Source organism: Sander vitreus, chromosome 19 (assembly GCF_031162955.1).
Source record: "Sander vitreus isolate 19-12246 chromosome 19, sanVit1, whole genome shotgun sequence".
NCBI classification, from domain to species: Eukaryota; Metazoa; Chordata; class Actinopteri; order Perciformes; family Percidae; genus Sander; species Sander vitreus.
This window is the reverse complement of record NC_135873.1, coordinates 12,527,674-12,669,636: the sequence shown is the minus strand read 5'-3', so window position 1 is coordinate 12,669,636 and position 141,963 is coordinate 12,527,674. Positions and strand designations below refer to the sequence as shown.

General features: G+C 40.6%; 11 protein-coding genes, 2 long non-coding RNA genes and 8 other non-coding genes across 27 annotated transcripts in view; 16 read left to right on the top strand and 5 right to left on the bottom strand.

Moving 5' to 3' along the window:
• b3gat3 (beta-1,3-glucuronyltransferase 3 (glucuronosyltransferase I)) overlaps positions 1-1,036 on the top strand; it is a 5,364-nt gene extending 4,328 nt beyond the window's left edge. For all 3 annotated transcript variants that reach the window (XM_078276126.1, XM_078276128.1, XM_078276127.1), the window contains one exon: positions 1-1,036. This exon is cut by the window's left edge and continues 1,370 nt beyond it. The gene's annotated coding sequence lies outside the window, so the exon portion shown is untranslated.
• A 4,401-nt stretch (positions 1,037-5,437) lies between these two features.
• Positions 5,438-10,286, top strand: LOC144534415 (uncharacterized). Its single transcript, XM_078276328.1, has 3 exons — positions 5,438-5,549; positions 6,721-7,467; positions 8,739-10,286. The coding sequence occupies exons 2-3, from the start codon at positions 6,799-6,801 to the stop codon at positions 8,892-8,894; spliced, it is 825 nt and encodes a 274-aa protein (XP_078132454.1). The 5' UTR covers positions 5,438-5,549; positions 6,721-6,798; the 3' UTR covers positions 8,895-10,286.
• A 747-nt stretch (positions 10,287-11,033) lies between these two features.
• On the top strand, positions 11,034-17,791 carry LOC144534548 (uncharacterized). Of its 3 annotated transcripts, none has more exons than XR_013503570.1 (18): positions 11,034-11,072; positions 11,658-11,691; positions 11,877-11,904; positions 12,194-12,240; positions 12,423-12,462; positions 12,640-12,692; positions 12,883-12,930; positions 13,099-13,137; positions 13,315-13,401; positions 13,603-13,642; positions 13,993-14,034; positions 14,360-14,420; positions 14,593-14,641; positions 15,618-15,670; positions 15,863-15,915; positions 17,131-17,177; positions 17,367-17,399; positions 17,567-17,791. It is a non-coding gene; the product is annotated as an uncharacterized LOC144534548 (long non-coding RNA). The 3 variants fall into 3 exon arrangements; XR_013503571.1 differs by having other exon boundaries at positions 13,315-13,407; XR_013503572.1 differs by lacking the exon at positions 14,360-14,420 and having other exon boundaries at positions 13,993-14,025.
• LOC144534650 (small nucleolar RNA SNORD29) lies at positions 12,965-13,028 on the top strand. Its single transcript, XR_013503586.1, has one exon. It is a non-coding gene; the product is annotated as a small nucleolar RNA SNORD29 (small nucleolar RNA).
• LOC144534652 (small nucleolar RNA SNORD30) lies at positions 13,182-13,251 on the top strand. The gene has a single exon (XR_013503588.1). It is a non-coding gene; the product is annotated as a small nucleolar RNA SNORD30 (small nucleolar RNA).
• Positions 13,459-13,528, top strand: LOC144534651 (small nucleolar RNA SNORD30). The gene has a single exon (XR_013503587.1). It is a non-coding gene; the product is annotated as a small nucleolar RNA SNORD30 (small nucleolar RNA).
• Positions 13,737-13,863, top strand: LOC144534658 (small nucleolar RNA SNORD22). The gene has a single exon (XR_013503594.1). It is a non-coding gene; the product is annotated as a small nucleolar RNA SNORD22 (small nucleolar RNA).
• Positions 14,458-14,528, top strand: LOC144534656 (small nucleolar RNA SNORD31). Its single transcript, XR_013503592.1, has one exon. It is a non-coding gene; the product is annotated as a small nucleolar RNA SNORD31 (small nucleolar RNA).
• On the top strand, positions 15,725-15,800 carry LOC144534657 (small nucleolar RNA SNORD31). Its single transcript, XR_013503593.1, has one exon. It is a non-coding gene; the product is annotated as a small nucleolar RNA SNORD31 (small nucleolar RNA).
• LOC144534654 (small nucleolar RNA SNORD31) lies at positions 17,228-17,302 on the top strand. Its single transcript, XR_013503590.1, has one exon. It is a non-coding gene; the product is annotated as a small nucleolar RNA SNORD31 (small nucleolar RNA).
• Positions 17,431-17,505, top strand: LOC144534653 (small nucleolar RNA SNORD31). Its single transcript, XR_013503589.1, has one exon. It is a non-coding gene; the product is annotated as a small nucleolar RNA SNORD31 (small nucleolar RNA).
• Positions 17,792-18,258: 467 nt separating the features above from the next.
• Positions 18,259-21,195, bottom strand: arl2 (ADP-ribosylation factor-like 2). The gene is made up of 5 exons (XM_078276533.1): positions 20,989-21,195; positions 20,539-20,649; positions 19,292-19,454; positions 18,937-19,017; positions 18,259-18,773 (listed from the first exon to the last, which is right to left on the bottom strand). The coding sequence occupies exons 1-5, from the start codon at positions 21,051-21,053 to the stop codon at positions 18,639-18,641; spliced, it is 555 nt and encodes a 184-aa protein (XP_078132659.1). The 5' UTR covers positions 21,054-21,195; the 3' UTR covers positions 18,259-18,638.
• Positions 21,196-22,814: 1,619 nt separating this feature from the next.
• Positions 22,815-30,382, top strand: batf2 (basic leucine zipper ATF-like transcription factor 2). Its single transcript, XM_078276532.1, has 3 exons — positions 22,815-23,230; positions 24,542-24,661; positions 27,021-30,382. Exons 1-3 carry the CDS (start codon positions 23,063-23,065, stop codon positions 28,068-28,070), a joined length of 1,338 nt encoding a protein of 445 aa, XP_078132658.1. The 5' UTR covers positions 22,815-23,062; the 3' UTR covers positions 28,071-30,382.
• On the bottom strand, positions 22,923-23,982 carry LOC144534549 (uncharacterized). The gene is made up of 3 exons (XR_013503573.1): positions 23,801-23,982; positions 23,561-23,659; positions 22,923-23,245 (listed from the first exon to the last, which is right to left on the bottom strand). It is a non-coding gene; the product is annotated as an uncharacterized LOC144534549 (long non-coding RNA).
• Positions 30,383-33,870: 3,488 nt separating the features above from the next.
• On the top strand, positions 33,871-79,287 carry ppp2r5b (protein phosphatase 2, regulatory subunit B', beta). Its single transcript, XM_078275963.1, has 13 exons — positions 33,871-36,359; positions 57,147-57,343; positions 58,959-59,060; positions 60,175-60,267; positions 60,636-60,766; positions 61,905-61,964; positions 64,726-64,834; positions 67,886-67,939; positions 69,479-69,529; positions 69,675-69,794; positions 70,063-70,190; positions 72,311-72,412; positions 74,146-79,287. The coding sequence occupies exons 1-13, from the start codon at positions 36,167-36,169 to the stop codon at positions 74,381-74,383; spliced, it is 1,578 nt and encodes a 525-aa protein (XP_078132089.1). The 5' UTR covers positions 33,871-36,166; the 3' UTR covers positions 74,384-79,287.
• A 528-nt stretch (positions 79,288-79,815) lies between these two features.
• On the top strand, positions 79,816-82,720 carry LOC144534182 (glycoprotein hormone beta-5-like). Of its 2 annotated transcripts, XM_078275964.1 has the most exons (3): positions 79,816-80,429; positions 81,462-81,663; positions 82,482-82,720. In XM_078275964.1, the coding sequence occupies exons 2-3, from the start codon at positions 81,463-81,465 to the stop codon at positions 82,668-82,670; spliced, it is 390 nt and encodes a 129-aa protein (XP_078132090.1). In that variant the 5' UTR covers positions 79,816-80,429; position 81,462; the 3' UTR covers positions 82,671-82,720. The 2 variants fall into 2 exon arrangements, with proteins under 2 accessions (XP_078132090.1, XP_078132091.1); XM_078275965.1 differs by lacking the exon at positions 79,816-80,429 and having other exon boundaries at positions 81,108-81,663.
• Positions 82,721-83,648: 928 nt separating this feature from the next.
• gpha2 (glycoprotein hormone subunit alpha 2) lies at positions 83,649-92,082 on the bottom strand. The gene is made up of 5 exons (XM_078276635.1): positions 92,031-92,082; positions 87,305-87,390; positions 84,995-85,127; positions 84,543-84,727; positions 83,649-84,448 (listed from the first exon to the last, which is right to left on the bottom strand). Exons 1-5 carry the CDS (start codon positions 92,080-92,082, stop codon positions 84,344-84,346), a joined length of 561 nt encoding a protein of 186 aa, XP_078132761.1. The 3' UTR covers positions 83,649-84,343.
• majin (membrane anchored junction protein) lies at positions 91,818-101,726 on the bottom strand. Its single transcript, XM_078276633.1, has 10 exons — positions 101,662-101,726; positions 101,019-101,126; positions 99,162-99,207; positions 98,894-98,969; positions 98,076-98,186; positions 97,360-97,394; positions 96,916-97,055; positions 95,360-95,426; positions 93,205-93,383; positions 91,818-92,127 (listed from the first exon to the last, which is right to left on the bottom strand). The coding sequence occupies exons 1-10, from the start codon at positions 101,724-101,726 to the stop codon at positions 92,088-92,090; spliced, it is 867 nt and encodes a 288-aa protein (XP_078132759.1). The 3' UTR covers positions 91,818-92,087.
• On the top strand, positions 101,670-104,280 carry LOC144534021 (glyoxal reductase). The gene is made up of 6 exons (XM_078275640.1): positions 101,670-101,750; positions 102,183-102,498; positions 102,903-103,048; positions 103,289-103,428; positions 103,517-103,675; positions 103,802-104,280. The coding sequence occupies exons 2-6, from the start codon at positions 102,245-102,247 to the stop codon at positions 103,979-103,981; spliced, it is 879 nt and encodes a 292-aa protein (XP_078131766.1). The 5' UTR covers positions 101,670-101,750; positions 102,183-102,244; the 3' UTR covers positions 103,982-104,280.
• Positions 104,281-105,460: 1,180 nt separating this feature from the next.
• badb (BCL2 associated agonist of cell death b) lies at positions 105,461-110,120 on the bottom strand. 2 transcript variants are annotated; one of them, XM_078275642.1, is made up of 4 exons: positions 110,027-110,120; positions 109,040-109,192; positions 107,756-107,976; positions 105,461-107,653 (listed from the first exon to the last, which is right to left on the bottom strand). In XM_078275642.1, the coding sequence occupies exons 2-4, from the start codon at positions 109,182-109,184 to the stop codon at positions 107,516-107,518; spliced, it is 504 nt and encodes a 167-aa protein (XP_078131768.1). In that variant the 5' UTR covers positions 109,185-109,192; positions 110,027-110,120; the 3' UTR covers positions 105,461-107,515. The 2 variants fall into 2 exon arrangements, with proteins under 2 accessions (XP_078131768.1, XP_078131767.1); XM_078275641.1 differs by having other exon boundaries at positions 109,895-110,089.
• Positions 110,121-133,144: 23,024 nt separating this feature from the next.
• The window catches only part of slc8a4b (solute carrier family 8 member 4b), a 92,488-nt gene continuing 83,669 nt past the window's right edge, over positions 133,145-141,963 (top strand). Inside the window, exon 1 of the mRNA XM_078276285.1 lies at positions 133,145-133,248. The gene's annotated coding sequence lies outside the window, so the exon portion shown is untranslated. The remainder of the gene's footprint in view (positions 133,249-141,963) is intronic.

Below are 141,963 nucleotides of genomic sequence, written 5' to 3'. Positions count from 1 at the left end.
CATAACAGCTAGTTCTAGCCAGCATTTTAATATGTATATTTTTAGTGATGCTTTTTAAAAACATAAGGCTTAAGGAATCCATGTAAAAGCCCTGAATAAAGGGAACAACACTACTTAAACTCATAGACATTCCTTATGCAATAAGCAAATACAAAACACGCCGTCCCTGTTACATTTCCATACTCTGATGACAAGGAAAATACTTGAATTTGCCTTTAAAAGGCAGAGAATCCGTGGTACTTTACAGTAGCAGTGTTTCAAGAGTATATTTGGGAAAAAAAGCTTCAAATATAAATTGAAGTACTCGAGCTGTGCTTGATTATCTTCCATGACATCCTCAGAAGTTGGAAGAATAAGGAGCAAAATAAAAGTATAGCTCAAACAGGGCTCCAGACTAACTTTTTGCCTTGGTTGCACTGGTGCGCCTAACGTTTTTATTTAGGTGCACCAGCACAAAATTTAGGTGCACCCAAATTTTTCCTTGCGTCGCCTGCAACGCTGAATGGCGATACACAATATATAGCTCTGTATTTTTTTACAAAGTGGGCTAAATGTTCAGTTTTAAGTCAAAGCCACTTTTCACAAGCTCTTTTATTAAAACAGATTGTGATTAAAATAAAATGCAAAGACATGGTTTCCTTTACCAGTTTGAACATATACAGCTGCAACACATGTAAATGAAAGTTATCTGAAATAAATAGCCTAGGATATATATATATAAAAAAATATATATATATATGTGTGTGTGTGTGTGTGTGTGTGTGTGTGTGTGTGTGTGTAGTATGTATGTGTGTATATATATATATATATATATGTATGTGTGTATATATATATATATATATAATCTGAGAAAGCTCCTTCACTTGTTTTCAACAACAATAACAGACTGATTAAAAGAGAAAGAGGACGCCCGGATAGCTCAGTTGGTATATATAGAGGTTCGACTCCGACCTGCGGCCCTTTGCTGCATGTCATTCCCCTCTCTCTCTCCCCTTTCATGTCTTCAGCTTTCCTATCAAAATCAAAATCTTAAAAACAGACCGAAAGACATAGGAAGACAGAGGAAGAGAGGGGGAGTGCGATGGACTGAAGCGTATACTACTCACAAAGTGACGGCAGACTCATTATGTTGGGCCCAGCACGGGTCGAATGCACTTTGGCGGGTCAGCGGCGTTACACACGTCTTGTGTAGGCTGTAAAATGTCTGTATCGTCACTGTGCTGCATTTTTATGAACTATGATATTCTGGCGGGTCACATCTCTCGCCCAGGTCCAGCAGGCTCCGTCTCACACGCTATTACTCAACGAACTGAAGTTAGTTGCATTCAATAACTTCTAATGTGTTTTTCGCCGTGGCGGCCGCAATAACAGAGTTACAAGCGGAAACACTGGTACCAATACAGGTTTCCCTCTCATACTTAACAATATACAGCTGTGTTAATAACAATTAAAACTGTAGACAAATGTCAGCATGTGGACCGGCGGCGCCGTGTCTCTCCATGTTGCAGGGGAGTCGTGTGAATGGGGGGTGGGGGGGGCTGCGCTGAGGAGAGATCCAAACGCAGGCACGGCTTTACAGAAGAAATGGGTCATGTAACGCAACATTAAACCATATCGATATATAAACGACATCGCTTCGTTCGTGGAGAGGCAGCGGATGCGAGGACGTTAGGTGCACCGGTGCGACCTAGGAAAAATCTTAGTCGCACCCTTACAAATTTTGGTCGCACTCTAGAGCCCTGTCAAAGGAGCTACTGTTGTATGATACTGTAAAAACAGCTAGTGCCCGCTTAAGTGTAATTAGTGCCTGTAAGTCAATTCTCTACTGGTGTATTATGTATTTATTACTGTAAGAATATTGTTCTTTACATCGTACAATGTGATAATGTCTGTCCTGAAACCGAAACCTTGAAAATAAACCTAGATCATGTAAACTATTGTATTTTGGTCTTTTTTAAATTTCAGTGTTCAATCTTTAAATTGTTATGAACTTTGCTCTCTAACTGTAAAAAATAATTGTGGGTCTTATATTTACTACATGTGCTGATATGGGATCATTATTTAGGAGGAATTTGCTGAATGCCGAAAGAGCCCTAATGCTGTATAGTATGTTTTTTTTCTTAACTGCAGATGAAATATGACCATGTCAAACCTTTGCTTACAGTTGGCTGTTGTTGTCCCTTCCATGTCTTTAAGGCCCTTTCTCTCGCAAGACATTTTGTATTCTGACACCGACTAGTTTCAGAAAGGCTGACTTGACGGAGAAGTTGAATGACTGTCTCGACCGACTGCCTCAAGTGATTTGAAAGGCAGCCAAAAGCACATCTGTTCTGAGTGTATCAGGTAATACTTACCAGTGTCACACTTTACAGACTTGTCATGCAGTATGTCTGTGCCTTTTATCAGAGGTGTTTGTCTGCCTCTTTATGTTCCCACTAACCTCTCTAATTCTGTCTTTTATGTTTTCCTGATTTTCTCAAATTTCACCACATCAAAATCAATCGTCCGACTAGAGTTGCAAAACCCTAACCTATCCCTGTTTGATGGTGACCATGGGAACCTGCTTCCAGCGTCCAACAATAATTACCCACACGGGCGGGGATTTTTTGCCCTCAAACACAGCTGAGATTTTTACGAACCTCTGTGATTGATAGCTGTTACGCCCTCTCTGCAGGGAAAGTCGCCTATCGGTGACTATATATGGAGTGTTCTTACCTCACCACCCAGCACACACTCGCACAGGGCTTGGCAGATGTAGGTGCACTGGGAGGTGAGTAACAGGAGCTGAAGTCACCATCTTTTGATCCAAAATAATTCAGTCACTCACTCACATGAATGCCTGTTGGCTAGACCAATGGTTCCCAAACTTTACCTCATCTGATAGTTTAGCTTTTGGATGTTTTATTACAGAAAGTTTAGAAACCCATGACCAAAATAGTCATATATTCTATCATTGTGTTACTTATGAATGGAATTATATTGAAAAAATAATATTCCCTTCAAGGACCCCACTTTAGGAACCACTGGCCTAGACTTCTTGTACCATTTAGAAAGTAATTTCATTCCTGTACCCTTTATCATCATCTACACTGTCTTGTTTTTACCCTTAAATAACACTTATAACACTCCATTTTGTGTGTGTGCGTGTGTTTGTGTTCCTGATGTTGGCGTGTCCTCACAGTATGCATGTGTATGCATGTACAAGGTGTGTGAACACTATGCATCCCGAAGCTGACTAAAGGAAATGGGAGATAATTACACAACACACACACACACACACACACACACACACACACACACACACACAGCTGAGCAGCTCCCACTCTCTGTCCCACCCAGACACAGTGTTTACCATCCAAACAGTAAGATAACATTCAGTGACCTAAACTAATCCATTTAATCTTTACACACGCATACGTTCCGTCAGGGTATAGCAACAGCTTATCAGGAGAGAGTACTGTTTTGGACACATTCGTGCAAATGAAGAGAAGGCAAATGAGCTTATTTCAGAGGCAACCATTTTGAACTTGGGTCACACTATGCCTCCAACCAAAACATTTTTTTTTTTTATATCTCATGAATGCTATCTATTTTGTTGTTAAATTAGGATTCATAATTTATCATTTAAAAGTAATGATCTTTATTCATGGAGGGATACCACGGGATCACGGGATTTTGTCATGCCACTGATAGATGGTTTGCGGAGTCATTAATGGTTTGTAAATGAGAAAGCCCCTCAGGGAAAGTTTGTGTTATTGGGCTAAATAAATCAAATTAAAATTGACTTGAGAAAAGGCCCTTTAAAACGACCTCTGACCTATTAATATCACCATTAAAGGCACTCACTTTTGTTTGGTAAAGTAGGATTATAAAGTTGGTAATTAAACTACTCATGTCCATGTGCTTTAATTCCAAACCCCATGAGCATATTGAAATGCCTTTTAAAATGAGAAAATCTTTTAAAAGACTGCTCATTTAATTTTTTTCTCTTTTTTTTTTAAGATCAATTTTTTTATTGCTTTTTTAACTTTAAACATACAGAACAAAGAAACACAAACTGAACAGGAACAAAAACAAAAACCCTCTCCCACCCCCCACCCTCTGCGGTCTCCGAGGAAAACAGAACAAACGAAAAAACAGAAATCACACCTTGCCTAGTCACTCTCCTCTAATTCTTGTGACTCTGAGGTCATAAGGACTGATGCTTGTGCTGCTGTGTTTTTCCATAGGTCTATAGTCGATTTGGCTTTGTTAATCCTTGCTGTAGAGAGCTCAAGCATAACTATGTCTAGAAAATACGCCAACCACTGTTTTATACAAAGCGAGTGAGGGGCGAGACAGCGCTGAGCTATCATTTTCTTGGTTGCAGGTGAGCCGGATAGCCAAATTTTCCTCTGTCTCCCAAGCACGTGTAATTTAGAGTCGTCATTAAGTAACTAATAATAATATAATAATAATAATTTTACCCTGACCAATATATATAGGTGAGCTTAAATGATCAGCCGATGGGGTTATGACAGATATATTGATATGTTGGCTAGAGCCCAACCCATAGGCCTACTGGATTTTTGAAGCTTATATTGATATTTGGAGGTTAAAGACAACATGTGATGATATTTTGTGTTTTAATGTAGACAAACATTTTTACTAAGGATGATCCCTTCAATAAGTTTTTTTTTTTTTTTTTTTAAAGTGTGCCCATGTTATGTACTGAGTGGGACATTTTACAGTTGAAAAACAGGACTAAGTCTTCAGCCATGCTAGCAGCTCTAAGAGGCTATACACAATATTGCTTTGAGCTAAATGCTAAAAAGCTGATGTTAAGCTATATGCTAGCATTTTAGCACTAAACACAAACACACAAATGGCATTTGTTTTGCAGGTATTTGGGAGATACATCTGACCTAACAGTTATATTGTCACATTATTTTGAATACATTTATGAATTTTCAGCATCCCTGTGTGTTATGGACTGCAGAAGTTGGACGATACATATGTTGAAGGTGGTTGAACGCTCAGCCTTTTGAGGTTGAAGCTGAATTGAAAGTCCCATCTGTGCTCTGCAGGTTTCTCTGTGACAGCTGAGGACGGTCACGGTTAATGATTGATAGCTTCTGATATCAGAATAGGATGTTTGTTCTGGTGGAAGGATGTTTTGTGATCTGAAATATTAGGCAGTTTTTCAGTAGGCCTCGATGAGTGTGCGCACGTGTATAGGCACGTGTAAGTTACAATCTAGTCAATGTGTGTGTTAAAGATGTATAGAAAGAGTCCGAAGAAGGGAGAGAGACAAAGAGTCCTTGAGAGTGAGAGGACTTTGCTGCTTGTGTACGTGCTCTTTTTGCATGTGTGTGTTTGCCTTGGTGACGACAGAACTGCAGGTTGGGGCAGGGTGGGTGTGTGACGCTGTGTGTAAGGGGAGTATCCTGAGCTCAGTCATTCACTCGGACACACACAAACACACAGGAGATATTGCTCACCGGTGCTCACAAACACACTCACACACACACATACACAGAAAGACAGAGGAGACAAGAGCCAGAAATCAGGTAAGACTTGCATCTCTTTCTTATCTAATAGTTTCTGCATTTTGCTTATTTGCTACACTACAACATTCTTTTAAGAGTAATTATCATGTGTCTATAAGTTAGTTTATGTAAGAAAAGAAGTCACAGCTCTCTTTCTTCTAACAATAAATGGCAGGCTGTTCAATTCATCTTTTCAGTCCTGTTTGTCTGATTTTCTTGTACTTGTTGCTCTATTAATCACTTTGTTTGCTTTCTATACATTCTTGTGTCATGCCATTTTAGATGTCTTCTTTGTCTTTCTGCTTTGTTGTCACATTCACCCTGTTTCCTTTTTACTTTTCCTCCTTTTGGCGACAACCCAATGTGAAAGTGTTTTACCCTTGATGGAAAATAACCTGCTGTGACACTGAAAATACTCTCTCTCTCTCTCTCTCTCTCTCTCTCTCTCTCTCTCTCTCTCTCCCCCATATGTCAAAATTGGTGAATTTGATCCAACAACCTTTTAACATTACAGAGAACAAGCCAACAGTCAGGCTGAGGTCAGCATCGAGAGATAGTCAATATGAAGTCATTGATTTTGGCTTCTGTACAACATCCAACTGGTTAAATTAGTGCCAAAGTCTGAGTCTGTGTGCGCATGTGTGTGTTTGTCTCCAGTTTAAGCAACATTGTGTCTTTAGCTAATTATCATCACAACCCTGATAACACTGACCTACACAAACACACTGGAACTACTAGTACAAAACCCCAATGCTGGTAGTCTGTTTTTTTAAGTTTTTAGTTTCATAAACCTCATGTGACTCCAAGGCAGATACTGTTGTAGTTCAGTGCATACCATTTACAGCAGCATTTACACATGCTGACCGTCACACATTCCCATGACACTGGTTATCTTTCATCTATGGTCTCATTTCATTGCATTTTCGTTCCACATTTCTCTTATTTAATTTCATCTGTCACCATTCCAGAACTTTGGCTTATATGGGAGCTGCTATGAAAGAGAGAGAGAGCGAGTGTGTGTGTGTGTGTGTGTGTGTGTGTGTGTGTGTGTGTGTGTGTGTGTGTGTGTGTGTGTGTGTGTGTGTGTGTGTGTGTGTGTGTGTGTGTGTGTGTGACCCAAAGAGTGGCGGTGAGGGGCAGTGTTATGTAACGGCATTAATCTCTAATCTCTCTTTTGCCCCCTATTCTTCAGAGGTGACCAAAAAAAGGAGTTTGTGAAGCACGAAAACAAAAGGAGTGAAAGAAAAACAAGATAACGGAAAGAGAAAACATGACAATTGGCAAGAACTCCAGGAAAAGCTCTGCGCGGAGCTCCATCCGGGCCCCAAAGTTTCTGGACAAATCCAGTGGCTTCTACGGTCGCCTTGATGAGCCTGAGGCCGCTGCAGAAGGAGAGAAGGTGAGGGGAAAAGAAGTGGAGGAGACATTCAACTGGACAGAGGACGGCAACGGAGAGGGGGGAGTCGCAAGCAGCCCCAGCCCAATTGAGGTGCGCATTTCTGGGGCAGATGAGAAGGAAGAAGTCGAGGCGTTTGATCTCAATGAAGGGATGATGGAAGACGACGGGGAGACTCTCCTCCAGAGGAAACCCAGCCGTCGCAGCAGCCGCTGGAGAAGAAGCTCCAGGAGGAAGCAGAAGGAGGGGAGAGCCGAGGAGGACACAGCCGGGGATGAGAGGCCCAGCCTGGGCACAGAGAGTCCCGTTGACCCACACGTCCTGGAGGACACCAAGGTAATGATCGAAGTGAATAAGATGGAGGAAGAGGATGGGAAGGCAGGAAAGGGGAAGGAGCCAACGCTTGTTCACTTCCCGGTTCGGGAGGATGCGGACGACCAGGTCCTGATCAGAGACAGGAAGAGGGAGGAGAGGAAGATGAAGAGGGAGCAAGAGGAGGGGAAGAAGGTGATTAAGAGGAACACAGGGAAGAATTATCGCAAGGTGAGAAAGCCTTATGTTGTTTCTATCAGTTAGGTTTTTTTTAGCACGTTTTATTAACTTCTGCTTTCTGTGACTTACATTAACATAAATTCCATATTCAGCGTCACCCCACCTGGTAAAACTTTAAGCCCCACAAGGTTACATAACTGAGTATTCCGAGGTGGTGGCACAGAAGGGTAAAGTTCTTCCTCAATATCCTCCACATACTGGGCTATTAATCACCATGGAAACTATCACCTTAATAATAGGCTGCCAGCAGGGTCAAGGTACAGCAACCACTGGTGCATGTCACCAACTCATTAGGTAACTTCCTCTGATAGGATTTTTCCTTTATGTCACATTTAACAACATTGAAAAATGAAGCAGAAACAGGTTTCGCTAAAGGGCTTTTAGCTGTACAAGTAAACCGGGCAGCTGTGTAAACGGACTGCACGGCCCCTCACCTGATTCACATGTTCCCAAAGATTTTCTGCTTCATTTGAAACACATGCACAGAGGTGACATTCCTGAGCCTCCTTTATCGTGTCTCTTGATCAATGGAACAAAGTAGGACAAGTGTTGATCCGCCTACTAGACCCACACCATTAAAACATTCCACTGCTGTTGACCAATCAGCTCAACACATTTTCATGAACGGGTTAGTATGATATCTTACGAAAACGTATGCACAACTCTGACTTCTCAGTTTGCACAATATTTGTTTTATGTATTAGAGCGATTGTGCATAGAATACATGTGTATATGAGAATTCCTGTTGCTGCTAGTCTCTGTAAGTGCTGGTTCAATATTCTTGAATGGCATAAAATCACCAGTCCCTATAGCAACAAACTTGGAGCAGTGGTTATCAACCAGGGGGTCCCAAGATAACTGTAAGGGGTACACAGTTTGTTTGCTTATGATGCACAGGATTGTCAGGTCCCTTAACTGTTTTTAATGACCAACACATCATTTTACGGGGCTTTAATTTCCTGGGAGGTTCTCTGGAAACAACGGTGTAATTTTGCACTACCCACAGAGACAAGAGAGGCAATCAATTTGTATACTTTCACTTATTTCCAATGAGCTGTTGGTGTAAACTGAAGAGCCTTTTAGTCTGTACACAGCAGATCAGCCGAACATGCAAAAATGTGAGTCTCAGAACGGTTTCTCTATTTTTATAAACTACAGAGTTCTTTCCAGAAAACTTCCTAAGAAATTAGGGGAAATTACTCATGTAGCAGTCATTTCGAGGTCAACCTTATTGCTAACCTTTACCCTATTGTTCCCATCAGGCCTTTGACCAAGCCTTTCGTCGCGGCTGGGAGGCCTTCATCACCAACATCTACAGCGTCACGCTCACACCTGTGACGTCATCCTCACCGCCATCTTCTTCACCTTCGCCAAAGAAGAAACAGCAATCCAACTTTGTGTTAGCTGAGTTTCTGTAGAACTGGAGAGCGACATGGACGATGAAATCAAATTTTTGTTCAAATCAAGATTACGCACTGTGTTGTGATGTGGCATTTGGCATAACGTCAGTGGGGACGTTTATAATTACATGATGTGTTTGAGTCATGCAGTAGGCCTCCGAAACATTCATTATTTATCTACAATAATGAGTCTTAATCCCTCCTCATAAAGCTTACTGCCTTGTCTCATCATGATGCACATAGATTTGCACAGGGATTCATTTTTACTTCACAAGCTGAGGGAGCCACGTTGTTGATTCTGCTGTACAGTGAAGCCTATGGGACTGGCTTGTATTGGAAAAACCCAGTCTTTATGTGACTGAGTTCAGCTGCTTCTGGTTCCCTTCAACTGTGATGCTAATTTGGGATTACGTCTTAACATTTTAGCCCCTTACATCCGGTCCACTATTAGGAGCTTGAAGCAGAAATAATCTTTCTATCCTTTTGTTTAGCACTATGAAACTACTAAAGTGTTGATGTGCAATCAATAGGCATGTTTCATTGTCAAACATGTTGCGATGACTTATTAGTGGACTTTGGTTCTGGAGATATTCCTACTTGTATGTTAATCAGTGCCATGTATTGCTAATCAGTTGTGGTTAATGAGAGGACAAACACACACACAGCTAATTTATATTATGACACTGTGATTTGTATGTTAATATTTGTGGAGAAAATGCAGTTTTGACCAATTGTAACACATTTAGACAGAGGGTTTCCCATCTATGTGTGCACAGAAATACAGAGTTTGACTTCCTCAGTGTGTGTTTTGGTAAAGGTTATTTAACCTGAAGGGACAGGGCAGGAGAGTGTATGCATGTGTGTGAAACTGAGAGAGAATAAATATATATATATATATATATATATATATATATATATATATATATATATATATATATATATAGCAATATATTTATAGCCTGGTTATAAAACGGCATGTCTTTTAATTGTTCCCAATGTAGCTGCACATCACGTTTCTCTTAGTAGTCTAAAACACCACTCATTGGCACTTTAAATGTCAGAATAGGACTATAACGTTAGTATCAACGTTCATCCGGGGACAGGAAGACATGATAGAACGGATTCAGAAGGTTTAAACCATGTATTAATGATTGGTTGACTTGTTACAATGAAAAATGTAATGTTTACAACAGACCTGTAATTTCCTGTCATCCACTATGTATATGGTTTGGATATTATCTCCAGTGTATTCTTGCAGACTGAATAGGTGGGAAAACTTGTATATAATGATTGTCTAAAGAATGTGTTAATGTAAAAAAAAGATCTTTTTGTATTCTAATCAAAGCTTCTGAAGTCTTGAACCGTAACAAGAAGCACTTTTCTGAGTAAATAAAGACTTAATTTATTGTAGTGGTTGTATGTTCATGTTTCAGGATAAAGACAGAATAGATGTTTTGATTTGAATTACCTAATGTCAGCGTCATTGTTGCCATGACATTATGAGCAACGTGAAAAACTAACCAAAGAAATGATAGATGATGAGATAAAGCTTTAACCTGCTAAACTTATGTAAATATATAGTTAAAACAAAACTATATACGCGTGTGTGTGTGTGTGTGTGTGTGTGTGTGTGTGTGTGTGTGTGTGTTCATTTTATAAGCATAAAGGTATATTCATGTTCATTTAGAAGAAACTTTATGACAAGTGAAAACATTTTTAATATTTTTGCACAGAAGAAATGCATGTCAAATTGAAAGAAAACATAGTTCATATTGTTGAGACTATTATTTTAATTTAAAAAAACAAACTTATTTTAATACTATTTTCCACTGCATGGTGGTTAATAAATCTCAAATTGGTTTATAGGAAAGAAAATATTTAGCAATCTGTTGGTATCTCTGCTACCACCGCGTGGATGTGAAAAATACTTTTCTAACGGAAATGACGCAATAAAATAAATAATGTGCACTTTCTTTAAATTATCTTAAGCTAAAAGTCCTCACTCTACAAACGGTGAGGTTATTATAAATAAAACCGTTGTTTTTGCCAACTTCAATTTGGTAAATGTAGCTAGTGGAAAGACTAGAGTCGTCGTTTCCCGGTAAAAGTTTGCCGGGTGGGAGGAGTCTTTCAGGCGGGACATAAAACCCAGACGGACCGGTTTCCTCGTTCATTTCCTTCTCTGAGCTGTTCAAGGTAAGGTCACGCACATTGCTTGTTAGCAGCGCATTCATTTGCGAATCTTAACATTATAATATTGAACATTCGAAATGTGTTGCGTTTACAATGCAGTTTATCTGCGTTTGAGACTTCCCTTTCTATCATATTTACAGGTTTCAGTGTTTTAGCTACCATCTCATGTTAAGTTAGCGTTTCATTGCTGCACCGACCACAGCAATCCTTAACCATCCGCTAGTAAAACACTTTCATTTCATTTGATTAGTTGTTTTAACATGAACGACAACATGCTTTCTAAATGCTGCATGTAGTATTTGTCGGAGAACAGAAGTTGAACTCGTGTTATAGACCCTTCCAGAAATGGCCGCTGCTAGCTGGTGTGGCTGAAAGGCAAGCCGTGTCTCTCAATGATGATAATTACACAGACCTGTACTGAATGACTGTGACTGGATTGAATTATTCTGATGTGAGACACTTAACATTAAATTTACTGACTCGTGCGGTTCTGAACATGTTGCATGGAGCCGTCACGTGTTGGCTGACCACTTGAGCAGCTGCTAATGTTAGCTGCTTTCCTGCTAAAATCATCTTTTGTTTTTCTAGGTGATGTAAGAGCCAGAAACTATTTACTGCGATGGTAAGCTCTTCACGCAATGCATCTCGTTAGCACGGAGTCTCATGCAACAGTGATGTTTTATTTGAACTCTCTCACTGAAAATCTTTGAGGAAATTTTATCTCAAATTCTGAGTAGCATGAAATATAGCTTGTATATAGTGCATGTAAAGTTGACTAAAAACTCATGAAACGTTTTTTCACTTCAGGTGTGAGGACTGGCAAACACCACCTAAGGTAATTGTGGATTTTTAATTATTTTAATAGTTATGCTTAGCAACTCCACTGTATCAGATCAGCCATAAACTCTGGCTTGAGGAGCTCAGTGTTGCAGTGATGATTCTCTGAACTCTCTCTTACCGAATCAGCCTTTGAAGAAACCTCTTTACCAGATTCTGAGTAACATATGAGCTCCACCTAATGCCCTGTAAAACTGTTTCTTAGTACAGTACTCTTGGGTGATGATGGCATACAATGAGATGTGAAAATTAAATGAGCTTAACTGTAAACGTTTTTTGTCTTAAAGGTGTACCTATGCCAAAGATGAATGACGAGAATAAAGGACTTTGGCAGGTGAGCTGGACTGAAGCTAAAACCTAAGTTCCACAAGGGCTGTAATTGATGATTTTTCAAACAGACAAGCATATGCCTGATTATTGTGATGCTAGTATATTAATCTGATCAGCCCTTAAAAGTACAAAAGCTCAAATGACCCCCCCCTTGAGTTTATGGCTAACCACTGATACTCTTTGTAGGTTGGTCTGCCCTCTCACTAATCTCAAATCAGCTGCAGAGGTGAGTAAAAGATAGCTTTAGAGTATATTCAATAGTGGGGTATAAACATGATGATTAAAATTAATGACAAGCATATGCCTGATTAGAGTGATGCCAACCTTTAATCTGATTACCCGCAGCTGAACCGATATAATATTTGGTTTGTACACAGTGATTTACTTACTGCTTCTCTTTTAGGTGTGGGTTTGAGCAAGAAGTTGGGCAAGGATGCTGCATGGACAGCTCAACACGTAAGTCTTTAAATGTGTTTAAAAGGCAAGGGGTTTGACTGTTTGAAAGGATGAAATGGGGTAAAACCCATTAAACACCTGGACGACTAATGTCACATGGCAGTTTGTCACCAAAGCCCTGATCAAACGTCTGAATTTTTATGCCACAGATGGTTATTGTTGAATGCAAACTGACTGATTAATTTTGCAGAGCCATGAGTGGATTCTTGAAGAGGAAGGCATCCATTGAAGCCTCATGGTAATTTTTCCTCATTTAACATGTCCTTAAGCCGTTGCAATGATGATGAACTTAGCTCACTTTGAACCAATGTGAAACGACAAGAACATCTGAGCAACTGCCTTTTTAAACTTTTGTTTAAATATTAGGGTTTTGAATAAGTTAGTAATTGCACTGTTCTCTGCCTAGTGACTGCTTCAACAGCATGCTGTGACCTTGTCATCAAAGGTAAGAAATCACTGACGCAGTACCAGTATCTTTCCAGACCTGCTGAAAATGATGAGATGTATTTGGAATCTCGTTCGTCTGAACTGCTGTTGAGAAATAAAATATCTGACATCAGTGACTGTTAATGGTTTGAAACTTGGATTTGGTTCTTGGACCTGACTGTAGAATCTGTTGCAGGTCCCTACCTGATTATGGAAGTTGCTGCCTTTTCTCAGTTTGCCCAGATGAGAGCTTTAGGCTAGCATGCTTAAGGCCTTCACAAAAGTAAGAGTTAAGTCACTACTTGTTCAAACGGTGCCAATATTTATTTCCAGACCTGCTGAAAATGATGAGATGTATTTGGAATCTCGTTCGTCTGAACTGCTGTTGAGAAATTTAATATCTGACATCAGTGAAGGTCAACAGTTAATGGGATTAAACTTCTACAGTTTGTGCCCAGACCTGACTGTATATCATCTGTTGCAGGTACCTAGCTTTGGAAGATGCTGCCATCTTCTCCACAAAGGTGAGTGCTTTAGGCATTTACAGTCATGTCAGCATTGTGCTAATGCACAACACCACCTGGTCTGAATTGGTTTACAATTTAAAAACTTCACTTTCCTTCATGATGACACCTGCACATGTCTTACGCCTTGGTTCAATGCCAGAACCTGAAAAGGTGAACCCACTGGCCTTACCTTGGCAATAAGGGGAAGCCCTGTTGGGGTTACCAACAGTCTGAATGGAAACACGGATGCATGTTATAACTCGGACATACAAGATGTTGTCCGACTTGTATTTTGAGTTTGTTGAACGTCATGACTGGAAATAACTTATGCTGTGACTCTTATAAAATGTCTTGTCTTTACCCATTAGGGCTGCCTTTGGATGGAACTATCCAGAAACGAGGTGACCTAGGTATGTTAAACTTCCAAACATAGTAAAATTACTTAAGAGTGTGGAAGGATGACCATGAGGATGAAAGGCTTACAGTCCCACTGCCACTCCTGGTACAAACTTTCCAAATTTGCCAGCGACTCCCTGTTGGCCCGATACGACACTGAGAACCCTGGAACGAGCTTTCAGGTGTAAAGTGATCTTCGGCTCCCTGAAGGAGGGTTCTGATTGGTTGGACTGTTTGTTACCTTGAGATGACTGAAAACCGATGCTGATCACATTCCTCAACTGCAGTTCTGTACACCAGTAGGTAAACAGTTGACAACATTTGTTCTTTTTCTTATAGGTTCTACCTTCAATGTTGAACTAAGAACATAGTTATCACAAACAAAGCTCCAACAATTGAGGTTGGTATCTTGTTAGTTCAGTGTTTACTTGCAGTTCTTAAAGTGATGAGTTTCTTATTACCGCCCCAGTCTGAGAATTCATGACTGATTGGTATCCCCTCTGATTTCACAGTACTAAATGTTGTCATTTGTACTTATCAAACTGGATTGGTTAACTCTTCTCTCGTTGCAGGTTTGATGCTTTCAGACTGTGGAACGGTGCACACTCGGGACTGCTGCAGGTAAATGCACAATAGAAGGGTTTCTGGGATTGTGAACATGATGACCTTACCTACCAGTCGAGGGTTGTCGGCATACAGGCATCCCTTATTTCTCCAGTTGGCCCCCCTCCTGTTGACCCTGTACGGCACTGAGAACCCTGATTTCTAGTATGTGAGAACAGTCCAGTTGAAGGAAACTGGCAGGCCGCGCAAGTGTTAAAACTTCAGCCAGCTAGTTATGAAGGTTAGATTAAGAGACGGTTTGAGTTAGGTTACAAGATAAGTTTTCATGTATGGAAGTTATTTACTATAGCAGAGTTAAAATAACCATCTATGTGATGCCTGCGCTGTACGTTCTAGCGACTACCTTTCAGGTGTAAGGTGACCTGCTTGAGTTCTGATGGAGAGGGAGCGCTAACTGTGAGGGCATGACTGAAACGGGACTCTGATTACAACCAGAAGCTTAATCCCACATTATGAAGCTTGTAATTTGTATAACTTCACAGCATGTAACCATGGAATGAAGAACATTTGAATTAGAACTGTACATTAACTGAAAGAACATGGTGCTTCAAGTGAATGTTTTCTAAGAGGGAAATTGTGAACCTTGAAGTACTGCAAGTGAGTCTTAAACAGGGTACACTTTTCTTAAGATCTGACTCAAACGTAACCATTAGTGGCAATATAGTTTAAATGTAACTGAGACAATGCATAAAGTTACTATAATCTTATGTAACAAAGGACACTTTACAGGTCTAAGGGAGGCTGTAGGTTTATGTATGTCCAGGGATGTATCATTTTACATCTGTAGGAGGATGTTCCAGAGGGATGGGTAGGTATAATCGGTGTGGGAATGGATATTTATAGTGCCAAACATTGACAGCCAGGAAGCCCGTTAACATTGTAGCATGTGAATTCAGGACACCACATTGGTACACTTCCAAAGGTTAAATGTAGAAAAGGCATGTAAAACTTGGCTAATTATGACAATCTTTAGTTTTAGGTTTGGCAGCATGATGTCTCTGGCTTGATCTTGTCCTCATTGTGTTGGTGAGTATTAGAACATCGTGGCTAGATGTTGACTTTTCAATATACTATAATTAAATGTAGAAGTGATGAGTTTCTTATTACCGCCCCAGTCTGAAAATTCATGACTGATTGGTTACCCCTCTGATCACACAATGATAAAAAGGGTAAATTGCACAAATCAAACTGGATTGACTAACACTTAACTTGTTGCAGGTTTGATGCGGTTGGACTTGAGTGCCAGAACCAGACACCTGGGAGTGCTGCAGGTAAATGAGCAAGTAAGGTTTCTGGGATTGTGGACATGACGTATCTACTAGTCAAGGGATGAGTGCCATCATCCCTTACTCGTCCAGTTGGCCTCCCCTCCTGCCTCAGTATGGCACTGAGAACCCTGCACCCACCCTCTTCAGGTGTAAGGTGACCTGCTGAAGGGGAGGGAGCGCTGGCCGTGATCTCATGATTGAGACACCTCTGATTCATCCCAGAAACTTGCATGCATGTTGCTTCCTCTAAATTTCAGGTTGTGGTTGACTAGCGGGGCCTGCTTTGGTGGTTAAATTGATCATGATTGTTTTGCAGAGCCTGCATGTCACTCTTGCAACAAACTGTATCCAAGAGCACTTCAATTGGTGTAAATTACATATCAGAAACAGACTGCTGTTTAGTGTTACGTTTCCAGCGTCGCGGCTTCAAACCATAACATTAGTTGGGATGACCTTGTTTCTTTAGGCTAACTCTGTTAGCTTTAGCCTGGCTGGTAGCGGCTTTATGCAGTGAAAAATGGCCAGGAGACGTGATTTACATTGCATCAATCGGGTGATTTTATTCAAACCCTGACTACTGGAGTTTCACTACCCATGGAAAAGTGCATCACTGTCGGCGTCAGCTGCCACTGACGTTACTTTTCTACACACGGCGCCTCACTTCCCATAATGATAAACCCCGTCGGACTAACGCTGCGACACATACACACGCTGCCCAGATGGCCACCTGTCTTAAAGGGGAAGGGTCGCCGGTAACTATCATGGAAGAGGACGATGAAAGTTGACTTTTCTATCAAGCAGCAAAAGTTTTAGTGTTAACATCGCGACGTGACTATCGCATATGCACACATTTCGAATGAAACTAAATCATGCAGCCCTATTTGCTGCAGTATTGAAGTTAAGACTTCATGATGCTAGGGGCAGCCTCTAGTAAGAGCATGTGCCCCATGTAGGCTGAGTCCTGCAGCGGCCCAGGTTCAAATCCAGCCTGTGGCCCTTTGCTGCGTGTCATATCTCTTCCCCTTTCATGTCTATCCACTGTCCCTATAATAAAGGGAAAGCCCCAAAAAATCTTTAAAAAAGACTTCATGATGCTGGAAGTGAATATTGTGTAACATTTCAGCATGTTAATTTACGAGGAAATCACCTTTTGCAATTGTAACAGCTAATTGGCAAGTGACAAATGCATATAAACTTGATACTTTCATTTTCTGACAGGATGAAGTCATCACAAGGCCGTGATCTTATACTCACTGATTGTATTGGTGAGTACTGGAACAATGTTGCACTAGAATACAGTACAATTTAATATCTGCATTGAAGTGATGAGTTTCTTATTACCGCCCCAGTCTGAAAATTCATGACTGATTGGTATCCCCTCTGATTATAAGACAACACTTGGGTTTCTTAATTGTATTGGTTCCACATTTTTATAAAGTGTTTTGATCCCCCAGAATCCATCTGGACCTACTGCATTGGGCTGTACGGTAAGAATTTTTTAAATCTTTTGAAATGTATTGTTTAAGTGATGAGTTTCTTATTACCGCCCCAGTCTGAAGATTCATGACTGATTGGTATCCCCTCTGATTAAAACTTCACTTCAGTTAAATATTGCAGCCTTTGCCACCTGTTTCTAAGGTATCTTTCTTTGCAGAACTTGGGGCCTGATCATCAGCCATGTTCAAAGCCAACAGGATTGCTGCAGTTCCTCTACAGCTCAAGGGATGCTCCAGGAAACAATGTAACATGGATGTACCAACTGTTGCACTGTAAATGCATTGTAATGGCCTATCTTGATTCCATTTTTGCCTTTAAACATGATCTCATTTGTTCAGATAAGTGCAAGGATTGTTTCAAATAAAGCACTATTTTTAACACAGCTTTTGTGTGGTTTAATACTGTATACACTGTCCCAGGGTCTCCCCACAGTTCTTGACAAATGACTAGCATTAGAAAATAAGCAGTGAATAATCTACAGCTGCCATAACTCTAATCCAGTTAATTGCTCACGGTGCTGTCTGAGTCTAGTCAATGAAATTCAAAACATTACCTTGAACTGTCAGTTGCTAATTTACTGCAATTAACATTGCTCTAGTTCAGGGTGCTGGATATTCTTCATCCAACATTGCATTAAGTTTTCAGGAAGTGAAACATGTTTAGTCGTGATGTGAAGTCAATCTGGCCTTTAGATAAAAATTTGAATAGAAAGGTGTATACATTTAATGTACTTGGATGTGGGGCACCTGGTAGAGGTTTACTCTATGCTGCAGCCCTTGTGTCCTTCCCCTTCTCAAGATGGCCTATACAAATAGCCCTAAAATGTCCAAAAAACATGAATAGTGATAGTACTCTCTTCAGTAGACACATTTATTAAAACATTTGAGCAAGGCAATAATCAGCAGACAATCTGCACTAAAGTGGGAATCCACTGTAAGGTTCATGTGAACAATAATTAAGCATAAATTACTTTAATTTGCAGTGTGAATTTGCTCATTTTGACATCTTTCCCTACAACTGTCAATATTAAAAAATAAAGCCAGTGACTCCTGTAAACATGGATCCAGACAGCAAAGAAGTGTGCATGTCTGGTGAACTTAAAGCAGCTGATGGAACAGAGACATTTGAGTTATATTTGGATACTTCAGACCTACATGTAATGTCAGAACTCACCCACCATGAAAGGCTACTGTTCAAAAAAGTATAACATCATTCAGGGACACACACACTCAGTCCGTGGTGAAGATCCTTGCAGCGATATCATCCAATAGCCAGTCCACTCCAGCTAATAAGTTCTCTCCTGTTACTGCACTACATCCAATGATACACCAGTGATGACTTTTGATCTCATCCAGAGCCAGCGCCTGCAAGAAAACACGAGAACATACATTGTGATGTACAGTTTATGGACAAGTAAACTGCAATACGACACAAAGAATGTAAAGCTGCAATAGTGAAAATGGAAATGAATTGCATTAAGTAGTAGTATAAAAAGTAATATCACAACAATGTGGAAATAAATCTCACCTCTCGTATTGCCTCTTTTGACAGGGCTCCTGGTAAGTCCTGTTTGTTGGCAAACACCAGCAGTGTTGCACCAGCTAACCTCTGGATAAAGCAAAGGACACACTCAACTATAGAGATTGATATAATAATGATATAGTAATTGAACAACATTGTGGATTTCAGCTTCAAACAGTGATGAATAAAAAGATAGTTTGTTATCACTCACACAGTCTCTTTGTAGCTGACTACAAAATGAATGGAACACAGTCACAGATGGTATGGAGCACCAAAATAATATAAATAATGCAATTAACCACTAAACCTACATGTGCTATAACTCGTGTGTGTGTGTGTGTGTGTGTGTGTGTGTGTATACCTCCTCCAGCAACAGTGAGCTGAGCTCCTGCCTGCAGTCCTCCAGTCTGAGTCTGTCTGCGCTGTCCACCACCCACACCAGCCCATCTGTGCTCTCAAAGTAGTTCCTCCAGTAGGAGCGCAGTGACTTCTGACCCCCTACATCCCAAATATTCAATTTAAACCTAGGAAACACAGAGAGAGGAGAATGTGGCGTAAAACTGGGAAAATATAGCCCGATAACGGATCCTGGCTTAGAAAAATACATGAATGCCCCAATGGGGGACAAACCATGATTTCAATAATAGAGAGTACAGAAGAGTAAGACGAAATAAATAACTGACACTAAATTAGTACCACCGTTTTTTCTCAGTTGCTTATTGAAGGTGGATTCACTTGGTTGTAGTAGATAGTGGACTTTATAACTGGGTTACTTTTTGTATGTCAATTAATCAATGTCTAATCATAAGTTATATTGAGTGAATAAGGGCCTTTTGTAAGACAAATGCAAAGCACTGATTGCACTTAATGTGGTGGTGATGGCGCAGTGGATATGACACATGCCTTTGTGGGAGATCTGGGTTCAATTCTCACTGAGATACATCAACATTACATTGTATTTTCAAATGTTATCCGATTACTGTCTTGTGCGTATGGTGTGTAATGTGATGTCGTAAATTGTATTGTCACATGATAGATTTTAGGACCCCGGGAAGAATAGCTTTTAGCTCATGCTGAAGCTAATGGGGATCAAAATAAAACGAACAAACCAATGTATCCCTGAGCAAGACACTTAACCCCTAGTTGCTCCAGAGGCGTGTGACCTCTGACATATATAGCTTTGGATAAAAGCGTCAGCTAAATGACATGTAATGTAATGCAGACTTAATGTTTCGAGAATGCCACAGTGGGCCCTAGCTTTTCAGAGCAGACATCATTGACTTGCCAACGTCGGAAAAGCAGTGTTAGTAACAGTAACAATTCGATCAACGTATCCCAGTAAGCCATGACAGTGACAGGGAGGCAGCATGCACAATACCAGGACCCTGAAACTGAAGAACACAAAAAAAATCATTCAGCTAGCATTAATTTTTAGCAGCATTTTACGCGTTTCCTACTGTGACAAAAACTATGTCTAACTAAAAGTCTTCAATGGATATTGCCTTTTGAGAAAACCACAATGTGCTGTGTATAAAAATGCACGTGTGAAAGTGCGTCGTATGCTTTACTTTAGCAGGCTACATCATATATGTGGATGTGCGCGCCTACCCTCTGTGCTCCAATGTTTTGATGTTGAAGCCCAGCGTTGGGGAGATGGTGCTGACATCTTCTCCATTAAACTTCTTCAGGATGGTCGTCTTCCCCGCGTTGTCCAGACCTCTGCACGAGCCAGGTTAAAGACCAAACTCTCACACATGTCGTTATTAAATATCCTAGTTATTGAGAGATTAACTGTCTCTGATTTACACACAGTTTGCAGAGTTACCAGAATGTAACAGCTAGCCAGGTAGCATCATACAGCACACAATGCGCAAATAAAACTTCACGAGCACACAGCTGGTATCTTTTTTTTTTCAAATCTAACCATACACGGATATAAATTGCAGCTAGCAGATCTTATGTTATTGACACAGATACCGTTAAAATGCCGTTGGTAACGTTACATGCTTTGTTGTTTCCAGCTAAGCTAACTTTAGAAAATCGTTACATGCAGGATACAACATGAGCAGTCTCATCTCCCGCTCCTTTTGCTTCATCTTCTTTAAAATCGTCAGCAAACCCATCGCGACGGTGTTACTCTCAACTGCAGTTATTATACATAGGCTACTTTTACTGATTTATATTTTTGTATGAAAGATATTAAGCATCCATAAACAGCATTGCGAACCAGGAAGAGGGTGTAATGCTAATCCCACCCCACGCAGGCGACGCAGCCACCAATTGGACTGTTGGTAAACGAGCGAACGTTGATTGGTTGTTGCAGACGTTCGATGCTGGTTGATTGGTCAGCGAGTAATTTTAAGGTGTGACCGTGTTGTACAGGCGTTTGGCGCCCCTGTGTGTCTGTTGTGGGATTTACGTCTTTACTGAAGCAATCTGGGAATGTTCTGCCTGTCTTTGTCAAAGCTGGTTTCCAAAAATAAATACAGTATGTAGTGTTTCCAAAAATACAAAATATTTCTATTTGCACTATAGTTCAAAACACTGATATTAAACATGGCATTTTTTGTATCTACTGTATATATCTGTACTAACTGTAGGCCTATTCCTTATAAATATTTAGTTTTTCTTTATTTTATTACTTTAGCGTCCTATAGTATTGCCTATTTAATTATTTGTATTCTAATTTAATTTAATATAATATCAGTTTATACATTTCAGTGTGTGTAGCATGGTGATAATGGCGGGGGATACGCTACAACTACATTATATTGTGCAATCCTGTATTGTACACTAATGATAATAATAAAACCTTGAATCCTTGAATATGCAGAGAATACAATACAATGAATATTAATTCCAAGAGAAAATATATGTATATTTAGTCAAGCAAGGGTGAAAAGTTCACTCCTGACTTTGGAAAAGTCCCGGAGCTTTTAACTACATCTGTCTGGGGAAAACCCCATGAGGACAGTGTGAGCTCCAGAAAACCCTGAGTGACAGGGTGTGAAATATAATTGTTACACGAGAAGCTGCAACAACATTGTGTCATTTAAAAAAAACAAAAAAAAAAAAACAATGTTTAGACGACTGAGTGTTGATTTTATTAGAATTTCTGTTAGTCCCCTTCAGAAATTTCAAAACATCCTGTAATCCAAAAACCTTTCCAGGTTTTTCTCATTCATACAAAAACAATTGTTTTGTCACAGGGGTTTCCTCCTGAACATGTTTTTGTTTTACTTTGCTAAGAAGCGATTTAGCCATGCGCATATTAAAAAAAGAATACTGTTCACTGTTTGATCTAAGTTACATCATATCCTGAAGAGAACCGGTAAATGCTGTTTGGGGATTCGGCCATTCATTTCCTGGCAGAAGTACTTGAGAAATCCCCTACACGTGAAGGGGCTGCAACCCTTATATGGTCATTCAGGCCTGCGCTGTTCCTGTCTCCAAATATCTTTTCCCATTCATGTAGCATGATGCGTTCATGTGCTATGGAAGTATTATGTAATACAACGAAAACCAGGGTTTATCAATGGAAGAGTCACATTAGAATAAAAACACTCGTATAGATTAGCGGGAGATCTGACAAAATATGCATAAAAGTATATTATATTAAAACAAACACCGGCAGAGAAATGTACAAATAGCGTTCTGTTCTGTTCATTCTGCTTCCTTTTGGTTCTCCTCTTCTTTCAAGCAGCCACTTGAAAAAGCTACAGCTTTTATCACTGGGTCAACTTTCAAACATTGCTGCTTTTGAGCGCTTTTTGTGCCGTTACGACTACAAGTGAAGGCAACACAGACCTCACATCTCTTACCTCGCAATGGGTCAGTTTAAAAGAAAGAGAAACTGAAAGCAAACGCAGCATCATGTTGCATCATCGGCTGTCTGTTGCCAAACCTCGGTCGCTCTAAAGCCATCAGACACACTGGCTGAGCGCTTCACTCCGGGTGCACCTTTACAGAACCAACAAGTCATCAAGCATCAGACATTAGTTTGCACGGAAGCATTGCCTGTGTCACAGCCCATACTTTTATTTTTCATCAGGAGTCATTCAAAGTGCACGTCGAGTTGCAGAGGCGCGCTGGTTGCGCGTCAACGTCAGATTTTAAATGGCAGCGAATTGACATGCGGGCGCGCAGCTCAGATGACCCGGGCTGCCGGTGGACACAGACAGCCAATCGGCCAGCCAGTGTGCTGCATGGGGAAGATATGTCTCCGCTATTCATGGACACGGGGCAGGAGTCCAACAGCTCTGGATCGGGGTCAGCTAACGGGAGCAACACCGCTGGATCCGTAAGTACTCCTTATCTATTAATCAATCAATCAATCAATCAATCAATCAATCATGCAAAAATAGACAATAACCACATCCCTTCATCTCATCACGGCTGCAATATAAATATAGGTTAACTATTGTACTAGAATGTACTAGAACCATCACATATCCCATGTAAATATTATAGAAATGTTACTATAAAATGTAATGTGGGAATAAAATAGAACTATCACACGCAAACGTATCACATTAAATGTTAATTATTTACATGTATCTTCACAACAATCTATTATATTTGTCTTTTTCAAAGTGCTATACAGATATAGTTATTATACAATCACTCTTACCCATCAAGGATAAAGTCCATTGCCTTTGGGTGTCCTGTTGGGCTACTGTCGAGACACAGCTGGGGACATTTATTACACTAATCCCACCTCTGTCACCAACTGTCGAAAAGAGGCAAACATGCACCAGAAATACTTAGAATAGAAGCAGTCAATTATCTAAAAGCGGTTTTAAAAAAAACTGTAAAGAGAAAAAAAAAGTGCATCGTCATTCCAAGTATTTAAGACAGGAATCCTTTTTACCTAATAATATATGGCGCTGTTAGAATAGTTGGCACCAGTTGTACATTATGTCTGATAATGATTGTCACTTGGCTTCAACCTGGATTCCGTCAGCTTGTTCATGCTTTGCTGCTGTTCATCCATCCTCTTATATGGGTAAATCAAAACAGTGCACATATCTACATCTCATTTCTTCTGGTTTTCAGAGCAGATGACCTGCCATTTGGGATAAACATTTAATATAGACAAAATTAGTGCTTGTGGTCCCATTTTTGGTCCACTTGAGGCAAACCCAGTGATTGATGAAATCATTAGATGCAGCTTTGAAAGCTTTGTACGTTTTATGCCCATGCCTTGCTCCTGTATTTGAGCCTGGGAACCAGACTAATCTACGAGCTCATGTTTTATTTTCTCTGGCAGAGAATAAAAAGATAATTTGCATTTGCTATTTGGTCAATGTGACGTACCCGAGTTTAACATAATGTGCTACAACACCACAACTTCCTGCTTTAATTACAAGACCACATGTGATTTCATGTGATAGGTTTGTCTCATGACCTAATGAACATCTATGACATCCTTTAAAACATCATGCAATATCAAAAAGCTATTAATAGCTGCCTTAAAAAAAGATTCCTTAAATGGCAGTAGGGATGCCCAAAAGAGCGTTATGCACTTGAAAAACACACACAGACTCAGAACATACTTTAATTAAACCTTGACAAGTGTGGCTAACCGTCTCTTTTGCATTCATCTTTACAGGAGAGAGAAGGAGAGGGACAACAGACGGGAAACCGAGGAAGGAAAAGACAAGAGAAGAACAGAGACGCTGCGAGAAAGAGCCGGAGAAAACAAACCGAGAGAGCGGACGAACTTCATGAGGTTCGAAACATTCATTCCCTTATGTTAGTTCTCCCCTTCTTCCTTACACCATCACACAGTGACACTCCCTTTCAGTTAAAACACACACACACACACACACACACACACACACACACACACACACACACACACAGACAGACAGACAGACAGACAGACTGTGTGACTAGTGGTGTGTGTCTTGTGTAATCTGACAACATGCTCAAAGCCATTTCTTGTAAATACTCTGCTTCAGGAGAAGGGCTTTCACGCTCTCTGGTTTGCCCTGTTTTTTTTTTTCCCTCCGTACTGCTTGTTTATTTTTCCTGAGGTGCAAATTCCACAGGACACACACACACACACACACACACACACACACACACACACACACACACACACACACACACACACACACACACACACACACATACATCATGGGCACCGAGCCAACTTTCTGATTGGATTTAATGAAGCAAAAGGTGTCCTGACACTTCATAACGTGCACTGTTGAAAAGTATTTATGGATATATTTATTTTGAAATCAGATATAATTAGATCCAACAAGATCTACTGTCATGCCTCTGAAAAAAGCAAGAGGTTCTTTTAAGGACTTTTTTTATTTATTTTTTTTAGGATAGAGCTCTGCATTTTCTGGTGATACTGTAGTTTGGTTTTATATTGAAATGTGTGTCGTCATTATTATTAAGATTCACCACAAATTCTCAGTATATTTTGTTTCTCAGGAGTAAGAGTAAAAATGACGCTGAAAGAATATTTGGACATTTTGAGAAATGCACGTATTCTCTCTTGCCGAGTGTAAGATGAGATGACTGATACCACTACCGTACAGATATGGTAGTGGTATCGATTATCATCATCATTCACGTGATTTATTACTTGATACATCACGATACACGCACCCATAAAATCTGTTATGACTGTTTTTATGACAATTTGAAATCCAAACCTGTAGTACACTGCCCTGCACCTAACCACTTGGTTAAAGATATTTCTCTTTGACACAAATTACCTGTACAGTTGGCAGTTATACTGCTGAATTTATGAATGGGTGTGTGCGTGGAAGGAGTCCAGACTTTCGCTTTCTCTCTCTCTCTTTCAGTTCTGCTCTTACAGGTTCATTTTTAAGATCTCTACTCCAAACCAGTTTGACTCTAGAAAAATACAGAGTCGGTGTCAGCAGTTCATGGTTTAAAGGGTTAGCACACGTGACGCACAACCGCATAGCACTGATGCTTTGACTGGGACATCTGGGACCTCGGTAGAATATAGTAGAAGTGGAATCCTTCTGAAGGGAAACACGGTTCTTCTGAGCATTATTCAAGTCTGTACTCGCAGTCATTGGTGCTCAGTGGAGATGAATACCTGCTGCTGTGGAGCAGGGGTGTAACGACACATCGGTCTGGATCCATATATAGATTCAGTCATCAACGATCCGATATTATCGGTGCAAAGTGAAAATATCGATACACATCATCATCTTTGAGATGTGCCTTTATTTTGAAATTCCCACTTTATATTTGTTCGTTTTATTCAAAAGAGTAGTTTGTTTCTCATTTAAATGTTTGGAAGAGCTTAGCAATGAAATTGCCAAATCATATTTTAGATTGAACTATTTGTGGGTTGATATGAATGTAACTGATTAAATAGGCGTATGGTATCGTCTCATATTGGCTCCAGGGCCCTGAATGGAATCAAATCAAACTCGTGCCGTAGCAGACTTTCTGTTATCAGTAAATATTGTATCGTTGCCCAAAGAATCTATATAATATCATATCGTAATAAAACCCCTACTATGGAGGATAAGGGTTTTCAGGCTGCGCTGAAACTTAATGAGTTTAGTTGATTGATAAACCAGGAGAAAACAATTCTAGAAACTCGAAATAGGAACAGGTTTATTTTTAGCCATTTTTTGACTCTTTATTTTACAAATTAAACTTACCCACTCTGCATTGATCTGCATGGAATCACATGTTTTGCTCTCTCCACCCTCTGCTTTCATGCAGAACTTGCAGTACTGTCCCTTAAGAGCAATATTTCAGCTCTCCTATGAGGTTAGGACTTTGGCTGCACATTTTGTGCTTCCTATTACAGCTTAAAGAAGAGCGTCATTAGTGTTGCTTAGCTGTAGTGTTTCATTACAGCAGGCCGGCTGGGATATTGCAGTATGTGTGTGAGTGGGATGTCTTTTGATGCATGTCTGTAATCAGTTTTTATGGCTATGAAGTGTCACTCTTAGGGATAATAAAGATAGACCTGACCCAACTTCACATTAACTCTTGTCATTTCTGTCCCTCTCTCTTTTTCTACCTCCCTTATTTGTCGTACCCTATATTCCTGTTTCCCTTACCCCTCTTCTCTTAAGGAGCTCCAATGTCTGGAGTCTTCAAATTCAGCCCTTAAAAAGGAGATTGCCGCATTGAAAAAAGACTTCCACCTTTATACGACGACTCTGGAGCACCACAAGCCTTTTTGCTGCCTCAAAGACTCCACTTCCAGCTCCAGCTCTACAACCTGCCTCTTAGTTTCCCCCAAGGCCAAATGTCGGGCCGGCCCCAGCCCTCCTGCTGCCCCTTCACTCTCTACCTCCTCAACCCATAGCCTGGGTCTTCAAACCCGCGACTGTGTTGGAAGCACAAATCTCTCATCTTCAACTGCTACTCCTCCAACAACCACGACATTAGCCTCACCCAGCGGCTCATCTACTGAACTATCCACTACGTCCAGCTCTGTAACGGACCCTTACTCTGCCTCTTTCTCTGCTGTCCCGACTCCTCTCACGTCAAGGCAGACAAACGTTCCACCTGTCTGCACCAGCCTTGTTTCAAACCCTGCAGCCTCCATTTCTGTCACTGCAGCTGCTCAGCCTCAATCTGGGCAAAGCATCATCAATGAAAGCTCTGCAATGTCATCAAATGCTGGTTTCTCTCCACTTCATTCTGGTGCACTGGATGCCTTTCTAATGAAACCGGCCACTTTTTTAACTGATTCATCTAATGTAGTGCCCCCTTACTCACATTTAGGGGTAGAAAACACAGGTCTAGTAGCGCAAGGTTGTTCGATGGATGTGCCCCAACTTCATCCATGTCAGTTCAGCAGAAATCCAATCGATTCAAGTCCACCAACTTTTCAAGATCCTCCTCTTCAGTCCCTCTCAGCGCCGCCTCCTGACTCTGCTTTTGCCTTAGAGCCGAGTTATAGCCAACAGGTCACACTCAATCCTGTGTCTCTGCTTTCCCTGCTCACTGTCCCGAGTCCCCTTTATGTGCCTCAGACTACCTCCAGCATCTTTGATGGACCTCTCTCTCAACCTCTGCCCTCGCTGCCACCACTGGGGGATATCTCAAGAGATCTCTCCCTTTCTGAGCTCCTGGAGGTCAATGATTGGATACTAAATGGGAATAGTCACCAGTAGCACTACATTGCAAACAAAGACCACCAGACCACTAGTAGTTTAATCAAACTCTGCTGAGCAGCTACAGCAACAAGACGGACAGATTTGTACACCTGACATCTGTATGGAAAACCGGACATCAGAATATGAAAGACGGCCAAAACGAATGTCAAAATGGTCAAAGCCAATTAAGCAGAAGCAGAGATATCCCAGCTTTTAGTCCCTAGGTTGGGTCAAGCTCCAAAAACACTGGATCCTACACTTCCCACAATGCAACCAATAGCATATTTTTGGTTGGATGCTGGTAAATGCCTGGTAAATGTGCCTCCAGTTCCTGTAACGCAGGCTTTCTGTTACACATTTGTACCCTTCGAGAGTTCCCAAACGCCTAGCTGAGGTTTCAGAGACTTGAGTCAGATCAGTTTTTTTAAAGATAATTTTTTGACCATTTTTGGCCTTTATTTTTTAGCTTTATATACAGCTGAAGAAAAGGGAGATAGAGGGGGAATGACATACAGCAAAGAGCAGCAGTCTCGGAATGAACCTCTATATATGGGCGCTCCCTCTACAAACTGAGCTATCTGGGCGCCTATCCAGGCTTTATTCTTTCTTTTTCTTTTCTTTTTACACTTGTTTCTTCAGACACTCCTCGCACAGTCCTGTGTAGTTTACTGCTAATACTAATTTAAAAGATGTTAATTTTTTTTGATTTTTTTAAAGTTACAATTATTTATTTATCTACATTTCAGATGATGTAATAGATTGATGTCATTTCTTCTTCACTTCAAATAATAGGACTGCATAGGACTGCTACTATATGATTGGCTTTGCTCGCAATGGTGGATCTCCAACCAGATAAAGTGGGCAACTGCCCAGGGCCCCAAACCCTCAGGGGCTCCAAACTCCCCATACCATTGAATGTATGTCTGTTGGTTTGTGGTAATTTGATAAATTGCTAATAATGGTGCACATTTTTTTTGTAATTGGTGCTACATGACCAGAGAAAATGAAACTAGGAGCTTTGATCTGCAACTACCAGAATGCACTGTGCTGCACCGGACCGATAAATGCTCGCGGTGGGTGACGTAATGCGAGCTCATCCAGATTGTCAGTATTGACGCAGAATAGCAGCCGGCTGGTACAAACAATCTCGTATAACAGTTAAACAGTTAGCTGAAATATGTTTCTGAAAACATTTTAGGCAAGAAATAGGCAAGAAATATATAATTGATCTGTATATAATTATAATATATAATATAATTGATCTGTGCTGCCTAGTTTTACAGTTGACAGTTTATTTTGAGTTTGGTTTTTAGTTTGAGAGAGCGAGGGACAGCTGCCTCTCGAGATCCGCTTCTGTACTCTTTGTATAGCCACAGGCCCTACGGCCAGCGGCAATCCTCCAAGTCCAAATCCTCCTTTTGCGTTAAACGTGCCACTTGGAGGTTTTTCTGTTGGCCTGTGAGTAGGGAGATCTGGCCACTGGTAAGATGGAGGGAAGTTTACCATAGTTCATTTACACATACTACCAACATTACTATGATACAAAGGTAGTTGAATATCGGTAAACACAATCGGTACGTAGACGGTAAAATAAATGGACCAACAGATCCCGTTGCTCTGGACGGAGACCAGTGAAGGATATTAGAAGCACTTTTCCGGTGAGCGCTGAGCATTACTGCGCAGCCTTCAACTGAGAGAGACGACGTAAATGTGATGTGAGCAACCTGTCTGAAAGTTGTAAGTCTTCTGGTAGCTGTGCCAAGAGAAATCTCAATCATTCCCAATCTTGCAGAGACGGAGAGCGTAGGTATATGTAAGGAGATAACATGGACACAGGCTAATTATTGCTAACTAAAATGCTAGTTAACATTAGTAATTAAACTTAAACAGCTAATGTAAGTCCAAACTGCCTGCGAGCTTCTCCTGTACTATACGGTAATTCCTCTACTATGCGACAGTAAGTCGCGGGGTTTTGACACAATCGTTAGCCTATTTTACTGCTGCTGGTAAGAAATTAGGAGTGGATTTTATTATTTTTTAAGTTCGGTAAACATAGCTAAGCTTACGCACATTGATTGTATTGAAATGACGATTTTGGTTTTTCAAAGGATAATTTATGTAGATTATTCTGCTTTATATACTCTATATCTGCAGGTATAGGATATATAGGAGTGTGTGCTCCACACAGACGTTTATGATTCAGTGTGAGGCTTTGTGAGGTGTATGAGTTGTGATTATTTTGTATTTATCATGCATTAGATTAATATATTTATGCTGCAATTCTGGTTGCAATAGAAAAGTTAATTACAAATAAAAACATTTTACTAAAACGTGTTATTTCACTTTTTCTCAATTAACAATTCTGTCCTATATGTAAAACAACATCCTCTTATCTACAATTAAAGTGAAGCTGCGTAACTTTTGAAAGAACATATAACCCATTACTTTTCATACAAATTAAAAGTTAAAGTGTTATTAATTAGCAATAAAACACCCTTGATCGGTGCTACAGCCTAAAGCTATTTGGTTTGGTATGACTTGTTATCAAAACTTTTTAGATAGATGTTGCTGTATAACTGACAGGACTAACTTTGCGGACCTGAGGAATCTTTTCTTTTCTACATATGCAAGTGTTGCACTACAATTTAGCATATTAACATAGCCTAAACGTTATGTGGCCACAAGTGACATTCAACAAGAGTTAGTCAAAGTTTAGTAGATTGTACACTGTTGTTCATGGGACATCAATATTGCAGATTATGGCTTACGTATAGCCCATTTTGTCCATGCAAGTGGTGTGGCTCAGCGATGCAACCTCAGCCTGTCTTGGTCAGGCCACCTTTGTTCACGTTCATTTCATTTATTTGTTTATTTGACAGGGACAGTGCTCATTATTCAAATGCAAAGTAACTGTAAATGAGCCAGAGTTAGCTCAGCAGGCTAATTTTCATTTGTTGTCCCTGGCCAGTTTTAAAATGGCAACCTAAAAAATCAAATACAATAAAATGATTTAGTACAGTCAGCACGTAAAAGCAACATACACAGACCAACATTTAGACAGGCACAATGCACAACAAGAAGTAACGAACACAACACATCAGACAGCAAGCTACAAAACAAGACAAATCTGCAGGCAGGCAGCAAATGTCAACAGGCAGTCAGCAGTCTAATGTGCACATATCTGGTTATCAATATCCTAGTTCTTCAGCTGACCTGTAAAAGAATAAGTATTTACTTCTTTAGATGCTGTTACAGAGAACGCTGACTGACCAAAAGCACTTCTTTGAGTAGGAATGATAGTCTCCTCTTGTGGTGCCTCTGGTAACATGAGAGCCTGCTCTCTGAACAACAGATGTTTTCAGGTAAAGGTTACTATATTTAATCAGGTTTTCCCAACTTAAAAGTCTGAGTCTATTTAAAATTTGACAGCTGTGAAAACTGTTGGGTTTCTGATCTAGAACTTTTAGAGTACGTTTATATAGAGTTCCAAGTGGTTTCCTTGTGGATTTGTTAGCCTGAACCCAGCTAGTAAAACAATATGTAAAATGCGAGATAATCATGGAATTCATAAATATCCTAGCAGTTTTAAAGCTGAGTGATTGTCTGACAAATCTTACTCAACTTAAATCTAACTCTTTTGCATATATTAGATATATAGATTTGAAGGACAGATTGAAATATCTCAATAAACACCCATTGGATGGATTGTCACGAGATTTTGTGCAGATATTCATGGTCCCCAGAGGAGAATCCTGACGACTTGGGTGATCCCCTGACTTTTTTTTTAGTGCCACCATCAGGTGTGCTTTTGAGTGAAATGCCGTAACAACTGTAGGATGGATTGCCATGACATTTCCTCAGACATTCCTGCTTCCCTCAGAAAAAAATGTAATAACTTTGGTGATCCTCTGACTTTTCCTCTTCTCTTAATTGGTCTAATACTTTGGTTTATGAGCAACTACTTTCAAAGCTAATGACATTTTCAGCCTCAGCTGTACTTTGTGTTCTGTGCTAATTAGGAAATCGTAGCACACTAACATGCTAAACTAAGAGGGTCCAGCATGTTAGCATTGTCATTGTGAGCATGTTTGCATGCAGATGTTAGCATTTTGCTCAAAGCACTGCAGCCACACAGAGCCGCTAGCATTTAGTCTCGTTAATAGATTATACAGTCTATAAATTCGAATGTGAACAAATGTTACCAGATTGAATATAGACTTGAGAAGATGTTTGATAGATTATCTCCCAGTTGTTACAGAGTACACTGCAATAATAGAGTGCTGTTAACCAGAGTGTTTCTAAATGTCAGCCCGGTATTAACAGCCAACAAATGAGTTGCAGACCAGCAGCGCTCCCAGCCACTTACCGGACTACCGGTCCCCCCGGTATTTTGACCCAGAAGGCTGAGCTCATCTGCGACACAACATAAAGGAGGAGGAGGGGGGGGAGGAGGAATATAGGAGGAGAGAAAGGGGCGCAGGCGCGTGGTATTATATATATATATATATATATATATATATATATATATATATATATATATATATATATATATATATATATATTATTGGTATTTTTTTTTATGGTGAGAAGAGCAGTAAGGAGGGTTCAAGGCTGGCAGCGCAAACACACCAGCAAAACACATCCACTGCCAGCCAAGGTGTGACTTTGAGAGGGAGACGAGAGCGCGTGGATAATTGCGTTTGGAGTGCGCGAGCGTGCGCGTGAGAGCGATAGAACGAGTGGCTTAATGAAGGCAAGAACAATGGATGGGACTTGATCTTCAAAGCCAACTACAACCCCGCGTACACGCGCAATCAACACGCACGCACGCACGCGCTCACTCAGAAGCGAGAAAAATGGGGAAAGGGAGGGGAGGAATGGGGGAGGCGGGGAGTCAGACAGAAACACTGATGAGCGTCAAAGCGGTGCGCTGCTGGAGAATTGACGCGAATATTTCCTAACCGGATGAGACCGCTGCCAGAGGTTTGGCAGAGGTGATGCAGTGACAGCAGACGAGCGCGAGGCACTAATGACGCATCTGTTTAAAATGAACCGGGTTTAAGAGGCAAAGCCAGGCCACATAAATAAAGGCAAATAAATAAATAACTCCATCCTATAGCGTCATCCGCATTGAGGAGCCTCACTCCTCTCTCTCCCCTTGCACCACCTTTGGGCCGAGGAACCAGTGGCAAGACTGTCAGAGTGAGATAAGTGAGCATCCGGTTACAGCTTTCAAAATAAAACCTTTGTTAATGCACCTCCCATGTAATATGTGTGGCACTGACACCTTTACTGCGTGGCTTCTTGTTTTTGAATAGAATATGTTATGCATGTAATATCCAGGTGTGTTAGTTCACCACTTCAGGAAGTTGAATGATCAGGGTGTTCTGATGTAAATTTAGCAGGACTGTGGAGAAAATGAAAACCATATCAATCTCTGGTCGTGCCCAGGGTTGAAATAACTCTGGCTATATATGCATGAAACAATATTTTGTACATCTGGGGAGAATACCAGGAGAAATAGTGGGCAAAGTGAGTAATAGTTAGTATCTGTATTCAAACATAAAGATAACTGCTATGAAATTATTTTATAAGGGGAGGCTGCAGAAATATGCGCACAGACCTTAAAATAGAGAGACATTTGGGCAAATGAATGCAGATTCAATATATGGAAAATGTAACAAATGGCCTCCTTGATCTTTCTCCGCTGATGTCGACTGGCTCTTGTCAGATGACTTTGACCCCTTCTTGGTCAATACTGAGGGCATCATTTGTTCAGGGTTCAGTGTAATGTATTATCTCTCCAAACAATACACATACGGTACGTATGTGTATTGTTTGGAGAGATAATTAAGAGATCCTGCAACAAATAATTCGCTGTCATTACTTGACCCTTCAGATATAGGCCCACTGTTTTGTTGAGTGAATGCAATCTTTTGAGTTCTAAGAGATCAGCACTTTGATACATCTTGCTGTCTTTCGGTGCTGAAACGCTGACCTCTGGCATTTTAAGATGAAAAAAGATTGCACTGGAGTTCTGAGTGTGAGACTTTCCTCGTCCTTTTTTTGATGTCTACCTGCAAGCCAGCGGCTCACTTCAAAAGACATGTGTTTTCCTTCAGTTCTTAAGAAATCTTTTGATGTAAGTAAGCCTCACACTGCAGGCCTAGGTTTACCAACCTGTCTGGGGATAGGCTACTATAACCTTACAGTGCTTACTTACTGTTGTTTGCTTTTTTTAAATTCACTGTTGATGGGAAATAAGTTTACAACTTCAGTTGTTTTCCTACAAATAGCATGAACAGGTGTCAATGGGCAGATCATATCTATAATTCAGGCTTAAAGAAAACCTTTTGATGTAATATTTCCTTTTTATTAGGCCCATGTAATCCTGGATTGCCAACTGGGCAATATAGGCAACTGCCAGTGACCCCCAGGGGCCCTGAAAAGCCCCAGGTTCACTCTACAACTGGTAGGCTAGGTTTATTAATTCCATTTGAAATACGGGAGTTACTAAAGCAAAAATATCATCTGGCATAATAACAGCCTTCATGAGTCTTATTTACCTGATCTTGGGGCCCTGTCTTGAAAGGGTCCTGTATTAAAAATACCTTTTTTTTTACCTTTTGCAACACTGTAGGAACAGGATATGTCGTGCATAGCAAGTTATTTTTGATCTATTTGCTAATTTTTGCCCCAGTAATCCAGCCATGAGTCAATTTCTATAAACCATTTTACACTTTTCATTTTCTCTTTTTTATTTTGAAAGCCAGTGTGCCTAATTTCCGGTGCATTCCTGACTCACCGCGTGCTTCTTGACGCAGCTCGCTGAGGCGCTGTAGGACGACCGGATAACGGGAACCGAGAAGGGGGACAGGAGCAAAACGCGTCAGTCTGACAGACATAGACGGGGTGCTATTGTATAACACAGGCCTTCAGTCTTTTCACTCCAGATTTCCACTTTCCAGGAGGAGCAGCTGCTTTCTGTTATTTACGTGTTTTCTTTTTTTTTTCTCTAACCGCGGAGGTAGAGACGGAGCGCCGCAGCGGGGCTCAGGGTTGCATCGGCCGCTGGCGGAGGACCTGCACATGTCGGCGCGGTGAGGGAGCGTTTGTTTCCCCGCCCTGATACGGTTGGAGGACGGCAGGAGGAGCAGGAGGCTTTGTGGAGGAGTGCACACCGCGACGAGAACAACATTAACCACTTCTGAGAGAAAAAAAATCAAGCAGGTGCGGCCGTTTGAACTGTCGAAAGAGGATCCGATAAAAACGAGCGAGAAGGACAACAGTGATGCGGCAGCCGAGGTGGGCCCAGATTGATGATTTTATGATATCATCCACCGCCAGGACCGATCACTGATTTTATTGATAAGGATCATCATCGAGGAGAAAAAGCTATAAACTGACCTGGGGTCCGTTTGTTTGTTTGTTTTTGAGCTGGATATGAGCAGAACAGGAGGTGCCTGATTACAGTGATCTTTGTAAGGATCTTTATAATTAATTCAAGAAATACATATCCAAATTTAGGCCGATGACAGTCTGTGTGTGACGCCAATACAGCAGCAGAGAGGCGTGTTTGTGTGTGTGTGTGTGTGTGTGTGTGTGTATGTGTGTGTGTGTGTGTGTGTGTGTGTGTGTGAGAGAGAGAGAGAGAGAGAGAGAGAGAGAGAGGAGACTCAACTGTCTGAGCATCATCTGGTAGCTGCACAGGCTACTCCTCCACGGGGATGATACACAAGCGATTTAGCATCTGTGCGTGAAATACAGAAGAATCAGGGATGCTGCTGATGCTGTTGCTGCCATTTCCAGTCCGGCTCTGATAGAGACAGCGAGGCGCACAGCACGGGACTGGACATCCACAAGATATCTCTCCTCACCTCTCTTCCGCCTCTGCACCTTCTCTCCCCTGTATCTCCCCCCCCTCTCCTCCTCCCTCCCTCCCTCCTTCCTCCTCCTCCACCCCGGAGCGTCTATTCATTCTGATCAATTGGTAATCCACCTGTGATTCAAGAAAACACAAACTCTTCCATCCTTACCTCCATTCTCTCCTCCAGTCACATACATACACGTAAAGGCACGCGCGCACGCGCCCACCACCGCCATCTACAGCCATCATGGAGACGACCAAGCTGCCTCCGACCAGCCCGTCCTCGCCGACCACCAGCTTCTCGGTGCCGTCCGCGGAGAAGGTGGATGGCTTCCCGCGGAGGTCGATGCGCAGAGCCCGGCAGAGGAGGTCCCACAGCTCGTCCCAGTTCCGCTACCAGAGCTCCCAGGTGGAGCTCACCCCACTGCCCCTGCTCAAAGGTGAGACGATGCTTCAGCAGCCATGGGTCAATGTATTCTAGCGCTAGGCCTACCATAGGGGATGAAGGGCCCAACAAGGCCACCATAAACACACTGTGTTCACTTTATGTAAATCTTCTTCATTCTTCACACCTCCAACTGAATGCCATCTTCTCACTATAAGACACCCTAGATCGGTTCTGTGCAGAGGGGCTATTGATGCATTTACTATTGATACAGTACATGTCCACTGATACATGTTGTCCTCTCTGTGCTCGTCCTTTCTAACTGACAGAGGGGATAGCAATGGCTTTAAATGATGATGAAGTTTTAGGGATGCAACTAACAATTATCTTCATTAATAATTAATTATTTGTCAATTAAATTACAGAAAAGAGTGAAAAATGTCCATCCCAGTTTCCCAAAGTCCACAACAACGTCTTCAGATGTCTTGTTTTGTCCGACCAACAGCCAAATCCCAAATAAATAAAAACAAAGAAAAGCTGTAAATCCTTGGCGCTGGAGAAGCTCATATCAGTGATTTCTTGTTTGAAAAAGGTTTCCAAAGGTTAATTGATTTTCACAAAAGTTTCATATCAATTTTTTCGTCTTATCGATTCATTCAATAATTTCAGGTCTATTCTGCCCCTTCTTATATTTAGATTATACTGGGATTGAATTGCTGCTGAAGCAGATGAAAATCATAAAAAATGATATTGGAGGAGGGATACCAGATAAGTAAGAAATGGTTAATATTTCGTCCAATCGTCCTCATTTTTTAGTAACGAACATCAACTCGATTACAATTTTTGCATTTTCGTCTACTTGATTGTTGAAGAAAATACGCTTTAAACTGTGGCTCAGGATGCGTTTGACTAAGCGTTCATGTATGCAGAGTCACTGAGCTTGATGTGTACCACTTACACGCTCATTAAAATGCAATATCATCAAACATCAGCTTGTCTCCATGATTAGTTGATGTGGAAATGGGAGAAGCATTTCCTCATTAAGAGGCCTTTCCCCTTGACAGACCACTGGTGCATTAATCTAGATATATTAGATAAACCTCAAACAAAAAAACATAGAATACAAAACGTACTTGTACAAATTGTGGCTATGTGAAGATCTTGACATGCAGAATGGTATGACATCCCTGCACTATTTTGCAGGTCTGTTGTTGCCATAGGTCTAATCCCAGAGCTGCTGTTACTACACAGAGACCACTTTGATCTTTGTGAGCTTCCTGTTCTCAGAATTCATTTTCAAAAATACTGTCATGCTGCCTACATTTCCTATTGACCCACCTGCTCAACCCGCAGGCATGTCTGGGTGGGGTTTGGTGTGATACCGACCAAAAAAGTAGCATGTTGTAACCGGTAATTAGATTTAGGGCAATTCATTAAGAAAAAAATGCCAAACATTTTCTGGTTTCAGCTTCTCAAATGTGAGGATTTGCTGGTTGTCTCTGTTTAATAGTTGTAAATTGAATATCTTATCTCTTTCTGGATGGTTATTTGACAAAAGAAAGATGTTAAAATGTCACCATGGACTCTCTGGGTTAAGCATGACAGAAGATTCCATAATGAAAAAAATCATTAGCAGCACCCCTACGGTAAACATCAGCATGTGGAGTGGGCAAAAAAGAACGGAAAAGGTACTCATTGCTGATAAAAGTACCTAAAGATGGAGAAAGATGGTCCATTCAAGTTTATATTTTTAAGCCACACTATTTCATTTCTGAATGGATTAAATTACAGCTTCTTCCTTGGTTTTTGATCCATAAGAAATAAAACACCCTTATTCAATATACCTAGATGTTATGCTGCAGTTATTGGTCTGGTATGACCAGTGTTTTCTCGTGGCTAATGGTAGCTCATGTTAGCAAACTTAAGCTCGATGTTGTTGTGTAACTGAGTCAGTTCACTAACATTCAAGCTCTTCTATTCACGTGCTACTGTTACGCTATGTTTTAGCATTTACCACAGTCGCTTTAACCCATAAAAGATATTTTCTTGCTAGACTTTGTGTTTAGACAGTGAGTACATGTCAAAGATGTCCAAATCAATAGTTTTGTACATTTTCTTTTGGTCCACACAGAAAACAAGACATATCCCTTCACGTTTCATCCCCTTTTCTATATTTACTTTCTTAAGCGCTGGTCTATCTCTATCTATTTATCTACGCTTCTTCCTCACCTTTTGTATCTTCTGTCTCTTACTTTGTAACCTGTGTGTGCCGTATATATTGTAAGTCTTAATATATGCCTCTGACCCCTTTTTATAAGGGTACTTCCACTTTCATGTAGCCTGCAATCGCTTGCCATTAAACCACAATGAAGAAAAGACCTTCCTGCTCTTAGAGATGGTGCGAGGTGTGTGCATCTGTGTGTATGTGTTTTTGCACCTCATTTCACCAGCTTCGACTTCTCAGGCATGATGATGGAGGGTTTTCGTTGCATCTTTACAGCACCGGTTTGGTTCAGACCTCTCTATGCATACGTGCTGTTGCCTTCATAGACAGAGGTCCCAGTTATCACATGGCTGCTGCACCGCTGCGGCACTGTTCCTGGATCCCCAGGAGGAAGTGATAGTAAGATCTTGCAGCACCGGCACAGGAGCAAAGCCTGGTGGTAGTGGAAGTCTGTCACGGCCAGAATGTAGGCCAAGTGTAGACAGACTTGTGGGTGTTTGGCCCTCCAGGGAGTCACATTCCCATTGTTAATTTGCACTACACCTCCTGTTAGCAACGGCACATCTCTTTCACTTTAAGCCCTGAGCAAAGCTTCATTCTTGCTCACAGAAAGAAACATAAAAGGCATATAACTATGAAGAAGAAGTAACAGGAAAAGCTGGTAAGCAGCATTGAAGGTAAACACCCTGAAAGCTTCTAGTGATGAACGTCCGTTACCTTCTTATGAGTCATTTTTGTTGTTTGATGCTGTATTATAGACAACTAGCCAAAAGAACAGTACACAGCTACAATGGTTTGACAGCAAGGAATGTTTGAAATGACCAACAGTGAACATCAAGTTCAAGATCTCAGTTTCAGAAAGAGCAGAAGCCTCAATATTTTTGGACTGATTTCAACAGTCAAAACGGGAATACATCCATTTTATACTGATTCCTAGTCTCATTCGATCAGAATGCAATGCAGTCTGTCATCAGTAGTGTGTGAAACATATTGCCCCCTTTTTAAAACTTAAAAAGTTTTGAACCTGAAAAACTTACTACAGAAAATATAGGGAGTTATGTATGCGTTATGGTATTGTAAAGATTTCAGTATCTAGCTGTTGCCAGATGTACAAGACACTTGTTTCACCATCGATAGTAGCCTCAATTGATCAGAATGTAATGCAGACACAGCTTGCATCTTTTCAGATCAGTCATCAGTAGTGTGTGAAATACAGCCTTCCAAAATAACTGCTTTCTAATTGGAACAACAAGACAAAGCAAAGGAGATGTTTTTGTAGTGCGAGTACATGAGGCAGGTTTATAGAAGTTTGGAGGAACAAAAACAAAGTATGTTCATTGGTCAATTCCTCTGCTAAATGCAGCTGGATCACTGAACGGACCAATTAAAGAACAGTGGGGATGGTCAAGGCAGCTAAATAATCCACAGACGGAGGTTGAAGCATACAGGGTCACTGTAATCCCTTTTACTGAACATTGTTTTCATGTTTGGCCACAGGCCTGCAGCAAATGCACAGGCTTTTCAACTCCGTCTGTACACTGTGTTCTTGGACCATTGCTGGGCTTTAAAGTGGTTCCACTCTACTGCAGTGGACAGACAGTTTATGTCAATACCAATGAATATACTTGTTTCAAACACGGAATTTAGGGTGAGTTGTTCCTTCAAGGTCTATTTCATAAAAGCACAGCACCCTTCTGGTAAAAACCAACCCTGCCTAATCTTTCGGTAGGCATTTGTGTTCTCAAGAGATTGATTATTTCCTTACCGCTATTAGCAGTCGCTCCATTTCAAGTGGTTTCTCTTCTTTCTTTTTTTTTTAAACTGTCTAAATGTTCTAAATGTCTAAATGGAGCTTTAATGTAAGTACTGCTGAAGACTTTCAGACAGGGCCCCAAATGAGATGATGATTAAGTCACACGGAGACACCAGGTCTCCAAAAATTTCTCTGGGACCTAGGCAAATTAAAATATTTAATATCTGCTGTCACACAGTTACCGAACCACCACCAGATGAGTAGCAAACATGTTTTCAGACACAGTGAAAGCATTCCTTTCCTCTCTTATCTAAAGTACTTGAGGATTCTGTCTAGTAAAGAAGGGGGAACCCCTGGGGCCTTATTTCGTAAAAGATATGTATTGTAGTGAACGGGGAGAGACAAATACTTTTTTGATGCAGTTTGAATTGAGCCATATTATGTTTGCCAATTTAAAAGATACTTTTGCAAGTCAAGAAAGTCTCAGTTTGTTGTAGCTTCAGTGAACTTCGTATCTCACCTTGCTCGCTAGCTAGCTAGCTTAGCTATGTCCCACAACACATGTAACTTTATCTTACCTGATGTGTTTGATACAGCATCTTTTGATCTGCCGGGAAGCGAAAAAAAACGAGTAAGACCCGTTGCTCCTGTAAGTAACGTTACATCTGGGTCCGAAACACACAGCTGGCGTCATAGCTTCAGCTAGACATCACTTATGTGATTTTGGGGTGAGTATTCTTTCTAATTACATATTTTGTCAGTCTCAACTTATGACAAACTGAGTCTTCCTTGACCTGCAAAATTATCTTTTAAATTGACCAACATCATATGTGTATTTCATGGCTCAATTCAAATGGGATCAAACAATTATTTGTCTCTCGCCATTCACTAGGGTACATATTTTGTTCCGAAATAAGGTCCCATGGTGGTCCACTGGAAGTGGAGGGACTTTGCCTCTCTATGGCATGAATTTGCCAACCCGATGTAAAATCTATTATGCCTCATAGCTTATCATATAATATGTTGTTTGTTTCAGATTGATCTGAGTTGATTATTGAGTTGGCCCTTGGCTTTCTTCCGATTTCCTCCATGTCTTCAGTTACACTGACGCTCTCAGTGCTCCTCCCCAGCTGCGATGCTTTCCCCTGGGGCTACAGACACAGTCAGGCTTCCCGGTCACGGATGTTGTGCTGTCGCTGGCAAGCTAACCAGACCAAGGTCACATTCCTGCCCAACATCTACTCAGCAGATACACAAACTTATGATTAATATGTATGTCTTGTTAGCACACCAAAGACAATTAGCACAAATGCGGTTCCGGTTGATTTTTTTTTTTAACCAACTGTCTGCCTATCAATAATAGAGGATCCTGTAACCAACAAGGCAGCTCTACATTCCTTGCTTTGGACCTTGAGATATGCTCGGCTTCAAATCCCTCTGTATAATCCCTCTGTATAGTTAATTTGTAGACTTTTTTTCCACCTCTTACTCTGCTGCTCATATCTGTAGCCTATAATGAAAAATACATCTAAATACACGTTATATATGCGCTTCTGCAATCAGAATGTGATATGCTTTGCCAGTCCTTGCATTTTCATATGACTTACAGTAAGTATGAGTCATCCAGGTGAAAATACACTCTACACAGTGTATCTATGGAAAAGTATCCACCTGAGGGCTAAAACATGTCATCAGCAAGGGCAGAAACATCATCACCGCGGACAGAAATATCTAATATATGACAGGTAGAAACATTGTTACCGTAGACATTCAAGCATCATCACTGTGTATAGAAATAGTAAGTAGAAATGCAATCACGCTACTGTAAGTACAAACACATTCACTGCAGGTAGACATATAATCTTTTATGCGTAGAAATGTAATTACTAATAGAAATGTGATCTGGATGGCAAATCCCCATGACCAGGGATGTAGGTTAGGAATAGGGTTGTCATTTGTGGTCGCAGTAGGTCAGTGATTCTATTCTGAGCCCAGTGAGGATAAAATCTTACAGAGGCACCAGTATTCATTTAGGCCTGTGTTTGTGTAAAGCTTGTATGTATGCAGGGAGATCATGGGACACTTTCTGGTCTATCTTGAGATCTTTGGGAACAGTGTTGCTGCCAGCAACTAACTCAGCAGGAGCTTAGAGAGAAAACACACAAAAACAGACTTTCTGCTCATCTCGGCCTGGCGGCACATTCTGCTAGCCTTTGCTGCCGAACAGTTTAACTATGCTCACATTGCATTTTTGACTGCAGTAAATGGCATAGACTTAAGCTGACATGATAGGACACCCAATACATTAGAAAGGTCATGGTATGCCTGATATCAATGGGCCTCATTTTCTGAATTTAAAATGAGGGTATCTGTATTTGGAAGTCACAAGATGATCATACCAAAACTATTTGTGTGAACTGTATGTCACGAGAGGTTCTAGTTTTGTTGTCCTACTTAAAAGAAAAACTTCATTTCGTCAGGCACATCATCTGATCTGGAAAACAGCAGCAGATGAAGCAAAAAAAATAAACATAAAATCAAATACTCCAAATCTTTTACCACAGCTGTTTCTTACAGTCGACTGTGGTGTAGGATTTCTTCTCATCAAAAATTGATACCTAGTTGTTTATTATTATCTCCCACACCAGTGTGAAAGCAGGAGAGCAGCAGGCCTAATTGCTATTTTGAAAATGAATCAACATGCTCAGCTCCAGTCTGCTCATCTGGGTGCTGAATCCTGAAAACAGCTAAACAGAAAAAAAAAACTATTAATATGAAAGCACTTACATCAAGTAATTGATAGATAGATTTTTCTTGCAAACACCCTTCAGTGTACTAACAACAGCTGATTGCAGTTTTAACCATGCAAACAAAATATCCATGTGGCAAAATAGACACGCATGATGGTTTCTGTCCTTAACTGTTTCCATCAGTGGCTGCCAGCAGAAGTGGCTGCTGAGCAGCTTCAAATAACTATGTAAGGCCCTTAAGGATGTTGGGTGAGCTTAGAGATTGTTAAATCTCCCGTACCTGCACGAAATCCATCCTGCTGGTTGGCGTTAGCATTAAAGCATCACTAAAAGCCAGGAAACACCTTGCAGATATAAGACGCGCACTACAGACAATGTAATTGAATCAGGCTCTGTTGCACAGAGTAACAGATGGTGAGTTGAACCAGAGCGGGATAACAGAAATAATTCAATGTTGTTCGGCATTTTAGGTAAAGTAGTAATATGAAGCATCAGTTTATGTGCTCATACCCCCTTTTCAAATCAGAAAGAGAAAGATGCTTTTGATGCTATCATCCAGTGGGCTGGATGCTGTTTAGCAGGTCAAAGTGGGCTTTTGCAAGCCTTCTGTTTCTATGGAGTGATAGGAAATGCATTTAAAATGCTCCCACTGCTGTCTGCGAAAGAACAAAAATACACTGCCGCTTGTGTTTCATAATCTACTCAAAAATGGGCCATTTTCACTGCTAACAATGAAGGGATTAGAAGGAAAACATGCCATCAGACTTGCCCGTTATGAAATCTTAAAGATCTTCTCATGACATATAACAGAATGAGGGAAGAGTATACATTTAAGGATATGCTTAAATGTATACACTATACCAGCCATATTAAAAAAAAAGAAAGAAGTAAAGTAAGCTTTTAAATGTCAAACTTGTGTTTGAAGTGAAAAAAAAACAAGGTTGCACTGATGTCTGATAACTGCACACATTCTTTCCTGAATCGTTATTTAATTAAATAAGACAATTTCTTTGAATTTGAAAAATGATTCCCATTACATTTTCACTTTACATCACAATTTAAAATATATGAAGGCGTGTCGAGCTGACCAAACAAAGCTGTAGCAGCAGAAACTGCCTCACTTAAAACACTGTGTAATATTGTCAAGAGAGAAAACTATTGCAGTATACTGTATATTGCAACAAAGAAATACAGATTCCCTCGGCACTAATCGCCACAAGTAGCTGCAAGCTGACAAAAAGTCCCCCAACTTTCGGGTGTATTGTCCTGCTTAGATGTCATTTATGTTTTTTCTTCGGGCCACAATGTGATAGTGCACTTGTCAAAAATGACATATTGCCTATGCAACATGTAACATAGCCTCACATGAGTTAGGTCACATGTTACCCTGAATGAGAGGATATGTTCACGTGTGTTTTCCTTTGTGTGTGTGTGTGTGTGTGTGTGTGTGTGTGTGTGTGTGTGCTTGTAAGGGAGAGGCCAGCTGGATGGGCCTGGTATTGGGTTACAGAAGGCATGAAGTAGTTTTTGCTCCATGACGGTCTCAGATCAATTATCAGGGAGAGTAGGGGAGAAAGTGATGGGGGTGACGAAAGAAATGGAGTGGATAAGGAAAGAGGAAATGACTGAACATTAAGCTGACAGGTGGAGGAGGAACTGTGGGAGGAGGAGAGACGGTGAAATAAAAAAAAGAATAGAAAGCAGAGGATATTGCAGCGGAGAGGATGTAATGAAACGGCTAGCGATGCAATAACCACAACTACTGCTGTGTCGCTGAAGCAAGAGTTGATTCTTAAAGGAATATGCTGATGCTCGGGCAAATAAATGCTCTGATTGAGAAACCCCAAGTTTTACCTTGATGGGTGTTTACTATCAAATACGCTGTTGGGGTTCTGAGGCAGTGCAAAGTTAAGTCAACAAAGAAAATCAAATACTGGACATGCAGAGGTGACATGTTGTGAATCATTATTGAAGGAAATTATGAAGGAAGATTTGCAATAAATCACAAAAAAAAGAAAAAAGTATTTTCATTGCAGCAGTGTAGAAAGCATGATGTAGACGCTGCAAAGCAAACAAACACATTATTATTTAACGTGACAGTTACAAAGCTGCTGATCAAATGTTGAGGATGTCTCCCGCTGGGTTAACCGTCTCCCATATTTGTTTACTAACTGTCTCCAATTTGTGTGTACATCTCACACAGCAAATATTGCTTTAGGAGGAGAATTTCAATATCCCAAATCCCTGAAAGTCACTCTACGGTCCAGCAGAATTTGAGATAAAAGAGGTCCAGTAGCCAAAAGACACGTAAAAAAAGTCTGCTTTTAATTTATACCAATTGAAATGTATTTATTGATAGTGATTCAGGTTATTATAGGGAGAGTAAGCCACAACATATTACAGACAGCGGAGCATACAGACATAACCCACAGAATGTAACACCCTGCTGGTCTCGGTTCATTATGCTGTGTGTGGTGGAAATGCGTATTATTAGTATCATTGGATTATTTAAAGATGGGCTTAGCGCACCGCTTAATCTTTTGCCATGATTTAGCCCTCTCTCACTGCCTTTGTTAAAGAGTGAATGGGAAGTTTCTGCGTATGCGTCCCTTGAATACAGCATATAAAGACTTTGTCATGTTTTGAAATCCACTGCCAATTAAATGCAATGCTTTTAAGAAAATGTCTCTCAATACAGTGGCTGCCACTTTCATTGTTAATCAGTAATGAGTTTCACTTCAATCATTGATATTTTTCAGAAGGTAATTTTGAATAAAACTCAGTTTGTGAAGCTCCTTTAATAGGGAGGATAAAAAAATTCTCTGGACTGTCATTATAATTGTCTTGTTTTATAATCTTTCCTATTGTGTTTCAGTCTAAAAAATAGATGGAAAATCTAATCACAGAAGTCTGCCAGTAAGCACAAACTTCCATCAACACTGAATCCAAGGACATCATTCTTTTAATTTTAGGTGAAATTGATTTTGACCCTGCAAGCACCCCGTAGGATTCGCAAATCAGTCTCCATCTTCGACAAAATAATCTTTAACAAAAAATAGCTAATGCAGCTCAAGGTCGTTTTTCAGCTTTCAAACACATTCCCCATTTTTCATAAGCAATTTGAAATTAGTTTAGTTCTCCCCATATATGCTATACCAACTTCAATTTGCTGACTGAAGACTGTGAGGTACCGTTGAAAGTTGGTAAGTGAAAAAGCTAGTAAGTGGACATGAGTTTAAGTTACATTAACCGACTGATTTGGCCACTTTGGGGCAGTAGAACAGGCTGTAAATACTACATTAACATGTTATCGTGGTTGTTATAGCTATAACATATTAGCAACGAGTTGCTTTTTTACACATCCAACAGACACACAGCATTAGCATTCATTTGGAGTCGTGTTTCTGTCCACACAGCGAATGTAAGTCACTGTAATATTCACTGTCCTTTTAGCTCTGTTTGTCTCAACAAACTCCTGAGGAAAATATCTGGCTATTTAGCAGCTAAATGCTCCGCTATGTTCACCAGCCAGTCGCTAACTTTGTGTGATAGCCGTTTAGCGCTGGCTAGGAAGCACACACTGAGGTAAAAGTCAGGGCTAATTCCTATAAGTTTGTCCCTAAGAGACTGATTAATTATTCTTTGTGGATGTACATTTATTTTAAAAGATGATTTATCTGCACAGCCATACTTTATGAAGAACAGGAAAGAGAAGAATTAAAGGCTTTAAGCACTTTGGATTAGCACAAGACAGCTTACTGTATAATAACTTGGCTGCTAAAGGCTCTACTGTGTAAACCAGCAACTTGCTAACTTTGTCTGTCTGCTGTTTGGTGCTGGGCAGGTAGCGTATACAGTTTTTAGCTTTTTTACTGAAAAACAGAGTCCCGCAGCTGGAAACAAGTTTGCTGAGAACACTGAGATCAAAACAGTGTTAGCTGTAAAACCAAAATAATGAGATGAAAGACGCCAAAGTTGAGGTGATGATTGTGTGATTTTAGGTGAGATTGAGTTTTTGACTCTGAAAACACTCCATAGGATTTGGAGACCAGTCTCTATTTTTATTTTATTTTAGTAAGTGTAGTGGACATTCTAGATCTAGATAAAAGTAAAAATGTAATGAATTGTTCCCTGGCCTAAGACCAATCTGTCCACCAAATGTCATGACAATCTGTTCATATAGAGTGAGAGGAATAAAACATAACATCCTCAGCAGAGACACAACACATACATGTCAAAAAATGTGCTCATTCTTTTCCTATGAGTATCAGCAGGTCTGGCTTGATTACCATAAACAGACTGTGCATACAACTCTATTTACATGTTATATTCTAATACCCAGCCTGTCTCATTACCTATTCTCAGTACCATCACCAAGTGACGGCTTCCAAGTATTTCCTGCTCTAATTTAAAGAAGTGGGATGGTTTGTCCTGTTCGTTCTCGGAAGGTAAATTGCTGTTTACTCTTCAGTCTTCTTGAACATCTGAGGAGGGGCGACGGGAGGGGGATGTGGTCAATCACACGTGATAACATCACAACTCCTTATTTTCCCTTTCTAATCAGACTGTTTATAAACTGGATGATGCGTTGTACATGTTTCCTAGACACTTTGTGATATAGTGGATGTGTTATAAGGAGGATTAGATTACTTAAAGATGGACTTAAAGCGTCACTTAAACCCCTTAAGGTGATATATATACCAACCTGACTTCTGCATGGTGTCTCACCTCTGATAGCTGCTGTAGCTCCCTTCTACTATTTATACCTGTGTCTTTCTCTTGCTTTCTTTCTTTATCTACTTCTATCCCCTTCTATCTCTCCCCCTCCCTCCCCATCCTCTCTTCCTCTCTGCGTCACTGTATCTGTGCATTGTGTGTGTGTGTGTGTGTGTGTGTGTGTGTGTGTGTGTGTGTGTGTGTACTTAATGACTGAGGTGCAGAGGCGGCTTGGATGGTGGCTAAAACAACCAATTGAAAAAAACTGTCTGTCTCTCACACACACACACACACACACACACACACACACAATAACTGTTATTTAAAGACTAGAGTTCGTTTGAGAGAGAGAAAAAAACCTTGGAGAGATTGGAGGTTAAAGATGGAGGGAGTGAAGAGAGCGAGAGAAGGGAGGCACCCTAGTGATTGAAAGATGAAAGAGAAGCAGGAGGAGGACGAAGGGGATGATGTAATCTTTTAACCCTATACAGCTCCCCTCTCCTCCCTCCTGTTTTCCTCCCCAGATTCTGCCTCCTCTCCCCTCTGTCTCTCTCCAGCAGGACTATTTTTAGATTTGTGCAGCTGTGTATGTGTTTTTTTATGCTGTTGCAGGGTGCTTGGCACCGCTCATACTTATGTTACTGCTCCTTTCACCAAACCCACCCACCCCTCTCCCTCCTCTCGCGCTCACCATCTTTTCTACATCACATCCCGTCTTTTCCCCCTCTCTGTGTTTTGGGTCGTCTTTTTTTCATCAGCCTCTTCCTCCTCTGTGTATTTAAAGGATTAAAGGATACGTCTGGAGATATGCCTTCATTTCCTTACTGTCAACAGATTTTGTGAAAAGGACAAAAATATACGATCCTACGAAGAAATATCGCTGAGTCTTTTTACTCGATTTCATTTTTGGTCCAAAAATGATTAAAACACATCAGTGAGCCACACTGTTGTATTGGGTGACATGTTCAGTCATTACAATGAACATGGCGACTGTAGTTTATTTTGAATAAATCCCACACACTCTGTCCTGCTGCTGCCAATACCAAATGTGTATTAATCCGCCACCGAAAATAGTCCCCAACAAATGCATTATTTACTCCTGTTTAAGTATTGTTTCCTAAAAACTACAGTGCCCAGCTGTTTTGGGGAATTAATTACACTTTAAAAAAGCAACGTTATATTTGTGACCAGTTTTTAAGGATTCTTCAGGCGTCTTAACCAATGGGCATGGGGCGGAGTGGGTCTGAGTAAGGATAATTCATCTGAGATAGTTCATCTTGTTCAATAAAGCTTAATATGATGACCTGGGGAAATGGGAATGTGGCTGAAATAAGGGACAGAGAGGTAGAATGGGCACAACTGAGGCAGACGATGTGACCAGTGGAGACCATTTCTCATTAGACTCCACCATAATGTCTGGCAATTTAATGTTTCCTTATTTAATGGCCGATAATATCACACAACAGTCAGTATCTGCAAAATTTAAAGTGACCCAGTAGCTTTTTAGACTGCATATTTGAGTTCTCTCTGTCTGTCTCCCCTTGGACTTGGAGTCCTTTGTCGTATTTATTTTTGGCCTTGTCGTAGAACTGTATGTCTCAATTGGACATAAATTGAAGACTCTGTATTTCTGTTTATTCTGTTAAAACTCTCTTCATTTTTCTTGTAATTGCTTTTTTACCACCTACACCCCAAGCCATCCGTGGAGAGGGAATCTCTCATTGAGTTGCCTCTCCAGAGGTTTCGCACATTATTTTCCTCATGGCCCAAAGATTTTTTTTTTTACTCTTCTTAGACAGCTACAGGGCTGGTTTAGGAACCGTTGTTGAGACATTGTATGTGCATGATACTTGGCTTTACAAATAAGCATAACTAGACGAGCAGGATGGACTTTTGCTGTCAGCTAAGAGCTCTTTTATGTGTTTGGTCTTCAGTGAGCGAAACACACTTTGGTACACTTTTCAATGCGCCTCACTAGAATTAACACCTGAACAACAAATTGCAAAATTAATATTTTTCAATGTTATTTCAACTTCTATAAATGGTTTCCACTTTAAAACTAAATATGAAGTCTACTATACTAAGCTGTGAACACGACATTGACATATGATCACCTTCTGAAGTTGAAAGAACTGCAGAGTCTGGTGATAATTACAGTGGTGTGAAAAAGTGTTTGCCCCCTTCCTCATTTCCTGTTCCTTTGCATGTTTGTCACACTTAAGTGTTTCGAACATCAAACCAATTTAAACAATAGTCAAGGACAACACAAGTAAACACAAAATGCAATTTGTAAATGAAGGTGTTAATTATTAAAGGTGAAAAAAAATCCAAACCATCATGGCCCTGTGTGAAAAAGTGATTGCCCCCCTAAACCTAATAACTGGTTGGGCCACCCTTAGCAGCAACAACTGCAACCAAGCGTTTGCGATAACGTGCAATGAGGCTTTTACAGCGTCCTGGAGGAATTTTGGCCCACTCATATTTGCAGAATTGTCCTAATTCAGTTACAGTAGAGGGTTTTCGAGCATGAACGGCCTTTTTAAAGGTCATACCACAACATCTCAATAGGATTCAGGTCAGGACTTTGGCTAGGCCACTCCAAAGTCTTCATTTAGTTTTTTCTTCAGCCATTCGGTGGTGTACTTGCTGGTGTGTTTAGGATCATTGTCCTGCTGCAGAACCCAAGTTCGTTTCAGCTTGAGTACACGAACAGATGGTCGGACATTCTCCTTCAGGATCTCTTGGTAGACAGCAGAATTCATAGTTCCTTTTATCACGGCAAGTCTTCCAGGTCCTGAAGCAGCAAAACAGCCCCAGACCATCACACTACCACCACCATATTTTACAGTTGGTATAATGTTCTTTTTATGAAATGCAGTGTTCCTTCTACGCCAGATATACTTGGACACATACCTTCCAAAGAGTTCCACTTTTGTCTCATCGGTCCACAGAATGTTGTCCTAAAAGTCTTGGGGATCATCAAGATGTGTTCTGGAGAAATTGAGACAAGCTTTGATGTTCTTTTTGCTCAGCAGTGGTTTTCTCCTTGGAACTCTGCCATGCAGGCCATTTTTGCCCAGTCTTTTCCTGATGGTGGAGGCATGAACGCTGACCTTAACTGAGGCAAGTGAGGCCTGCAGTTCTTTGGGCGTTGTTGTGGGGTCTTTTGTGACCTCTTGGATGAGTCGTCGCTGCGCTCTTGGGGGTAATTTTGGGCGGCCGGCCACTCCTGGGAAGGTTCACCACTGTTCCATGTCTTCGCCATTTGTGGATAATGGCTCTCACTGTGGTTCGCTGGATTCCCAAAGCTTTGGAAATGGCTTTATAACCCTTTCCAGACTGATAGATCTCAATTACTTTCTTTCTCAATTATTCCTGAATTTCTTTGGGTCTCGGCCTGATGTGTAGCTTTTAAGGATCTTCTGGTGGACCTTACTGTGTCAAGCAGCTCCTATTTAAGTGATGCCTTGATTGTGAACAGGTGTGGCAATAATCAGGCCTGGGTGTGGCTAGAGAAATTGAACTCAGGTGTGGACAACCACAGTTATAGTATGTTTTAACAAGGGGGGCAATCACTTTTTCACACAGGGCCATGATGGTTTGGATTTTTTTTCTCCTTTAATAATAAACACCTTCATTTACAAATTGCATTTTGTGTTTACTTGTGTTGTCCTTGACTTTTGTTTAAATTGGTTTGATGTTCGAAACACTTAAGTGTGACAAACATGCAAAGGAACAGGAAATGAGGAAGGGGGCAAACACTTTTTCACACCACTGTACCTGTGTGTTTGTCACTACAGTATAGCCCCTTTCACACATGCAGTCTTTCCCTGAAATGTGCAGGGACATTTCCTGGATGGGGTCATGTGTGAATGGGAACAGGGATTGATATGAAGGGAAATCTGTCCCACCAATTGCCCACCACCTCACGACCTAGTAACATTCCAGGGAATTTGTTGGTATGGCTGTGATGTGATTGCAAGCAGGAACATTGCAGGGATAAGCACAGTTTTCTGTCCCTTCCCACATCATTGCCATGGCAAGTGTGAAAAGGTGCAAGGCAGAAATGTTCCTGAATGTGGCTGTATTTGCGAATAGTTAAAATCCCTTGCGGTGCCTGGAAGGTTATCCCAGTAATTTACCAGGAACTATGTGTAAAAGAGGCTTATGAGTGACCTATTTCACATTCATACATACACATACATTCCATATAACTAAGGGGACTCAAGGCCAAATGCCCTATCTCGTAACGTTAACAAAAGTAAAAAATGATATGTGTATCTGCCCCGTGATTCGGATCTGCTCCAAAATGTAATAGGTTCTTCCTTGGCCCATGTTACATCCTTTCATAAAATTTCATGAAAATTGGGCCAGTAAGTTTTTCCATAATTCTGCTGACAGACAAACAAACAAACAAACAAACAAACAAACAAACAAACAAACAAACAAACCAAACCAAACCAAACCCAAAACATGACCTTCTTGGCTTTAAAAAGAAAAAAAAGTAGAGCTGTACTATAAGTTCGTCAGATAATGACTAAAGGGATGTAAAAAAGCTGAAAACTGGTAAATGTATCATTCTTTTGTGAATGTGCATTTTGAAAAGATCCTTTATCTGCACAGTCACATGAATAGAAGCGCAGAGAATTAAGAGAAGAGTAGTACAAAGCTTGAAGCACTTTGTATTAGCACCATGGACTGTAGAAAATATGCACGTCACTCAAAGTGGAACGCCCTATGCAGAACTTTATACCTGAATATAATTTAAACTGGTGAGTTACAGTTGTTCTAAACTAAGCTATAGAGACCAAAACCCATTTTGTTGTACCAGGCTGTAAACATGTTTAATTCTGCTGTAAAGTTGGGTATTTTTAACACGGGGGTCTATGGGGATCAACTCCCTTTTGGAGCCAGCCTCAAGTGGCCAATCGATGATCTGCAGTTTTTGGCACTGCTGCATTGGCTTCATTTTTGGCATATATACAATAATAGCACAGCCATTAGGTGGTTTCTCCACTGCCTCAACACCACTCACCAACTCACTAAGTTTGTGTTTTCGGAAATGTTTCTTCCAAATGTAAGCATTTTCTACCTGTTCAGGCATGATAATAGACAGTGGGGTAATACGGGTGGACAATTTAGCAAACACCGACAACCAAGAAAATCCCATTTGCCTAAAATATGTACTGTGGCTCTGTCTGTGCCCGTCATCTCCTGACACTTTTCCTCGCTTTCATTTTCTTTTTCTTTGCTCTCTCCCACACTTGCTCTCATGTGACCCACCAAATCTCTTCATTCCCTTCATCTTCCCTCTCTTTTTCTCACCTCTTATTTCACTCTCTACATACATGCTTTTTTTCCCCTTCGTCTTTTCACCTCGCTCTGTTCTCTCTTTTTTTTTCTCAGTCCCAGCACGGCACATCTTTATACAATTACTCTCCATAAAAAATTGATTAGATTTCACCTTCACAGTCTGTCTACAGAGGGAGAACAGGAGGGAGGGAGGGAGGGAGGGAGGGATTGGACATCAAAAAAGGGTGTCCATGAGAAATCAGGAGAGAAGGATGAAGAGAAAGAGAGGTTAGTAAGTGGCAAATTAGGAAGGGAAAGGGAAATAGAGAGGTAGATAAAGGAAAGGATGGTAGAGTGAGCGAGGTAGAAGAGGGATAGGATCCGAGGATGGAGCTATCTCAAACCAGCCAAGAACCACATAATACCGAGGTGGTCGCCTTGCAGATTTAGACTTCATTCTGGAAGCAAAGTCAGAAGAAAGAGTTCACCCAACTTTTCACACTTGTTTTTCATGACAAATAGTCCGAAAACTGTGTGAACTCGTCTGTCATGTTTGTCCAGTCACTAAGAAATGGCTGCAATTCAAGAACAAATTGGCCGCTCAGTACAGCTCAATGGGCAGTCTCTTAGATGTCACCACTAGATGTAAATTGGGCAAAAAAAGGAATGTTAAAGAAAAGTAGCAGAAAAAGTGCATTCAGGTCACGTCTTAAATGTTGAATGGACAAAAAACAAGAAGCAGGACAGTCCCGGTATTCTGAGCCTTTATACACACAAACAACACACTATCGTCTGCATATAACAAGGAAAAGTTCAGAGAAAAGTGCTTGCATCAAGGACAATCTTGTTGTAGTCTGGTAAATTTAAACTAAATTTAACCCCTAATACATAAAGTAGCAAGTCAGATCAAATAGGATAATATTCTTGCATTTATGTTGTGTAGGTGTTTCCATATCACCAAATTGGGACTTTATCAAACAGTAAGTTAGTAATCGTGTTATGTATTAGATAGGGCTGCACAATATATCGTTTTTTTAATCGTCAGCGCAATATCAACTGCCGCAATATACACATCGCGAAAGGCTGCAACATATCGGGATAGACACTCTTATGTTTGGTGAAAGAAAATATCAGTAGAAAATTGCACTTCGTTCTTTTTTTGTGGTGCTTTTATATTCAATTCAATGTTCAGTTTGTTCAATACAAGAATGTTGGAAATGATTTCCTTTCATTTGTTTTAAATTCAATACGCAATTTTTGTATTTAAGCAGAATACTGAAAGCAGCAGAAATACAGAACTAAGTAGGCCCACACTTTAGTATCAGTTTATTTATCGCAAGTAATATTGTTATCGCAATATTCAACAACGTTATCGCATATTTTCGTCATACTGTGCAGCCCTAGTATTAGACTAAAAATAAATGCTGTACAAATCCGGATACTCTGTCTCATCGCCATCTAAACTATGGAAGGCAGAGTTGGGTGTAATTGATATAGACTAAAAGTCCGTTTTTTTAATGATCTCAAAAGAGCGTGTGTCTTGTGCCTCGACACATCGAGCAAAGGAAAGCCCTCGTCTATTGTTGTACGAGGGAGCAGATGGTCATGGTGTGTCCACAAGAGGTGAGGAGGTCTGGGGCTGGAAGAGCTCCAGGCAGCCCCTCTTTACCCCTCTTGTTTGTCCCACCTGGGGGTTAAGAAGGGTTAAATCTAATCTGCTCCTGCTGTGAGTGAGTGTGTGTGTGTGTGTGTGTGTGTGTGTGAGACTCTTGGATCATCCTCTTTCTAATTGCACAGTTAGTCTAGACTGCTTACCAGCCATTTTTAAAGCCGCATTGTTTTCCTCTGACAGAGGGAGATTTGTTCAAGACTGTAAGTACACCTTACCTAAGTAGTTTAGTAGTAGCAGTTTACTCAGCACACCTGTATGATTAAATGCAATCAAGTAAAGTTTTGTAATGTGTTTTGTTGACACTGTGTCATTTTTGGGTGTAGATAGTGATGCTCTTGTATTGGATTGCATACAATGTTGCAGGTGTATCTAATCAAGTCATCTTTACGGCAGAGCGCTTCTTTGTCCTTATACTTTTAAATCATTTGAAAAAAAGTAGAATTGCAGCCTGTGCAACATGTAGCAGTCAGACTATTTTCATTATGATTAGGATCCATATTTAGAATGGATGTGTATTTCTACATAATTTATCTCAATGTAAATCAACGTATTATTATTCAGACCAAATCTCACACACTTATATAGGAATCTAAACATTGGATATTTCACTGCTATATTTAGCTATTGAGTCATCAATCATCTGGTTACTCAGAAAAAAAGAACCAAGCATTCCCATTTGGCTGCTGTCAAAGCCTGTAATTCTCTACTTTGCTGTTGTCTTTATTTTATTGAAACTTTTTTTGCGTGATGCAGTCTGAGCTGTTTCACACCCCCTCAGGCCCGTGGAATCAATTTGAAACTCACTGCATGTGTTCAGTAATCCACGGGTATCAGCCACTTCCTCTACATCTGTGAAAAGTGGTGTTATTTTTTTTTGGAGACACAAGGTTTTAACCTGACGGCCGGCTGCAGGTTGCTTCATTGTGACAAACAGGTCTGGTGAATGAATCTGACAGGTAATGGGACTGAAATACAACACAGCCTTCAGGAGGAAGATGTACGCGTGTGTGTGTGTGTGTGTGTGTGTGTGTGTGTGTGTGTGTGTGTGTGTGGAGTAAGAGTGTCACGACCGAAATTAAGTCACAATCATGAATTTCGAATTAAAAAATGGAATCGTCGATACTGCCACGCCCCCATGTCACATCCGGTCGGCTTGTCAAGCGGAAAAAAACACACGTGTTGAAGTCAAGGGGGTAAGCTTCTCCTCAGAACCCGTAGCTTCTATGGCGCCATTTTGATGCTAACAAGCCATCACCTCCCGTTAGCATTCCATTGACTGCCATTCATTTTGACAGCGAATAACTTTACATCTGAAGCGTTTAAAGACTCTATTTGTCCATTGTTTATTTCTAAAGAAACACGACAGTGTATAAGCCAGTCAAAAGATAGCATGGCAACTGCAGATGCTGGAGACCCATCGACAGAACTTGAGCCCCCTCCTCTTTCACTGAAGTGTGTGAAAGTGTGGAAGTATTTTGGATTTCCAATGAGTTATGTTGACAACATTCGCGTTGTTGACAAAAAAAGCCAGTTTGCAAGCTCTGCTATGTGCGTGTACCATATTCTGTGTGTTTACTATTGCACATTAGCCTAGCAGCTAGCGGATATTCCTTCTGCTTATAGCTTTATCCCAACAAAACCACACGGTTGAATTTCAGCCTGCATGCACGTTTTGTAGCCTACACAGAGCAGCTTATATTGGTTATATTAGAGAGAGCAACAAGTTAGCGGACTGCCGAGTCGCCCTCTTTGCTATCGGTCTGCTCAGCTGCTGTGCTGGCTCGATGGTGTTTTAAGCCCCCAACTAAGCCTTCAAGGCAGCGCTGCGACCGTCGTCTTCAACCAGAACCATTGCCTAATCCTAGTGCCGACGTTGGGGGCTTCAAACACCAAACTCCATGTGCTGTGAAGCGTCTGCCCTCAGGATTGTCGGTAAACCTTTTTTTTCTTTTTACTTTATTAACAAATTGTCATGTTTCCAATTGACTGAAGATATGTTATTGTTACATTATGTTATTAATAAATGTTTTAAATTTGACAACGTAATGTGGTACATTGCGAACAAAGGTTAGATATTATATTGCATAAAAGTCTAGTCTAAAAATGGCATAGCAACCTGTGTTTAAAAAAAAAAGTAAGAATTGAATTGACCCGTAACCTTAAAATCCAAAATGTAATCGAATCGAGGATTTGGAGAATCGTCTGCTCTTCTTCCCTCATTACCTTTGAAAGAAGATCTAGCCTGTAGAATACATCTCTGTATACTCCAACATTCCCACTTTGTCAAACCATTCACTACCAAACCCAATACGCCTTTCAGGGACGCCGTCGGATTTGGCTGAGCTGCATCGGCCTTTTTGTGTCCTTTAACCTATTTGTCTAACGTGTCTTTTTCTCTTTCTTTCGTCCTTCCTTCCTGTCTCTCAATCCTCCAGACGCCCCAGTGGCAGAGTTACATGACCTGTTCTGTAAGAAGCTGCAGCAGTGCTGCGTGCTGTTTGATTTCCTGGACTGCGTGGCTGACCTGAAGGGGAAGGAGATCAAACGTGCGGCGCTCAACGAGCTGGTGGAGAGCGTGGCCACTAGCAGAGGTGTCCTCATAGAGCCTCTGTACCCAGAGGCTATAAAGATGGTAGGTAGGGGAGAATGGGGGTGGAAATAATGGAGTAGTGAATGGATAGATGAAAAGAGAGAAATGGAAGACAGATGAGTAAATGCTAAATATCTAAATGCCGAAAAAAAACTAATCAGGTCAATGTGGATGAGCAAATGAAATGTTGAAAGCCAGAAAAGCATTTCCGCAGGTCACCAGAGGCTATGATCAAAAGTGTTGAGGAGAGGAGAACGGAAGGGAAAGAGAGAACATTTGCACAGGGTGCTAAGTAGCAATAGGCCGCACAGATGGAGAGACATAGAGGGATGAAAAGGAAAGATAGAGTGTGGTGGAACATATGTGGACACCGAAACAAAGCACCAGAGGTCCCAGAGGATATAGAGAGGAGGAAAGGAAAAGGAAAGAAGGTAAAGTGAGCAGAGGATATAGCTTATGGTATGGAGTCACTATACCCAGAGGATGTGAAAATGCTGATAGGACAGAGATGGAGGGAAGATGAAAGGGAAGTGGGGAAAGGCTTTAATGTGTGGCCATAAGGTAAAAGAAAGCTTAAATTCTTTAATATAAGTTGCTAATAAGTGCAAAGGTTAGAGCCTGAGTGCAGTGCAACAGAATACATGTTATACAGGAGGAAGAGGGAGGCCAAGAAAGAAAAGTTAGAGAGCCAGATGATGTTTCCCAAACGTGGAAATATTGTATAATTTTAGTCTAATTGTAGTTATCTATCAACGATTTTTTTAATTTTTTTTATATCTAAGTGAGGTTTACATGGTAATGTAAAATTAGCCTATATCCTCCTTCAGTGAGAACTTTTACTAATGCAAGCAGATGTTTGGAGAGAAGGTAAGAACAGAAGAGAAAAGAATGCTGAATTGGGGCGTTGGGATTTACCACACTTGCTTTTTTTGTTTTAGTTTTTAGTTTTTTTTAGTTTTAGTAGTTTATGCACTAAATGGCCAGTGGATATGCATTTGTTGAATAAATCATGAGTTTGCGAGCAGTCAGGTTACATAACTTACCAGTTGTTCTTCTCAAACAAAGTCAGTGAACAGCATCAAACACGATTTAGTGGATGGAAACCCACCTAATTGTCCCTTTGACAAAGGACTCATGAAAAATTTAAATTTGAATGATAATTGGCATCGTTTTATAACACCAGCTATTCATCCCGGATCTATCCTGAGAGCTAATTTGGTGATGCACATCTGTGACGTGCATTATGTTAAAATATCAGCAGGATGAAGTCTAGGAATGAGTCAAAGGATGTTTTTTTTCAGAGTTGTTGGTTTATCAGAGAATCATAGACCATAGTTTTGGGAAAATACAGCTATTGTATCCCTCTGTTTTCTCTCAATCCTGAGTTTATGGCAAGGATATCCATATCATGAGCAGGAATGTTCTGTATGTCATGGGGCTCTTTTTAATCTGCCTTTCTACCTCTCCACCTCCTTCCCTTTTCACTTTCCCTTCCCTTTTCCCTCTGATCTGCTTTTCCCTCATCTCCCCTTCCTCTATCCAAATCCCTACTCTCATCCATTCCATCTTTTCCTCTTCCCATATTCTTCCTCACACTCCTCCTCCTGTTGCCATTGCTCTCCTTTCCTCCTCCTCCTCCTCGTTTGCGTTTGTCCAGATCTCGGTAAATATCTTCCGGACTCTCCCACCCAGCGAGAATCCAGAGTTTGATCCTGAGGAAGATGAGCCAACACTCGAAGCCTCCTGGCCACATCTGCAGGTTACTCATACACACAGCACACAAATTCACGTTGTGGTAAAATTATAACCATATCCTCACGATTTACATAATGTCATGCATTGTCCCCTGCAGGGGTAAAAGACAGTTTGTCTTGGAAAAGATATATTGAGCAAAACATGTTGACTTTGGCTTTTTCCGCCAAAAACAAGTTTGGGAATTGTTGTGGATGCTTGGTTTTAAAGTGAAACACAATGCAATGTCAGTTAATGCCGTTAAAAATGGGCCCTTCTATATATTATATAATAGATTTTGGAGGGCTGACGATGCCATAATGCACACAACTCCCACCAGGTGTTGCTTTTAATGCAGCGTTCAGCTGATCAGTTGAATCTGCAGTTTTAGATTTAAGGCCCAAATGTTCCTGTTTTATAAACCAGAATCCCAAAATGGAGCTCTACCAAAGAAGAACGTCCCATCTCCTGAATACACTTTTGATGTTTGCCCAGAGGACAGTTGGTTGTGGTGTTCAGTCACTTCTGCACCTTCAGGAAGAGATGAATCAAAACGTAACGTTGGTAATCCAAACTGTCTCATAAAGCAACATCTTTTTTCCCTTTCTGGCTCAGTTGGGATCTTTTGGTCTAAACTTAATAATATAGTCAGCAGGTGAAGCTATTTTATGTCACCTTTTAAGATTTCTGGGTGCTTAAACTCAGATTTTTTCGAAAGAGTCACCTCTTGCTGCCATTTTGAGCAATTATCATGCTATGTTACCTGGAGCAGCTTTAAAAAAAAACAATAACATGTGTGCCATTTTAAAAAAATACACTTATTCACTTTCTTGCTAAGAGTTAGATGAGAAGATTGACACCACTCTCGTATCTGTCCGGTCAACATGAAGCTTCACCCTGTTAGCTTAGCTTAGCATTAAAAAAGCAGTATTTTATTATTAAACTAAGCTAACAAGTTGCTGGCTTTAGCTACATAGTTAGGCAGTACAGTGTGTAGTGTACAGACATGAGAGTGGTATCAGTCTTCTCATCTAACTCTCGACAAGAACATTAATAATTCCCAAAACGTCAAATTATTCCATAAGGAGATAAACACAGACACTAAATGACGTCTAATTGCTAACTGTTTGTGCCTCTGTTAGCTGGTGTACGAGTTCTTTCTGCGCTTCCTGGAGAGCCCGGACTTCCAGCCCTCCATGGCCAAACGTTACGTCGACCAGAAGTTTGTCCTGCAGGTTGTCCTCTCGCTCGCTCGCTCTCTCTCTCTCTCTCTCTCTCTCTCTCTCTACAGAGATGATTTTTATGTCTAATATCCTGCTTTATTTTAGAAATTGATCAGTAAAAAATACAGTTAATGTAATATTCATTTTGCTCGGTGGGTGGTAAAAATACCACCATGATGAAATATTTTCACAAGAGAAAGAAAATGTAACAAATAAGATTATTTTGACGGTCGGATGTTTAGCAATTTATGTTTAAGAATAGTTAAACAGTTAAAAAGTAGAGAATGAATGCAGTCAGAAAAGGTCTCCACAAGAACCATAATACAAACTTACTGTATTTGTGTGTGTGTGTGTGTGTGTGTGTGTGTGTGTGTCTGTAGCTCCTGGAGCTGTTTGACAGCGAGGACCCCAGGGAGAGGGAGTACCTAAAGACCATCCTACATCGTGTCTATGGAAAACTACTGGGCCTCCGAGCCTACATCCGCAAACAGATCAACAACATCTTCCTCAGGTACAGGCTGCCTTTAACCAATCCAATGCACAGGATTTAAAACTGCTATTTATAGCATTCAATAAATCAATTATTAGCCAACAAAGACCATCAGCAGGGCAAAAAGCTGTGCTAATGACCTCTGTAATGCATTGTTTTAGCTTGGTGCGTCATGATTTTAAAACACAAAACAGGAAATAAAAAAAGAAATGGAAAAGCTCTTTGCTTATTTGGAGTGGTTATTTAACCAGACAAACAGTTTACAGCTCCTTTTTAATTAGCTGCATCAGTACTAGTGATAATAATATTAGATTTTTGTCTAGTGTGCCAGTGGTGATGGCACACTAGACAGTGCCAGTGGAGATGGCTTTGCACCCGTTTGGTCACCAATTTGTTAATGCTTCTGTAGTTCTTTTTGCTGACTCTGAACTACACCTAGGAGGCTGACGTTAACAGTTTTCCCACACAGCTGCTTGTACACTGTAATTATGGTCTGCACAATATGTCAATGGGGCAGCAACACAGAGGAAAATGGGATTAGGTTGGGACATGTCGTCTAAATCTTTGAGAATTATTAATAGTATTTTTCTGGCTCAGATAAAGTAGTATTCTACCACACATGCACACAAACAGGTACACAGCATGACTGTGCACATTTGTAGTCCTAACACTCACATCTATCCTGAGAGTTGCTACACCAATCTCCTCAAATAATTGGTTAAACAGCTTTGACAAACAAGAGTGCTGTGATGTACAATCATGTTTCATCTTAACCCTTTACCAAGTGTGACTGAATTGTTGTCTTTGCAATATAATGCAGGCACAGGAGAGCTGCAGTGCTGCAACATGCTCTATTTCTGTCTCAGTTACATTTTGACAGCAGTTATTGCACTTCATGTCTCTCTCACATGATAACATCACATAAGTGACAGAGTTGTATTCCAGGCACAGTACATCATGATATGAATCAATTGCTTAGAAAAGGCAAAAATGCCAGGGAATTATATGCATTTGTAATTTTACAGGAAGTTAACAATGTTTTACTCTTTCAAGAATGGCAGTCTTTCTTTAAGTTGCTTTTACTTTTTGCTTGACACCGTGTGTGTGTGTGTGTGTGTGTGTGCGTGCGTGTTTTGTGTTGGTTGTATCTGATCTTCAGGTTCATATATGAAACTGAGCACTTCAACGGCGTCGCGGAGCTTCTGGAAATCCTCGGCAGGTTCGTATTCACAATCATGCACTTTGGAGCATACTCTGCTGCTCTGCTGGAAAGCATACTTTGTAGTATATCGTGGCTTAATGAATGCATTTGGAGCTGAGTGTTAACACACACACACACACACACACACACACACACTTATATACACACATACTGTACTTGGCCAGCTGTGCTATGAGACAGGTGGTAACCCAGTGAATTAAGCAACTACGAAAAATGGCGACGAAGCATAACCAATACTGCAACTGCTCAACACAAAAAACAGTATGCATTTATTTTTGATGTATTATCATTCTTCCCTCTTTCTTATCAGGTAAGCCCAACTGTGGGTGCAAAGCCTGACAGAATAAGAAATGAGTTAAAAGGCAGGAGGCAAATGAGTAAAGCTGGGGGGTGGCAGGAAGAAGAGCCAAAACGAGGAGGGTTAAATACGTACATGAGAAATGACTCAGAGGTGTGTTGTTTTGTCTCTGAGGCCAGTAAGAGAAATATGAAGAAGATAGGAATGAGAGAGCAAGGAAGGAAGCCAAACTGATAATCAAGTCTTGCTCTTTGCCTGAGCCCGTAACACAAATCGATGGAAACAAGAATGGAGAGATGACAGCAATAAAGAGAAATGAAGGGAGAGAGAAAATGAAGGATAAATACAAACAAGATTGGTGATATTATCTAGTTTGTTTTCCGTACTCCCTCTGTATGCAGAATGATGTTAAAGGAATAGTTCAACAGTTTGGGAAACACACAAGATCAACCTCATGTCTGCTTTACTGTACTTTAACTGGAGTCAGGGCGTCACTAGTTTAGCTTAGCATAAAGACTGGAAGAAGGGGCAACAGCTAAAAAGAAAGCAATGAATATTTGCTTTTCTCTCAAGGAAATTCTAGTTTCTGGAAGCTTTTGTTACCTTTGTTTTTCATTATTCAACCAGCTAGCTGCTGCCGTTAACACTGGCCTTTCACTTTGATGATGTAAAAATCCAAGCTACATGACAACCTAGCTAATTAGCAGACTAGGTAGGAATTGGCCTTGTTATGCTAACGTACATAAAAGAAGAGGGGAGTTACAGTTTCTTTCTTGTAAAGAAAGCAGATCAATGTTCCTCCCATGTGAGATGTAGACATGCTGCAGAGCTTTATCTCTCCTTACTCAAGTTTGAGACGGAGAAACTAGCAATGACATTGTTATATTGACGCACTTGTGTTACATAAACAGACATGTTGATTGAAGGATTGAGACACGGGCACATGGAAGGAGACAGAGAATAAACAAATGACGATGGAAGATGTGAAATCAAGCAAGCAAACAAACAAATCAGTATTAGAGTCAATAAATAATTTCTCTCAAGGGCATTCTGGGCTGGAATCTAGCTCTGTCTTTGTCTTTCATTATTTGACACTGATAAGACGGAAGGGCTTTATTGATGTTAGAAAAACATAGTTATACTTTACTATACTTCACCATGTTATATATATTTACACACACAAGCTCAAATACACACATTATGTATAGGGAGATGTCAGAGCGAGGAGGCTGCCTCATAGGATAGCGCCCCGAGCAGTTGGGGGTTTGGCGCTTCAGCGCCTTGCTCAAGGACACCTCGGCAGTGCAAATGAGGCGAACAGGCACCTTTCCAGCTATTGGTCCACACTCCGTACTTCGTCCATGCAAGGACTTGAGCTACTGTCGCCCCATGTCCAAACAGAAAAAAATCCAGAGAGTTGAAAAGAGGGATGGATTCAGAAGATTTAGAGAGACTGGAGTGATTTGTCTGAATGCTGGTTAAGTGCTTAAATATTTTTAGCGTAACATTTTTTAATTTAGTTTTTTCCCAACATGAAGGATAAAGAGCTTCAGACAAAATCTGAAACCTTTCTTCTAACCGATGACCACCATTTTCACCTGAAAGTTAAATCAGAAATAGACGATGACTTTTGAGGTTTGAGAGCTATGGGTTAATGTAGAGAAAAGAGAGGAGAGTTAGAGGATATGATGAATTCAAGGTGAGAAGAGAGGGAGGGATGGAGGGATGAGGGATGGAGAGAGGATGAGTGAGTGAACGGTGAGTCAGAAGTGGAGAAAGGAGGGAGAGCAGGAGAGGAGAGAGAGGTTTGTATTCATGTTGGTGGTAACAGGGGTATTTATAGCTCCTCCCACACACAGAGAGAGGGAGAGAGAGATGGGCGAGCGAGGATGCATTGTACAGAAAGAAAGCGAGAGAGGAAGAAGACAGGAGGCAGGAAGAAAGATGAGAGGAACAGCAGGAGGGAGATATTAAAGAAAAGTTCTCTTAAACAAAGATGCTATTACAAAAATGAAGGCAGACAGACAGACAGACAGACAGACAGACTGACTGACTGACTGACTGATACAGAGACAAACAGATAAATAAAGTGCTGCTAAATAAGAGTCATACTTCACTCGTCCACTGCTCATACTATTCCTTCTGCATGCTGAACTACCACTATGTCAGTCAGTGCAGCAGTGAACAGCAGACCACGCATTTGTCCAGTCACTTGGAAACGGACGCAGTACAAGAATAAACTCCACCAAACAGACGAATGCACATGCCTACGCAGATGTTAGTAGTAGATTTTATGAGTAATATGTGACGTTTTTGTGTAAATGCAGAGATAAAATAACAAAAACATCACCTTGTTGTTTTTGCCAGGAAGAAAGCAAACGTGATGTAAAAAAAAAAAGAGTGCTACATGATGAAAGTATTATACAAACTGTGACTGTCCTGTCTTTTCCTCTATTTTAGCATCATAAATGGCTTCGCCCTGCCGCTGAAGGCTGAACACAAACAGTTCCTGGTTCGGGTTCTCATCCCGCTACACACGGCAAAGTCCCTTTCCATCTTTCACGCACAGGTCAGTGACCTTTTCCTGCATACTCCAGTATTTAAATGCCTTTGTTTGTATTTTGGACTATTTCATAATGGCTAGTATCACCACTAGGGCTGAACGAGTTGGCAACATATCTAATTGCGATTAGCCCTTGAAAACGAGATGGTGCATCTCAAGGGGTTTATCCTCTAATTAAAATGTTTAAATAAATAAATAAATTACTGATACTGCAATTGCAATATGATTCACGATATTGGAGGAAATTGTCTTTTTTTTTTTTGCATCATTATTCTCATTTTCATGGAAAAAATATATTAAAATGATTGTGGTGTGATTTTTTTTCTTAAGTCTGTATGGTACCATTTGTAGGCCGGGACATCTCTGCAGCACCACAATACTTAATTCAGAATGGTATTTTGACATATATTTTGCCTTTAGCAAATATTGCGCCTCCTGCTATTTTGATTTTGATAAAATTAATTATTAGATCAATTATTCATGCCTTATTACCCCACGTTTCTTTTGATACCTTTCTGCTTTAAAAATGTTCGACACTCATTTATTTTTCGTTTGACACTCATTTAGTTTGTTTCGTTTCAATACCACAAATGCAGTTACACTGTACCAAAATGTGTTGATATAGTTTGATGCAATGTCTAAATCTGCATGCAGGAAACAGATGTTTATGTGATAGTCTGTTGTACCTTTCAGCAGATATTTTGTGTTCTGGATACCATTTTCAAGCAAAGAAAAGCAACAAAACTCTGAGTCTGAATTATATTTTGTGGTTTCCAGGGTATCACTGAAACCATATCTAGTTTATCTCAGTAAACTCAAACTATCAAATGAAACCCAAAGTACTGACTAAGGCATGTTTTATTGTAGGTTTTAGAGACCTTATTCCTCCAACTATTGGCATCTCTACTAAGAAGAAATTCAGGTCTTTTTCTTACCCTGATAAATCAACAATACATGAATGGTAGTAATAATAAGGGGTTCCTGCAATGTGTCAAATGTACCACTAGGAGGCAGAGTTGGGTCACAGACAATACCGCAGAGAGATGCGCTCACCTTTGAATTAGTGTGTGTGTGTGTGTGTGTGTGTGCGTGCGTGCCTTTGGTTTCTTTGGTGTTTGAGTGTGTGTTTGGGTTATTATAATATTTGACAACACAGATGGCAGCCAGTCTATTGTGTGTGTGTGTGTGTGTGTGTGTGTGTGTGTGTGTGTGTGTGTGTGTGCGTGCGTGTGTGCATTTTGTTCCTGCCACACATTATTTTAATTATGCAGAAGGTACAGTTTGTACAGAGGTGTGTGTGTGTGTGTGTATGTGTGTATTCTGAGTCTCAGCATCACCGTGCCCTACATTTCTCCTCCCCGTCTCTCTCCCTGTGGTTCACACACATACATTATTCACGAACTCAAACACACACTGGGTTTGACAGGGGTCACGGGGGATACATGATGCCAGTGGACAGCAGTTTTGTGCTTAGTAGGTGTGGCTGCGCGGGAGTGACCCAGTTCTCATCTAAATATCAATACATACTATCACAGCAGCACCTTTTATCCATCTTAAAGGTTTCTCAACACTGTGAAACATGTTTGAATCATCCTTCCCGTAGCCTATGAAGGGTTTTATCATTTCTGTTCATGTCACTGAAATGTAGTAACAGCGGTTAGAGCTACATCGTGTAGCCACAAACATGGTTACACGTCATGGTTCCAATTATCAAGTTTCGAGTCGATAACAAACTTAACAGCATGTTCTTGACTTCAAAACTGACATTGTGAATAAGTCAGCCTGATTCACAGATTAGGCTGACTTATGTTGTTTATACCTGACAGAGTCATTGAAAGTAGTGTTAAAAGCATGGAAAGGCGTCTTTTTGACATGCAGGTCGTAACAACTTTACAGACAAGAATCCACCATTAGAGCTCAAATCAATATTGTTAAAATCTCAGCCTTAAAAACACTATAATGTCCATAATCCTTAGCCTAACAACGGCCTCCTGCACCCACAAAGCCCAGCCTGACAACAGAATCCAACTTCACATTTACCCCAAACAGCTTCTCTAATGCCCCACTAATACTTTAAATAGTTTGACCGATCAGCACCTTTATTTTAATCCCCTTTTTTCCTACTTTTCCTTTCATTTCAAACTTGACATCTCTTCTGTCACAGATCCCTTTTTTTTTTTTTTTTAGCCTCCGCTCCCTCTTTCCCTCTGCTCCTGTAACCATGTTGTGGTGCGAGTGAGGGACAGTAAAGTTAGGGATGAAGCGAGAGGGGAAGAACAAGAAAGGTGCACCGTCAGAAGGAAAAAGGGATTAGATGGGTAAAAAAGATGAAAGCCAGACAGGAATGAGACAAAGACAGAAACAAAAAAAGAAGAAAGTAAAAAATGATTGTCCTACAAAAAGATTGTCTGAGAACAACCATCAATAATCTGGCAGTACACAACCTCTACTGTCTGTAACTATATAATTGGACAATCCAGCATACTTTTATATATCGCTGACACTTGAACTTACTTATCTAAAAGTCGTAAATAGACCAGTTTCAGTAATCCTTTGAACACGGCAAAGGTATAAATAGGACAGAAGAGGAAAGACAGAGAGGCAGAGACAAGAGGTCTAAACTCTATCTCACATTGCCCTTAAGGGATTTTGTGTGTGTGACATCACTCCTTCCGAAGTAAACACACGCACACACAGTCTCCGTCGCCACGGTGTCCATTTGCCACGGCAACGGGCCTGGGTGGAGGGGGCAACCGCAAAACACACACACACACACACACACACAGAATTATAGGAAATGATTGCAGATCATATAAGAGGAGACATAAGCTGATGTAGAAGTACACACACACACACACACACACACACACACACACTCGTGACACACATTTCTCCTTGGAAAACTTGTCTTTCCGATCTTTAGCCATGTGTAATCCTGAGGGATAAGTGCTAAGATCCCCCTTGTCTTTTTGACAGCTTCAGGGAATGTGTGTGGGTTTTTGTGTATCTGTGTGTGTGTGTTCGTGTGTTCTAACCACTTCTCCTCTGTCCTTACAGCTGGCCTACTGTGTGGTGCAGTTTATGGAAAAAGATGCTACAGTGACTGAATATGTAAGACTGTGTTTCATTACATTATTGTATTTACTACAACACACTTGCTAATCGAATAATTTCTGTTAACCAAGATAATTGCTGTGATATTGGACCAGGGTAACATCATTCACTATAAAGAAGTCAGAGGTGGCGAGAAAGAATCGTATAGGTTTAAAGCTGCACAAATCAACATTTTTCTGTAAACAATTGCTCAAATGACTACATGTAATGTGAAAGGTGTCGCATCAAGTGACAAACCTACAGAGAATTATCTCAGTCTATAGATTTACAAAGCGTTTTAGCATCTTTCAGCGCATTCTTTTGGGTTTAATGGCCTGTAACTTTGTTTTATCAATCTTTCAAGCAGCAGCAGGCAGCTGTTTTAGCCTAAAAGTTCTGATAAGCCCACTGTACACTATTTGCCCATCACCAAATGGCAGACAGACAAATTAGCAACTAGCTGGTGAACGATGACTGCCCAGAAGCCCATTATTCCAAAACCGCCATAGTTCGAAAGATGTTGTATTGGACCAAAAGCCCATAGTCTTGACGGCCCATTATCCTGAAAACAAAAGACCACTACTCTGAAGGCCCATTGCTCCAAATAATACACACTCAGTTAGAGTTTAGGAACTGCCGGCCTTACTACTTTTCAGACTCTATTGCTCAATGACTGAATGAATGAAAGACTTTTGGGTGATATAACTTTAACAGCTCTACTGTGAACTAAGTTAAATAAACAAAAGTGGGACCAATGGCATGGCACCTGGTGAACATAATGGAGCATTTAGCAGCTCAAGAGCCACATATTTCCCTCAGCAGCTGGTGGAGACCAAAACAGAGCTAATAGGGAGAGTGAATATTGGACTTGCATTCTCCAGGCAGCCAGAAATATGACTCATAATGAGTGTTGCTCTGTGTCTGCATGATAGTAATCAACAGTTTGCTAGCATGTATGCTACAGTACGTAAACATTTTAAGGTGATAATATGTCGGTGTTGTGTTTACAGCTTGTTCTGATGCCCCCCAAGTGTCAAAAAACCCATTATCACAGCTTTTAATAACCCCCCAGGTTATCTAAAGTTATTTGAAGGTAAATAACTTGGAAAACAAAGGTCGAACAATAAACGTTTAACCCAAACTGTTTGTTGTAAACATCTCCCTGATTCAACTTTGACCTACCGTACATCATTTTCCTGTGCAATTAGGGGTTTACTTTAGTGTGTACAATGTTATCATAACTGATAGAAATGATGGACAAAGCTAGTAGTAATAGTAGTAATAAACGGAGGTTACCAGTCACATAACCTTCAAACATTGCAATTATTGTTAGTCCATGTGAATAGTTCACCAATCTAAACTCAACTGGTCTAAGGTTGAATTAGAACATTTGCTATAAACTGCTTCTTCATTCACCAGCATCAATACAGTGAAAAACGAGCCAGAGTATTAATATGAGTTAATGGGGATGGCACATATGGGCGGCAGCCAGCTACCCTGCTGAACTAATGGCTGCAGTGTTTATTCATATTAATGTGCTTCATATTTTCTCTGCAGATCATCAGAGGGCTGCTCAAGTACTGGCCAAAAACCTGCACCCAGAAAGAGGTTAGACAGCACCATTTCTTGTAGGACTTCTGCACTGTGAAGTATTTCTCCAAACTTAACATATTTCAAACCACTTCTGGGAGTCGTGAGATGTCTTTTCTGTATCGATTATAAAAATGTGGTGTCTGGGTGCCTGCGTATTCAGGTGATGTTTCTGGGGGAAATTGAGGAGATCCTCGATGTGATCGAGCCGTCTCAGTTCATCCGGGTCCAGGAGCCACTCTTCAAACAGATCGCAGCCTGTATCTCCAGCCCTCACTTCCAGGTGAACACCACACCTTCCTACATTGAAACCACACTGACATGTTCAAAACTATTATCTAAAAGCATCAAATATTTGAAAATAGACCCAAAATGAAACGGTGTCCTAATTGCCTACAGATTTATCATATCACTATAGAAAAAACAATCCACTGAAGATCCGTTATTTGGATAACTTCAAACTTTGGGCACAAACATCTGTCTGATGATAAGAATCCTGTCACAACTTTGATAAATTAAAGTCAACTCTTCTGTCTGTGTGTTTGTTTTAGGTAGCGGAGCGGGCTCTTTACTTCTGGAACAACGAATACATCCTCAGTCTGATAGAGGAGAACTGTCAAGTCATCCTGCCGCTGGTATTCGCCACCCTCTACAGAGTCTCCAAGGAGCACTGGAACCAGTCAGTGGCTCACACAAACACACACAAATTAATACAACTCATAACTCAAAGCTTTTGATAGTGTTCAGATGCTTTTTGTTTAAGTAAAATTAAAAATACTGTCATGTAAAAATACTGCATTGTAAGTAAAAGTCTTGCATTCACATTTTTACTTATATATACAGTATCTCACAAAAGTGAGTACACCCCTCACATTTAATAAATATTTCATTATATCTTTTAATGGGACAACACTAAAGAAATTACACTTTGCTACAATGTAAAGTATTAAGTGTACAGCTTGTATAACAGTGTAAATGTGCTGTCCCCTCAAAATAACTCAAGACACAGCCATTCATGTCTAAACCGCTGGCAACAAAAGTGAGTACACCCCTATGTTAAATTCCCATAGAGGCAGGCAGATGTTTATTTTTAAAGACCAGTTATTTCATGGATCCAGGATACTATGCATCCTGATAAAGTTCCCTTGGCCTTTGGAATTAAAATAGCCCCACATCATCACATACCCTTCACCATACCTAGAGATTGGCATGGGGTACTTTCCATAAAATCATCTCCCAATGCAAATCAAACCAGCTATTAGGCTAACCGACATAAAACCATGCCAATCTCTAGGTATGGTGAAGGTATGTGATGATGTCGGCCTATTTTAATTCCAAAGGCCAAGGGAACTTTATCAGGATGCCTAGTATCCTGGATCCATGAAATAACTGGTCTTTAAAAATAATAATCTGCCTGCCTCTATGGGGATTTAACATAGGGGTGTACTCACTTTTGTTGCCAGCGGTTTAGACATTAATGGCTGTGTCTTGAGTTATTTTGAGGGGACAGCACATTAACACTGTTATACAAGCTGTACACTTAATACTTTACATTGTAGCAAAGTGTAATTTCTTCAGTGTTGTCCCATTAAAAGATATAATGAAATATTTACTAAAATGTGAGGGGTGTACTCACTTTTGTGAGATACTGTATATATAAATAATCATTATGCACAGTGCTCTGTTTCAAAGTGTTATAACATTTTAATGTGTGATTATTATTACTGCATTCACATGTAAGCAGCATTTAGATGTTGCTCAGCTGGTCAATGGGGGACCTATTTGAACTACTTGACATGCTCTTGTGCTGTTTAACCAAGAACAGTGCATCATATTATATTAACTGATCTATAAAAACTTTATTTACAAATTAACTTACTATAGTTGTTGAATAAATGTGTAAAAAAAAGAATTAAGGACATTATTTCCTTCTGAAATGTAAAAGTAACAAAAAATGAACATACTCATGTAAAGTGCAAGTACCTCAAAATGATACTGAAAGGTCCCATATCATGCTCGTTTTCAGGTTCATAATTTCATTTTGTGTTTTTACTATTGAACATGCTTTAATGTTAAAAAAAACACATTGTTTTTCTTATACTGTCTGTCTGAATATACCTGTATTCACCATCTGTCTAATTTGTTTAGTGCCTGTCTCTATAAGACCCCCTCCCGAAAAAGTACAGTCTGCTCTGATTGGTCAGCGTTTCTGGGTCTTCCCGGGTCTTTCAGGGTGTGCACCACCATTGCAGCCGGGGAATGACTGTAACGGCACTGTAGCAGCACTTTCTATCTATATTTGGTATAGTTGTGACATCACAACCATACATAAGTCCTTACGACTCGTTTAAAGGCACTGTTTCTGAATACGGGCTGTGTGCATTTCTCTGTGTATTGAGCATTTTTGATACTTTCACAGTATTTATATAGCACTTCGACCGGCTTTATTATAAAAAAAGACTTTTTACAACATGGGACCTTTAAGTAAATGTACTTAGTTACTCTCCACTTCTGCTAATATGTAAGAATATTACATAGCATTTAGCTTCACAGCTGATACAAACTCTAATTTCCCAACACGGACAAAAATGTACAAGCCTCCTACAGTATCATCTAACAGTGTATGCTAAAATGCTTGCATTACAGATGGTAATCTACCAGAGACACAGGCAACACATATGGTTGCTAATGGGTTAATCTCCCCAAAACACAGGCTTTTCTAACTTCTATCTCCTAACCCATAATGTCATGAGACTGATGACCGCCCCGGTTCATTATCTTCTTCCTCTGTCTCTTCAGGACCATTGTGTCTCTGATCTACAATGTGCTCAAGACCTTCATGGAGATGAACAGCAAGTTGTTTGATGACCTCACTGCCTCCTACAAAGTGGAGAAACAGAAGTGAGTATGACTCACACTCTGTGTGTGTGTGTGTGTGTGTGTGTGTGTGTGGGTGGGTGTGTGTGTGTGCTTGTATTTGTGTCACTGGATACAACAGTGAAAACAAGAGAAAGAAATAGAAGACAGTTGTTCCATTATCCATCACATTATATTTCACATTGTAAGTATGTATCACTTAGGTCATCTTTTCAACATGGATCACATCATGATTCCACTTGTTCATTACCCAGTTTTGAACTCAAGATAGTGGATACTATTGGGAAACAAAACTTAAAGGAGTAGTTCGACATTTTTGCTTTCTTTCCGAGAGTGAGATATCAATATCAATCTCATGTGTGTGAGATAAGTACGGAGTTGGAGTCAGGGCGTGGTTAACTTTCGCATTAGGGCAGGCAGGGGAAAGAGCTAGCCTGGCTCGGACCAAAGCTTACCAACAACTCTAAAGCTGATTTATTTACATGGTGTGTCTTGTTTGATTAAGATGTGCAGGTACCATTAGTGTCCCCGTAAAACTGCTCTTATAGTTTCTTTTTGCCTGTTAAATGACGTCAAGAAAGAAATAAGCTGTTTCTAAGACCCTTATATATTAACCCATCAATTGCTAAACCTGATTTAATAGATGTTTTCAAGGTTGCATCTCTTGTCTTCATTAAATGCCATAGGATGTCATTCAGCCAAGGTAAAGTCTGTTTTCTATTGTGCTTCTGGGGAATAACTTTAACATTTAGATATGCCTAATTTAATTCATTTAGACCTGCTTAAAGGTCCCATAAGGTCATCAATTGCTCATAAATTATACCATAAATTGGATTAATCCCTTATTTTATTCTCAAATAACTAATAACATACTCAAGTCTTTCTTAGCAATATACAATATGAAATGTATATATCTCCATTTTTTTTTTCTGTACTGGGCCTTTGACAACTTTCTTGCAAATAATGTGAGATTATAATCCGACATGCCAACCATAACCCGTGTTGCACTTTCTTTTTGTTTCTTTAAATCATTTGTGCCAACTGAAACCTATTTGTGGCGTCTTTTCTTTTTGTGTTTTTTGTCTAACTAATTAAGATTTAAATTGTCTATTAAGAGCACTTCATTAACATCACACAACAACCGATAAATGATTTGAGAACACATCCTTTGCAGTTGGTGGTCTACACAATACAATTACTGTACTATAAAGCAGTGGTTCCCAACCTGGGGTCCGGGCACCCCTCAGGGGGGCGGCAAAGATCACAGGGGGTGCCTTTATCTGGTTTGAGGTTGAGGTGAAAACACATGTTAAAAAAAATATGATCTACACTAGAACATATAATGTATACAAAAATCTGTATAAAAACTATGTATTTTTAGTTTTTGTTTTTTGTGGGGGGGCTCAGCTTTTCTTATACATAAGTAGGGGGGGCGCCAAGGAAAAAAGGTTGGGAACCACTGCTATATAGGATATTTCAGGAGAAAGTATGATGGTAAATCCAACACACTCCAACATATCTCCAGGGATTTCAGTTTGTTTACACTGAATGCCTTCCTGTTAACAATTTCTCAAGTTGTCTTTGAGACAATCCTCCTTATATTTAAGTATTCACTAAAGATCCCCTTAAGATTTGTACTCTCAGGTCCCAGAGTACTTTGGCATGTCTGAAACATTTCAGTTCATTTCTTGTTTCATTCCTCTCCATCCCTCTTCATCCCTCTCTTTTTCCTTTTTCCCTTCAACCCGCCTCTCCAGGGAAATGAAGCGAGAGAGGGAGCGTGCAGATCTCTGGCGAGGCCTGGAGGAGCACCAGGACCGCCGGATGCAGATGCTCACCGAGGCCGCCAGGAACCAGCGCAACCTCCAGGAGCGAGGCGAGAGAGGGGACCCACCGACCCCTTCTTCCCCACAGACGGCTCACTCTGACCAGCCCGAGCCCAAGATCAGCGGGGCCTCTTCTTCCTCCTCTGGGGCCGGGGAGAGCGCCACCTAGGTGCTGCTCCACAGAGATTGGATAGCACGGAAGTTAGGGGACAGGGAAAAGACATGAGGTTGATGGTGAAAGTGTTGGGAGAGAAAAAGGTACGAAATCCACTGTTCTTTTTATCTTGTATCATCGAGGGCGTGGCTTTTTTGTGAAAAAGCGCACAAACTCAGTGATCCGAGGTAAAGACTGCACCTTTTTTTTCTGACAGACTTGTGTGAAACTGGTTCACTTTTTGCTGTACACACATTATGTTGCAGATCAGAAGATGAATACTGTCCAAAAGTCCAGACTGTCATTTTAATTAGTGGCTGGTTTATCAAACTGCAGGTCAGTATCCAAAACTGGTAGCTGGCCTGCTTCAAATCAGCCTTTAAATAAGAGATGAAATTTCTCTTTTGGTGCAACACTAATCAAGTTTATCATGTGTCTAACTTGCCTTGACATTTAACCAACCGAGTCAGAGTCTGTACTGTGGCGTCGTATTTATCTTTTGGTCAGAGATGCTTATTTCATGCGTGGATAGCACAATACATTAATAAACAAAAGAAGCAATTTCACACAAATGTCCCAAAACCATTGCCGCACAGACCAGACACACAAACACGCACACGTACGCGCGCACACACACACACACACACACACACACACACACACAGACGCAGGTACATATTTACTGTAAATATAAGAAGACAGAGCTACAGAGAGTACGTGTATCCAGGTCAAACAAATCTCGCATACCAACACTTGATTGATGCACCAAAATATTTCATACACAGTCACATACGTACAGGCTCACACACATATACAGAGACACACACAGATGGTTCTGATGCTAACTCCTCTCTCATTCTGTCGGGTTCCACCAAAGGACGGGCCTAAAGTCCCTCAACATTAAATAACCACTGATGAAGATGATGATAATGATATAAAGTACAATACTGTTCCTTCTTCTTACTTGTTACTCTACTACTACTACTCTACTCTACTCTAAGTACTACTGATGATAATGATGATGATGATAATGTTTTTATATATATACATATGTCTCTGGATATTTCTGTAGTGTATTATGGGAGAAACACTAGTGTAGCAGATACCATAAAGGGGAAGGCCGGCTCCAATTCTTAATTCACATCACATGTTAACTGTATGAGGCCATAATGTGAGTGCTGAAATTCAGCGGAATTCCCCTTTTAACAGACCTTAAAGAGGGGAGGAAAGAACTGGATTGGCAGTGGCTGTTTTTCTTTTATTTTGAAATTTTGGATGTTTGTGGTGCGGTGGGTGTAATTTAAAGGGGTATTTCATAAAAAAATCCCAAAACATTCCATCTTTAAAGATTATGTTTTTTTTGGTGTGTGTTTAAAGATGCCCTGTGGAGCTTTCTTGCAAACAAAGTTATGTTTACATCCAGTGGTACTCACCAAAACACATTGTGTGTACAGTATACTTCAGGCTTGACAAATGCGTCAAATGCATTTCCTTCCTCATAAAACATTTGTTAAGCCGATCTATTTATATTTTAACTTGTGCATCGTTTACATCCATGTTTACTTGCTAGCAATCTTCTTCTTCCCTGCATTTGTTGGCATATTGCTAAGTTTATTTGCACATTACCGCCACCAACTGTCGATCAACGGAATAGCATGCTACCGGCAGCATGGGCACTTCGCCTGTGTGCCCATGTGCATACATGTGAAACCTCGTGCGCAATACAAACATAATGTGGACCAACTCAGAAACTCCACAGGGTACATTTCATTTTGATGATGTGGCGCACGTTGTTGATTTTCTGGTTAAAAGTTCTACAAATTCACTCATTTGCCATGGTTACATTTGACAAAGTTGAAGTTTAGAACCCCCCCCAATTCCTAACCAAAAATGTATCCAAGCAGACTAGTAAACCCCACCCAACACAAAGGTTACTGGAAGACAAATAAAGCGCACCACATGTGTTTTAGACCAAAAGAAAAACACAGTAATCCAGTTGGATTTCTGAACCCTGAGCATCTGTTCCTAAAGGCTCAGCAGTTTTGACGCTGCTAGATGGCGACCATGACGATGATCATTGTTTTTCCCGGTGTGAACTAAGGAAAATCAGTTTATTCTTGTCTGATCATTATGCTAGAGGGATGGGATGAAGAGAAGAGGGTAAAAAAAAATATTTTAGCAATATTTTCATTCTTTCAGGATAATCTGTGTTTATAGGAGGTCAAACAGGAAGTGAGTGTCACACTCAAATGTTTACCCCTCCACTCTTGTTTTTACTCCTGTTGCGTCCTTGATATTCACTTTGTCTTAAAGGTACTTTCTGTGTAAATTGATTTGATGGAAAATGATTTTGCTTTGTAATTATGTTTTTTTTTTCTTCTTGGTTTTTGTATAATCTTCATTTTTGTGGAAAACTGATACTGATGCTATTTATTTTCTATTTGATCAGGAAAATGTAACCTTATTTGAAGATGATGGTCAGGTTGTGTGTGTGTGTGTGTGTGAGTGATTTTGTGTGTGTCTGTGTGAGTGATTGTGTGTGTGTGTGTGTGCACGTGCATGCGTGCGTGCATGCTCACACGTTGGTGTGTATCCTGTGAAGGAATCAGTGAGCAGGAGATGTGCGTAGACAGAGTGATAGAAAATGAGAGCAATTTGTCTCTCTTTGTTTCTTTTTCTCTCTCTCTCCTTCTCTCCTTCCTGAGGGACAGGGTTTGAATCCGAATGTATCGTAAAAAAACAAATTGATTGTGTTTTTTGACGCTTGAGACGCTGTCGGCTGCTTGATAACTAAACCTTCAAAAAAATCCTTCAGACCAGCAGTTTTTCAAAACACTCACTTCAATCATGCCTGAGTCAACAAGGTTCTGAAATCCATTTGACTTGCAGCTCTCGGATTGGCATTTCAAGTTTTATTGAGCTGTTATTGACTGATTTAAGCAGAGTCTTAATGAATCTGCACCCGGACCACTTTTTGAGTTTTTTCTGAATGCTTTTTAAGTTTGAGTTTGATTGCCTTGCTCTGATGCTATTTAGGCTGCAGTCACACCTAATCTGCCACTGCTTCTTTCTACAAAAGAGCTTGTTGTTTTCTAAAGTTGACACTGCAGCTTTGCATTTAATTCCATTTGCAGATGTTGCATGCAACATCCAGGTTATAACCTCCAACACGTTTGTCAGTCAAACCAAATATTGCCACAGTTCATTGTTGAGCATGGAAACAGTAGTTTGACATCAAATGACAACTGAGCAAACTCCATCTGCTGATGGGATGAAGACTGTGAGATACAATTGAAAGCTCCAGAAAAAGCTAAAAATTGGAACCTGAGTTAACATTATCACACATACTAGTGGTTCCCAACCTTTTGGCTTGTGACCCCAACAAGAAAAACCCCTTGGCCTTCGTGTGGACATGAGCTGCGAGCAGTTTAACCAAAGAGTGTTTTAAAAAACAATAAGTGTGCGTTCTAATTGGGTGCTCAACTTCAAGATACAAATCAGTAAAACTACAAAAGAGCAAAAGATTTGAGGAAAAATAAAATACTTTTTGTGTAAATAAATTTTTTTTTTCTTGTCATTTTAATTAACTGGTGACATTTCTGATTTATCTCAGGACCCCTTAACCCCCAACTTGGCCTGGGAACCATTGACATATGCCTCTCTTCTCTAAGTACCACGATGCTGTATAGTTTTTTCCTTTCAGGCAGAATTTCTGCCCAATACTGGAGTGTAAAGTGCACAAACTTGATGGTTCGTGCTCTATAGCAGCCACAGAAAAAGCACTGATGGATTAGGTGTAATAGCAGCCTCATGCCAGTAAACGCCTCAAAACCTGCACCTGCAAACACCACCTGGCTGGCACTCTGGGCAGACAATAAAAAAAAAAAACCTCTTCCCATTTGTTTGGATTTCAAACATTGTTTTGATTCAGGCAAAAAAACACAGCTGAAAAGAGACAAAATTTGACCTTGCTCATAACACAGCTTACTTTATGATATTTTTTTGGCTAGCTGAATTAACAAACCCTCCTGATTGTTATTGTCAATCGGTTAGCTGACTCAATGAAAACGGAACCCCAGCTCCCACTGTTCTAGAATTCTCTCTGATATTTGATCCATAGTAATATTTTCTCTTTCTAGAACTGCTCCAGAACAGGAAGCGAGAGAAGAGAGAGTGTTCGTAGAGAGATTGGGTATCGCCTCGCAGACAGCCATTAAACGCTGATTTCATTCACTGTCACATTTAAATCCATGAGATGGTGTGAACGGATTGGATGAAAGCAGCCAGTAAAGATAAAAAAAAGAGGAGGAGAAAGACAAAGGAAAGAAAAGACGTAGAGTTAGACACGATAGAATGGCAATAAGTCAGAGAAACAGTCACAGAATGAGAATATATAATGTTACCGAAACCTACAACTGCATTACGTAGCAATTTCACTGAATTTCTAGATTTGCACTGTCTGCCCATGGTCTGTGTTTGTTGTGTTGAAGAAAAACCTTAGAGAAGATGATTAAGACGATGCAGAAGAAGAAGATGTATATTTTGGGGTCCAACACAGCGGTGGGGGAGGAGGGGGTTTGAATGTAGAAAGGCTTACTACTGTACGTAACATTACAGGGGGGTGTAGAATGGAGAAAAAACTATGTGCTAAAAATGAAACTTCACTTTGAGAAAACACTCCGGGAGTCTGTGCTGGTTTTTTTGTGTCACATCTTTTGTCTCTTGAATAATATTAATTCCACTTCCTTTTATTGATACTTTGATCAACAGGCACAATGTGCGTTACTTAAAGCTGCACCAATTAATATTCCTGTATAGACAGTAATGTGACCAGTCGGTTGTGTACTTACGAACTTACTTGGCATTATCTACGCTTTTAGCTTATTGTTTTGTTTTTGGCCCACATCTGCATTTCCTGTCTCAGGCAGGCAGGTTTTTTGTTAGCGTAAAAGCTCTCAGAAATCCACAGTACACTACCTGCCTACATGTAGCATTAAACAGCATGTAAAGTAAGCACCTGGCTACACAGTTAACATACAGTTAAATAGCCAGATATTTCCCTCAGGAGTTGGTGGAGACCAAAGCAGAGCTAAAGACGAGTAAGTATTGGATTCATAATGGTTACGTTCATCTGGCAACAAAACACAACTTCAGTTGAATGCTAATATTTCTTTGTGTCTGATAAATGTGTAAAATAATCAACTGTTAACCGATTCATAGCTATACCAACTTTGTAAGGTGATATGGCAATGTTTTTTTTTGTTTTTATACATTTTTGCTGACCATTTTCAAGTGCAGGCTGCACAGTTTTGATGTATGTTTCATGCAACCATTGATTTCTATCCATTTCCATATGGTGTCAGAATCAATTAGACTCTTGAAACTTGCTTGAGTTTCTTAGTTCATTGCAATTAACATTGAATCTGCAAAAAGAAAATGCATCAGTTACCTAATATTCCATTGAATTAGGGTGGAACAATGAATGGAAACCAATGGCTGCCCAGAACAGTAGCAAAAATACAGCCAAAAATCTAAAGCAGCATGGTTTGCAAAATGGTTAGCTGTGATGTAAGGTATAGACACATTTAGTAAATGGGCTAAAACATGCAAAACACTGGTATGGTATGGATCTAACAAACATGTCCAATCCCTTAACTTTGAAATTACTCAGAGTTTAAAAAGTTCAGTCCTTTGTATTCATGTTACCAATCCTTTGTCACAGTAAGTGTGGAGTGTGTGGAGTACTGCCAATCCTCATATCACTGAGAGTAGACCAAAGTTGGATAAAGGAGTGCGCACACACTCACACAGAGAGATACAGGCTGAGGTTAAGAAAACATAGGCAAGCATCAGTATTTTCCAGGGAGTCTCCATTATTTCTGGCTTGGGGTCTCTAATGGTATTTCATTGTAATTGCTATGATGTCAGAGTGTCCGTCCGCCCTAATGGCCTTCTAAAAACAACAACAAGGACAGATTGGTTCCATTCACTGGTTGTTGTCCGGGCAGAGAGACACCAGAGTCCACAAGCTCAAATCTCTGCTGGATCTTCAGCTGAAAAGGTGAGAAGTGTTTTTTTTTTTTTTTTTGTATATATATTTTTTTTTTACATCCAGTAAATATTGAAGGGCAGGCATTGAGCATTTATTTTACTAATTATTAATTTTTAAGATACTTTAAACTGCTTTACGGACAAAAAGTGTACATGTTATGTTAGCAGGCTTTTACACCACAGTTACTGAAGTTTCATAGCCTATGTGGAGTTATTGTACTCACAGCGAAGACAGTGTGGTGTTAGTGGTTTTATTGCCTGTAAAAGTATTCACATCATTCTGTTCATGCAGAAAGTATTTTTATTTCAGTATTATATTTCTTAATACAAGTGAAGCATTCTGCAGTCTGGCTGAGTTGAGGTGATTCCAGTTGTTTTAGTACGGTTTAAATGCTTTGCTTGAAGAGTAATTAAGCAGATGTCTCCAGTGGCATCAAATAAATGACTATTGATTCTGTTTAAAACAAGAAAAACTGCTTTTTATGCGTAAAAGTGAAATTAAGTAACTTTACTTCAGATCTATCTCTTAAAATGGAATTAAAATGTTTTGTTTCTTTTTAGTTTGAAAGTTTAGTTTAAGTTATTAATTACCTTTGAAATATCTATATATATATATGTATGTGTTTTTGTTTTGTTTTACAGTGTCTAGGTCACTCATAGTCTACTATTGGCTGCAGTAGCCATAAAGAACACTAGAGGGAGTTGTGAGTCATGCTGAATGACTCCCAACAGTGTACTCCTCTTAAAGTCAGTATTCTGTCAGCCTTTGTGGATCATCTTCCCCTATATATTTAAATTACTGGCAATATGACCTTCAGCAATTCATTATCCATTTTTACATAAGAGGGCAAACTGGATATTTTAGTCTGTAAAGATGACCAAAAAAAAACTGCATCTTTTATTTTTTAAATAACTGTATCCAACCCAGGTTACAGAAGGTCACTTGTAGCTGAGGAATAATGAATATAAACCCTTGAATAATAGTATTCCCCTCCATTAAAGTTACTTTTTCTTTTTTTCTTTCTCTATTCATAATTCCCAGCATGCATCTTCATCCCCTGTCCCTCGTTTTCCTCCTCCTCTTGGTTGTCGGGGCATCCGAGGTGTGCGTTGCCGTGACAACCGCACTGCATGGTTTCCGAGGCTGCGCGGTGCGAGAGTTCTCTTTTGTGGCCCAGAAGCCTGGCTGCAAGGGACTGCACATCACCACAGAGGCCTGCTGGGGGCGTTGTCAAACCTGGGAGGTAACGAACACACACACACACACACACACACACACACACACACACACAGAACATCAGTTACATTAAGAAAATATAGGAGACCCACTCTTTTCTGCTGCTTCCATAGAGCTGGAATTGTGAGACATCAAATAAATTATTAATGATCCAGGACTTAACCCAAACCATAAGAAGACCGATGACCGGATTCAAATTTCACCTCTGAGTTAATTGAAAAACCGAGTTTAGAGGAACTCAGTCAGATCGAAGCCTTAAGAAGAGAAAGCTCTGCATCAGCGACAGTAGAGCTGACTCAGACACATGTCATATTAGAGTTTGATTAAAAAAAACAAAAAAAACAACTCAAAGTCTACTTACTAGCTTTTTCCAGGACTTTTAACAGCATCTCGTAGTCCTGCTCAGCGGATGGAGCTTGCTCATTCAACGACAAAAATCAAGGTCCCCTTCTGCTTTTACTTTTAATAAATGGAGTTTTCAATTGCATCTACATTCTTCCTTCCACAGAAGACAGTGAGATGCAGTTGAAAGCTCAGCTTCAGCAAGTGAATCTTGAGTTAAGTCAACAAAATTCCAAGGTTAAAAATGTACAAATGTATGTCTTCAACACATTCTTACAAAGTGTGGACCGGACAGATACTAGATGTAGAGATCTCATTCACTGCCATTATTCTTTGTTGGTATTCCGAAAAACAATGTCTAGTCAAAGAGCATACCTATCAATGGAAAGCAAAAAATAACCCTGTGTTTCACCTGTCTGTGTGTGTGTGTGTGTGTGTGTGTGTGTGTGTGTGTGTGTGTGTGTGTGTGTGTGAATACTGCAGAAACCTGTGCCAGATCCCCCCTACATCCAGCGACACCACCGCGTGTGTACGTACAGTCGTACCCGCCACATGACCGCCCGCCTGCCGGGCTGCCAGCCCAACGTCTCCCCTCTCTACCACTACCCCATGGCTCTGCACTGCCACTGTGCCGTCTGCTCCACACAGGACACAGAGTGTGAGACCTTCTAATGGGCAGGACACGCTTTCAGCAAGCAATGTTGCTAACAGTATTACTGATATGAATGACTCTGAATAAAATGATGAAATTAAGACATTTGAGTAAGTGTGATACTTGACATCTAGTGACCTAAACATTAGTCTCTCTGTAGATTGAAGATATGTGTGTATATTTATATGAGTCTGTATGTAAGGAAAAGGAAAAATAACAGAGCAAGCATTACATTTCATAGTAATAGCTCTGTGATTCTTTGCCATGATGTTAGCAATACTGGATTTAAGAACATACAAAGGCTCTTGTTAAATACATATTTAAAAATAAAAACATAGACGTTAGCTTTGCATATATTCTGTTTTCCAACTGCTGTATTTTATTTGTGTATACCACGGCTGAATTACCAACCGATCAAAGCAGGCAACTGCCCTGGGGCCCTAGACCCTCAGGGGTCCAAAGGCCCCAGGTTAATTGTTTGTATGGGGATATTTACCAGTAAATTATCATTTCAACTGAAATTGACATGACAAGGTCCTTTAACCGGTCCAGTATTAATCTAAGAGGCTTTTTAGTGTATTTTTTAAAAAAAATTATACAATAACACCTGATGTGTTTACTTGAAGGTGACGTGATACAATCACACTGTACAGAGAGACAATGGTGGTGAGGTCAATAGGGGCTCACAGTCATGTTGTGGGGACTCGGCTCCCCATGGGGACAAAATGCAAGTCCCCACAAAGTATATCATTACATTTAAGGCTTAAGACTTGGTTTAAGGTTAAGGTTAGGGTAAGGGTTGGAGCTAGGCATGTAGCTGTCATGGTTATCGGGTTAGAGAAGGTCACCAAGGAATGAATGTAAGTAAATGCAATGATCCCTTAAGTAATGAAAACAAGATTGTGTGTGCGTGTGCGTGTAACGAGAAAAAAGAGACAGAACAGTTGCAGAATAGAAATTTATTGGAATACAATTTCATCACAAACTATACAGTGCATTTCTCTTACTTTCTCTTTTTATTTCATTGACATTTCCAACACGCTTTGGTTTCATCAATAGATATTTACAAAATGTCTTTTAATTCAAATTCATAAATATAAATAAATGTGTACATTCTTTGGTCTCTTGTCTGTGTTTAGTGGTTATTGCAAAGAATGAAACTACGTGTATGTGTGACCTTTATGTTGACTTGACTGTCTCTGTGTACTTACACTTGCTACTGAGTCACTAAGTATGAACGGTGGGTTGATTCGTTTTTATTTCAGCGCTTCCAAAGTCAAGTGCCAGTCAAGGTTTGAAGTGTGAGTGACAGAATGGTTTATATAGCCTTTAAACACAAATGTGCATCAGTCAAGTTTTCAAGAAAATCCTCCCTTACATCACACATTACACAAGCACGCACAAAAAACACGCAGACACAGACACTCACACGTATCTTTAAAGACATTAAAAAGTGTGAATTTCCCATTTTAATCTTGGCAGTAACTTGGTTGATTCTTTTTCAGCTAAATAAGTTCAAGTGGATTTTCTTCAACATTCAAAACAAGTGGCCATAGATAGAAAAAGGATAGTTACTGGTGCATTACTGAAACGCTTGTATTTCAATCATTTACCAGAGTTTGCACCGCTTAACTGACTAACTTGGGTATTTATTCTGGTGTACATTTGATATGCAGCATACTGTCCTGGTGTGTCAGTAGCGGGACTTGCGGCACATGTCGCAGCGGCACGCCTTCGCCGTCAGGATCTCTATTTCGTCATGGTGACGACCTCGAGGGCAGTCCAGGCGAACTTTGACCTGAGGTAGGAAAAGCCAGAAGACGTGAACAACTGGCAAACATGATCAAAACTAGAGGCTGTAAGTTGACCCCCCTCTTTTCATTTCCCATCACCTTAGCGTCCTTGCTGATGGTGCAGCATCGTGAAGCGGAGGTGATGTTGTGGGTGAAGTTGGAGGCCACCAACACAGAGTATCTGGATGGGAAGGCGCTGGACTCGCAGTAGCCCACGCAGGCGTAGACCAGGTGGGTGCCTTTACATGTGCCGCGACGGTCACTGCGGATGGTAACATTGAAGGCTGGAGAGGAGAGGAGAGAAAAGATGGAGCGATGAGCGAGGGCGAAGGCAATCAGGTGCTGAATGTGTGTGAGTGTTTGGGATGCAACATTGTTAAATCCATTATGATACATTGATATAAACTGCGGAAACTTGGCACTGATAATCAGGGTTATTTCTCAACTAGAAGGACTTTGGATGCTGCTGTTCTCTTGACCACATTTCCCATAAGCCCTGTAACTTCCTGAAAATATGCACATGTATGGATGCTGTTTTGTGTGTTACTTACGGTGCAGGTGACACCCTGGGGTGAGGCCATCGTAGCTCCATCCAATAGGAGAGAAGAGCAGCAGCAGTGACATCACTGGTAGGACCAGCAGGCAGAAATGTGAGGTCATGCACAGCGACATCTGGATGGCAGCCTGGAGGATCTAAACAGAACAGCAGCATTGGTAAGAACTTCTTTTTGGGCTTTTCTCAAATGTTTCCTTTTGGTCTGGGGAATATAATAAAGTGTCACAAGTCAAAAGTGATCTAGTTGGTTTTCTGAGCTGAGGAAACTGAAGAAGCCTTCTCAAAACACGGAGTTTTCACTCAACCTGAGGTGATCCTCTCCTGCCGAACTTTCCCCTAAAATCAAAGCCCAGAGCCCCCTCCTTCATCTATCAAGGTGCTTTCCCATCCTGCAAGTCTGCCTGTGTGTCACTCAGCTGAGCAACAGCTAATGTGAATAAAAACAATACCGACTTTATCCTTTCAATCTGCCTCATTTAACAGCTACCTGCTGACACACGTACGCACACTGCTCACACCGACTCGTACACGTACTGTAGCAGCAGTACACATGACAGCGATAACATAATCAGAAACTCTACATGAATACAAGGCTTTTTTTTTTTAAATGGAGAAAATGTGAAGGATCCTGTGTGCATCTGGGTTTTCCATTTTAACCATGTATTGTATGTGCAAACATGCATGCATGATCTTGAGCAAGTGTCCATGCATGCACGTGCTCACGTGCTACACACACACACACACACACACACACACACACACACACACACACACACACACACACACACACCGTAACACGTGTATAAACAATAAAGTCATGTTTTCCTGGGAATTTGGTGATGCTGACCCTTGCCCTGTAAAATGGCAGCTCTTTCCAAAGCCGCTTCCCCCTGATTGGAGCGTTGGTAATTGCCTCTATGGTGATGGTGGAATGGCCCTGGGGACGCCATTAACGTTGCTGGTACCGACATATTAACGGGTCAGGACTGAGTGTGTGAGGCCATTAACCCTGTGTCAACTGGCGGGGCAGGGGAAATGACCAGCTTTTTCCTCTTCTGTGGGGTTTCCACACCTGAAGGTTTGTCTTTGAGGAAAGTGGATTGTAATACGCTACACCCCGCTGTGGGAAGTGATAGTGGGAGGGCTGGTGTTCAAGACCACCAATACAGCCTAAAGAATATATACCCTAGAAAAGATCTTGTAAAAATATCCCGTACAAACAAAAACCTCGTCAAAACCACGTTATCAGTGCTGCCTTTAAGGATCATTTAAAATGTGTGCGTGGAAGGAATTAAGACACAAAGTGGACAGACTGCCCAAATCTACTCACAATAAAACATAAAAAACTGCAAACTGAATACTGCTTAAAGGAAGGAAGGTTGAACATGATATACAGACATTTGGAAAGTGGGAGGTGGAAATAATTCACCTGAAGTATCTTCAATTCTCTTAAATTGAACTTACATTGTTTGAACAATTCAGTTCAGACCAGGTGCTGACCTAGAAGTTGCAGTAGACAATTTTATTTTACGCTATATAAAAACTATAACATTTATATTGATGTAGTTTTGACCATCTGCGCCATTACAGACAAGTACAATCAATTGTTTTGCAATCTGAAACCACTACTAATTCTACTCAATACTGAACAATGTCAATAGGGTTTCATTTAATAGTTTTTTAAAAGTAGCATCACAACTCATCGTGCATTATCTGTGCTAGGGTAAAATGGTTACAGCCTCAATGACAGGAAAACATACATTCTAAAACTACCACAGACTCAAAGCATGTAATGTTCCAGTATATTCCATGAAGAATGGTCTATCGAGTCTATTATCTAAATAATAATGCTGGGTTTTGCAAAAATGCTTATTGTCATGAAAATAAAAGCCACCTGAGTAGTGGTGAGTTTCAAAATAAAACCTGCCTTTTACAGAAAAACCTTCGCATCTTTCAAGAACAAGCAGGCTAAATGTTCTTAATATGAGCACTTGTGTGTGTGGTTGCATGTGCATGCAATATTTATATTAACATAAACATGCAAGTAAAATGTCTGCAGAATAAGAATGTAAATACATATATGGAAGGGTTATGGTGTTATTTCCCCCATATTTACAACTTAATCTGATTTGTAGCATAGAATTCTCTTCATTAAAAAAAAAAAAAAAAAATCAAATCTATAAGAAGGCAACAATCTCAGGACCACAGCCTACATGTCACAGAACAAGCACAGGTTTTATAGGTCTATTCCACCAACTTGATGCACTAAATTTCATTCCAGGTGTAAAAAGGAGCTCAGTCTTACCTGAAGACGCAGGGCAGAGAGTGCAACTTCTGGAGTGCAGAGCAGGTGTGTCCACTGACAGGTGTGTGTAAGTGTGTGTGCCTGTTCTAAGCCACATGCAGGGATATATAAGTAAGACAGGTAAGAGCGAAGGCACGTATAGCTCTGGACACACCCACAATTAGACAGCTGAGTTTGTGTGTATCTTTTTTTTCTCCCTTGTCCACAGGTCCCTCTTTCTTCTCCACTCCTTCTACCTGCACACAAAGAGTGAAATGATCTAAAAGAAATATAAAAATTGCGTCTTTCTTTAACGTCTTTCTCCTGGAGTGTGTTAGTTAGTGTCTCTCTGTCCCTCCACCCTCCCCCTTCTTGTTCTCAACCTTTAGGGGGACCGCTGCTGTGACACAGAGGAAAACTAGATAGGTTTTCCATCAACGCACCACCACAATAGTAAGAACACACACAGCTTTACCACACACGCATGCATAGAGATGCATGCACAGGCTACACACACAAAAAGCGCACTTGTATGCACACACGCAAAATCGCACAAAAAAATAATATTCTAGGCCTCAGCTGCCAGTTGATACAGTGAACTAATAAATAAACTGAATGGGAGACCTCACACACACGCACAAAGTCTGCCTGGGTTTTCCATTTGTGGCTGCAGGAGGAAGGGCAGGGTAGGGTCAGAAGATATTGTGGCTTTGGGTCCACTGTGTGTGTGTGTGTGTGTGTGTGTGTGTGTGTGTGTGTGTGGCACATGATGGGTATATTGTGGGGAACGCCTGGCTCTGCTTCTCGTCTTGAACAGAGGAAACCATCTTAGCAACCACCCAGTCCAAACTACAGCGGGTAAAGACATTCTTTTAATAGACTCTTAGATTATTTGTTGGACATTTGCAGCAGTTTCTGGACACTTCGGTGACATGTCACAAAGGTCACACACTGCCAGATCAGACCACAGATGACTTTAAAGGTTTTGCCAAAGACCCAAAATGGATGTCCTTTTTCTCTTGTGGTGGGTGGCCACAAGAAACTGGGTTTCAGGGTGAAGGAACAAATGTATTACTTACTGGAAGAGCAAGAATCTGCATCTCCTGAGGTTACTTCAGTGTTTTTGGTTTTTCAATGAGTTTTTTCCATGTCTCCCTAGAGAATTTGGGCTGGGTTGGGAATCATTGCCGTTGTGCATCTATAAAGCCCACTGAGACACTATAGCCCACTGATATAAGGCCATAAAAATAAACAAACTGACTTTAAAAAGACATCTTTGTCTTTGACGGAGCTTGATAAACTGCCAGGAGAATTTATTCAAGAAGTCAAGGACCTCACAATATGATAAAATCACGGTCACAAAACAGTAGCGAGACGTTAACTGGGGCGTCACATTTTCTTTTAACTTAATATATACTTTGTTTGGATCCCAGATGCAAAAATCATCATTGTTTCATTGTATGTTTTCAGCTACAGCAGCAGCTTTACAACAACAGGACAGCTGGAGGCTATTCCTTCAGAAATACAAACTGCAGATGCTCGTTATGATCTTTGATCAACTGAAATGACAAAAGATGAAGCCTCCAAGCAATTCCCGGACTGTAATAAGTAATTCATTCAGGAAACAATAGGACCTGATTGATGCCTTTAAGTTCATTTCTCCACTGCAAAAAAAGTCCTAAAACCTCAGTTTCTTAGGGGGAAAACATCTGTAAGTGCAATAAGAATATTTTATTTTATTTTATATTTCCAAAAGATATAAACTTGTTGTAGATGATTTTCTAGAAATGAGCAAGAATAAGGTATGTCCCGCATTAGCATCAAGGAAAAATCAACTTTTTAAGAAAACCAAACCAAAGACAATTACATACAAAGATTTATTGTCAACAAATCCCATTAAAACGACAAAACATACAATTCATTTCTTTCACTTAATAAGATTGTTTTTGCAGCAAAAGGTTGATATATATATATATTTTATTCCTCTGTGCCACAGAGCTCTATTGTTGTCCAAAAACTATTAAAAACATATCAATAAACACAAAGTGCAGTGTGAGTCAATTCCACATACACCCTGCTGCTGTAAATACTCACCAGAGCCTAATGGGTATTAATCCACTGCTGAAAATAGTTCCCAACAAATCCACTTTTCACTGGTGTTTGAGTAACATTTGCAAAAAACGTCAGTGGCCTAATGTTTCAGGAAATTCGCCTTTTCTTAAAAAAAAAAATTAAAAAACATATATTTGGGATCTGTTTCTAGAGATGTGCCACTGACAGTTGTGTATAGTACAAATTCATTTTTGGTTTTTAACTTTTTAAAAAGATTTGTTGACACTAAGAAAATACAGAACGACAACCTTATCCTTTACACATTCGTTCTGCCCCACGATAAAAACCATAGATGGAGAGAAAATAATATTTTTTTGACCTCTCAGACGTTATAGCAAAACTATTCTACGTCAAAACAGGTTGTAATGCAATTGTGTAATTACTGATTCAGGATAGATGCTATGGCTCCCAGTGCTGCACATACACTCTCATTCTCACACTCACACACCTTCTAAGGAAAACACAATTATCATCTTATGGCCCCTCTATCCCAAACATTCCCAATCTAGTTATGTCAATGGAAAACGGAATGTGTGACATCATCACCTAAACCCCCCACCTACACACACACAAACACACAAAACTATTAGTCTGTTGACTGTAAGTTGCAGTGTGTTTCTTCTGATTCCATGCCAACCAGAGAGAGAGAGAGAGAGAGAGAGAGACACACACACACACACACACACACACACACACACACACACACACACACACTATAAAGCGAAGCAGCCTACAGCACCTCATCAGGAGAGAATTAGATGTAAATGAACTTTGTTAAACTGGAGACTCTTGTAGTTAAAGTACACACTCACACACACACACACACACACACACACACACACACATTTCTCCAGTGTGACTCAGCGGGGTGACTGATGTTTGTATCGCTCAGTGGCCCCGTCGCTCTCGGCTGCCGTGGAAACTGTGGCGTCTTGAATAACTATAATATCATTAATGTGTCCGCTTCCACTTCTGCCCTGTTATTTTAATCTCAGTGTGTATGCGTGTGTGTGAATGAAATGTATGATGTTTGTGTGTGTCTGTACAGCAGTGTATGATGTGTGTGCATGATTATGTCTGACAGGATATTGTGTGTGTGGTCAAAGTGTGTAAGTAGATGTGAGTGTAAGATTATGTGTGTGTTATTCTGGGCTCTATGACAATATAAGGAAAGGATTAGGCAAAGTTTTCCTGTTTCTAAGATGATGTTTCTGTCCAGTTGACCCGTTTACCCCTATATATATATATAAACACAGCATGCAGGCACACACACACACACACACACACACACACACACACACACACACACACACACACACACACACACACACACACACACACACACACACACACACACACACACACACACGTTCCTTTCATAGTAAGTAAATCAACCAGATTTTTTTTTTTGCATATTTGCAATTGGTGACAAACATTAGATCTAAATATACAAATGTTTGTGTGCGCGCGCATGTACAGTCTAAAGTCATCTGATATTTCCTATAAGACATAAAACACACACACACACACACACACACACACACACACACACACACACACACACACACACACAGAGAACACTTAGCTAATTTAGAATGACAGGAGGAAAGTGGAGTTTCCACAAGGTGATACTCACTGAAGCTCAAGGTGTGCACTTATGACACACACACACACACACACACACACACACACACACACACACACACACACACACACACACACACACACACACACACACACACACACACACGGCAGTGGAAATATTGAGAAAGAGCCGGCATTGTCTACAACATTTAGCAGAATAAAGCCTCGGAATGTGTTATTGTGAATTAATTTGTCTGCACACTCAGGAAAGACGTAACCATTTGGATTGCACTGGTTTGCGTATATTCACGTTGTTACATAACAAATTAAATAAAAACTGCATTACAGTCAAACAGAAAAATCAGGATTAAAGCAGTGTGTAGACAAAAGGAGCTCTCCTAACTGGAAACTGAATTTAATAAAATAAAATAAATCAAATGCAGATGGGGTCACAGATCATGAAAGGAAAGTTAAATGTAGCAGAATTTAAGATAGGAAACTGAGAAATGAAAGACACACTGCTGTTTTGTTGGATTTGGAGGAAGGGAAAAATCTTGTTAAAGTAAATCCATAAGAAATATCGATGAAGTCGCAGAGATGATGCAGAGTCGGATTCCGTGGTAAAAAGAGAACTATACAATAAAAGTAAAAAATAGAGGATCTAGTTATTACAGGTGATGCTATAAAAAAAGATAATGCGAGGCAAGCTAATAGCAAAGTCTCCATCCATAATAGAGCAATATAAAACAACATAAAATCACAAAAAGAAACAACCAATGGAAACAAAGAAGTAACCATACTGTATTTATTTGCTCATGGTATCAACAAAGAGCTACAACAAAACTGATTTATAAAATAGACCCTCGAATGATACATGAACAGGAGAAATCTCAGCAAAATGGAAAAAAAACAATGACACTTATATTGAAGATGATCAATGGAGGATGAAGGAAAACGAAAACCAACAGGTTAACGAAAATACTATTCGTGAAAAAGACAAACAAATCTGAAAACTTTTTTGATCGCAGCGCAGAACTTTAACCAAACAAACCCCAGTGAGTTTCCACTGCTGGAACCAGTAACATCTCCTGTCTCTCTACCATGGCCCTCAGGGGTCCCTGAAGAACAAGGAGAAGGGGAAGATATGGCTGCAAAGAAAGAGGGACAGAGAAAGTTAACAAACTGCACATGTGATTAATACAGCCGTGGGCTCATCCCATAAGGCTGCTACTGCACATCATTATTACCATGAAAAGACTACATTTGCTAGATTGTTTGGCGTGCTCTGTCAATGTGGAGATCCTTTGTCTCTTGTGTGCCTAAGGACATCTGGCGTTCTCAGCTTGTCTCAACAGACATTTCACAGGAATATTGTAATTTCTGTGCTTATAATAGCTGGATTTCCCCAATCCATTTTCATCTTTGTCAACTTTTTTCTTTCAGATGTACAGCACCAATTAGCTCTTGTTTCTCCTGTGGGTGTAAAAGTCAATCCAATCTAAGAATAAGACATCACCATCAACTCCACAGGTATGAATCTAAAGCCGGTGACACACCGACCGGACGGCCAACCTTCGGCAGTCAGACTGACTGTCTCCCAGAGTTGGCCAAAAAAAGTGCCTCTGAACACACCGAAACGATGCCGACTGCCGACGGCAGCTGATTGGACGAACGGGTCACGTGGGTCTGGTTTCTCCGGAAATTCAAAGCCAGTCATGGCGGCTTGTTCATAATACAATCTCATATTTTGCTAAAATAGTTCACCGAAACGTGTTTCTGAAAACATTTTAAGCGAGAAATAGGCCATACAGTTGATCGACAAAGGTCAGTTTAAAAGATTTTCGTCCGATGTTGAGAGGCATTAGTCACGCTAATCCCGCTCGTCATTTCCGGGTTAGCACTCTACCAATCAGACTGGTCATTTGGGTCTGACTGCCGGCAGGGCCCGCCTTCTGACCAAGCATGTCAAATCGGCCAAAATGAAGGCCAACAGCCCCTCCGACGGACGACGGCACGGAACACACCAAACAGACTCGAGTCGCTGACCTCGCTAGACTGTCCGAAAACTGATTATCGGGTTAGTGTGTCAGGGCCTTTACCCTTACTGTGTGACGATTCAATGATCTGCTGTGGGGTTCATTTTTCAGTTTTAGCTTGTAGCATGCTAATGAAATACTGTTTACTGTTGATGTGGCTGCTCAGATTGAAGGTGCTGTCATACCAACCTGGCCAATCGAGTCAAAATCCCTAGTGCCCCAGAGTCTGCATTTTCTTCCTTCTCATCACGCTCCTCCTCTCCCATGTTCTGTATTGTCCCAGGATGCACTTCACTTGCAGTCCAACTTTCTCTGACTGTGTTGACACTTGTTTTCTGCTGGGGTTCGTCAAACCCCTTGGAACCTTTCTGTGGGTGAGGATTAGAAGAAATTAAAATAATGGGAAAAACAGAACAGAATATAAAATCATTTTTACAGTAATGCAGATTTAATTGAATTGACCATTTGCTAACTCCTCACATCGAATAGTGATTGTCCAATCATAGCTTTGTAACTGTACCTACTGCAGCGTTGGATTTCTCCATATGTTGAAGATGTGTGTGTGGGCCTGTAGTGGTAAAAGTGGTAATCCATATAAAAAGAGTTTGGAGTCGTGTCTTTTACAGGAGCACAACTTTAAGGAAAACAATGTTTATCTGCTGTAGTGTAACTAGCTAACGTTAGCATGCCCAGCTAATTAGCTCACTAACTATAGTAGTAACTTAGCCTTAAGGCTGTTTTATGCTTCTGCGTCGAATCAACAGCGTACCCCCCCAGACCCCTCTGCGTCTACGCCGGACCCTACGCTGTAGCCTGACGTGCACCTCTCGAAAAATTTAACTACACGTCGCAGCGACGCACGTCGCTCGGCCATGGCTTGGTAGCGTTGCATTTCACCCGCCTTCTCCATAAACAACATGAAATCAAGGAGAGGGTTAACTTTTCCTTCTACAGATTTCCCACCGTGGTCAGAAAACACAGGGGAGACACTTTGTTTCTCTCACTATGACTCTAGAGTCGCTACTCACTCCGAAGCTAATCGCCGTAAATCTCTCACTTCTCCCTCGCTCTAACACACTCCCCACACACACACACACACACACACACACACACATATGCCGGCTCGACGCACACAACAGCGCACAAGTATAAACACCAGGCCACTTACGTAGGCTACGGCGAAAGCTCTGCGTGGAGCCTCCGCAGAACCATAAAACGGCCTTTACTTCCAAGGCAAATAATTTGCATATGATTAGCTAACGCCTTTATTATGTGAGGTTACAGTGTACATTAGAAAGAGCAAAGTTTAGTTGTGTGACAACCAGTGTAGCCACACTTTTTTTTTTTTTTTAAAATACTTTTTTAATACAGTACTGAAATGTGAAACTAGCTCTACAATACAATACAAGAGAAATGCTGCTCCTTTTCCCCCATGTGTTCATCGTGGATCATACACTGGAGTGGATGCTGACTTTTCACCTGGGACCAGTACATTTTACTGTTGAGTTAGCATGATTATTATTTAGGCCTATGCTATGCTATATTTAGCCCTCCAATGAATATCTAAGAATTCTTTGCAAGTTTCTCATTTTTAAATGAGTTAGCCAAAAACATTAAAAACTCTGCCGGAGACAGAGTTTTCAACCAACTCATGGAGTTGATGTAAAGTTAGTTAGCTAGCTAATAACATATGCTAATGAAAGTTAGTATACTTCTGTCTGTAGGTTAGCACGAATTTGAGTCATAAATCTGCCACGGTTATCATTAACAGTAAACTGCATTGCTAGAATGGAAAGCTTGATACGCATACTGTCTCAGAACACTTGCTTCTCCGAAAATAAATAACTCAATGGGCTGACATAATTGGTTTAAATCATTTTTTTCCCCCACTTGAAACAAATGTGAGGGGAAAAGAGTGGACAGGTGTAAAAAGAAAAAAATCCCCGGATCATATGAGATGAAAGGCTGTGGAGGAGAAGGGAGCTGGGCGGAAGGTAATTTTGGGACTTTGTTGCTAATCAATCTGAAGCACATCACCAGAAACAAGTACACTCTGTGCCTGATGTAATGCCATTATTAACCTTAATCACACTTGTTATCCTACCTGTCTGCGCTAATGTTAGCCTCGGGCTACAGTACAGACAATGATGCTACAAGTGTGTGTTTATCTATGTGGAAGAGAGGAAACGAAAGGGTAGTATGAGACTGAAATTGGAAGACAAATTTTTGGAATCAATTCCAAACAACTGTGGGCTGAAATGACTGACTTCTTTATTTGACATTTAGGAAAGTGACAAATCAGTGAGGCAGTTACATGTGATGAGTAAAAGACTGAACTGATCACCTTGTCAGCATGTCCTGGATCTTCTTTCACCTCCCTCTCTGCATGTGGACAATACAGAGAGAGCCTGCTGAAAGTTGGACACGACCACTTTTATTTTTCTTACATTAATAACAGAACAATTACTGTTTTACTGATGATTGCTACATCAAACTAGACACTTTATTAAGTCAAATCCATGAGGAACTTCCCTTTTTACTTTAATGTAAAGAATAACATACAGTCCTAATTGTTCTTCAATTTCAGGTTTGTGTCTAAATTCATCTGGCATTTAATTTATAATAATACATAGAGAAAATACAATATAATATATACAGAATAGGGTCTGTTGATACAATGAATATCAATGCTTGTCTGTTAATGTCAGTGTTTTTTATTTAAATCGGTGGGTATCATGCCTCTGAAGGCCGTGAGTTACATGTTGGTTAGTCTCGCATTGCCAGACAATGCTAGAGTTAGATGTCCCTGAGTGTGATTGTTCATTGACTCACTGACAATCTCATTCTTTTCTGTTCCCATTTTTCTAGCAGGTTTAACACAGAAACAAACCATCTGTCTCCCCAGGACATCATGTAGACACACACACACTCACAGATGAATGCCATCATTGATGAGGCAGTACTCTATGTAGGAAGTCTCTGAAACGTGTGCTATACTGGTGTAGCACCTTGTGTAAGGACATGTAAGTGTAATGGTCAATGTGGTGAATATAATTCAATAAGAATTGCTTAATGAAACTTGATTTCCTGTGAACTGATAATGATGCTTGAGGCCCTGCAGCTTGCAGGATGTTTACACAGTGTGTGTTCCTCAAGTTTAAAACTAGGAGACAATTCTGTTTATGTAAGTTAAATACAAACTAGGTGGGGTGTGTGTGTGTGTGTGTGTGTGTGTGTGTGTGTGTGTGTGTGTCATCTTTAAAATCACAATTTTCGCCCCACTGATCTGACTGTCAGTGTGATTGAGGTGGCGCCCGTTCGCCTCTTGTCTGTTAATAACGGCAAGAATCACTGGAGCGTGTGTGTGTGTGTGAGTGTGAAACAGGGCAGTTGTCAGAATAGATGTCTAAGTGATTTTACATCTTCACTGGCACTTTATCCACATCACCACCCTCAAAACAATACATACTGTTCACGCTGAAGAGGAATAAAGACAATAAGCAATGGCAAATGAATTAGCCCTGGCCTACATTTATAAATATACATCACAGCACACTGTAATCCATGATATAGTCAATAAGGCCTGCTGTATTTCTACTGTCACAAATGTATATTGTCTAATGGTATGCATTGTCATATCACCAAACGTTTATCTGTGTTTTAAGCCCCCAATGTCTCCTTTCAGGCAGCGCTGCACACACACGCACGCACGCACACACACACACACACACACACACACACACACACACACACACACACACACACACACACACACACACACACACTTTTAATATCATAATCACAAAGTTCCTTCACATGGGGCCTATGTGACCATTTTGGTAAATGTAAATTAAGCTTAAGGTTGCAGATAAGCTCTACAGTAGTAAAGAGAGCACTCACCCAACCACAGAAACCTTGCCTTCAGCCTCCATGTCCTTGATTAAGTCCTTTAGTATGGCCTCCTCTAGTGGTGAATCGCTTTTATGGCGCTTTGACTGGGGCTCAGAAACAGGGGGGAACTGCTGTGCCACGTATTTCTCCTAGAAAACATGCAGTAGTGTACTGTACATGATACATGACACAGGGTGGACACTATCTCATTCAATATAAAACAATCCAACAAAGGTGTTTTTGTGTTGCAGTGTTATATTGTAACATACAACTCTGGATATATAGTACACACAACGGATGTCAAAATATTGGTTCCACTATACTGTATCTCTCTGTCCTTTCAGTGACACTAGGCATATTCCATATTTTTATAGTTTGATAGTAACACTCTAAGCAGTATTCTTACTATGTTTTGTGGAACAGTACAGACAGAACAGTAACCAAACAACTCACTGAGCTCAACTTCTCCTCTGCTTGCTTTACTTCCTCTGCAAGATAAATACATGAGAGACATCAACATGCCTGAATAGTATTTTGTGTTTCTGTTTGTGTACAATACTGTACTGAGATTCACAATCTCTGTTCTTCATCACACAGCCAGTGCTTGCTAACGAGACTATTTATGCTTGGCCACTCTTTTACACAGAAAAACCCACTGGGAACCCATATTGGAAAGGTATGAGTTCTCCGAAAAAAATCATGGTCTCACGTATTACACAATTGTTATTATTTTTATCAGTTACAATGAACCTTAAAAAAAAATAAAAAAAATGTTTGGGGTGAACAAAGGCTTTAGTATAATTGAAACTTGAAACTATTTTCTTAATGGAAGTATGTGTAAAAAGTCTCCCTTTTAAAAATAATACTGTAGATAAGCAAATGTACATGGTATGATAACTGTCAATTTTCAATCCACGGCATACCGTGACACCGGTAAACATGCCAATAAAGCCTATACAGCCCTTATGCATGACTCTGCTTTCATAGAACAAATCGGTTACCGTAACTACTACAGTATACAGATTACTGTTGAACTTTATCTCTTTCCTGGTGAGTACATGCATTTCTTTGTGCTGGTTACATGTAATGCCTTGCAAGTACAGGATGTATTTTGTGAATACAACTTAATAAGCTGTGAGTGTTTTTTGCTCATGTGTGTTTATCCTCACCATTCTGCATGTTTTTCTCCAGGTAGAGGATAAGACTAAACGGGTAGGCTCTCAGATTCCTCTCACCATGTTTGCACATGACCTTAGACGCTCCATCTCGCCTCTTCCTATCTGATAGTTACAGTTAATAAAATACAGTGAACTTCTAGTGAATTGGCATCGTAATTGTTTGCAGTATAGTGATTTAAAGATAATGTACAAAACTGCTACAGCACCATCCACTAATGCATTAGCATGCACTATAGTGATCTCAACACTGAATATTAGTTGTGACCGTCATGTCTGTGGGTCCCCACTTTGTCTTATTCCCTGTTACTGCAACCAAAATCTCACCGACATGTAAGTGACCACCCACCCTGTCTACACAGGAAGAAGACACCCAACTCAAAGAGTTAGTCAATTTGCGTCCCTTTGTAGTGTTTTGCATCTATTTTTGGTCATTTTGCATCTCTTTGTGGTTGTTTTGTGTCTCTTTGTAGTCACTTTGTATCTCTGGGATTGTTTCACATTTATTTTTAGTCGTTTTGCGAATCTTTGTAGTCATTTTGGGTCTCTTTATAGTCCTTATGTGTATGTTTTTTAGTTGTTTTGTGTATATTTTCAGTCATTTAGCGTCTCTTTGAGAGTCAGGAGGACCCCTCCCTGACCCCCTGGGCCTGTGCCCGGTAGGCCTGTTCAGTTATCCATCCAGCATCACAGTATCGAAGGCTGGAAGTGTGCTGGAGATATATACAGCATTGATATGGGGATGGGGATAGGTAGAAAGCTAACAGACAAATAAATACACTGATGGATAAATAAACTGATGTAAACGATACAAGGGAAGACAATGAAGTGGGAGCTAGAGAAGGGTTGGAGACTGTCCAGGTTGCCAAGAACAGTTCTGATAATTTCCTGAAAACACAAGAGAAAATAAGAGATTTAAAGAGAGAACAAGCAATAGAATGATTAGAGGTCAGAATGAATCAGTTTACTGTGAAAGTAGACAATGAATTTGATAAAGAATAGTGCAAATGACAGTGAGTCAACACAGCAAATGTTGGGAAGTGAATGCTGACTAATTAGGCGAGCAGTATCCATAATTACCTCCAGTTCCTGATTGAGACAGTTTCCTCCCATATTTTTCTCTCCTCTGATGAAATATGTAAATTAAAAGGAATATATCAATTAATTATTATTACAATATGTTGTTATACAGTATTAGCAGTTCAAGTGTTGGTAAAGTACATGCATTAAAAGGCTTTGACTGTACTGAGTACAAATGTCAAATGGTAAGAAGATATATCGCTGGAATGCTGCTGAGCCTTGAGTGCAAAAAATATAAGGTATGGTTTAAATGAAAAGAGTCTTCTTTGGCTTTAGGCATTCCAGGATCAGTTAAGAGTCTTATTCTACAAAGTTATCCCTGAATAAAGGCAGACAGATAAAACAAAAATGTTGAGACAAACTTAGGTGACACACACCAGAACGTATAACAGTAGCCATTATAGTAGGCAGTATTGTTTTTAGAGAATGAACTTAAAATGGAGAAAAAATATCGTTTTCCTCTCTTGCTCAAAGCTTATGGAGGAAATATTTATTCATAATTCAAATTTAAAGTCCAAAGAGAAATTGAAAGTCCAAACAGAAAACGAAGCGAGATCAAATTAAAAATATTATTATTTTTTTAAATTTTCCATTTGGCTTTTCCATTTGGATTTAATATTTGGCTTTTCAATTTCAATTTAACATTGGATTTTCATTTGGATTTAATATTTGGCTTTTGAATTTCCATTTAACTATCCATTTAATTTAGCTAATTAAGCAACAGTACAAACATGGGTGTGGGGGTAGCTCTGCTACGTGTGTTTGTGTCTTGTCAGATTTCGAGGACACACACACACACACACACACACACACACACAATCTCTACCGGGTAGTCTTCGTCCGAACTGCGACCCTCTGCACCCCTTTCGTTTCAGACCCTCCCACCAGCCTTTGGGCCACGCCTCCTCATTTACATTGACATGTGTCAAGTCCAAATGAAAAGCCAATGTTAAATGGAAATTCAAAAGCCAAATATTAAATCTAAATGGAAAAGCCAATGTTAAATTGAAATTGAAAAGCCAAATATTAAATCCAAATGGAAAAGCCAAATGGAAAATTGAAAAAAATAATAATATTTTTAATTTGATCTTGCTTTGTTTTCTCTTTGGACTTTAAATTTGAATTATGAATAAATATTTCCTCCATAAAAGCTCAGCCATCTCCTCAACTGCTTTTGAGATTGAAGATAAAGAACACTTTGCAATGCTTAGCAGAATTTAATCTTGGGGAGGAAAAGGGAAGGGAAGCGTGGAAGGAGCCAAGAGAGGATGCAACATTGATCTTTCTCTTGCTGGTATATGTTTTGGTTATGGATTTTGAGCTTTGAGCTTGTGCTGTTTTGCTCTACTTTCAAGAAAAAGAATGACTCAAATCTGTAGTTGCTGTAATAGAAAGCTAGTCTCTGTTTCAAGTTTGGTCTGAAAATATTTTTCCTTTTCCTCAAGCTATGTTTGGAGCTTGTTGGATTTGCATTCTGAATGGTCTCGGGCTTAGCCACAGGTAAAATTGAATTATTTCACTGCAGGTTATGAAGTAATTTCCACTGATGCATTGAAGTATGCTCATTCCGATTTGGAGAAAGATTACCAAGGTGTGCAATTAGAGCTAATCTACAAAATATTACTTCCACTAAACCCTATCCCAAGCTTGGTTTTGGGATGCTGTCACTGTCTGCTCTTTGTCTTGGCATCCCTTTAGGCTAAGCCTCGAGTTAAACAGCTAGGCTGTGCTGTCTTTGATTTGTCAACTGTCTTGCTTTCATATTATACTTAACTTACTACTTTCACCAAAAGAGAGAACATATGAGGAAAAATAAAGACAAGGCTGTGAAGATGTAAAGAACAATGTCTGTCTTGCCTGAAGCTGCTGCCTCCTCTGATCTTGAACTTGTAGATGAAACTACCTGCTTTGAAGAATCGAGTTTCAGGGCAAGGGAATGAGAAGGCCTGCAGTGGCATGGCTGACCTTATATGGTTTGGGCAACAAAAGCACAAAAATAAACAGAATAATTTATTAATTGATGGACTGTAGCTATATTCAGAGGGCAACCAAAATACAGAATACATGTCAACATCACTGAAAATCCGGAATTGATTTAGCTAGCTAGCAAGCTACCAAATTCCAGATATAGTACGCAATAATATAACTGCCTTTTTACTGTGTTACAATGTGAAAACTGTCAGAAATTCTTGGTTTTCTCCATAGAAATGTTCTCTCACTGGCGCGCTCTTGAAATTACCGTAATGCCTAGAGGAAATTGCGAGCATGAAATTGGGAGGTCGTCCAGCAAGCTAACTTCACTCTCCAGCAGGATGTCAACAGTTAAAACCGTGACCGTCAATCAAATGCTGAATCCTATGGCTGAATCGCCTCGAAATTCGCCGGACAGAGCGAATTCCCGCCTTCCGGTCGCTTGGTCTTCTTTGATTAGCCAGATATTCGTCCAATCAGCGGTGTCAGAGCAGGTGTCGTCACTATGGTGATGTTAAAAACCTGTCACATGACTGTCAGCTGACCAGGTGTTGCAGGAACGAGCAGGAAGGACGGGGTAGTTTTAAACAACATGTCTCTCTTCAAAAGAAGTTAGAGGTAATGTTACGTTTGCCCTTTTAAACTCCTGGCTTTTTTTTAACGTTACGCGACAGTTCGTTGCCTATTTATACTTCTCTCCCTTAAATTCAGCTGAAAACGCCTAAAATGTGAGATGGAAATATATAGTATCGTTAGTTGCATTGTGACATCCCAGCGTCTTAACGCTGCATCATACTGTACTTACAGCGACTGTTTTTTCAACGGTCTAACACTGCATCATTTTAGCATCATTGATACTCATTTGCTACGTTACACCAGCCTTCCTCTGTAATAAAACTGGTGGGAAAGGCCCATGGAAAGAAAACCTATAGAAATCAGTGTAACCTGTCTGGTTCTCCACCTAGTACCAGTCCCGATACATACAACATTTACTACTCAAAAAAAATCTCTTATTTATTTCTCACTCAACTCTCTGTCCCTCTTTAATACTGTTGGGTAGACCAACAAGTCCAAACAGGGTACAAAGAAAATACAAGTGCCTCTTAGATCAGATGTCTTCCTCCTCCTCTTCCACTACCTCTGCTGTCCTCCTAAATACGGGGGTTCAGATGCCCCTCCTGGGTTTGGGGACCTACAAGTTGGTGGCTTCTGAAGATGTCTACCGGGCTGTGGACGCAGCGCTGGTTGCTGGTTATCGGGCCTTTGACAGTGCAGCCGTCTACCGGAATGAAGCTGACCTGGGCCGAGCCCTGAAGCAGCTCCTGCCCAAACATGGCTTAACCAGAGAGGATGTATTCATAACCAGGTGATGGATATGGGTTGTATCCAATCCACATAGTTGAATGCACTTATTGTAAGTCACTTTGGATAAAAGTGTCAGTTAAATAAATGTAAGGCTTGTATGCCTTCCAAAAGAGCACAGCATTTGAGTAAATAAGTGACCTTTGATGTATTATAGTATATAAGGCAGAATCTTTTGTTGCAGGAATTTTATGAACCTGCATATTAAATACAGCTGGAATATGAAACTAAATATCCTTCAAATGGATTTCCAATGTTTTTATTTAGTTGATTTGTTGTAGCTGAGTAAAAAATAAAAAAGCACGCCTACTGACTTTGCTGTCCTACATCGCATACGTTTCTAATAAGTTTGAATCTCAAATGCCCACAGTACAATTCTGATCATCCCTTCCTCCCTTATCCATGCAGTAAGCTGGGCCCCAAGGATCAGGGTGAGAGAGCCATGGAAGGAGCCCTCCGCAGCCTGTCTCAGCTGGACTTGGGTTACATTGACCTGTACCTGATCCACTGGCCTGGCACACAGGGTCTGGTAGTGGCTGACCAACGCAACCCAGGTAAAGAATTCAGATTTAAGTCAATGTTTTCCTTCATGTACCATATTATAACTGTGTATGTATGGCCTGTATGCACATTTATGTAAGAAATAAATGTAAAGCATTTGAAGTAACTCTCTGCTCTGGCCAGGTGTATCAAATGTTTTCAAGCTGTCTTCTCACCTTCCTCCTCCACAATGTAGTTGTACTTGAGTACCACTGATGACTCAAGATGAGGTCCTAATTAATATTTGATTCCAGGCAACCGAGCTCAGAGTTGGGTCACACTGGAGGAGCTGCATGCCCAGGGGAAGCTGAAGGCCATAGGAGTGTCCAACTACACACCATCACACATGAGAGAACTGATACAGAGCTGCAAAGTCCCTCCTGCGGTGCTACAGGTAGAAAGCAGGAGAGTGAAGGAGGATGGATAACATAATATACATGATGGAACACAAATGCACACAGTGTTTTTGTTTGTTTATTCAGGTAGAGTTTCACCCAAGGCTGTGCCAGACGGAGCTCAGGAGTGTGTGTGAGGAGTATGGAGTGTGTTTCCAAGCGTACTCCTCCTTAGGGAAAGGAGAGCTGGTCACTGATCCTGTGGTGATGGAGGTGGCAAAGAACTGTGAACGCACACCTGCACAGGTAAACACCCATACAAAGCATCAAGGTCTTTTTGGCCAGTCTGTGACTACTACCTTCCCCGTGTTCAATAATAATGTTTTAAGCACAAACACTTGGAAAACATTCAGGTCTTTTGTTCCCCTCCAGGTCCTGTTGCGCTGGGCTGTACAGCAGGGTGTCCCAGTGCTCCCCAAATCTTCGAATCCAGACAGAATAAAGGACAATTCTAGACTTTTTGACTTCACACTGAGTGACACAGACATGGACAGACTGTCAGCTTTGGACTGTGGGCACAAGTATTGTTGGGATCCATCAGAAGTGGCTTAATAGACCACTAGTGGAACACCCATTGTCTTCCATGATGCCTCTTTAACGCTGCTGTTCTTTTGCTCTGACTGGCAGTGGTGGGAAACCACCACTAGAAAGTTCCCTTACAAATTCACTGGGCGAATGTATTGATTTAGGTAAATGTATGTACTGAGGTATCTGAGAGTTCAAGTAACATTTGCCCATACGTTTTCCTGTTTATTGTGACAGATATGCCATGAAATGCAGCCTTTTCATGCTGTACCTCTAGGTACATGTTGTGCTGGTCTATATACACTCACCTAAAGGATTATTAGGAAGACCTGTTCACGTTAATGAAATCATCTAATCAACCAATCACATGGCAGCTGCTTCAATGCATTTAGGGGTGTGGTCCTTGTCAAGACAATCTCCTGAACTCCAAACTGAATGTCGGAATGGGAAAGAAAGTTGGAAGAAAAAAAGAAGGAAGAAAGGTGATCTAAGCAACTTTGAGTGTGACATGGTTGTTGGTGCGAGACAGGCTGGTCTGAGTATTTCACAATCTGCTCAGTTACTGGGATTTTCATGCACAACCATTTCTAGGGTTTACAAAGAATGGTCTGAAAAAGGAAAAACATCCAGTATGCGTCAGTCCTGTGGGCGAAAATATCTTGTTGATGCTAGAGGTCAGAGGAGAATGGGCCGACTGATTCAAGCTGACAGATCAACTTTTACTCAAATAACCACTCGTATGCAGCAAAGTGTTTGTGAAGCCACAACACACACAAACTTGAAGAATTACACAAGAGACTCTCTTCAAAACCACTCTTAAAAGTATTTATTCAGCACAGCATATACCAGAAGTTTCACAGCTGTAGAGAAAAATTTACAAAAGTCATTTAAAAAAAAAATCAAAAGGAATCCAACAGAAAAAGGACATTAGAATTACATTTTCTCCACACACAGCTCCAGATTCAAGTAATATCACGGATGGTTGTAAAATGCCAGTTGCCCAGACACGTTTTTTCCTCTGGGGTGTGTTCACTGCCACAAATGTTTCAAGTCAAAACCATAACATGACTTTCTTTTTCTGAAATGGCTTTTCCAGCGTTAGCGATTATAATATTTTTCTCACAGTTGTGACAAGCAAACGCACCACCATTGTGCTTTTTTCTTAAGCGTAATAGGCGATTGTAAAGTTTAAGGCGGTAATTGGGTAAACAGACAAGACTGGTTATGTGGTGTCACATCACAGGTTACAGCATGTTCAAGGCAGTTCATGACAATATTGTACTCATAAAATTCCATATTCATATTTGGCCCCAAGCTCTAAACACCATGTACATATTCTCTGCCAGCTGATTCAACTGTACTAATTGTGTCAAAGTACAGGTACAGGTCTACTAGGAGTGACTTATTATAATGTAAAACACTAACTTTGTTTTGACGGCACAATTACACACTCCTGGTTTCACCCGTTAGGGTGATTGAGAAATCTGATCTGAAACAGTGGAGTACTTTTAACAAGTAGCTTAAATGTAATAGCGTAGTCTTAACTGTAGCTTCATACCAAATACTTATTCAATTTAAAGGGTCACCCACATGTTTCAGTGAATTGATCTTACACAGTTAGGGGTTGCATGTAACCAAACATATGGTAGACTTGGATGAATCTTCAAAAAAGGTGGTGCTATTCAGATTGTCTACAATTCTCTGACTAAAAAATGCTCCTAAACCAAGTTTAGGACAAGCCATGAAAAAGGTGGAGAATCATTTGAGTGTATAGACAATAGAAATGCAGCCCCTTAGATCCATGCCTTAGCCCCCCCCCCTGCACTTCATATCTCAACCCTACAAGTGTAGAGGAAGAGAGAAAAGTACAACAAACCTATTACCATTTTCAATAATTACATATTGATAAACAAGTTACAAATAGCCTAATCATATTTACCAAGCTGTGTAGAAGTGCTTATCTTAGTTTTGTAATCATTGGTAAGAAAATCTCCCATAAATGTCATATTGTGTGTGCCAAGTAGTCCTTAAAAGCCTGACTATAATACACAAAAAGCAAATCTAGAATCAGATCATCACTCCTACACCAGAGGCTTGACCGATTTAAGATCCCATTTTATTCACATCCCAAAGTGAACCCACATTTATACTCACTGTTTTATCAACCTAACAGGGCTGGAAATGGATTTCCCTAAACAATGTCAAGTATCCCTTCGACTTGTGTTTGACTGTGACTTAACTCTCTAAATCCATCTTCTATACGCACTGGGTACTAAATAAATGGGCCCAAGCTATTGTGTTGGCTCCTTGTATGGCAGTTAATTCACTCCCACCCACATCTTTAAATATGCACATAACATTTATCACAACAACCATGGATTGTACACTGCCTATTGCTAGGTTGGCCAAACATATTAAATAGCATGGTAACCTTGTAAAATAGGAACTTGTAAAATAAAATTCTGGCTAAACGACATAGTGTATTACCCCACCCCTGCAATTTGATAAAATATTAACAAAATATTTACACATAAAGGTTCCAAAGGTTGTTTTCTTTGCTCATCCAAGTCTTTAAAAAGATAGATTCATATTGGTTTGTGCTTTTATATGTATGTTTATTGTCATTCTCTTCAGATATAATCTAACCCTGAAGTCTTACAAAAGATAGTATTTCTACATCATCAGCGATTGTCCTTGTACAAGATTGTTCTTCTTTTGATACATTTGAGATATAAAGCAGTTGATGATAGTCAAGTACAGCTGTTTAAGTGGTACTGGCTTGCAGTAGTAGTAGTAGAAGTGGAAGTTAGATAAAGGCCAGAGAATACTTTTAAACAAATCCTTCCCATTTATACTCTTGCCTCTGTTGCTTGCAGATTATTTTGGCACACAATTACAGTGGTCTCCATTAGCTTTTGTTTAAGAACAAACATTTGGAGCAAAACAAGCATTAGTACATCGACATCGGGGATTTCTTCAAGAAGACGAGGAAGGAGATTCTAACAGCATTCAAGGTGGCCTCAAATAGTCCGGTGTTTTGATTTCAGTGTATTTGTCTCTCCCTCTACAGTATATTGCATAGTGTTGATGGGAGAGACAACGAAGCATCTTTTAACTGAGTGGTCATTGCTCAACTTATATGCTTATCCTTCTTTGTGTTTTTAAGAGATCATCTCTCCTCTCTTAGCCTATCTCATCCATTCTATGGGGTTCAGATAGCCAACAGTCCATTCTCAAGCCTGACTGACTTTTACCATTTCACAGTGGGCTGCCCAGCAATATTGTTAACATCACAACCAACACAAATACCAAAAAATAATTGAAATGTTGTTACCAATAGCGTATAAAAATGACATGACTAGGATGGAACACCTAGCCATCTACTTAGCCATGCCTTTGTGTTTGGATCTTTTCTCTTTTTGTTTAAACCAACCTTTCTTCCGTCCCTTCTCAGATCAGGTCATGTTGTTCTCAACAACCGTTCTCTTGGCTTCCCCATTGCCTTCTTCTCATTCCCAGTGATTCCTCAAACCTCGTGTCACTCTTTATTTCCTCTCTCACCTATTCAGTGCGGTGTGTGTGGTTGTCATGGTGGTTGGTCTCTCCCTCTGTCTCCTGGTGACTGAAGAGGTAGCTCCACCAGCTTCTAGAGTGGTGCATCTGTTTGGTCGTCCCAGCACTCCTCACCCTCCTCATTTCCTGCACAAAATACAGACACAGTGTTAAGTTAAAAAGAAACTAAATCAGTTATACCAAAACCTCTTTGAAACCATTCTTCCATCCTCTAACCCTCATTCTCACCCCTTTGTCTAGCAGGCTGTCAAACTCGTCGCTCATCCTTCGGAGCTGCCGGCCGTATTTCTTGGCTGCCCACAAAGCAGGGGGAGCTGACTTGGACCGTCCCCTGAATGGAGCTCCGTCAGTGGGCGTACCAGCCTCGTCTTCCCCCTTAGCCTGGAGCTCCTCGTCTCTGGAGACAGTGGAAGCGTGGGACTCAGAGTTCAGCCTGATTCGACCGGTCGCTAAGGGAGACAAAGGTGAGAGAGGTTTGTAATGCCTCGCAGGTGCAGGATTAAATCAACGTACAGGGTAAGGGAGCAATAAGGAATGAGGAATATTAATCACTAGTTATCACTGGAACGTGTTTAAAAAAACATGGGATAAAATAGGGGGATAAAAAGAAAACAACTTCTCTCTTTACTGCATTGAATAGAGTTAGAGATATTCAAAATGCAAAGTAGGTTAGCTTACATTTCAACTAACAATGCAATCTCATTTTAATGGCGTAAAGTTCATCATGGTAAAACCTATGTGAGAAAAAGAAAAATTTGGTTTCTGGAAAAATGAGGCCAAAAAATGGCCGGACAAAATAGGGGGATGAACAGACAGTAATCTTGGAGAGAGCGATAACCGAGTAGTTTGATGCACTGACATCAAATGTTTTTTTTCTCCCTTTTTTTGTACAAGAATAGGATCTGCACTGCAGCAGTTGTAGCAGCTGTTGGAAGAAAAAAAACAACTAATCGGATGTTGCTTTCTTTTTCTACAAAAACTGCAAATATAATTAATAACAAGCAAACGAGCAGGCATGGGTTTTGGTTTTAATTATACATTACTGCCCTGGTGAATTTGACCAGATATTGTTGTAGTATGCTGACACACTGCACTTGAAGTTGGAATACTTGGGATGTTGAATAACAAACTAATGCTGTTGAGCAAGGAACTGCATACACTGCTGACAAGTAGAGCAGAGATGTAATAAGCCGTTTTTTTTCCTGTCTGACAGATTTCTGTGTGCCCATCTCTTATAAAAAATGGTGCGGCTGATAGATAGGGCATGTTTGGATTAACATGTATGCTCCCAGTAACAGGAAGAAAATGCCGTAATAAAGCAAGATAAACTTTGAGTCCCATCTGGAGCCGGTTGATGTAAGGGATGCTCAAACATACTTTGGCAGGTTTAGATAAGGCATAAACATGCTGAGGAATCTTCTGTGGTCTCCGTGCCAAATTTTCTACTCAGGTATTTTTCCAGTTTTAAAAGCTCAACTTCTATAATATCCCAAAATGTTTGAGATGTCCTACCTGCATTTCTGAGCTCAGGTAGTGTGAGGAAGTGGCGCTGAGAAAGCGGCTGCTCTTGCACAGTTGGTGGTTGCTTATTTTTTCCTTCCTCTACCTCCTCCGATGTCTCTGACTCGCTGTCGGAAATTGTGAAGTGTGCAGCCATCGTGACATCTGGAGAAGTAAGATTCAAGAAAAATTATAAACGGGGATAAGGAAAAGCACAAAATACTGTATATTGCAGACAAGGAAATGGCCATAAGTAGATGCATGCTGTGCATAAATCATTGTCAATTAGTTTCAATGGCTGGTTAATATTAGTGTTACCCTGCACTTGACCTGTTTGAGAGAATTGGAAACAGACATGTTGCCCATACAAATGAAATAAATGACCAAAACATTTGTTCAACATACAGTATCTGTAATATGATAACGAGCAAGTGTCCATATATGACAATCGTGCTACCATTTTACTGTCATATAGCACATTAGCTAATTATTCAAGAATCATAAAATGGCATCATCCATTGTATCGCTGATGCTGTCCCTATCTAACATAACACACCCAGCAGCAGGCTGACGCTATGCTGTCCGTGATATTAGCCAGTCCAAAGGTATTCACGGTGTAACAATCTGCGAGATAACCGACTTGTTTTGGCAACACGGACCCATATTTAATATATAAACGCCTTGTTATCATACTGTTATTAAATCCAGCCAACACACCTTATTCTCCGGCCAACACATTGACTCGCTTGTTTTGTTGTTGTTGACTGAAGAGGACAAAAGAAACTTCCTAGAGGGCGGAAGCTGCTGCGGGGCTAAATTAGCTAACGAAGTATGTAAAAGAAAAGCAGTAAAAATAGGTTTCCTTACCCGAAATCTTTATAGCGTGAACCCGAAAAGTGCGAGTGTATCCCTAGTTGGCCTCATGCGGCCGCAGCTGTTGTTTTTGTTATCGGCGTCTTGTCTTTTTTACTGTATAATACAGTTTAGCTCTTCGCTTACCCAATCGCCGAGCGTCACTGCACCGCCGCTGCGCGCTGTCGTCACTGTTGCGAGCAGGACTGGGCTGGGGCTTTTGTTTGTCTCACCGGCTTACCTTAATATTCAGTGGAGAGGCGCAGAAGCTTTTAATATGGACAGAAGTCAAGATATTTGTATATCCATCTGTTTCCATTTCTATTAGTGGTGGGATTCAGATCCTATACTTAAGTAAAAGTAGTAATACCACAGTTGTAATGCTCCATTACAAGTAAAAGTCCTTAGTATGCAGCAGAGTAGCCCCTTTAAAAGGTACATTATTACATATTGTATTATTGGAATATTTTTACTGATGTATTCATATGTAAGCAGCATTTTAATGTTGCTGGCTAGGATAAAGCTAATGTTGCCTAATTAGTCTGCTATATACTGTTGGGTGGTTTAACATATAAGAATCTTAATCTGCAAGTTGCAGCTGTCCAATAAATGTAGTGGAGTAAAAAGTATAATATTTACATCATAAATGTAATGGAGTAGAAGTAAAAAGTAGCATTAATGGAAATATTTAAGTAAAGTACAAGTATCTCTAATTTGTACTTGTACTCTAAGTTGTAATTGTACTCAGCAGATGGAGCTAAAGACTTCTTGTTTGTGTCAACTTAAAAGTTGAGTTTCATTATTCATTCTTGACCTCGGAAAGAGAAGTTGACAAAAAATATAGATGAATTGACATAGCCTACATAGGCCTACATATATGCATACATACATACATACATACATACATACATACATACATACATACATACATACATACATACATGCATACATACATACTGACAGACGGAGATATTCGTGGAAATACCTGTTTGGGCTTGGGTCATGTTGGTTGCCTGCTGATATTAAATGAGTGTCATTCTTCCCACAGACTCCCTTTCTCTCTGAAAAGGATTTGCAGATAGCATAAACATTTAGGTTAAAGTTGAATCAAAAGGGGGAGGATAGAACCTGCATTACACAACAGTTAAGTGAGATTAGCTTTTTACAGATGTTGAGGATGATAAGGAAAGGGTGGGGCGTAAGCCAGTACGCATGCAAGTGTAAACACACATATATAATAGATAATACTGTCTCTTACTGAACATGACAAAATAATCATCCTGTAAAGTCCTGTAAATGTATTTATATTTAGGGTAAGACGTGTTAGCATCTACCAAACTGCTAGCAAGAAGGAGGAAGGGCATCAACATTGTGTTAAATCTTCTTTGTCCTTTTCTTTTCCTTCTAACTGGGACATGGAAGGGTTAGAAACTGATCAGTTTGTTGTCATACCTTGTATGAGCAGCAGGTGGCGAGGCAGGACTGCAAACTGATCTTTTGTGTCGTTTGCCAAGCTGTGTTCCTGTTTTGGTCGCACTGCTTCATCTCCTGTCACAGGTTGTCTGGTTTCTTGAGGAAAAAAAGAGGAAACATCCCATATGTTTAGTTTCATGTTAAATCGTGCCTGATTGGTCTAATGACACATTTTGCAACGTGTGGAAAATGTTTCATTATGTCGGGTTTGCCCATGAAAATTGCATTGTAAAAATCTTCGTCAATGGGAAAGAAAATGAAAAGAAAAAAGAAAAGAAAATTTCCTTAAAAGCTGGCCTTGCAGAAGTAATGCTCTTGACAGATTGCTGCTTATGTGGAAAACATGTCATCTGTCCCTTATTGTTTGTACAAAATCATTATTGTAGCCTATACTGTATAGGGTGTGTGGGGCACTGTGTATCCTCTATGCTAATTGTCTCTCTACTTTGCTCTCTTGCACTTTTTTCACATCAACGCAGGAGAGTCAACCATGTAATTATCTACCATTTATATCTGAAGCTGCCTCTATTCCTCCTCTCCTCCTCTACTCCTCATTCTTCTCTCTCCCTTCTCTTGCAATAAGAGCCTCTTGTGAGATTAGAAACAGCATGAGTCTACTTTGCAAAGTCAGTAAGTGACACTTGAGTAGGAGGAGCAAACTATTTTATTGGAAACTGTGACGGGATTCGAGGCAATGTGATGCAGCTTCCTCTAATTCAGTGTATCCAAATAGAACTAATGTGAGTTTCTAAGCTCAGACAAACGGGCCAAGTCCGCACAGTCAGCTTTTGGTGTAAGGATGGAGCAGCTCTAGAAAATGACTGTTGAGACTCGCCTCTTTAGAACTCTATTTTTGGAGGGATTATAGAAATAATACATGGGAGTTCTCGTTTTAGTTGGATCCGGGTGCCATTTGAGAACCATAGAATTTTAATCTGTGTGTGTGAGTAAAGCCATGTATTCACTATGTCTGTAGCATTTAAGAGCCATAAACTACCATCCACGTGTGTGTGTGTGTGTGTGTGTGAGTGAGTCTGATCTCATACTTTTTTTTTTCTCGAAAAAGCAGGATCATTTTCACATACATACACAGACACACAGACTGAGAGTGTGTGCGTTTGTGTTTAAGTCTGAAGGAGCCATACAATTAGCATCCATTTATATCTTCCTGTACCAACCTCGCCCTGCCTCCCTGCCCCTCATCTGGCAGTTATTTTGGGAAACGGAGGCGTATGCACTCCCACACTGTCTCTAAACCACCACTCAGTTTGTGGTTTGTGTGTGTGTGTGTGTGTGTGTGTGTGTGTGGGGGGGGGGCTGTTTGAGAGCAAATGTAGCAGCGTTTCCAAGTGGCTCCCAAAACATTCCTTCCAATTTAATGCCAGGACACTGCCTGTCTGTCTGCTCCCACCGCAGCAGCTTCACTCACTGTCGTTTCAAAGATTTTCCCCTCTCTGCAGACCCTAGTTCAGTCCATGTGGGACCTGAGGAAGATGAAGAGCAGGTTTTTAATTATTTGAAGGAGAGCTTAGAGAAAAGAAAAGAAAGATGGTGTGAAAAAAGAATGACAAGTACAGACAGCGTGTACCAGACAAAAAAGAGATGCAGACAAAGTAACTGGAAAAGCAACAGATCAAAAGTTAAGGCTGACCAAAAGATGAGAGAGGTGGGCAGAGGGAGCAGAGGGAGAGTTAAGGTAATAGAAGAGCAGAAAAGGTGAGAGTAGATGTAATACTTTTGGAAGACTGCTATATAATAAAGAAGAGTTTGAGAGACAGAAATCAGAGGTGTAAGAGACAGGAACATGGAAAGAGCAAACTTAACCTACATCAGAGTGACTCCGCTCCTCCAGCAGCCCACTCATTTAACTTGTGCGCTTTCGTCATTGCTCTCAGTACATGCTCATTATCCTCAGACCGCTCCCTCGCTCTATAACCAAGACACTCTGTGATCACAAGGCCGACATATGGCAGCTTTCTAATTCGATCCACCCCACCCTTGTGCAGCCTGCCGGTCTTTCAACCCATCTCTCCTTAAACTAAAGTTTTGGGACTAAAAATGGGTTGCTGACTTTCTCTCCAGTAGATCAAAAATACAAAAATGCTCAGCTCAACAAGACATTTGAAATAGGACTGGTGTTGAAATCTTTCTCTTCCTATGACAAGTGAAAAGTCTGTCATTTCCCCCAGTGAAAATCCAGTTTCAAGAAACTCTTTTCCATTGAATATCCCTAATCGTTAAACGAATAGTTTGAAATTTTTTGGGGATGCACTTTCTTGCCAAAATCACTGTCATGTCTGTATGCTAAATACGAAGCGACCGTTAGCAGCAGCTAGCTTCGCTTAGCATAAAGACTGTTAACGTGGAAACAGCTTGCCTCTGTCCAAGGGTAGGTCCACCTCTAACTCTCCGTAATGAAAACATTATATCACGTCTGTTTAGTGTAAAAATGAGCAATTACAGGGAAGCCAATGCTCTTGGCAAAGAAATTGTTTTGCACATAACCACATGTAAAACCACAATTTGGCATTTTTACACTTCAATGTTTGTATGTATTAAACAAATGAGATATCACTTGTTAATAAGTGAGATTTAGAGGTGCTGGTAAGAGGATTTTGTTACCTTTGGATAGAGCCAGGCTAGCTGTTTTCCCATCTCAACCTTTAAGGAAAGATAACCTAAGCTAAGATAACTGTCTTCTGGCTGTAGCTTCATTTTAGCGTACAGTCATCGTCGTGGTATTAATCTTCTCTTCTATCTCTCTATCTCTCTCTCTCTCTCTCTCTCTCTCTCTCTCTCTCTCTCTCTCTCTCTCTCACAACAAAGTGAGTAAGTTATAGACTAAGGAAACATTATAAAGCTGGAAATAGACAAACTAACTCTTCTACCTTCCCAGTCCTCGCTTTGCTAAAGGTTAAAAAACAAACAGGTTAAAAACTGTAATTAACCCCTGCCTTGACTTTAGTGGACACACACACACACACACACACACACACACACACACACACACACACACACACATTCCTCTTCTGTGTGACAAAGAATAATGTAACTATAAGTGATAAGGAACAAGTTGCTAACAAATTTAATGTCAATGTTGGTCCCAATTTAGCCAGGGGGAAGGACTGGTAGTAAAAGTAGTATGGAAAGAAAATGTAGTAACGTAAATAAGCAATCTATGTTAATAAGAGGAAAAAAATGTATATTGTTAAATCATTTAAAAGTAAGAAGTCAACTGACTGGACTGAAATGGATATGTCTTTGGTAAAAGATATTATTGAGTGTGTTGGGAAACCCCTGGTACATATATGCAACTTTTCCCTTCAAAAAGGTGTATTTCCTATCCATCCATCCATCTTCGTCCGCTTATCTGGTATCGGGTTGCGGGGGTAGCAGCTCCAGCAGGGGACCCCAAACTTCCCTTTCCCGAACCACATTAACCAGCTCCGACTGGGGGATCCCGAGGCGTTCCCAGGCCAGGTTGGAGATATAATCCCTCCACCTAGTCCTGGGTCTTCCCCGAGGCCTCCTCCCAGCTGGACGTGCCTGGAACACCTCCCTAGGGAGGCGCCCAGGCGGCATCCTTACCAGATGCCCGAACCACCTCAACTGGCTCCTTTCAACGCGAAGGAGCAGCGGCTCTACTCCGAGCTCCTCACGGATGACTGAGCTTCTCACCCTATCTCTAAGGGAGATGCCAGCCACCCTCCTGAGGAAACCCATTTCGGCCGCTTGTACCCTGGATCTTGTTCTTTCGGTCATGACCCAGCCTTCATGACCATAAGTAGGAACGAAAACTGACCGGCAGATTGAGAGCTTTGCCTTCTGGTTCAGCTCTCTTTTCGTCACAACGGTGCGATAAATTGAATGTAATACCGCACCCGCTGCGCCGATTCTCAGACCAATCTCCCGCTCCATTGTCCCCTCACTCGCAAACAAGACCCCAAGGTACTTGAACTCCTTCACTTGGGGTAAGGACTCATTCCCTACCTGGAGAAGGCACTCCATTGGTTTCCTGCTGAGAACCATGGCCTCCGATTTAGAGGTGCTGATCCTCATCCCAGCCGCTTCACACTCAGCTGCGAACCGATCCAGTGAGTGCTGAAGGTCACAGGCCGATGATGCCATCAGGACCACATCATCTGCAAAAAGCAGCGATGAGATCCCCAGCCCACCGAACTGCAACCCCTCTCCATGCCGACTACGCCTCGATATTCTGTCCATAAATACTACAAACAGGATTGGTGACAAAGCGCAGCCCTGGCGGAGGCCAACTCTCACCTGACCGAGTCCGACTTACTGCCGAGAACCCAGACACAGCTCTCGCTTTGGTCGTACAGAGATTGGATGGCCCTGAGAAGGGACCCCCTCACCTCATACTCCCGCAGCACCTCCCACAGTATCTCCCGGGGGACCCAGTCATACGCCTTCTCCAGAGCTACAAAACACATGTAGACCGGTTGGGCATACTCCCAGGATCCTTGCGAGTGTAAAGATCTGGTCCGTTGTTCCACGACCAGGACGGAATCCACATTGTTCCTCTTCAACCAGGACGGAATCCACATTTTTCCTCTTCAACCTGAGGTTCGACTATCGACCGAACCCTCCTTTCCAGCACCTTGGAGTAGACTTTACCGGGGAGGCTGAGAAGTGTGATACCCCTGTAATTGGCACACACCATGACCGTCGCCGCTGTCGGTGCTCGGACCCTAATGAAAGGCATGGTTATTTTCTAGAGCAGAGAAATAATGTCCGGTCTGTAAACAGCTGCAATCACTGCAGTCACTGGACGACTACAAACTTGGGATCAGCCGTATTTTGCATGTACCTTTGGGTCTCTGCATGGATATGGCTCTTACAGTACACTGCAACTCCACCTCCATCTTTTTTTTGCCATGTTGGGATAGTTGGTGTAGGAGACATGTCTGCTGTGTGTAAACATGTTGTATCCCTCCAATTGTAACATTGGGGAGACAAAGGTTCCGGACAAATGTGTTTCTGTAATGCACAACACATCGGCAAGTCCTAGTTCATGGTGGCACTTCATGTCCTGAATGTGAGATGGAAGTCCTTGAGTATTGTGGTGAATTATTGACAATGTCTGGCCTGTTTGTTCTGCTGATTTCACATGGGTCTTGCTCTTTGGAATGATGCCTGTGTCATATTTCCAAGCACAGCTGTGATTTCAGGATCAGCATAGATTTGTTTTCCATCAAAATCAGTGATGTACAGTCCTTGAAGTGAGGTTGTCCTACTCAGGGCAACATAGGACATTCCAGACTCAAACAAACGCTTCAAAGACACCACTGCTGACTGCATTGTCATGCTTTGCACTTTGTGAGCTGTGCATGCAAAGGCCAACTTCATTGGAAACTGCCTTCGCACCACTCCTTTCTTGCACAGTCTTTCCTCACTTCTCTCTATGTAGACCAAGTTATCTGATGCCCCTTGTATCTTAAGGCGGAATTTCTGTCCTGCATTTGGACTGTCCAATTTAAGTCCAATCAGCCTCACTGTCGATTGTCCACTTTGCTCGTCTGTTGCTATGTTGGCAATTATTCCAAATGTCCCATTAACGATCCCATTTTCCACATCCAGGTTTCTGATCACCATAACCCGCACTGCGTGTGCGGCTTGTATGTTGTCAGGCAAATCTCTTTTTGTGCCTTTGATGGATCCTTACTGCATCATTTCCCCTGTGGTGGGATCTTTTGTAAAGTCCTCTGCCTTAATGTTTACAAAGTCAGAATGGAGGGCAGCCACGGTAGCAGAATTGTGTGCATCAACCTCTTTGTTTGTTGCAAAGATATGTAGGACATTAGGTGGCGAGTCTTTGACATCAATGACGGCCTGTTTGAGCAAAGCTCTGTCATTGTCACTGAGTGCATCTGTCTTTTGCTTTACCCTCATTCTGTTTAGGAGCTCTGCAAAAGCAAGATCATCTTTCTGGCGCATGATCTGTGTCAGGTTGAACATTTGAAAGTTGTCTTTCCAAAGGTCGAGCACATCCTCCTTATGAACACAGAGTGGTTTGGCTCTAACAAGGGGTGGCAGTTGGTAGAAGTCTCCTACCACTAGGACAGACATTCCTCCAAAAGGTTTCTTATTGTCTTTTATCTGCTGCAATCTCCAGTGGACATAGGCAAATAACTCCTTAGAAACCATGGATATTTCATCTATTATGAGAATTTCTGCATTGGATAGTGTTGCTCTCACTTCATCTAGTGCATTTCCAAGTCTTTCATATGGTGGTTTCAAACTGCTTGGCAGTTTAAGCATGGAGTACAGGGTTTTCCCAGAGATGTTGAAAGCCGCAGTGCCAGTGAATGCAGTGGGTAGCACTGCAGGCGTCTGCTTGGTCTCGGAATCTGGAGAGTTGGCGCAGAATCTTGGTTGCCTCCTCGTATATGTATACACTTGATTACATGTGATTTTCCACAGCCAGCTCCTCCTGAGACAAAGTAGAAGAATTGTTCAGGATTGTGGCCCCAGATATGCTTGAAGCACCATTTCCTCACAGTGTAGAAAATGGATGCCTGTGTTTCATTGAGGCTTTGATACAACTTTTTCACAAAATCCGGGCTCAACTTTGGTGCCTTTATTGCTGGTGCTGCTCCACTGCTTTCACGATTGACTTGGAAGTCAGGTACATTGTCTTTCTCATTCTCATCATTGGGATTAATGGGTTCTAGTTGTGCTAGACACTCCAAACGATCCACTTCAGCCTCAGGTGCAAAAGAGCACCATGCATTAATTATTGGTCCTTGTACTTGAATCTTTTCCATTGCCTTCTCCATTTGTTTGCCTTGTCCTTCATAGCGTTTCTTCATGATCTTAACAATGTCTTTGATGTCATAGCCCCACACACCCTGCCACTAGGGGGACGTTTTTTGTATGTCTTGACATGCTACATATGTGTACCAAGTTTCGTGAGTCTACGTTAAACATACTGCAGGGGCTCAATTTTCTTAACTTTGTAGGGGGCGCTAGCGAGCCATTTTTGTACGCCTATTCCCGAAACCCTTAAAATACGTACATTTTTTTATATTATTTGTTTATTCTTGTTTGTTTACAACAGACTGAAGTAAAACAATTATTATTTATTATTATTTTTTTCTCAAACATGAGTTGTTTAAAAAGGGTAGGCAATATAAGCAAGAGCTTCAGCCTACACCTGTTTCAGACTGCTAATATAATTTGTAAATGTATTGTTGTTGGTTGGCTCTATTGTTGTTGCTGAAAGCCAGTCTGAAATAAACTTCAAACATCTCTATCTTGTCAACTTACAAGCCACACACAAACTCTCGTCCCGCCCTTCTTTCAACCCTTTAATATCATCAATTAGGGTTGGGCTGTTTTCATGTGGTTGGAGTGGTATGTGTGTGCTCCGAGAGCTGATGTAGATAACTGGTAAACCATAACTCTTTAAATGTTGGTCTGAAACACATGTACTCCATATGTGAACTTTGAGGTGCACACTGGTACATGCCTGTCATTATTCTGTCTAATGATAGTTCATTGATAGTACTGTAGTCTTTGACTGGCTCAGGCTGTGGAAAAAAGCTCATGGTATGGGTGTGATGTCCGTTCCTCAGACCCTTCGCCTTCATTTCAATGCATCCAGAAATTTAGATGTGCACGTTTAGTTTTTTAATTGTTCACAGTTTGATGCAACTTAATAATAGATCATTAAGTCTATATAATCACTATAATCACAATATAGTCATTATCACAATGCTGCTTTAATTGTCTGCAGTTAATTTAGCTTTTGTTGGCTAATCAGTATATGCGTACCACTGTTAAGCTCTGCCTGCAGCCAAACATATTTCCATGTTTCACTTAATTATCAGAATCATACAGTATGGTGCCATTTTGTATGGAGTTTTATGCTGGTTCATGATAGCGTGTCCTCACCTCATGCTCTTATTGCACTTGGTGATGCACTTAGTGCGTGTGTGTGTGTGTGTGTGTGTGTGTGTGTGTGTGTGGTGGCTGGGGGTGACATTGTCTTTGTGTTACATGACTTGTATGAAAAGTGCTATACAAATAAAGATTGATTGATTGATACAGTAAAGCCATTATCAACGCTCTTACTGTAATACTGAAATCTTTTATCACTATCCTTATTATATTACATAATCAGGTGCAAATTGAATCGTAAAAGACAAAATGATTTGTTTTAGTGTCAACATTTAAAACAGGCAGTTAAATTGTTGTTGATGCAACGACACACATGTAAAAGTATAACAATGTTATACTAAGGTGAAACTCTTAGCTTTGCTCCAAGTCTCTGTTTTCCTCTTCCATCCTTCACAAGAAGAGTAGGTAATCCATCCTCCTTACAGATTTTATTTGTTTTACTTTGACAGTGATGAGAGGCAGGAAATTGGATGGATAGGCGCAACATGATAGAAAACAAGACACATTTTCTGCACAGATGAGAATACACGGTATCTGCATTAGTAGATCCGTCTTTCTTATTGCCTTAATCCTCTCCTCCCATCTTTCTCATTTCACCTACTCACAGACTGTCAGCATTTCCCCTTTTTATTCTTTCATTGTGTCTCTTCCATTTCTCTGCCTCCATCACTTTTTCTCCATCAATGCCTTTTCTATTTTATCTTCTCCCCCTTCTCTCATTTCTGCCCCGCGCTCTCTCTATCTACTTCCCTTTCTCGTATTTTCAATTCCGCCTCCCCACATTGTGTATCTGGGTTGCTGACTGAACTAGTTCATGTCGAACTTGCTAGCTGATAGTGTCATCGCTCCTGTTTAATTGATGTGTTTCGATAGAAACAAGCTGTTGGACTCAGTCAGCTGGTAAAAAAATCTTAAGAGCCTGAACAGAAACAAGAATGTGCTAAAAACCAAGACTAAACTAAAACTAAAACTAAAAAATGTTGGCCTGACTGTGATTTCCCATTTGATTTTGTGTGTAGATAAACAGCTCTCCATCACGTAAGGTGTTTGGAGACACGCAATGGTGTGCAATTCATTAGTGATCAGACTTCAGCCTCATACCGTGTACAACTTTTGCTCTATCCTGATAGCACTTTTCTTCTCAAAGTTAGAATAGTGCTGTTAAACACTGTTGAGGGAGCAGCACAATTACATTAGCAAACCATGGAACGCTAATGAGAACTTCCACTGACTGCTGGCTCCAGCAAGTCCCAGTCAGCAGAATAGCAGTGAGATAAGTAACTCTAACATTAGCATAACAATACAAATCTGCATACAATTATAGAATAAAGGCTGTGATAGATGGCCATCATTACAAGGAAAGGAGTTGGAATACATTTGCCAATAACCCAACATATTTGTCATCCCACTTCTGCTCCTTAAAGCCCATTATATATTTCTACTATATCCTTGTGGGTCTAGTCCCTGCTCCAGGCTGTTGGACGTTTCCATCAACTCAAAATATCTGCAAAGAGGGATACATCTCAGTTTTACAAAAGCATAAAGCCCCAAATTGCATAACATAAGACATGCATATAAAAATGCAGGATGTGTGCGTCTGTATGCTTATATGTGTGTGTTTGATTGTGTGTAGTCATATGAATCATAGGGAAAGATCGGTATTGCTTGAGGGGAGAAGAAACAGAGGAAACAGAAGTGATGAATTACACGTTAGGACCATTTTCCTTGCAACACCCCAGGTTATATTGAACTGTGTGTGTGTGTGTGTGTGTGTGTGAGACACATAGAGAGAAAGAGCACAGGTGCACACGCACTTGTGCATGTGAATAAGATATTTTGCACCTGTGTGCAAGTTTGTATTTAATCATTTTTGCTAGACGTGTACCATGAAATACACACAATGCGTTGGATTTGAGCTTCTTTAGGGGAACTTTCAAAAATGCCTGTGCATGTTGCAATCCCACAACATGTTCTCATGGTCATAGTGGCAACTGTAAAGTTGAACTCTCCCCTATGACTTGTTTCACTTGCAGCAACTTCTCCTTTATGATTTCTTTTAATGAAATACACAACAGCAAGAAAGGGCAGAAGCGGGGTCTTTGTGTGTGTGTGTTTGAGTGTGTCTTTGCATGTTGGAGCATCAGGCCGTGCCAGTTTGAATGTATGAATCTGCTAAAAATGTGCGTGTTTGTTTTCAGTTGATAGACACAGCCAAGGTATCTACAGTATGTGTGTAAGTGTTTGTGCACATAAAAATCGCCCGCAGAGCCCTTAAGCACTTAGCAATCGACTTTGGTTGTGATTGACGACTAACCCTGTGATTCTGAATCCATGTGTGCGGTTTCATGTGTCAGGACATGACTGGGTGTATGTACAAGCAGGAAATAATGTATTATCTTGCATATTTTAGCTGGTGTGAGAGAGAAACAGTGTAATGTGGCAGTGGCGTTCATCTTTTCCCTTTCAAATTATCAAGGCTCATTTGCTGGCAATCCTCCTCCTCATCATTTAGTTGTGTTTTAACAGCTCCCCTATGGACCATACTAAGCATGACTTTCAATTGCTCGGTGGCTGGACAAAATGAGTCTGGCTCAATAATAATCAGGAGCCAACAATGCTTTATAAGATTAGAGATGAAGCAGAATGGCTTGATTAGTGGGCTACTGTGTAATCATGTTCAATATTTGAGCTTTCTTTACGAGTACATGATAGGATTCTGAAATGGGATTTGGGGATCTGGCCGCTATTAGCCTTTATTTACCGAAGATAGTTTCTCTAGTCACACTAGCTCCTTTCCAGCAGCACCTTGCTACAAACTCATATCAGTCTGTGCTAGTATTAAGATAGAACATAGAAAATCCTTGGTTTTTCCCAATACGTCATGATATATAGCCTATTTTGGTATAAATATAAGCCTATTATTTATACTGTTAATAACAATTAGAAGGAAGGGTACTCATGTGGACAAAAGTCATAAGTACCAGTACTGAGTACTGGTGAGCAGTACTGAAAGCACTAGAATGTGCTAATCCAAGAAGTGAAAATGATGTGGATGCAGTAAAAAACTGGAAGTGTTTTTTTTGGTTTTAACTTATTGTGAACTTGGTGTATGCTGTAATCAGGGTTGGGTCAGATTACTTTGAAATGACTACAAATTACATGGCAATTTTTGTAATCAGTAACGTAATCAGTTGGATTACCCAAAACATGTAACGTAATCTGATTACTTTAGGATTACTCTTAGATCACTTTTTTTCACAATTAATATGCACCTTAAAGTGCTCATATTGTGCTTTTTGGCTTTCCTTTACTGTGTTATATATATATTTTTTTGTGCATGTTATAGGTTTACAAAGTGAAAAAGCCCAAAGTCCACCCCAAAGGGACTTACCATCTCCAACAGAAAACACTGTTCACAAACTGCTCCAAACAGCTCTATTGTAGTCCAACCTTTATTTCTGTGACGAACGTGCGTCACTTTGTAACACGTGTTATAATGCTCACCTAGCTGCTAGGATGGCCCTCCCTCATGCTCTGCAACTGACAAGCTAGCAGTACTTACTGAGCATGTGTGACTCCTAATAAAGATGGTATAGAAGTGAGATGCCTCACTCTGTAGCTAAAACAGAGAGCTCAACACACAGGGTGAAAAGAAGAGCTGCAGCAATGTGCAGTACAACAAAAAGATGGTGTTTTCTAAAATTAAACCACATAAACCTATTCTGGTACAACCTCTAAATACAATTATGAACCTGAAAATGAGCATAATATGAGCACTTTAAGGGCGTTTTCACACATACCTCATTTGTTTCCGGACTTTCAGACTTTTCAGTTTGATCCGAACCAAAATTACAGGTGTGAAACCTCCCCCGGACCACGGTCCGGATCAAAAGACCAAATTTTGGTCCGATAAAAAGAGGTGGTCTTGATCATGGTCCGGTTCGTTTATAGTGTGAAAGCATTTTTTGGATGGTTCGGACTTTCGGACCAATTACAAGAAACTCTGGCAGGCTCTCCTTGTGTTACAAGACCGGGGAAGCTCCTTTAAGGAATAGCTTGGTGCTTAGTGTGTAGGCTACATGAGAGAGTGACGGTGAATGCGCTCAGAGCAGACAGCTGTCGGCTATCAGAGCAGAGAATACATCAGCAGTTTATTTGTTAAGTGGTAGTAAACGTACAGTGTAGGTTTCCGTTTGTCTCTGAATAAATTCTCCAGAAAGAAAGTTCCCGTGTCTTTGCTTCTCAACATCACAACAAAACAAAAAGAGCCGCGGCAGTAGGGGAGAGCAGCAGTCAGTTGAAAATACTCCGACACAGAGAGAGAGGATGCAAGAGGACGGGGAAGCCCGTCTACAAACCAATCAATTATAAGTATCTGGAGACGCAGCTCACGTATGTGATGACGGCAGGACGTAGTTTTGTCACGTATAGAACGATTGATTTGAACCTTTTTCTTGTCAAGAAACTACACAGGCAGTTGGATGATAGTGACATCTAGTGGACAAATGAATTACATGCTTGTCAAATTAAAACAATTAGGCTATCATAAAAAAGTTCCATTGTTTGCATGATAAAATGTAATCAGGTAATCCTCAACAATGTAACTGCAATCTGATATATACACATTTTTTTATTGTAATCTGGGCTGATTATAGTTACTTGATTTTTGTAATCTGATTACGTAATCCAGATTACATGTAATCCGTTACTACCCAACCATGGCCGTAATATGAAAAACGATCTAACAAGGTCAAAATGTTATTGGTCATCTTGGCTATGAAGGACATATTTTGGGAGATTTGCTTATTTTCTCTCTTGCCGAGAGTTAGATGAGAAGATTGATGCCACTCTTATACTTATCATTAAATATAAGGCTAAAGCCAGCAGCTGGTTAGTTTAGGAAATATTCTGGCACATAAACAAGATCATGTTAATTAGTGAGTTTTGGAGGTAATTGTAGGTGGATTTTATTACCCATGGACAGAGCAATGAAAAGTGCTGGCAGTAGCCTCATATTTAGTGTGCAGGTATTAGAGTGGTACCAATCTCAGCATCTAACACGTGGCAAGAAAGCAAATAAAAATGTTACCCAAGATGTCAAACATTTTCTTTAAGCACATTTACACTTAGGTGCTGCACAGTCACGGTTTTCTGCGCTACTAGTACATTCGGTTTTCACTGTAATGTTCTACATAATTCTTGGGTTAAATTTCCAATTAGATACACTGAATGCAGCCAGTGTTGACCAGTTGGGGACGGGTGTAGGGAACAACAGCAAAAGGGGCCAAATCAGTGTGAAGTAGCCTAGTTTTTACTGACTTTTGTGCTGCGCCAACTATTTGTCTGCCAAAGAGTGTGGAATACATGACAAAAAGCAGTATGTATTGCTCACCCAGGGAGTCAGTCCAAAGGCAGCTTCCAAACTACGGCTCTTAAGAAGTGTTCAGGTGTCACAGCCTGCAGCCATTCTACCAAAAGAAACCTTGATTTACTTCCTAACCTTTAATTTTTCCGGCCGAGGCTGAGGTAACTTGGATTTGAGTGTGTATTTGGAAGGCTGCTGTCATCTTGGCACCAACTAATTGACCCTTCGCTAAGCCCCGCCCTCCTTAGTTACTGTTGCTACGCCAGACAAGCTTTCGTGCCTGCCACATCTATTACAGTATGTATACACCGGTGTCAGACATTCCCAAGGAGATAATTAGTAATTTTTGGTGAACAGATGAAATATCTGAGAGAGCAAGACAAAAGGTGCTGCAGTATGCATTCGAGGGATATATCCACGACATAATATGCAACCAATTAGAGAATAATTTCATCAAAATTGAAGCTAAAGCCTATAGGTCATGCCATAATGTGAGCCACCTCACACGCTGACCATTCAAATGGGAAACACACAAATTGAGGAACAGCTATGTTCATGCACAGCAGGGTAAGTGAAATTTGAAAATAATCTAATAATTATAAATCAAACAGTTTATCCATAAGTCTTGTGGAATAAACACAATACATTAGCCTGAACACTTTGCAATGATAACATTCTCCTGCTTAAATTTTTAGCGATTAACAAAATGCTAAAATATATTTTAAAGTATGTCAGTGAGCCTCGGTCTTGCCTTTAATCATCTTAAGGACAAGGCGCAAAACGAACCTTTATAACAGATGTGTACCCACTCGATCGTTCTCTGGGACATGTTTTCATGCTAATCGAATGTGTTCGTAGCTTGAAACAAGCTAGCGCAGACCGCTGATTAGCTTACAACGCTAGTATTCGGGGCACAGGGAAAGTAAAAACAAATCTCTATTCATACCACTAAAAGGCTCAAAATATCGGCACACTTCAACAGTGGATAATTAAGATATGTTTTTTTCTGAAGTAATATCTGTGAACATGTGGAAATTCTCAGTATTTGTTGGGAAAAAGGAGTTGATTAAGAAATATTAACAACCAGATAATTTCTTTGTGTAAACTGGAGAAGAAACATTTTGTCATACGCCTGACACCATAGAACCTGAGGCCAGGACCAACAGTCTCACATACCAATTGGATATTATAGGTATGTAATGTACTCTAATGTGTAGGTTTAATCAGATAAATGGCTGTTTTTACTCATTAAATTCAAAGCTTAGCTATGAGCATCAGCAGAAATAGAGCTTATAGGGCAAAAGTTCTCATCTTTAATTGGAGCTTGTTTAATAGCGTGAAGTAACAAAATGTGTAATGTAAAAATATTTATATGAAATATGGTCTCTAGAAAGTTAGCCTTTTCTGAAGTGGAGTGTGTGGGTGTATATACAGTATATATACAGTATATACACATGATGGATCCCCTTTTGCCTTCAGAACTGCTTCAATTCTTCGTGGCATAGATTCAATAAGGTGCTGAAAACATTTCTCAGATATTTTGGTCCATATTGACATGATAGCATCACACAGTTGCTGCAGATTTGTCGGCGGCACATCTATGATGTTCCACCATATCCCAAAGGCGCTCTATTGGATTGAGATCTGGTGACTGTGAATAGAGTGGATTCATTGTCATGTTTCAGAAACCAGTTTGAGATGATTTGAGCTTTGTGACATGGCACATTATCCTGCTGGAAGTAGCCATTGGGAGATGGGTACACTGTGGTCGTAAAGAAAGGGATGGACATAGTCAGCAACAAAACTCAGGTAGGCTGTGGCGTTTAAACAATGCTCAATTGAGAAGCCCAAAGTGTGCCAAGAAAATATCCCTCACACCATTACACCACCACCAGCAGTCTGAACCGTAAATACAATGCAGGATGGATGCATGGTTTAATGTTCACTCCATATTCTGACCTAACCGTCTGAATGTCGCAGCAGAAATCGAGAGTCATTAGACGAGGCAGCATTTTTCCAGTCTTCTGTTGTCCGATTTTGGAGAGCCCATGTCGGTTGTAGCCTTAGTTTCCTGTTCTTAGCTGACAAGAGTTGCATCAAGTGTGCTCTTCTGCTGCTGTAGCCCTTCTACTTTGAGGTTCTTTGAGTTACCATTGCCATCAAAAAGAGATTTTTCCTCTTTTTTGGACCATTCTCTGTAATCGATGGTTGTGTGGGAAAATCTCAGTAGATCAGCAGTTTCTGAAATGCTCAAACCAGCCCGTCTGGCACCAACAACTATGCCGCGTGAAAAAACACTTATATCACATTTCTTCTCCATTCTGAACCTTGGTTTGAACTTGAGCAGATCGTCTTGACCGTGTCTACATGCCCAAATGTATTGAGCTACTGCCACGTGATTTTGATTCTATTCTGAAATCATTACAATCAGTGAAATAATCATGTTATATGTCAATTCTTAATTTGAAACAATTTCCACATTTTTACAAATTCTTGTTTGGAGATTTCAGCCCAGCTTTACTGTGTATGGGTTTTTGCCAAACCAAACTATTAATGTTTTACATATTTTTTAGACTAATCTCTTACTAATAAACCATATTAAAATTGCACGACTCACCCTGTGATCTAATGAACATAACTGTACCCAATGTGACACAGTTTTCACAAGTCTCAAGCCAAAGAACCATCTCAATATTTAATGGAAAACCACAATTATTCTCCAGGCAGAAATGGTTCACGCTGCTGCTTTTAAAGACACCTCTGCGCCGTGGTATAGTCATTGTTTTCAGCTATATTACAGAAGTAACCGCTTATTCCCTCATTGCCATAGAAACTTGGTAGATATGTAGCTTTCTCTGAAGATATCATTGGGGTTTGTTTGGCAGTGTAGTAGTGAGGCAGGCAGAAACAGACACACTACGAGGTGTAGGGGGAGGCTTAATAGACAGTGAATCTGTAATGCTTTGATGCTGTGCTCAGAGGAGGAAATACAGCAGTGGTAGGAATGGTATGTGGCGGAGTCCTATTAATCTGAATAGAAGATATTGGGAGCTAGAATCTGGTACATTGACTTTTGCTGCTATTTTGGAGTATAATCATACACTTATTTTATTATTTTCACTTTGAAAGTATTTCGATGTTAATTTACTTTGAATAATTGACAAATAAATGACAATTATTTGTAGTGATCTATCACCTTTAAAAACAATTATAACTCACACTAGGGGTAAGCAAATTGGCATTTCCAGTTGAATGCATAGACTGTATATTAATGGACAGCGCATGTGTGACGTCACCCATTGGTTTGTGGAGATCTGCTATCCGTCGTTGAGTTTGCCGTTATGGGCGCAGCCATTCTAGTTGCGGATGTGACGATTTTAGACGAGAGGGAGGAGTGAGGGAGGAGCCCTTACACTCTACGTTACGTTACACACTTTCACTTTCACATCATAGCCACGTCCTAACACGCCCCCCTGCTTTTCGCCGATTTGAAAATCAACGAGACCATAATTCAAAAAATTAACATCATTCTGTATTGCAGAAGACTTAAAACTAGAGATTGAGACCATAAACTCATTATGAAAATGTTTACTGAAGTAATAAATCAAGTGAGAAGTGGGTCACTTTCTCATGGACTTCTATAGAATCCGACTTCCTTTTGCAACCGCACGTGTCGCCCCCTGCTGGAATTCAGATAGAATGCAGGTTTAAGGCACTTCCGCATTTGCAGCACTTCGTCGAACTGGATGCGTTGTCCATTAATATTAAAGGGGTGGTTCAGAATTTTGGACATAGGACCTCATTTCCAAGTTAGCCAGTGTGTTATTTATCAGTGGAGACAGTTTTCAACACTTTTCATCCAGTTCTTCCAGTTGCAGAGTTCGCTGGTGCTAGGCTAGCGCAAGTCAACAGTATCTGCTAGCCTGCCATTAAAAGCAGTCTTACACACTCCACAGTACACCCGAGGCAAATAAATTATAACACTAGACTATCGATGTAAATGTCTGTTGATAGAATAATGTTAGGATTAAAACTACCCTTGCATCGCATTGCAATAGTTATACTTTGTTCCCTGTAGTTGGTAGCATAGGCTAGAGCAGCGGCGGAGTGATATTACTTAGGCTACAGAGAAAGCCGGTTTACATGACAATCACGCAAGTTTATTTACCTGCCGCTGTGAGCTCCAACTAATTCCACTCTGCCAGGCTATAACTCACCGGTAGATGAAAGCACACAGGCTAGCAATTTGCATGTAAACTGTCTGAGCTTACATGACTTTTCTGTCAGCAATTACCTAAAGTTAGCGGTTAGCCCAGCCAGGTACCAAGAGTGTAGCTATACCGTTAGCTAACGTTGTCACTCTCCACAATGCATTGAACAGTAACGTTCCACTACCGTTGTCAGTCTCAATCTATCAGCAGCAGTTAGGCTAACGTTATGAAAGGGGCTAGCTTTATTAGCTAGAGTAGCCTACCAAAAGTTATTACCTGTTCATCAGTAGCTGTTGGTGCATCTAGAAAGACGGATGGAACCGCATTCGTTGTCAGTGACTTGTGGTCCTTTAGATTGCGGGGTTTTTCAAAGTCGTCTGGTCTAAAATGATCACTACACATTTGCCAGTTGAGTAGGGTCTCCGCCGGTATCTTGATGTCCAAGCCAGCAGCTACTAGGTTTCCCGACTGGAGTGCGCTTCTCTGTTTCCTTTATGGCGCAGTACTACTATCCGGAGCTAAGTAAAATTCCGCCGATGCTGAGAAACCAATCCCTCCAAATGTAATGCGATCATTGAGATGCAAGGGTAGTTTTATTTCTAACATTATTCTATCAACAGACATTTACATCGGTAGTCTGGCGTTATACTTTATTTGCCTACTGTGTACTGTGGAGTGTGTAAGACTGCTTTTAATGGCAGGCTAGCAGATACTGTTGACTTGCGCTAGCCTAGCACCAGCGAACTCTGCAAATGGAAGGACTGGATGAAAAGTGTTGAAAACTGGCTCCACTGATAAATAACACACTGGCTAACTTGGAAATGTCCAAAATTCTGAACCACCCCCTTAACAGTCTATGGTTGAATGATATGAGTGGTCTTTGTGGCATTAAATGTTTAAATGAAACACTGACCCCCCCCAATACAGTATTTTCCATTAAAAAAAGGCTAACTTTTTCTGTTTCTCTGGGAAAAAAAAGGACAGTTCAAGCCATTGAAAGCCATAATTAAAGCCTTTATTTAAGTGTGGGAACAAGTTGCTTGAACGTTTCTCCATCTACACCCAGTGTCTCAAATCTCCTGGATCAACCTTTCTTAGAGTAAAGGCCTCTTTTTAAGCATTTTGTTTAAAAGGCATACAGGGAAAATACTAAATAATTTGTAGGTCCATGCCTTCCATAAGAACACATAGAGGCATTTTCTGATCTGATGCCGCTATTGTTAAGGTTAGGCACAAAAACAACTTGGTTAAGAATAGGGAAACAACGTATTTTGGGTATAAATCACTACATCGTTAAGGTAAGGGGATCATTGTCATCATGGTTACACTGACTTGGTTAAGGTAAAGGAACAACTGTGGCCAACATTGGCTGTCGGGTAGGAAACAGAAAATGAACATCCGCCTCCCATGTTAATGTTCAACGTTTTGTTGACCCATCCATTTATTTTGACTTCCTCCCTTTGTCTAGTCTATATCATGTCTGTGTAGCCACAGCATGATATAGCTCATTCCTCTGTGCCCTAGAGCACCGCCATTGTCCAAAAACTATTAAAAACACATTAGGGAGTCACGCTGTTGTACTGGGTGACATGTCCCTTTATAAAGAAGGGCACTGTAGTTTATTATGAGTTGATCCCACATACATCCTGCTACTGCTGTACTGTTTTTGTGGCTGAGTGCCAACCTGACAAACTTTTGCTTTCGGGTCTTTTCATGGGATTTCTTAAAAAATAGAGAATATAGCTAGGTTTATCCAGGCGGTTTAATGAATATTAATAACACACTTTAGTATTACATGCACAACCATTCACAGAATCCTCGGTTCACTTGTAGACTTTACTCTCAGCAGGAGTTGTAATCGAAATCTGTGTGTGGGCGCGGTGGATGTGTTGGCATCTGTATTCAGATTCAGATTCAGCTTCAGTTAACTTTATTAGTCTCCAAGGGGGCAATTCAGTTTTACAGCCAACCCATCCATTAAGGGTTAAACTTAAAAAGTGCAATGTATATAATGTAATGTTATAAAATAATAAATTAAAATAAACAATAAATAGTACTGCAGCAGTCATACATTCCCCTGTATACAGATGCTTCTCTCTCTCCCGTAACATCCACACATTTACATATGACCCAAACCCACCCACCCACACCTAATCACCCACTCACACCAACCCACAATCAAACACACACACACACGCACACACACGCACGCACGTACCCATGCGCACACACACACACACACACACACACACACACACACACACACACGCACGCACACCCACACACACACACACACACACACACACACACACACACATTTTCACATTCACCTGCCAGTGACGGAACAGAGCAGTGGAGTGCAAGAACCAGTTTTGTTATAGTTATGTGTTTTCATTTAACAGTCTTGTATGTTGTTCATTTAACAGTCTTATAGGAGAGGGAATGAATGAGTTGGCATAGCGGTTAGTTTTCCGTATTGGCACATAGTACCGCCGACCTGACTGCATGATTAGAAATCCATTACTGAGTACATGATCTGGTTGGCACAATATTCTGTCTGGTTTCTGGACAACTCGTGTTTACCAGTGATTTTTGAGCATACCTTAACAATGTCGCTCAAGCTCTTTTTGTCTTTCACGGATAGTCCATTAAACCAACATAAGAAAGAAAATGTTAATAGGCTCTCAATGAAGGCTTGATAAAATGTGCATAGAATTCTTTTACAGACCCCAAAAGAGTTAAGCTTCCTCAGTAAGTATATTCTTTGGTTTGCTCGCTTAATAATGCTATCAGTGTTCTCACCGAATTTCAGTTGTGAGTCAAACACTGTGCCAACATTTGTATGTCTGCACACGTGCCTATGTGTATTGCTCTTTCATGCACATTTTGTACCCATGTGTGTGTGTGTAAATGTGCTTGCTTGTACAGCTATGCATTTGCAATTATGCATTTAGCTGGAATGCATTTGGATGTGCATGGTTGTGTGTGTGTTCTCTCAGCGAAGATAACAGTTTGGCTGGAATTGTTCTGTGTGTGTGTGTGTGTGTGTGTGTGTGTGTGTGTGTGTGTGTGTGATGTCCCCTCCAATGTAAGATGCAAATGTATTTGGCTGGAATTGTTTAGTGTTAGCGTGTGTGTGTTTGTGATGTCCCCTCGGGGTATGAATTAGCTTGCGGTGTAAAGGCCATGCTTCACGCTGAGACAAAACTCTGATCAACTGTGTCGAAAAGACGGATAATGTTAAACTTCTCCTCTCCCCTCTCTCATTATTTACATTGACTCCAGCCCTCCTCCTCCTCCTCCCTCCCTCCCCTTTTCCCATCTCCACAGCTACCATCCCTCCCACCCCTCCTCTGTTCTTTCGTCTCTCTGTGTCCACTTTTTCAATGTTCTCACTGCCCTTTTTCCCCTCATCCATCTCTCCCCCATATATCTAATCTTATCGCAGGCTATCCTTCTTTGCCTCTTCTTCTGTAGAAAGCAAATAAATCCATCTAAACGGCATAATTTGATGCTTTCCTTTGTTTTATATCATTGTAAATATAATATATTTGGGGTTTAGACTCACCATTGGACAAAACATGCAATTTAAGACATCGGTCAGTTATTTTTTATTTAATTTTTTTACATTTCATACAGTATACAATTAATTGATTAATAATACAAAAAAATTGATAATATAAGCAATCTCTGGTTGCAGCCCTGAACTTTTACACTTTTACATTAGTTATTTTCTCTCCTCTCTCCCTACAATGATCTGCGTCTATCAGTGCAGGGGTGATGCTGCTGGGAGTGCATGCTCCTTTGGTTCACATTTATCCTCTACACTCCGCCAAACACACACTTACACACAGGCACAAACACACACAGTAATAGCCACTGTCTAGCTCTCTGCCTTATCACTCTACTCCTGCTCACATCAGCTCATCTTCCCCCAGTCTCCAATTTTTTCTTTCTCAGTTCTACATCTTCCTCTCCCCTCTCTGTCTTGTTGTTCCGCAAGCAAGAGAAAGAGGGGGGAGATGCTGCGAGAGAGAGAGAGAGAGAGAGAGAGAGAGAGAGAGCGAGAGGGAGAGAGAGAGGGGGGGGGAGAAAGAGAGAGAGAGAGAGAGAGAGAAGTGGGGGGGAGAGAGAGAGACACACACACACACACACACACACACACACACACACACACACACACACACAGGGGAGGACGCAAGAGCGCGCGAGCGAGCCAACGGGCTGTGCGCGTGCTCTGTCACCGCCGCTGCTGCTTCAGAGGAGAGAAGCCGTTTATTCAGCTGCTGAATGAGGGACGGAACGGAGGGACCTATGAACAGATAGAGGGATGAGTGAATGAACGGATCCCAACCTGGGCTTCTTCCAGAGTACCGAGCCGGTGAGAAGACACACACAACGTGTGTATTCTACTATTGTTATTAATTTGAATTGATTATTAATGTATTGTGATTGTTTTATTGTCGTGTTGCCCTACGTTAACCGTGTGTGTAACAGGAGACAATCGTTAAGTGTACACATAGGCTATGTGAAGCGCGAGGATTTTGCCAATCCCGTTAATTGCAGCGGGTGGTGCAATTTGCACAGATCGGTGCGTGCGTGCGTAAATAAGGAGCACGGAACCTGTCAGGGTGAGATCCGGCGGAGGGTGAACGGGAGAGGAGAGAAAGTGATCGTATAGCTCATGGAGAGATCGCGAAGGGATCAACCGGACAGCCGTGCGTGCCCGGGGGTCTCTCTCAGGTGTGTGCGACACCGCGGAGCCCTGCCCTGTCCCTGTTCAGTATACCGCTCCAATTAAGCATTTAGCCAACGCACAGTCTCCACCAGAGAGGCTCGCGGGAGAACGGTGCGTGACATTCCCCCCAAAGCTGCAGGGTTAGGCTATAGACCTAACCCTGGAACCGCGCCGAGCAGGGGCTGTGGACAGCGCAGGCTGTAATGCCGGTGGCCGGGGAGGGAGAATGAAATTATAGGGTCAGGGATCGTGAACGCATCCGGGTCTGGAGGGACTGCGCACCCGGTCAGGGTGCACGAGAGGCTAGGCAATGGAAACAATTGAAGCCGGGATTAAAGATGATGATGATGAAATTGAAATGCACAATAGCAGTTGTTAAATGAATTATTTCATACAGATCAAAGCCCTATTTTTTTTTTTATAGAGATAATAATGATTAGATATGATGTGTAACTGCTGATGATGGGTGTGCTGGGAGTTATGATGATGATGATGATGATGGTCATAATGAGTTTTGATGATGATGGTACTGGTTTTAAATGGTTTATTACATTTTGATCCTTTTTATTTCTCGTGCACAGTCCTACAATCGTTTACACGTGCACCTTCTTATACCGTTTGACTGATTGGTGGAAATGGGTGGTATGCAGGTAGTGATAAGGAGGAGGAGCAGAATGATGGTCAAGGTACTTTTTTGATAATAAGCAGCATTGTAATGGTGATGTGAATGATATTAACATTAATGTTAACGATGCTGATGATGACGACAGTGGTAGTTTTAAAATAATAGGCTCATGACAGCATGATGATGATGATGATGATTATTAGGCCTTTTTTTATCAAGGATAAATAATTAACATACAGATATGTCACCCTCTCAATAATTCAAACACACAATCTGTCTAAGGAAATGTAGGCTATAGACTAATTTGCATATCTCAAACCATTTTCAGCTTCCACCAGCAACAATAAGTCTTTGTGTTAAGCAGCTTTGGGCATTTACTAACTGCAAGAGCCAATGTGGGCCATGTCTGCAGGGTGGTGATACATGAGGCAACATTTTGGACAATTCAGACACACAAAGCAATTTTCAGCAACTAGCAAAGGGTCAAAAATGTATTCTGATTTTTGCTTGCAGCAGGATTATATGATATATTGATTAAAGGAAAATAAAAAGACAAATTTTTTGAGTTAAGTCTTGGTTTATAAGCCATGACACAGAAACAACTTTTACAAGACAAGATGAATCTTTGTTGATGATTCAGAGTAAATTTCTTATAAAAAAGACAACCCACTCATTTTATGTATGTATTTGTGCTTTCAACTAACTCGGATGCAGCAGCAGTATGTTTTGGGCCTCTCTGCCGGATTTTGTTCCATCCGTCCAGTAATTCATCCTGGGTGAGCTGTGTCTGTAAATAAAGTCCAGAGAATACAAGGGGTTTGGAAGTAACACCACACGCATTTATTCATTATTTTGTTAGAGGCTTAATCCTGGATATGCCAATATTGACATTGATTTGGTCAGGCTTTTACATTTATAGTTCGCAACTAGGTATGTGTGTGCTTTTGTGTATGCACATAATGCATGCTGCTTCAGTAACAGCTAAGTCTCTGTGTGTTTGTGCTGCTGTCAAAAATATCCAAGACTTACTCTCTTTCTGTCTGTTGCTTCCTTTCCAGTGACTGTATCCTCATTTAATCCATTAATGACTTAAACAACATACTGACTTCCCCACTGGTGAAGGTGGTAACCCACTTGTTGGCCTCTATTCTTGTCCATGTTAATCTGTATAGCTGGCACCGGTCTCTGGTTATTTGTGCTGTTACGATTACTGACCCAATGGATCCCGCTACTGTCATCATAGTGTGTCTGGCCAATAGCTGGGAGGGACAGGAAAGTCCCTGTGGTCATAATCCTCTTCTCTCCTGTGTGTGTTTGTGTGTGTGTTACATGCTGTTAGGTACTCTCAGTGTGTGTGTGGGGGGGTGTTTAGCCCTGGTGATAGATGACTTGTATTCTGAATGGTCTCAGGGGGAAGAGGATGTTGATAACGACTGGGAAGTAGAAATAGAAGAAGGACTCATTTAGCTAGGAGGCTTCTGTAAAGGTTACCAGAGGAGAAATGACAATAGCATATATGATCGTTTTAGGTGTTTTAATTGAATGATACATAACATTTAAATGTTTAAGGTCTAACCTATTATTTTTTTACGGTCCCCTTGTGGCCTCCAGGCCTTAAACTGTTCCTGATGGATGGATTACCTTATTCCAAAAGTCATAATTTTTACATTCAGATAGGCTATTGTCAATTCAAAATTGGCTGAAAGGTGACAAGGCGATGAAGTACACTCTCGTATGTCATTATAAAATAAAAGTGTCATAAGGAAAAATGCCATTATAAAATAAAAACAGACTTTTGGAAAACAAAATCTATAATGAAATAAAAATGTACTCCAATAACACTCTAACAATCATCCATCCACTGTCAACCGCTTAATCCGAGAACAGGTCAAGTAAGGTAGCCCAGACGTCCCTCTTCCCAGCTACGGTTTCTGACTCCTCCTGGGGCATCCCAAGGCAGATGAGATATATAATCCCTCCAGCGTGTTTTGGGTCCATCCTGGAGTCTCCTCCCAGCTGGACGTGCCTGGAAGACCTCCAATGGGAGGCGCCCAGCAGGCATCCTTCAATCAGCAATCAGTTAATTTAACCCTAAACACTTTGGGGCTCCATGTGCCTGATGCGTGCAGTGCAAATCAGCCTGTTTCCCCATGCATTCTCCCCAGAGTGATCATTAAACTTTTAGTTCTCATCTCAAGCTTTCTGACTGACTCGCCAACTCAATTTTAATTGTATGTGTGTTTGAAAAGTGGCCTGAATCTAAATTTAAAAAAGTCCTTCATCTGTTTAGACTGCCACTTTAATCAGGATAATTTCGAGAGGCATTTTAATCTTACTGCGACCTAGCTGTGAGTCCCTCCTCAAGTCTTTAAAAAGCATGGCATCCTGCCTACAGGTTGATTAATTAAATCCCTATAACAATAGAATGTGAGGAGAGTGATATATCATAGTGTTCACCTCTTCTCTGGCTGTGGCACAAAGTCGTTGGCCTATCCTGTTTTATTTTATGCAGTGTTTGACATTCATGGAAAGTGCTCAATATGCTGCCAGCTCTGCCCACGCGCCACATCACACATTGGCACCTGTTGGACTAGAGTCTACTGTGACTGAAAGCCAAGGGTTGTGCTTATACTACCAAACCCCAAACTTTACAGTCAGTGGAGCAATTTGTTAAATTCAGCCATAAAATTAGAAAATGACCTAAAGCCTGATATACCCGGAAACAGTGGAAACACTTTATATAATAGAAAAGTTAAAAATAATTGTGACAGATCATTAACATAATGTGACAGAGGGCCTTAAAATGGAAGAACTCAATCAAGTATTAAAGAAAAGTATACTCTGCTGAAAAAAAAATCAATAATTACTTACACAGAGGGCTGGAACAATATACATTTCAGATTTATTCTAAGTGTCTAAAAAAAACAATAAAGATGAGTAGGGCCGACCTAATACCACCCTAATTTCTCTCCTGGGCCAAACAGGTTGGCAGGGCCTCTCACATCATTCATTCCACTTAGTTTCCAATCACTCCCAGAGCACGTCTCAGGGATTCATTTGACACGTTTACTGCCAAATGGCGCGATTTCTAAGCTGGGCGGCAGTTTCTGATGTACCAACAGTAATCTCACTTGCACGGCAGACTGATTTGGCCCTCACACTTGTGTACCTCACTTAGTCCTTCAGAGGTAAAGCATCAAATGATGAACTCATTCGTTAATAGCCTGTAGCAATGAATGCTGCATGCACTATTTTTGCTTGGTCCTCATATTGACCAAACCAGAGAAGACAGTGGGATCTTGCAGTATTACTCCCCTCTCAGTTTGTAGTTTTGTTAAATCTGGGCTGCCTTGTATGGAAAACAAATAATTACAATTATTTTGGTCAATATTGAAATCCCCATTATTAAATATGATTACTCATTGACTTTCGGAAAGATGTTGCATTTATTGAACTTAAAAAAAACCCCCAGTGAAACGGTTAAAGAGGGATCAAAAATGAAAACACTTTGAACTGTGAAATGTCCCTTAATACGTTTCCCGTTTGAACTTCTTTTTCTTCATTCAGAGCACAAGACAAAATAAGAGTTTTCTTGCAAAAGGTAATGTGCGAAACAATTGTTTTTCTCGATTACATTGTTTTTGTGATCGTTAGAAGCCAAAATTAAAAGTTGATTAATTGTACAGCCCTAGTTAAATCACTACGAAGGGGTACATTTATAGTTTGAACTTGCTCCATTTATCACGCATGTGTAAGCTCTTGCATTAAGTATATGTAAACATATTCAGAGGGTGACGTTTGTTTCTCTATAAAGCACAGCCATAAAGAAAGAACACCATGGATTGTGAAGATCATAAAGCGCCAGATTTTATACATATATATTTATGAATGAGAGGGCAGGTTTAGATGTGGTTGCTGAAAAGGCAGTGCTAAAGGAGGAATCCACTTTAATAGCTTCATTACAGTGGCATTATACCTTGCATTACATCCTGAGTTAGTTTTGTTATCTCATGCCGTATTTTACTTATTAGTGGCAAATGCAGATAACATTGTTTCCAGATGCATCCACCAATGCTCATCAATCAAACAAGGAACAATCTATTACAGTCAGTGATAGCAGGTCCTCAATGTACAATCGCCTAAATAGATAAGGATGCAATGCAGCAGCAAGGCCTGCATGGATTTAAAGCCAACTGCTCGTGTCCTATAGACAATGAAATGGAGCAAACTACCAGTGGGTCTTTAACGTTTTCTTAACAGCAGCTACTGTAGCTATAATTACAGGATAATGGAAAAAGCTAAAACGTAGCACTGTTAGAAGAAAAGAGTCTGTAAGTTTCAGTTATTCAGAAATATATCTAAAGTTTGTTTACATTAGCTATCTAAAGCTATTGGTCATACCAGGCCACGTAAGACCGAACTGAGCAATGGTGCGTTTTTATAATTCCCATACTTTTCAAAACTTTTTTCAAACAGATAAATGCATTTTAGCTTATGCCTTCATAAAAATGGAACAGTTACCCGTTAAGATGTAACGTGTTAATCTCCAGTTCTGCGTGACTGGCTGAAGATTCCTCTGCAGAATCAGGCATAAAGGACCATTTGTCAGGACGTAGTCTGGCTCAACGGATGTACTTCTCTGGGATAAAGCCTGACCGGAACAAAGCATGTTCCTCCCCTCTCGCTATCTACGCTATCGGGGCTTAGTGCCGCTCAGGACGGTTGTGATTGGTTTAAAGAGATTCAAACAAGCCAGAGCGTTCTTTCCCCTATCCCAGAATAGATAGGTGGTGTAGCCAGACCATACTGTAGCACTGATGCAGCGCTGTGGTGATGGGTCTGGCAATGCAAGACTTTACCAGGTTAACACACAAAGGCAGTCATCCTCGAAATTCACACACACACACACACACACACACACACACACACACACACACACACACACACACACACACACACACACACACACACACACACACACACTGACAGACATACTCTTTACAAACAGACACAAACACACTTGATGGCGCCATCAACACTGTCACCCCACCAGATGATGTTTAAAGATAAGCTGGCTTATTGATATGCAGAGATGCTCGCCCAGCTGCTGCTGCTAAGAATAGAAAGCTCCAAGGTGGACTAGAGCCATTTGTTTTATGAATAACCTCAGCCTATCTCACACACACACACACACACACACACCTGAACTGGCGGCAGCGTGTGTGAGTGATAGTAACTGTGTCTGTAGCTGTCTGTGTGATCCGTATGCGATGATTCACAGGGCAAACTGTCCTGGGGATGTTATTGTTGTCGGCGATGTTGTTGTTGTTGCCTTAAATTACTGTGTTTTTCGGGGATGGCTTGATGCTTGGCAGCATGAGACAGTGCTAAGTGGAGAAAAGTGAATAAGGTGGTTATGATTTCTGAAAGATAGAGAAAGAAGGCAGCTTTTGTTCTTTTCACAGTCGCTCTCGGAGGCCATATTCAGCACAATCTGCCCTTTTGAATTCATGAATGGGATGCATGATATGAAATGGACAATCACAGACCTATCCAATCAACTGTGAAAATGGGCCCTGATGAAGAATGCGTTGACCTTTTTAAAGCTTTTCTGAGGGGACAGGGTTGAATAGGCATCCTGTGAAGTGAACAGTTTGTAGAAGGCATTGTGTGTTCCTTTTTTAAGGAGGGTTCTAAAGCATTGAAGTAGAATTGAGGTGAGCGTGAGCCTCTTTGGAGAAGCTACTGGTTGTCGAACAGATGAAGAACTTGTTTCTGACGCAGAGATCTATATTTTCTCTCTCTGTTTGTGACTCCCTCTACGTCTTTCTCTCCCTTCTCTGCCCTGTTATTTTTGGTTCTCTTTCCCTCTCAACCCTGTTTGTACAGCGTTCACTCTTTAATTAAATTTTCTCCTTTGCTCTCTCTGTCCCTCTCTGTCTCTTTCTTTTTCTACCTCTTTCTGTATGTTACAGGATTTCTACCATGTGTATGTTTAGTGGGTTTGCACTGTTATTTACCACACTTCCTGCAACGCATGCCATTACCACCAATATGTAAAATAAAACTTAACAGATAAAAAACTATTTGGCAACTCTCTGTTAAAACCTTTTTTTAGTTAAGTGTTCAAATTCTACATTACAACACATTTACTCCCAGAAAAATGTACTAGCAACAAGTGTTAACCTGTACCCTTTAAAATAAAAGTCCACATCAGATTTTTCAGGAGATATATAATATAGATATAGATAATATAGATATATATATAATGTCCTATTCATAAATAGCGCCACAACATGCACGCTACTGCTACATGTTTGTGTGTCTGTTGCATACTGAAACAAAGGCACTGAGTCCATCTTCATTACTGCTAATCACGACAACCTTGAAATGCTGTTATCACGGTACTTTTCAACTTTATAGATGCAGCACTTTCTTCCAATTAGTTTTCATGCTAAAATGGTAGCCTACAGTCTAGGGGGGGGATTTGACCTCCCACAATTTAACTGATTGAGGCGGCGTATATGGACTTGAGGAGAGTATGTCTGGTTAACAGAGCTGTTGTTGTTTGTGGTCTACAAGAAATAAAGATAAATACAATAAGAATATCAATTTAAGCTGCACTATAATGATGCCAATGATAAAGGAGCTATACTAATAATTACGAATGTTATAGGAATCAACAGTGGTTGAACTAAAAGCAGCAGCTGTAAACTTACAGTGCACAATGATATTAGCTGTAGCTGTTTAATGTTACAAGTAGGCTACAGACATGGAGCGTTCCATCACGAGGTGGTTAAATGCACATAGCCTACAGAGCACAGAAACTGAGATTCACTTCACAATAACCTCCTACACTATATTATAAAAGTTAACTTTAACATATAAACACTCAGAGCACACACAGAATGCGATATAAACCGGTGTTGTCACATATTAACGGCGATGATTAGCTAAGTAGACTCTAACGAGTGTGCCGTGGAGAAAGCAAAATAAGGCTTTCATGACAACTGCTGACATAACTTCGATCTAAATAGTTAAACTATACGGATTTATTTGTCCTGCATGGTGTCAAACAACAAACTCCACATGTACAATACTGACGTTTTCCTCACGAACGCACAAACCAGACAGAATGAAGAAAAGGAATAAATAAAATGTCCGCTGCCTCCCTAAACAGACATCAAAGCGCAGTGCTGCTCACTAAACCGACATCAGACTGCAGTATCGCCGTCCACCTGCGGGGGGCGTGGACCCGCTTTCCAACAGGCAGGATAATTTAAAAGGCAACCTAAAAGGCTACATTGTGCGTCTGCCCTATTTCTGATACCGTGGCGGCAGAAATTTTGCCGTGGCGGGCCGCCACTTCCAAATCAACACAGAGGAAACACTGCAGCAGACAGAACGACATTAGCATTTATTTGGAGTCAAGCTTTTGCCCACCTGATGAACATCCGCTCTCCTTTTAGCTCTGCTTTTTGGAAAATGTGACTCTTTAGCTGCAGAAATGCTCCAATGTATTCACCAGCTAGTCACTAACTTTAACTCAGTTTAATTATATTATAAATAGTCATTTGACGCATTGTTAATATATAAACATTTATTATTGCAGCAGCTTTAAAATCAAATGCAGATATGGCGAGAAATCACGGTTTTCCTGAGGGGGGGAAGAGTCCCAGCATTGGTCTGTGATTTATTATGACAGTAGAATGAGAATAGTTATATATTTTATTGTATTTCTTTCTCCGCTCC

Coding starts and splice junctions, on each gene's coding strand:
- LOC144534415 (XM_078276328.1), top strand. CDS start 6,799: ATGACAATTGGCAAGAACTCCAGGAAAAGCTCTGCGCGGAGCTCCATC. Junction 7,468..8,738: donor CAGGGAAGAATTATCGCAAG/GTGAGAAAGCCT, acceptor TGTTCCCATCAG/GCCTTTGACCAAGCCTTTCG.
- arl2 (XM_078276533.1), bottom strand. CDS start 21,053: ATGGGTTTGCTGACGATTTTAAAGAAGATGAAGCAAAAGGAGCGGGAG. Junction 20,650..20,988: donor GAGATGAGACTGCTCATGTT/GTATCCTGCATG, acceptor TGGCTCGTGCAG/AGGTCTGGACAACGCGGGGA. Junction 19,018..19,291: donor GCTCACTGTTGCTGGAGGAG/GTATACACACAC, acceptor TGCTTTATCCAG/AGGTTAGCTGGTGCAACACT.
- batf2 (XM_078276532.1), top strand. CDS start 23,063: ATGCGGGCGCGCAGCTCAGATGACCCGGGCTGCCGGTGGACACAGACA. Junction 23,231..24,541: donor GGAGCAACACCGCTGGATCC/GTAAGTACTCCT, acceptor TCATCTTTACAG/GAGAGAGAAGGAGAGGGACA. Junction 24,662..27,020: donor GAGCGGACGAACTTCATGAG/GTTCGAAACATT, acceptor TCTTCTCTTAAG/GAGCTCCAATGTCTGGAGTC.
- ppp2r5b (XM_078275963.1), top strand. CDS start 36,167: ATGGAGACGACCAAGCTGCCTCCGACCAGCCCGTCCTCGCCGACCACC. Junction 70,191..72,310: donor TCCAAGGAGCACTGGAACCA/GTCAGTGGCTCA, acceptor CTGTCTCTTCAG/GACCATTGTGTCTCTGATCT. Junction 72,413..74,145: donor TACAAAGTGGAGAAACAGAA/GTGAGTATGACT, acceptor CCGCCTCTCCAG/GGAAATGAAGCGAGAGAGGG.
- LOC144534182 (XM_078275964.1), top strand. CDS start 81,463: ATGCATCTTCATCCCCTGTCCCTCGTTTTCCTCCTCCTCTTGGTTGTC. Junction 81,664..82,481: donor GGCGTTGTCAAACCTGGGAG/GTAACGAACACA, acceptor TGAATACTGCAG/AAACCTGTGCCAGATCCCCC.
- gpha2 (XM_078276635.1), bottom strand. CDS start 92,082: ATGGTAGAGAGACAGGAGATGTTACTGGTTCCAGCAGTGGAAACTCAC. Junction 87,391..92,030: donor AGCAGTGGAAACTCACTGGG/GTTTGTTTGGTT, acceptor CATGTGGCTTAG/AACAGGCACACACACTTACA. Junction 84,728..84,994: donor CCCAGGGTGTCACCTGCACC/GTAAGTAACACA, acceptor TCTCCTCTCCAG/CCTTCAATGTTACCATCCGC.
- majin (XM_078276633.1), bottom strand. CDS start 101,726: ATGTTGTTTAAAACTACCCCGTCCTTCCTGCTCGTTCCTGCAACACCT. Junction 98,970..99,161: donor GTCTCAATCAGGAACTGGAG/GTAATTATGGAT, acceptor TTGTGTTTTCAG/GAAATTATCAGAACTGTTCT. Junction 95,427..96,915: donor GGCAAGGTTTCTGTGGTTGG/GTGAGTGCTCTC, acceptor TCCAACTTTCAG/CAGGCTCTCTCTGTATTGTC.
- LOC144534021 (XM_078275640.1), top strand. CDS start 102,245: ATGTCTTCCTCCTCCTCTTCCACTACCTCTGCTGTCCTCCTAAATACG. Junction 103,429..103,516: donor TCCCTCCTGCGGTGCTACAG/GTAGAAAGCAGG, acceptor TTGTTTATTCAG/GTAGAGTTTCACCCAAGGCT. Junction 103,676..103,801: donor GTGAACGCACACCTGCACAG/GTAAACACCCAT, acceptor GTTCCCCTCCAG/GTCCTGTTGCGCTGGGCTGT.
- badb (XM_078275642.1), bottom strand. CDS start 109,184: ATGGCTGCACACTTCACAATTTCCGACAGCGAGTCAGAGACATCGGAG. Junction 107,977..109,039: donor ACCTGAGCTCAGAAATGCAG/GTAGGACATCTC, acceptor TGTCTCCCTTAG/CGACCGGTCGAATCAGGCTG. Junction 107,654..107,755: donor ACAGCCTGCTAGACAAAGGG/GTGAGAATGAGG, acceptor TATTTTGTGCAG/GAAATGAGGAGGGTGAGGAG.